General features: G+C 48.6%; 2 protein-coding genes and 1 long non-coding RNA gene across 5 annotated transcripts; 1 reads left to right on the top strand and 2 right to left on the bottom strand.

The window, feature by feature from the left end:
• Positions 1–16612: 16612 nt before the first annotated feature.
• LOC142843577 (uncharacterized) lies at positions 16613–84351 on the bottom strand. 2 transcript variants are annotated; one of them, XR_012909661.1, is made up of 3 exons: positions 83670–84351; positions 65174–65263; positions 16613–16806 (listed from the first exon to the last, which is right to left on the bottom strand). It is a non-coding gene; the product is annotated as an uncharacterized LOC142843577 (long non-coding RNA). The 2 variants fall into 2 exon arrangements; XR_012909662.1 differs by lacking the exon at positions 16613–16806 and adding an exon at positions 39021–42711.
• Odf1 (outer dense fiber of sperm tails 1) lies at positions 58164–68468 on the top strand. 2 transcript variants are annotated; one of them, XR_012909660.1, is made up of 2 exons: positions 58164–58800; positions 67933–68019. XR_012909660.1 is itself a non-coding variant. In XM_075961156.1 (2 exons), the coding sequence occupies exons 1-2, from the start codon at positions 59068–59070 to the stop codon at positions 68408–68410; spliced, it is 801 nt and encodes a 266-aa protein (XP_075817271.1). In that variant the 5' UTR covers positions 59037–59067; the 3' UTR covers positions 68411–68468. The 2 variants fall into 2 exon arrangements, 1 of the variants encoding a protein (XP_075817271.1); XM_075961156.1 differs by lacking the exon at positions 58164–58800 and adding an exon at positions 59037–59390 and having other exon boundaries at positions 67933–68468.
• A 29573-nt stretch (positions 84352–113924) lies between the features above and the next one.
• Positions 113925–120052, bottom strand: Klf10 (KLF transcription factor 10). Its single transcript, XM_075961155.1, has 4 exons — positions 119887–120052; positions 117018–117248; positions 116011–116923; positions 113925–115619 (listed from the first exon to the last, which is right to left on the bottom strand). Exons 1-4 carry the CDS (start codon positions 119920–119922, stop codon positions 115360–115362), a joined length of 1440 nt encoding a protein of 479 aa, XP_075817270.1. The 5' UTR covers positions 119923–120052; the 3' UTR covers positions 113925–115359.
• Positions 120053–127444: the final 7392 nt, after the last annotated feature.

The following is a 127444-nucleotide window of genomic DNA, read 5'->3' as shown; positions in this document are numbered from 1 at the left end:
GGAAAGATATCCTGACTCATCCGGAAGTCAGGCCATATCTGAAGGGGTGTGGTGGGGGATGCTTTCCCGGATGTAGCAATCCTGCTCCTCTCAGAGTGAGCAGGTACAGCTGAGCTCGGAACGCCCAGCAGAGCTATTGTTTCTTCTTCTGCTCTGCGCCAGCCAAGATGTTACTTCTGCTTCACTCTGCTCAAGGGGAAGCCCCTGCAGAAATGTAGCAATCTCCACTGGCTCAGGCGAAAAGTTACTTTTTCTGCTCAACTCCTAAGGGAGTTTCCCCACAGATGTAACTGTTTCTTCTGGTTTTTGTTTTTTTCCTGCTCAGCCCCGGTAAGGGGATGTCTCAGTAAAGGTTCTTCTGCTCTGCACCAGCTAAAGAAGATCTTCACTCAAAACTCTTTATTTAGGAATGAGTGCCGAAGAGTGGCAGCCTCTGGTGTGGTGGAAATGACTGAGCTGGCAGGGGACTTACATAGAGCTTCTTAGGGGCAGAATCTCCCAGGGAGATTTTCTCCTCAGGGATTGGTTAGTTTTCCTACTCAGGGATTGGTTGGTTTAGTTGGTTGGGGCAGAGCTGGCTCTGATTTTAGGGCCCTTTTTAGCCTTTTGGCTCTATTTGCAGGGCTAAGATGTGTTTTCTTTCACTGGCTCTAAGGACAAAGTGTGTTTCTTTGGCTCTGGTTTCATTTCCAGGCTGTGTTTCTTTGCTTCTGGGTTCAGGGCTAAAATGTTTCTTTCACTGGCTGGGGTTTCAGATCCAGGGTGGTTTCTTTCACTGGCTCTGGGTTCAGGGTCTGGTTGCTAGATTTTGTGCTCAGGGACTGGTTGGTTTCCTGCTCAGGGATTATTTAGTTTCCATGCTCAGTTGCTCAGGGGCAGAGCTGACACTGGTTTCAGGGCCAAACTGGCTTTCTTTCAGTTTTTTCCCCTTTAGTGTTTTGGCTTTAGTTTTGGAGCCAGACCATATTTCTTTCACTGGCTCTGGTTCCAGGGTCAAAGTGTGTTTCTTTGGCTGTGGCTTCAGAGTCAGGGTGTGTCACTTAGGTTCTGGGTTCAGGGCTAAAGTGTGTCTTTCACTGTCTTGGTTCTCAGATCCAGGGTGTGTTTCTTTCATTGCCTCTAGTTTCAGGGCCAGGGTGAATTTTTTTTATTGGCCCCTTTAGCCTACAGAGCAACCCTGTTGAATAAGGCTGGGAATGTACTGTAGCTGGTAGACCGGTTGCCTAGCATGTGCAAAAACCTGGGTTTAAGGCCTCAAATCTCTTATGATGTGTGCAGTGCCACATGCCTACAATCCAAGCACTCAAGAGAAGACAGGGAGATCAGAAACGCCAGGGCCAGGTTATCTTCTACTATATAGTGATTTCTAGGTCAGCCTTGGCTACATGAAACCTTTCCAAAAAAACAAAACAAAACAAAAAACCCAAACAAACAAACAAAAAAGCAAACCCACCAAGGACTGTTTACTCAGAATTTTCAGATTGGGTGTCTGAAGTAAGGAACCCCCTGGCGGTTCTACTGCATACCAGAGGGAAGCGACACTCTGCCCTTCTCTGGAGCCTGCAGCCCAGCTGTCTACAGAGCGTCCTAGAGCTCTGCTTCCTGCTTCTGTTGCAGTGGTTGACCAGCCTCTAGGATGTCACCAGTATGTCCACTAACTGTCCTTGGTGCCTCATAAGCCCATCTAGAGACCAGATCACTTTTAGCCATCCTGTCTCTTTAGTTCCCCCTGCTCAGTGATGGTTTCTTAGAGTTCCTTTGCTCATCAGGACCTTAATGGTTTTGAAGATTCTTGCTGTGTGTCTGGTAAGATATTTCTCTACTTGGATTGATCTGGTATTTTGTTTGTGATTAGACTGGGGCTCTGGGTAAAGAGGAAACCCCAGAAGTCGGATAGCCTCCTCACAGCCAAGGCACAGAAATCGGCATGGCATGTCGTCATCACCGAAGCTACCCTTGATGATCAGGTTTCTCCACTTTGAGATCTCTCTGTCCCCAGCTCTGACACTGCATTTTTTTTTTTTTGAAGCAAAAGCCATGACCGAAGGGGTAGCAAGAACTAAGCCTTGCTTCCTGCAGACTGGAGCATCTGTGCAAAGCGTGTGCACTTTGGGGATTCTTCTGTGAGAGAGATGCAGCTTCTCTTTCTAGAGTGGCTGGGGTGGGGGGTGGTAGTTATCCTTTGCCCTGGCTCTAATCCTCTGTGTCTATGCCATCTGTCTGGCCATGGGGCACAGCACATGACTGCAGCCCTCCCTCAAATTCAGCACTTTAGATGCTCTAGGCTCCCACCCATCCCTGCCCTTGTGCAGGAACCAGCCAGTTTGGAGTTCTTGCTTTTTTGAAAAAAGTTACTTATGTGTTCATCTGTGTTACATTGTTTTCCTTTCTCATCAGAACCATCAGCTCCCAAATAATGGCACAGAGACTTAGCAATAATGAGAGGTTGGTTTTAGCTTAGGCTTGTTTCCCACTAGTTCTTATAACTTAAATTAACTCATACTTTTAAATCAGTGTTCTGCCTTGTGTCTCATTACCTCATTTCCATACTTCTCGTCCTGCTTCCCCTGTGTCTCACTGGTGAATCCCTAGCATGCCTTGATTCATCCGTCTGACTTCCCCTCTCTACGCAGAAGTCCTATTCTCTCCTGCCAAGCTATTGACCATTTAGCTCTTTATTAAACAAACCAGAAGGTACCTTAGGCAGAGACATATCTTTACAGTATACACAGATATTCTGCATCCTCTCCCCCATCTTGTCTAAGTAAAAAGGAAAGGGTTTAACTCTAACACAGTAAAACTACATATAATAAGGACAATTATGAGGTAAGGATTACCTTCACAATGTCCAGTCCATTTGGATTTGGTGTATTCAGAGAAATTGCTCTATTATCTACGTTTTCTTGATGAGTCCAAAGTTTACGCCTAAACCATTTTCTATCATAACTTGTATTACTAACCAAAATCTATCTTTTTAGACCTCAAATTTTCTTATTTTCCAAGATAAACAACTTAAACTTTTATCTCTCTCAACCTTATACATTTTATACCTCGTTTGTGAAAGTATTTTCTGGATTTGCTAACAAGGGAAACTGTGTAACTATGACTATCTAGTCATCAACCCTATCCTAGACCTAGGAATTTGTGTATTTTGTTATTGTATGTGTATAGGTGTTTTGCCTGCATTTATGTCTGTGTAATACTTGCACATCTGGTGTTCAGGGGCCCAGAAGAGGATGTTGGAGCCCCTGTAACTGGAGTTACCTGTGGTTGCAAGCTGCCATGGCTGAGTCATCCTCCCACCCCCTCCCCATTTGTTTCACTTTGTTTTTTGAGACAAGGTATCGCTCTCTAGCGCTGGTTACCCGGAACTTGCTAAGCAGGAGATAATTTGGGGTGATGCACCTGCCTTGGGTTCTGCATGCTGAGATTACAGTTGGCTCTGCTGCCTGCCACTTGCATTTCTGGTTTTTTTTTGTTTTTTTTTTTTTTTGTTTTTTTTTGATTTTTCGAGACAGGGTTTCTCTGTAGCTTTTGGTTCCTGTCCTGGAACTAGCTCTTGTAGACCAGGCTGGCCTCGAACTCCCAGAGATCCGCCTGCCTCTGCCTCCCGAGTGCTGGGATTAAAGGCGTGCGCCACCACCGCCCGGCTGCATTTCTGTTTTGAAATGTAAATTCCTGCCTTCTGTCCCCAGAGATTTAGATCCAATTTGTCTAGGAAGGACCCCAATAATATGGTTTTATTGCTGTTTTCAATAAAGTAAAATGGGGCTGGGAGTGTAGCTTGGGATAGAACCCTTGTCTAGCATGGGCTCTGGGTTCAGCCCTCAGCCCTGAAAAACAACTATACCCAGTAATACATGCTTACGGTAAAAGTCAATTTAGATAATGCAGTAATGCAATGGTTTTATACACACACATTCATGCACACATGCAACATACATGCACACGCACACATACATGAACACATGCAACATATACACACGCACACATAAATGTACACTCACACATACACACACTTGTATTTTGAATTTTTGTATATATGGAGTGTGTGAACTGCCTGTTCATGCTTTTGTTCTTTTCTCCTATTGGGCTAATCAGCTTGTGACATTTTAGCTACAATCAGTTATAACCTCTCTTTTTGTTTTTCTCTTCCAGCTTTTTTAGACAGGGTTTCATACAGCACAGAGTGGCCCTGAACTCCTGATCTTCCTGCCTCTGTCCCTTGAGTGCTAAAATCACATGTGTGTGTGTTTTTTATTCTATTTTACATCGTCGTGACCAATGCCAGACCAGTGACTCCGCGATGGCCAGGAAGCCCACTGTTTGACACAGCAGAGCTCATGCCATGGCAGGCAGGAAGCAGAGAGAGAACTCTGCGCTTACAGGCTCTCTGCTTTTCTTTGGACTTCCTTGGGGGCTCCAGCCTATGAGCTAGTGCTGCGAACATTGGAGTGGGTCTTCACCCCTCAGCTACCCATCTCTGGAAATGCTCCCTGCAGCCCTTTACAGATAGATACCCGGGAAGTACATTTTACTAACCCCAGGCACTTCTCGGCGCAGTCAAGTTGATAATTAAGATTAACCATAGGCCTTCGTCAGGCTCACACCCAAACATAACTCCCTGCGCAATAACACTCTGTTCCTGGCCCTCAAAAGGCAAAGTGCATTCAGTTCCTATAGCGAGCTGCGTGGAGTCACACCTGATGGAGATGTATAATCAACTCCTGAGATGGCTAAGGCCTGACCTATGCTGTGATCACGCAATGATTATCAGCTGCCTGCATATGCGTGGACCTATGGGCAGTGCCCACCTGGCAATCTGGGATTGGCAGCCCGTGCCTACTTAAGGGCTGGGAGAGGTTTGCCCAGAGTGAGAGGGGGAGACAGAGAAAGTGAATAAAGTCCTGGAATAAAACTGCAGTGAGAAGAGCTCCGGTGTGTCGCGCATCATCCTTGCTGGACGAGGTAGAGCCGTGACAAGTTCCTCTTCAGGAGTTCTCATAGTCTAAATGGTTCCAATAACAGCCAAGTCTCCCCTAGGACTAGAGGCAAATTCTTAGCTGTGAGGCCTCTATAACACAAAAACCAAGTGTCATGTTGCCCAGACAGCGGTACACGGAGGATACCCATGCCTGGCGTTCTGGTCGTGAGGTCTTGAGATCTGACCTCCAGCAGATGTCAACAGCTGGCCTCTGTGGTCTGGGCAGTCTCAGCCCAAGTGGCCCACTTTTGACTGACTCTGCTGCCTGTGGCTTTTGCTGACAGACGTTCCATGCTCTTAACCTTTTCAACATCCCGGGGCTTCACATACTCATTCTTCAGGGCCTTACTCCCTGTCATGTGCGGCCTGCTCTCCCAAGCCTTGCTTTGAAATCTGTGTGAAGCCTCCATGAGCTGATAGTTTTTACATCCTGTGCCTGAAACCAGCATCACAGGGACAGTCCTGAAGTCTGCCACCAGCTCCAGCGGCAGATAACGCCCCCGCCCCCCACTGTTGCTGCAACAGCCCAAGTGTCTGGGTGGGTGAACCTGGAGGAATTCTTTGCTATGTAGCGCTGTGTGAGCAGGCCACCCTAGAATTTTCTTTTCACAGTGAAACCTTTTTAGTGAGTCTCCAGCTTTCTGCCCCGATCCTGCAGCACAGCTAACCTGACCAGTTCCCCAGAGGCCTTCAAGATATCTTTCCTGCTGGGCGATGGTGGCTCACGCCTTTAATCCCAGCACTCGGGAGGCAGAGGCAGGCGGATCTCCGTGAGTTCGAGACCACCCTGGTCTACAGAGCTAGTTCCAGGACAGGCTCCAAAGCCACAGAGAAACCCTGTCTCGAAAAACCAAAAAAAAAAAAAAAAAAAAAAAGATGTCTTTCCTCTTATCCTGCGGCAAAGCGCATCTCTGCGGCTGCCGCGTTCTCCTGGCCACCAACTTTGTTGTGCTCCATTTCTGGTGAGGTTTTTCAAGTCTTTCTGCTCTGCTTTTTAAAGAGAATCTCATCTCTCTGGTTAAAATCAGCCTCTGATAAGTGTTCCACAGCCTGGATACTGGGTTGCCTTGAAATGTCCTCTGTCAGGTCAATCAGTCTCTCAATTTTATGCTCAGCCTCTGTCTGTGAAGAGACACCATGACCATGGCAGCTCTTATAAAGGTGGATATTTAATTGGGGCTGGCTTACAGGATCAGAGGTTCAGTCCATTATCATCATGGTGGGATATGGCAGTGTGCAGGCGGACATGGAGAGGTAGCTGAGAGTTCTACACCTGGATCAGCAGCAGCAGGAAGAGACTGAGCCACTAGGCCTGGCTTGGGCTTCTGAAACCTCAAAGTCCAACCCCCTGTGACACACTTCTTCCACCAAGGCCACACCCACTCCACCAAGGCCACACCTCTAATAATGCCACTCCCTATGAATCTGTGGGGGCCATTCTCACTCAGACCCACCAAAGCCTCCCTGGTCCATCAACTTTAAGCCCAACCTCCCTGAAAGGCTCAAGTTAGGCATAAAATATAGCCAAGTTCTTTGAGATAATGTAGTACCCACGGCCTCTCTATGGCCTCATTCTCGATTTGAATTCCTACCTAAAACCTCATGAGCAACCATCCTCACTGAGCACACTTCCATTGGCATTGCATCCTTCTGAGTGGGTACCAGAGCTTACAGCATTCGGAGGCCTCTCTAACCTCCTTCTCCACCATCCTCACTGTGGACACTTCCATTGGCATTGCATCCTTCTGAGTGGGTACCAGAGCTTACAGCATTCGGAGGCCTCTCTAACCTCCTTCTCCACCATCCTCACTGAGCACACTTCCATTGGCATTGCATCCTTCTGAGTGGGTACCAGAGCTTACAGCATTCGGAGGCCTCTCTAACCTCCTTCTCCACCATCCTCACTGTGCACACTTCCATTGGCATTGCATCCTTCTGAGCGGGTACCAGAGCTTACAGCATTCGGAGGCCTCTCTAACCTCCTTCTCCACCATCCTCACTGTGGACACTTCCATTGGCATTGCATCCTTCTGAGTGGGTACCAGAGCTTACAGCATTCGGAGGCCTCTCTAACCTCCTTCTCCACCATCCTCACTGTGGACACTTCCATTGGCATTGCATCCTTCTGAGTGGGTACCAGAGCTTACAGCATTCGGAGGCCTCTCTAACCTCCTTCTCCACCATCCTCACTGTGGACACTTCCATTGGCATTGCATCCTTCTGAGTGGGTACCAGAGCTTACAGCATTCGGAGGCCTCTCTAACCTCCTTCTCCACCATCCTCACTGTGCACACTTCCATTGGCATTGCATCCTTCTGAGTGGGTACCAGAGCTTACAGCATTCGGAGGCCTCTCTAACCTCCTTCTCCACCATCCTCACTGTGGATACTTCCATTGGCATTGCATCCTTCTGAGTGGGTACCAGAGCTTACAGCATTCGGAGGCCTCTCTAACCTCCTTCTCCACCATCCTCACTGAGCACACTTCCATTGGCATTGCATCCTTCTGAGTGGGTACCAGAGCTTACAGCATTCGGAGGCCTCTCTAACCTCCTTCTCCACCATCCTCACTGTGCACACTTCCATTGGCATTGCATCCTTCTGAGCGGGTACCAGAGCTTACAGCATTCGGAGGCCTCTCTAACCTCCTTCTCCACCATCCTCACTGAGCACACTTCCATTGGCATTGCATCCTTCTGAGTGGGTACCAGAGCTTACAGCATTCGGAGGCCTCTCTAACCTCCTTCTCCACCATCCTCACTGTGCACACTTCCATTGGCATTGCATCCTTCTGAGCGGGTACCAGAGCTTACAGCATTCGGAGGCCTCTCTAACCTCCTTCTCCACCATCCTCACTGAGCACACTTCCATTGGCATTGCATCCTTCTGAGTGGGTACCAGAGCTTACAGCATTCGGAGGCCTCTCTAACCTCCTTCTCCACCATCCTCACTGTGGATACTTCCATTGGCATTGCATCCTTCTGAGTGGGTACCAGAGCTTACAGCATTCGGAGGCCTCTCTAACCTCCTTCTCCACCATCCTCACTGTGGATACTTCCATTGGCATTGCATCCTTCTGAGTGGGTACCAGAGCTTACAGCATTCGGAGGCCTCTCTAACCTCCTTCTCCAAAAGCTTCTAAATTCCCCCCACAAACTTGTTCTAAAGCTTCTGACCCACAGAATACCTGATTCCTGTTGGTTTTGTTACTTTGATAGTTACTAGACAGAAACAACTTTAAGTTGTTTAAAGGGCGAGGGGCTAGTTCAGCCCATGGCTGCTTAGTTCATCCTGGTAGGGAGGACATGATGGGGCAGGCAGTTCACTTCATGGTGGCTGGGAAGGATGGAAGATGGGGCAGGGGAGAAAGGGGACGGAGAGAGGATTCTGTTTCCCTTTTGAAACAGCATCTTCTGGTTCAATTTATCTTCAGACTCATGCTTCTCCTGCCTCAGCCTCCCAAGTACTGAAACTACAGGTGTGTATCAGCAGACACGGGGATGTTTGTGTATCACATGAAACATGCCTCTGTGTGTTCTGGTCATACACATTCTCTCTCTCTGTCTCTCTCTCTCTCTTTGTGTGTGTGTGTACTGTGCTGGGGGTGGAACTGTGCCCATGATAGGTGCCCTACCACTGGCTTCCATATCCAGACTCTGGGAAAGGTTAAGACTGGGAAACGACTTGCCAGTTTTAACCAGACAACAACTTACAAGTTAAAGGGTCACTGCTGGGAAATTTTATATTAATAAGATTTAATATATCCTATATGTGAACCTTAAGTTGTAGGTGAAGACAACATCTGCCTACTAGATGTGGTCTAAGGCTACCGATACAATCTGTCCAAAGTCATCTTGGCTATTGCACTTCCTGATCTCACAACTGTCTCAAGAACATTGTATCCATGTTTGAGGGGAAAGGCATGGTACCTGCTCCCAGGTACATCAGCAGTACACTGAGCAATTATTATGCACTTACTAGCGCTCTCTACCCCACCAAGCTCTGGGCTCAGAGATAGTATGGACTAAGATAAAAAGAAAGGTAGGTTACATTGGCTACTGTCAAAGGACCTGTGACCTTGTTATCAAGACTGATGAAAATCTGATTATCTCCCCCTCTTCCGTCATCCATGTCCCAGGATCTGAAGCCTGCTAATTCAAGACAGAAAAGACCTTGAGGGTAGGAAACAGAAGCCCATGTGTTCACTCCCAAAGGACAGTGTGGGGTATCAGTAGAGGAAACAAAGGGCAGTATGAGGACAGGCAGGCAATGGGGACATGCTGGAGAGGGAAGGAGCTTCTTCCAGAAAGAGGGAGCTGCTACCTTGGTGCAGGCGGGTCACTACACAGTCCCAGTCAGTCAAAGAACCCAAGAAGGGCAAGCTGGGGTGGGGTAGAGGAGCAATCTGTGGGGCTGATCCCTTTATACTCTTTAGAATAGACAGGAAGTTAGGATGGATGGGAGACCTAAAGACATTGTTCAGGCTAGGCCGTGGTGGCACACGCCTTTAATCCCAGCACTCGGGAGGCAGAGGCAGGTGGATCTCTGTGAGTTCGAGGCCAGCCTAGTCTACAAGAGCTAGTTCCAGGACAGGAACCAAAAAGCTACGAAGAAACCCTGTCTCAAAAAATTTAAAAAAAAAAAAGACATTGTTCAGTGGTACAGAACTTGCCTAATATTGCAAAGTTGGATCTCCATAATACACACACACACACACACACACACACACACACACACACACACACAGAGCTGGCAATATTGAGCTGTATAAAATAGGGTAGTTTATACATTACTACGAATCAGTATACTTTATCTCTCCACTACCAGACCATCTTCCTGCATCTTCCTTTCATGATGGCTGTACACAGGAGAGCTGCATTAGAGGTTACAACATTACATACTTGTGTGAAAATGCCCTTAGGAAATCTAGGGCAGATGAGGAACGTGTGCTGATAAAAACAGAAAGAAGATGGGTGTGTTGGCACACACCTTTAATCCCAACATTCTAAAGGCAGAGGTAGGCAGATCTCTGTGAGTTTCAGGCCAGCTTAGTCTACAGAGAGAACTCTAAGTCAGCCAAGGTTGCATAGTGAAACCTTGTCTCAAAAAAGAAAAAGAAAAAACTAAGAAGTTGGTACCAGGAACTGGGGTCTTACTGTGATAGGCTTGACTCTGTGTTGGTTTGGAGAAAGGTGGACTTTGGGACCAGACTAGAAAAGCAGTTCAGCACTTTAAGTGGGCGGGCCTTACTGGCCATTCCAGTAGGAGCACGGAAGCCAGCGGTACTAGGATGATGTGAACTGTGACGGCCAGCTCAAGAGGAAAAGAATATTAATAATGGCCTAGAGACCGCTCTTGTGATGTTTGGTGAAGAAAGTGGCTGCTTTCTGTCCTTGTCTAAACAAATCTGCCCGAGGCTAAACTGAAGAGTTATGGAATAACAGCCTTGGCAGAGGAGATTTCAGAACGGCCCAGCACTGACTGTGTTATGTGAGTATCAGCGGACAGTCTTATGTGGAGCTGTAATGAAAAGGAGATCTAACACCTCTGGCTTTCAAAAACGAAAAAAGAAGATAGCTATTTTTTTAGTGAGGGGGAGGTAGATAGGGTTAGGTTAATCTGGACATCATTCCATTGGAGATGGGAAATTGGGCAGATAGCTACCTCCTTTTTTTCTGTAGTGGGCATGGGTGTTTGCCCACACGTATATCACACTGTCCGTGGCTGGTGCCCTTGAATGCCAGAAGAAGGTGTTAGGTCCCGTAGGACTGGAGTTACAGATGGTTGTGAGCTGTGGTGTGGGTGCTGAAAACTGAACCCAGATCGTCAGCAAGAGTAGCCAATGCTCTTAACTGCTGAGTCATCTCTCCAGCAACCACAGCTGCCACCTTGATCTTGAAATTTCTGGGTGCCTGTTTGGTGGTGGTGATGGTGGAGGTAATGGTGGATGTGGAGGTGGTGGTGGGGGTGGAGGTAGGGGTGAGGTGGTGGTGGAGGTGATGGTAGATGTGGAGGTGGAGGTGGGGGTGGAGGTGATGGTGGGGGTGGAGGTGGGGGTGGATGTGGAGATGGTGGTGGGGGTGGAGGTAGGGGTGGAGGTGATGGTAGATGTGGAGGTGGAGGTGGGGGTGGAGGTGATGGTGGATGTGGAGATGGTGGTGGAGATGGTGGTGGAGGTGGTGGTGGGGGTGGAGGTGGTAGTGATGGTCGTGGTGATGGTCGTGGTGGAGGTGATGGTGGAGGTGGTGATGGTGGTAATGGCAGCGGTGGTGGAGGTGGTGGTGGAGGTGGTAGTGGAGGAGGCGGTGGAGGTAGTGGTGGTGGTGGTGGTGGTTCTCACAAGCCCACAGCACCTGTGTGCATTCCCAAGATAGGCTTCTGAATAAGGCCCTAACAGAAGCTTCCAGGAGAGATGGGGTGGAACCCTGTCTGCAGACAAGGAATGAAGACAGAATTGTAAGGAGCTGCAGGGTTAACCTGGCGCACTGTCGAGTCCTGTGGTTATAGCTAAGCTCCAGCCAGTTCCTCATGGCAAAATTTTAGAACAGATTTATAAAGTAAGTCTTGGTAGGTTTTATGCCCCCATGGTTTGAAGATAATTTGGGGACTAGATAGCTCTTTTAACTGTCTGTCAGCAAGTGACCTTAGTGAGGACTATCCTGAGATTTATTTTTAAATCGTACTTTTTGTAAATGCTTTCGTATAAAATATTCAAGGCCACATCTGACTTTGGGTCACTGGGGTGATTACATTTCTTCTAAATATTCAGTGCATTTGCTCGGGTTTGGGTCACTTGGCACTCTGGGATGCAGTTTGTCACGACTCTGAAGACCTTGGCACCGACTGGAAAAGATACAGCAGCCCCACAAATTTTCAGAATTCTTAATTTGAAATCTGTTTTCCTTCTTTTGCTAGGTATCACATCCAAAAGTTTCACATTCCAAAGTGTGTGTGTGTGTGTGTGTGTAAGAACTTTAATGTAAAGAGCCATCTTATTTTTAGACTGAAGTTAGTAGGAAAGACTGGGAGCAGCAGGGTTGGCAACACCTTGACTGTGTTAGAGATGTTGAGCGCATTCCTAAGGCCTCTAGTGATGAAGGGGCAACAAAGGCTGACCCCAAAGTGCAAGCTGGGCTGTTCAGCCACAGCCTGCCTGTCACATGGTCCCTGCAGGAGAACAGGCAATGCAATCTACGGATCTCACTGCACACTCCCAGCTTTGTGCTGAAAGAGGCTGATTTTGGAGACAAGGATGTCAGCATTTATGCTGGCAAGTTCAGCTTCCCATGGCTTTGGTTTCCCATAATGACCTTACTTATTTATACGACAGTGCACGAGGCAACCGGAGGGCCCTTAAGCCATGAATAGCTGTTTCATGATTCAGCTGCTTTTACACACACACCACACACACACACACACACACACACACACACACACACACACACACACACGAAAAAGAGAGAGTTCTCTAACCCTGAGCTACCCCCCAGCTCTCATTCATGGATTTCTACTTTGCAGATCTGAGAAACTAGCCAGTCACATAGAATAGTGGGGATTTAACCTTGGGCTTACAACCCCCCTGAAACTGCCCTTTTTTACGTGTGTTTCCACCTAGAGTCTGGAGGATATAGATTTCACCACTGTGTCAAAGAAAGCATTACAGGTTTAAGAATGTGGGCTAAATGTTCAACTCTAAAAGGCGTGACAATCGTTAATCCTGTTTATTCCTGAAGTGTCTTGGTCAACTGTGTTTTAAACCCAATATCCTTCCCACCTAACACACACAAAACATACACACATTCAGAGAGAGAGAGAGAGAGTCAACTTCAAAGGCCATGTTTCTGTTTACCCTAGAAAAATAACTTATTTTTTATATAAAAATGTCCTTATATTCCATCTATCCTTCTGCTCAGCTGTGATACTTGTACTTTAAGGTTTCAAGTTCTTTTTCTTATTATTACTAATTGGAACTAAGGAAACGATTCCCACATGTTTAAACAAACACTGTTTTGCAGCCAGTTCTTATTGTACAGGCCAGGCTGACCTGGAACACTATCCTCCTGCCTCAGTGTCTGATTTCTGGCAGGACAGGCAGAAACCTGCTTGACTTAGAGATTTTAGTCCTTCCCTTTTCCAAAACTGACTGCAAAGACGTGCAGAAACGTGTTCCTTCGCCAGGTGGTGGTGGCGCACGCCTTTAATCCCAGCACGTGGGAGGTAGAGGCAGGTGGATCTCTGGGAGTTCAAGGTCAGCCTGATCTACAAGAGCAAGTTCCAGGACAGGCTCCAAAGCTACAGAGAAACCCTGTCTCAGAAAACCAAAAGAACAAAGCAAAAAAACCAAAAAACATGTTCCTTCTGTTATGGTAAAACGCTGTAGGTCCCCGAGTGGCAGCAGTGGGCAGTGGGCACAAGACCACCACAGGCCACAAAGGCAGCTGGTCCAAGGCAGGTAGCCGCATGGTGGGTAAGAGACAGAGATCTATTAGGCACGCCACGCAGAGAAAGTGGGTATTTATTTAGTGGGTTATGAAGGTTAAAGGGAAAGGGCAGAAGGGGAGAAGGGAGAAGAACATAGAGAGAATCAGAGAGAGAGAGAAACAGAGAGGGGGAAGGGGAAAAGTGGGGAGAAGGGAGAGAGGCAGAAGCTGCTTCTTCAGGAGAGAGATGGAAAAGAAGGAGCTCAGGCTGGAACCAGAAGGAAGATCTGCTTGCCTCAGTGGACTGGGGGTGGGGGAGGCTTGTCTCTTAAAGGGACAGAACAGACTATTATACCTTCAACCTATTGTTTAAAGCCGTGTTTGCATATGTAGCCCTGAACTATACATGGCATAGCTCTTATTATGCCAGAGTGTTGAGATCATCATTTCATAAATCACTTTCTTCATTCAGATTATAATTTTGGGCTATGAAGTCCATGTTTTGTAAGATGGGGATGCAGGCCAATGGTATAGCACCTACCTAACACCTACCTATATAACTCTGGCTCCATCCCCAGAACTTAAAAAAAAAAAACAACAAAAAACCTAGTTTATACTTTTGTGTATGCTATTTTGCATTTTAATGCTTAAATGATCCCATTTCTTCACCACTGACAGTTATCTGGATTGTTTTAATTGCTTGATTTTATAAACAAGGCAGCAATGCACTTCCTTGTATGGTCCCCTTGTGAGAGCATCTTTCTAGACTGGAGACCCAGGAAGGGAAGTGCTGGGCTACAGGGTATCCACTAGCACGTGTATTAAATGCTGCCAACAGAGTCTCCAGAGGGGAGGCTCGTGATGTCCTCTACTCCGGCAGTGGCCAAGATGAAGTGAACTCTTTCTCCAGGAGCCTGATAAAAATAGACCTGGTCTGAGACCTGGGGTGGCTCAGCAGACTCACCACACAAGCCTGATGACCTGAATTGGAGTCCCAGAACTCACATAAAAAGCCGGATGCAGTGACTTCACAGCTGTAGTCCCAGAGCTCCAACAATGCAGTGGGAGGAGGACACAGAGCATCACAAAACCAGAGACCCTATCCCAGCAGGGAGAAGGGGAGAATCCTCTGACTTCCACATGCGCTGTGGCACACGTGTTCTCTCTCTCCTCTCCCCTCTCTCTCTCATAACTAATCAGAAAGTGTATGTCTAGCCGGAGACCTCCTGCTTCCTCCCACCTTCCTGTGTTGAAGAACTTCTCCAGGGCTGAAGGCAAGAGCCTGCCAAGGAGTCTCCATCTTTCCCATACTGCTGTTGATCCTTGAGATCTTGGTAACTTGCTGGTTGGGGCACTTATGGGGCTGTGTCCCAGACTGCTCCTTAGACCTCTTAGCTTTATTTTCCTCTGACTGGGTAAAGCAAGTGGCAGCTTGCTTTGCTCGCTCCTGGTTCTGATCTCTGGTCTTGCAGAGGGAGGGAGGGGTGTTCTGTTACTGAGCCGTTGTGCAGCAGCCTGGACACCACCTAGGTTTGACCGTGGGTTACCTAAAGTCAAAACTGCTGTCTGGTTTCTCTTGTTCATTCATTAGCAGGTATAGGCTGAGGACTAGCAAACGTGAAGGAGACATTACCATCTGCAGAAGTGCAGTAGCTACTTTACTGCAGCTGTAGAAAACATCAAGACCGAGGGAACTAATAGAAAAAAGAGTCTGCTTGGATTTCCCGATCCAGCAGAAGTAGTAGGTGGCGGACACAGCAACTGGGGGTTTAATTTTGAACTGCACGCATGAAACAGAGAGAATGAACTGGAAATGGTGTGTGGCTTTGAAACCTCAAAGCCTGCCTCCAGTGACATATTTCCTCCAGCAAGGTCACATGTCCCAAACATGCCCTAACAGAACCACAGACTGGAGACCAAGTATTCTGAGACCATGGGGGACAGTCTCATGAAACCACCATAAGAAAGTGCGTGGTTCCTGTTTATTCCAGAGTCCTGCCAACCTGCCTAGGCAGTAAGAGGAAGCTCTGAGGAAATAAATGGCAGATTAACTTGTCCAGGCGGAGCTAGGATCTCAGCCCACATTCCTGTGTCTCTAAACACTTTTAGATAACTACTATACAGCTATCCTTGATGTCTCAAAGTGTGGGATCCAGGTCTCCCTTTGAACACCCAAATCCCCAAATTCTCATCCCTAACATGAGATGGGATCATATTTGCATCTAGTCTATGTGAGTTTCTGTACCCTGATAAAGCACAACAATCCAAATCACACCAAATCAAACCAAATTAGAAACAGCCCAGGTTGAATGGATAAAATGCTCTTGGATGATTTTCCAGCTCCCCTCCCCCCCCAAGAGAGGCGATAGGAAAGGAAGACAGAAAACCACAGTCTGTTGTTTTGGGGGGCAGTTTAAATACCCTGTGGAAGTGGTCTTGAACATCTCTAGGGGAGGGGTCATCTGGGGTGGGCTTTCTGCGATAAAGTAGGGTTTGGAGAAAGATGGGGAGGGGGCTTGGGACAGAGCTTCCACTGAACATTCCAGACTCTTTGGGTACGTGGATGTTAGGGACTGGGGTGAAGCTTCCAGCAAAACACTATGTCTTTCCACATTCCCCCATTTTGTGCTTCACCTCCATCTTGTGTCCTGTGTAAACTATTCTCGTAAAACATTCCAGTCCTCAGAAATGGCTAGGGGCAAAAGTAACAGAGTAGCCAGCTGGAGGGTACAGATAACCGCAGAATGTCCCCACCGAAGGTCAGCCGATAAGAAAATTTGACAAGCTACAGGCGGGTTCGAAAATAAAAAAATCCCTAGGCACGAGCCAATCAGAATCGAACCTGTCACCCCACACCCTGCTAATGTAACTTTCTGGTTTTTGCCTTTAAATAACGCTGTCTAGCAGGGCGGGGTACCTTCTCCCGCTGCTGTGCTGATGAGGTCCCTACAGGCTTGTAATTATGTGTGCACTGTAATAAACTTCACTTTTGCATTTCGGTGAGTTGATCTCCCTGGTGGTCTTTTGGGGTCCCCACAGGCTGGGCACAGCATTGAAATCATCTTCAGATTACCCCAAATAACTAATATAATGATTATGTTAATTCCAGACACTGTGGAAATAGTTGTTATACTATTGATAAGGGACGGTGACAAGGGGAAAAAATGCCTGCACCTGTTCAGTGCAAATTCAGCTTTTGTTGGATATTTTGGTATGACATCATCTCACCGTGTAGCCAGACCAGCCTCAGATTCGGGATCCTCCTTTACTGGGGTGACAGGAATGAACGTGCCTGTACCACATTCCAGATCAGTCTTTTCCTCTCCATCCGCAGCTGGTTGACCATGTAGACGTGGAACTCACAGTTGGGGAAACCCAGCCGTTCTTGTGCCTCCTGGTGGACCTGTAGTTAAGAGCAGCCTTTGACTAAAGCACGAGAGGAGGTGGGAGAACAGCTCAGTGAGTGGCAGCATTTGCTGTCAGGCCTGATGGGATGAAATCTATCTCTGGAACTTACTGTCAAAGGAGAGAACTGGCCTCTGAAAGTGATCTGACTTCCAGACCTGTGTAGCAGTATACACACACATGTACACATGCATGCATGCACACACATACACACACATGCATGCACGCACGCACATACACACAGGCGCACACACGCTTGCACACATGTGTTTGTATACACACATTCGCGCACACACGCACATACTCACACATGCATGTACACACATGTGCACATGCAGGCATGCACGAATAATTATTTTTTTAAATGTGAATGTGTCAATGGAGAACGTGGAAAGCCGGAGTCACTGAGGCTGAGTCTAGAAGACTGTTGGGTGTTTTATTGATCTTGGAAGCAGAGTTTGCACAGAGGCACGAAATAGGAAAAGGGTAGAATCCACTTGGGAATGCATGGATGTCTGAAGAATCCACTTGGGGATTCATGGATGTCTGAAGCAGAGGACATGAAGTAGGATAAACCCAGGAGGACGAGCTGGGAATCTGGTCACCCAGGGATGTGAGCGACAGGCAAGGGAAATTAACCTGATACAGCGGGGAGGGCGAGTCAGAATCCTTGGAGGAGGTTGAGTGGAGTACCATGTGTTCAGGGGAAGTATCAAGGGGAGTAGAACAGGAATGGGACAGAAAGAAAGGAGAAGGAGACAGCCATACAGACAGACAGAGCAAGAGAACAAGACAGCTGAGTGTGATGGCAGGGACCTTTTAAAGGATACAGCGGTTGGTGGTGATATAGTTGTTGGTGCCCAAGTTGCTGTAGGCAGGCTGGTGTGTGTGTGTGTCAGGGAGTGGGGCTGGTTTCCAACACCAGCTGTCCTAGTCTGCCAGCTCTGCTAACAATCCATAGCCCAGACTGCATCAACGAAGGGCTGTGAACTCACAGAGGTACAACCACAGGAGACAGCGGCATTCCCGAGACTGGACAGATGTGTCAGGTCCCATATGTCCTCTGGGCCCATCCTGCTTAGTGATTCCTCTCTGGACTCTTCAGCTTCCTTCTCCTGGCCGCTCCTCCCCTAATTCTTCATTGTCTCATAACTCACAGTAAACCTTCTTCCCCGAATGAACCTTGACTGATATGCATGTTGAAATCATCTGCTATATAAAAATGACAAAACCTCAAAAACAAAAAAAGCATAATCAATTTTTTAAAAAGTATCTGGAGAAGGGACTGACAGTGTTCACGCGGTTGATTTTAGATTCCGGACCCTGAGGCGGGCTCTGTATTATCTCTCTGTTTTCCTTCCTTGGATCATTCCTTTCCCTTTCTCCCTCCAGATTAGAAACTCGTTTAAGCAACTGTCTTACTCACTTTCACGTCCTCTTTGCCAAAAGGACATGTCAGCCCTGCACACAATTCCCAGAGAGAGCAATTAGCTCTGGCTGGCTGGGAGATGCTGGCGCTTGACTGGCGCCTACACGTCAGAACAGGAAGTCAATGGGCAGGAACACGCTAGAACACGCAACAGTCACCTGCTGTGTGTGCCAAGCATGGGGCTAGGAGCTGTGTGTGTCACCCTTGCGGTGTGTGTGTGAAGCAAGGGGTGGTGAGAAAGCCAGGAATGACCAGCTGGTTAGCAGACAACCTATCGCAGGGTCGCCTGCCGGCACAAGGTAGAGAATAGGGGATCAGGGCTGCCTGTTAGAATCTGAGTGTTTAAGAGCCCATCCTTAATGGTAACTTCTCGTTGTGGTTCTTGAACACAAAAAGAAAAAAATTGAAAAATGGGAAGAATGTGTTCAAGCACACATGTGCGTGTGTGTGTTAGTGATAATGGTGAGTTTCGCTTAGTTTAGTTTTTCTTCCGAGAAAAGAGAGGCAAGAAGTGAAAAGGAAGCAAGGTTGGAAGAGGTGGTATACAAGCTCAGACTAGCTCAGGTTAGCTCAGGGCAGTGGAAGTGGCTGAGGGATGTTTTCAGAATAATGAACAAGAAGGACCTTGGAAACTGCCCAATTTTTCTTCCATGAAAATTTCCCCATTTTAAAAACATTAAATCTACTTCACACACGAATATATATTAGTATGAATTCCTAGAAAATAAGAGAATGGCTCATGAAGGTTTTGCATTTGTTTTCATTTTGGTTTGAGATCTACATACATTTATGCATGTTTATATACATACATACTTACATGCATATACATACATACTTACATGTTTATATACATACATACTTACATGCATATACATACACCTTCCTCTCTCTCTGTCTCTGTCTCTCTCTCTCTCTGACACAGAGCCTCACGTACACTGGCCTCACACTCACTGTGTACTTGAGATGACCTTGAATTCCTGATCCTCCTGTCTCCTCCTAAGCACAAGGATTGCAGGACGAATGACCACACGTCTGGGTTACACAGAAAGCAAGACTCTCCCAGAACTGAATTAGTCTCCAGAAGTCGAGGGTCAGAAGTCAGGGCCTGGACTTAGGGATCCTGGGGAACTTGTAGAAGTCTTAGGGCAACCGGGTTTACAGTGTCAAAGAAACATTTTGGACAATTCTCTCTGGATTATAAGGAACAAAAAGGCTTTTCCTGGAATGTCCACAGTCTAGAGATCTGCACGTGGACGAGTCAGGACAGGAAGTCAGGGAAAACGAAGGAGTCTCAGGAAAGGCAAAGGGACACTTTGCTCTGCAGCCTGATGGGAAGTCTCTCAGCAGCTGGAACAGTTGACATTTGCTGTCAAGGATGCCCTCACAGGAACAAAACCCCCTTTGTGTACAGGGATTTCAGATGAGAGTCTGAAAATAGCGGCGAGCCACATCCTAAGTCTGAGTCCAACTCCTTTGCCAGCCACAAACCTGTCATGTTCTGACACTCACAAGCAAGGCTGTAAGCTCCATTTGTAGTAGAGACAAGTCTCAATTCCCTCCAGGGCAGTGGTTGTCGCCTTCCTCCCGCTGCGATCCCTTAGTATATTTGCTCGTGCTGTGGTGACCCCCATCCATAGCATTATTGTGTTGCTACTTCATAACTGTAATTTTGCTGCTGCTCTGAATCATAATGTAAACTTCGCTATGCAATCCCATGGGGGGTGGCCACCCACAGGTTGAGAACCCCTGGTCCAGTATCACCTGTGTGACCCGTGTTACTTTATTAGGTTGTAAACTCCATCCACAGTGCCTGATAATCTCGCTTGCCAAAAAGAGACACCCACCCTTCAAAAGAAAAGTCTCTCAGTCCCACTCTGAGATGTGATTTCAGATGTCTTTAACATGCACGGCTACAGCTAAGACCTGTTAGGTGTCTACAGTCCTGCTTGGTGCATACGACCCTTTCTCTGAGGACCTCGCTCTATTAAGGCCCGTGCTTCAATCCATGCTAAATCTCTTCCCAACAAAGTCCAACTTTTAGGACTGATTTGTCCTCAAACTCCTCCTGTGACGTGGTCAACAGCCCTGCTTCCCCTGAGTAGAGGGCTACACAGAGAGCCCCTCAGGCTGCTTGGGCATCAGCATGGATTCCATCCCACCCACTCCTGCTGCTGGCAAGGGGAGGAAGAGTCAACGGAAAAGCCGGCAAGCCCAGGAGTGGGCACATCTGGAGGAGTAGAGATGGCAGAGGGTTGCTCTGTTCATGGAATTCAGCCTTTATTTCGGGACATAGTCGATAGCCATCAAAGGAGGGGACAACAACAGGGGAGGTCACTAATTCCCTGTCCGAGAGAGGGCTCACGTGGGTGGATCCTTCGGAAGTCTCCTGTTGTTTGGCTATTTTTTGATGACATTTGGAAGGGAAGCTTTTGAAAATAGACCACGGAGTGTTTAAAAGCTCCAGCCTCAAAGAATTTATGTAGCATGGACCAATATATCAGCCACCTGCCATCTTCCCACATCTCTTCTCAACCCCACGTGTGGCCTCCCTTCTTTGCCCCCCAAATCTCAATCTGAATTAGATTGAATTTTAGGGAAACAGAAATACAGGTCCCTTTGTCCAGAGACTTCATTTTGACTTCTGAAAAATAGTTTGGTCTTTAAGAATTTCCTGGAACTCAATCCTATGCTTCAAGTGTTAATAATATTAATGTAAGAAATCAACTATGTTTATTGGACACAGGGCATACCAGGCGATGGAGGTTACAGAGTGTTAAATAAAAGTTTCATGGAGCAATTGTTTTTTTATTAAAAATTATAATTTATTAATGGTACCGAGATGACCAACACAAGCTAAAGGTTTCTCTAGACTATAATACAATGCTTAATAAAGCAGACTATTAATATTTTTAAAATATTTTAAAACTAGATTTTTTTTAAAAGTAAAAAAAAATCAAAATGCCCAAATTTGAACCAGTTTTCCTCTAAATCAAAAGTAAGAATAAATTGGGCTTTAATAGGTATGGGAAAGAACTCTAACATTAGAATGTTTTTATGTTAGAATGAGGTATAGGATAAAGATCTTTTTATTCACTAATGATGCCTGACACCCCACCCCAAAAGCCTGTATTTTCTGTTCTGGTGGTATTAATACAGAATACAGCAGTGTAATTCTTTGGGGCAATTGTTTTAGATTCAGCTCTTGTACCAGATCTCGAAGACAAGGCTGAAAACAAAAATGGTGTCACCGAGCAGAGCAGAGCTGAGCCCTTAGTCTGACCTTCTGAGAAGTCAGCTTTAGAGAGACAAGCAACAGATTTCTCAGACAAGCCAGTTCCATCTGCCTTCATCCCCACATAGAAGCCTAACCACGAGTAACCTGATAGAACTCACGGATCATCCCCTAGTGTTCTGGTTCTCTGCTCTGTCTCAGGAGTCTGGAGTAACAACGTACATTCTGTCCTTGTTTCTGTCCATACCACCCACCCACTGCCAGCCTTGTCTGCTGAAAGTGGCACATTCTGGTTTGTGAAGTGACAGGTTGCCCCTTGTTGAACATAAAGTCAACTTACCGTGTACTTTTGTCCTTTGACAAAAGAGAATGAGGGTCCAGTACCACCGCTGAAGGGCACAGGGGTTTACAGGACTCCGGGGAAAGACGTTTAAATGTCTGTGTGGTCAGCCCTGGCCTAACGTGCGTGGCTCTGAGCAGACCTTCAACACATAATAAATAAATAGGCTACAACTAACAGTCTTGGGGAAACGGGCTCTGAGCTTCCACAATTAACTTACTGTGAGTTTATCCCCAATAAATAAACCTTCGTCATACTCTATCCGGGCTCTCGTGGAACTCTTTGATACTACAACACTTCTGCACTGAGTGGATCCCAGTGGCTGCTGTGGTGACCCTCCTAGTTGAAGCTCACACAACTGTGTCGTTTTTACTGCCGTGAGAAAACAAAGCCTCTTAACTCAGCAAGGGCCAGTATTCTAAATCTCTCCAACCTTGTAAAACACTTATGAAAACCTCTTGTTCTCCCCCACGTGGTGACCCTAGACAGTCTCAAAAGACCGTGAGGTCAGACCCAGCCAATGGGGCAAAGACAAAACTACTACCTGCATTAGACTAAAAACCCAGGTGAACGTGCAGCCCCGTGTGCTTTCTGGGCCGGTGTGCATCACAGGGCACCCTTTACAAAGAGAATAGCCTTGGCAGGTATGATGGCTATTCTTAGTGGTCAGCTTGACTGCATCTGGAATTAACTAAAACCCATGACTTGGCATACCTGCGAGGGCTTTTTTTTTTTCTTAAGTAATTCACCTGAAGTGTGAAGAACCAGTTCAATTCCAGATCTTTAAGGTGGGAAGACCTGTAGTAATAAGAGCAGCGGGGCTGCATCCCCAGCACCCGCTGCCCGCACGGCTAACTTTACCCGAAATAATTACATGGACACTGTATTCTTTTAATCACTGCTTGGCCCTTTTCTATCTAGCCTCTTCTAGGCTAATTCTCACATATTAATTTAGCCCATTTCTAATCATCTGTGTAGCGCCCCTAGGTGCGCTTACCGGGAAGATTCTAGCCTATGTCCATCCTGGGTCGGAGCTTCATCGCTTGCGTCTGCCTGGGAGCTGGGCATGGCGTCTCTCTGAGGAGTCTGCCCCCGAGAGGAGAGCTGTTGAGTCTCTGAGCTCACTTCCTCTTCCTCCCAGCATTCTGCTCTGTTTACTCCACCCACCTATGTTCTAAGCTATGAGCCCAAGCAGTTTGTTTATTACTTAGCCAATAAAATCAACAGATTGATATATGATGCTCCCACATCACTTCCCCTTTTTCTGTTTAAACAAAAAAGGCTTTAACCTTAACATAGCAAAATTACATATAACAAAACAGTTATCAAGCAAGAATTACAGTTACAATATTTATATCTATTTTATCTTTTATCATAACAATGGAAAACTATAACTATCTATCTATTCTGCAACTCCATCAAAGACTCCAGAAGAATACAATATTACCTAAGCTAACAAAAAGTAAGCAATTTTCAAAACTCTAGAAATGACAGACACATCTCGCTGCCTGGACAGTCACTCAAAGTTCCTCTGTACCTTTGGGGCATCCATCTTTGGCCTACAGGCCCATAGTTTCCAGCAGACATTTCCACAAAGCAGGAAATTTCAAAGGCAGTCACTATCTGCTTGTCCTGAAGAATGTCTTGCAGACTCTTTCATGAATCAGGAACCCCGAAAGACCATCTCACCTTTAGGCAAGTTTAGCAGTCCTCTCTCTGCGGGTTCTCTGTGTCCAGTTTATGCAATAGTCCAGGCAAGAACAGTTTCTTGCCCAAATGGCTATCAAACTCCATAAGGATCCTCTTCGATGCCCATCTTCTTCTTGAAGTAGATTGGTGCTGCCAGGAGCAGAGTGTCTCATTGTCATGAAAAGTCCTAAGTTATTAAAACATTAAATGCCATATTCTGCAGTCTTTGAAAGATATGAAGAATGTTTATCTAACTGAAATGTATCTCTATATATCTAGAAAATCTAACTAACATGACTACAAGCTTGACTATTACTGATGATTATCCATTAACCTATATTTCTTAATTATACATTACATTTTTAGTGAACTACACAATCACAATATCTTAATCAATAGCAGAAATATGCACATACATATAACAAAATTGACCTTAAATCTCTATCAATAAAGCAAAATCTATACTAATACAAATTATTCATATCTATATCATATCCCCCTTTAAATGTTAAAGAACGTTTATAAACCATATTTGGGAACATGGGCGCAGTTTTTTCTCTCCAAACTGCTTCCTGCTGAATGGGGGCGTCGTTAATTAGGTCTTTCATGGTATAACCTGTGTGCTAGTTTCATTTCAGTTGGCAGTTGAGCGAAGCAATTTTCTGAAGGTGTTCACACCAACCCTTCAGGAGGGCGAGGTCCATCATACCAAATCGGAATAGAAGAAATGAACAGGGTCTCATCCTCTGTGAAAACAAAATAAGAAACTCCTTTCCAAAGCATCATGTCCTTGGATCCAAATTTCAAAGTGAAGGCATCAAAATATCTATGTTGGATTAGTTCAGCAGCATTTATAAATAAATATCTTTTAGCATCTGTTGCTCCTTCCTCAGCATTTAAATAATTTAAAGAGAGCATAATAGCATACAGTATCAAAATTCTCTGTTTATTTTCCATCTTTGTATGGCTTTATTTTAACTCTATTTTGTTTATTTTTACTTTTATTTTATATTCTCTGTATATCTTTGTCCTGGAATAACTCTGTAGACCAGGCTGTCCTTGAACTCTCAGAGATCCGCCTGTCTCTGCCTCCCAGGCCTTGGGATTAAAGGTGTATGCTACTACACCTTGAACTCAGAGATCTGTTTGTCTCTGCCTTCTAGGCGCTGGGATTAAAGGCGTGTGCTACCACACCTTGAAGTCACAGAGGTCAATCTCCCTCTGCCTCCCAAGTGTTGGGATTAAAGGTGTGTACTACCACACCCAACTACTCTCTTTCTTCCTTTTTTTACTTTTAAGAACGTTAACTTTTAGCTTGCATATATTTTTAACACACTGTAAATCATTTAGAAATTTTCTTTGTATTTGAATCTCTTTTTACTGTATCTCTACTTTTCTGACCACATGAGCCTTTAAATTACTGAGCAATATGGGTAGGATTAAAGCCATGGCTTTGCCAGCTAGATCCAGTCCATTCCTTAGCTTTCTGCTTCTTCTACCCATGCTTCAGTGCCATAATCAAATGTATCAACATTCAGTGTATGCAAGACCCATTCTTCCAAGGGTGCTGATCTGAGCTTTAAAGGCCCCAAAATCCTTTTGCATTCCACATTTGCATTTTCATAAGCCAAAGACTCAATCATTATACGTCTTGCTTCTGGGTCAGATATCCCTATTTGTACAGCCTTAGTTAGTCTTTGTAAAAAGTCACTAAAGGGTTCTCTCTGACCCTGTTTAACTCTGACAAATGATTCCATTCTCTGTCCTGGGTCTTGTACCCTGTCCCAAGCCCTTAAGGCTGCCATAGTACACATGGAGAGTGTGTTTTCATCCAAATTAGCTTGTTCCTGAGGGTTGGAAAAGAGCCCTTCACCTAGAATTTTATCTAGGGAAATGTCAATTCCCTTCACTTTTTCCTGCTGTTCTAAAAGTCTAGCCTCTTGCCTGAATAAGCATTTCCATTTCAATTGCCGTCCACTCTCAAGGACCGCAGAGCTCAGCTGGAGCCAGTCCGAGGGGGTTGCTCTGCTTGTCGTGACCCAAGATCTTAGCATCTCTTTAACAAAAGAGGCTTGCATCCCAAAAGTCATGACAGCCTGTTTTATTTCCTTGAGATCATTCATACGGACAGGCTCCCATGTATCTTCCTCAAGTACCACTTTCTCAAGTACCACAGGCGCCAATTCCTCAATCTTTTCAATTCTATTCACCATTGCCTTCTGCAATGTCTGAATCTCCTGTCCAGAATTATGTTCCAAAGCCTTCATTGAGGATTCTAAAGTATGAAGTTTGTCCATTAGAGATAACATCTTATCTTTGGACATAATTTTTATGGCATAAACCGTGCCTTCTTGTATTGACAATCTTTCCGCCAATCTGTCATAAGCTTTAGGCAAAATCCAATTGTCACATTGAGCAGTTTTGATTCTCTCAGTTAATGTTTCATTTCCTACAGAAAGGGACTGAAGCTTACGATCCAGATCATCTGTTCCCTCTTCCATAGTAATGAATTTCTCCTTAATATCAGCCACTAATGTTTCAGTTCCTACAGAAAGGGACTGAAGCTTACGATCCAGATCAGCTGTTCCCTCTTCCATAGTAATGAATTTCTCCTTAATATCAGCCACTAATGTTTCAGTTCCTACAGAAAGGGACTGAAGCTTACGATCCAGATCAGCTGTTCCCTCTTCCATAGTAATAAATTTCTCCTTAATATCAGCCACTAATGTTTCAGTTCCCACAGAAAGGGACTGAAGCTTACGTTCCAGATCAGCTGTTCCCTCTTCCATAGTAATGAATTTCTCCTTAACATCAGCCTGGAGAACTTCAAACTGATTCTCAATTGTTTTTAAGTGTTCAATCTCTGCCTTAAGAATCCTGGATTCATCTCGTAAAGACTTTATCATATTTCTATTATCAAACCATTTAGTGGCAATGAAAACTACGAATCCCAGAAGGATCCATAGATGTGGGGTGATAGACACCTCTTGTAAAATCTCCCACATGGTACAATTAAAAAAACTGTTAAATTCTTGAACAGTAATGTGTTCAGACATTTTATTTATAAAAGAAAAATTTTTTACCTGCAATGATCGGTTCCTGCCAGTGGTGGTCTCTGTGTTTTTGGAGCCTGTCCTAGAACTAGCTCTTGTAGACCAGGCTGGCCTCGAACTCACAGAGATCCGCCTGTCTCTGCCACCCAAGTGCTGGGATTAAAGGCGTGCACCACTACCGCCTCGCTGGTCTCGAACTCACAGAGATCCACCTGACTTTGCCTCCCAAGTGCTGGTATCAAAGGCATGCGCCACCACCACCTGGGCAAGTCACTTTGTATCAGACCAAATCTGCCACTGTGGCGGCTTTTGTTGCAAAACCGCAGATACTTGAGTTTCTGCTAATTCAGGCAGTGGGGTTCCGCTCCAAACTTAGCCAAGGCAGTCAGGTTAATTGCTCTGGCGAGCAGGCAGGGCAGAATGGGCCTGTGTGGCTGAGTGTGTCTCAGACTCAGCACTGGGGCCCGAGTCACGAACTAAAAAACAGCACCCAGGAGGGTGCTGTGTTAGCTAGCGGGCTACCTGCTTGAGTCAGGAGCAAAATAGCCCACGTTGGACACCAAAATGTAACGGCGTAAACGAATGCAGACAGATTGTAAAAATATATATATCTATAGCTTTAATGTAGAAATAGACTTACAGAACCACTGTTCCCGCGGAGACCAGGAAAGCAGAAGGGATGGCTGGGAGCACGCTAGCCAAATTTATAGGCAGACATCAGCCCGAGGCGAACACGCCCCCCAAGGGGCGGGACTTATCCCTACGAAGACCCACCTTTAATCTGGACCACACTTTTGTGAGGACAGGGAAGAAGGAAGCTCTCTCTCTGCCTGCTTGCTCTCAGCCTCCCTAGCAAGTCCATCCCTTCACTGACATTAGAGCCTACTTCTTCGGGATTCTGGTGTAGAATGAAGATCAGCTGAGACATCCAGCCTCACGGGCCAAACAACTGGATTCTTGGGCTTTCCATTCATAGTCAGCCATGTTGGATTGGCAGGACCACAGCTTGGAAGTCATTCTAATAAACTCCCTTTCTCTCCATAGAGAAAAGTTCTGCTATTCTGGAAAACACTTTGAGTGTTTCTTTGTGTGACACTGAGAATGTTCTCTCTAACATTCTCTAATATGCAGCTTAGTTTTGGTACAGAAGTATCTTGGTCAGGGTTTCTACGGCTGTGGAGAAACACCATGGCCACGGCATCTCTTATAAGGGAAAACATTTAACTGGGGCTGGGTTGCAATTTCATAGGTTCATCACATCATGGCAGGACGTGCAGGCAGACACGGTGCTGGAGAAGGAGCTAAGAGTTCTACATCTCGATCTGCAAGCATCAGGAGACCATGTTCCATGCTAGGCATAGCTTGAGCAAATGAGATCTCAAAGCCCTGTCTCACAGAGGCACCTCCTCCAACAAGGCCACACCTCCTCATAGAGCTACTCCCTAGGGGCCAAGCATTCAAGCCCAAGAGTCTATGGGGACCAGTGTATTCAAATCACCAGAAGGAGAAATCCAGGGGCCTTCTTGGGAGTTCTTAGGCTCATTAATAAAAGAATTGAAGAATATATTCAAATGGAAACTTGAGGATCACTTTATTGGAGTTTAAAGAAAATTCCTCAGAAAAAGCGTAGATCTCAGTAGCTGCCCAGAGGAGAGTGGAGGGGAGAAGGAAGATGCCAGCCTGTTGAAGTCAATGAGATCAGAGCTTGATGCAGAGCCCCCACAGGAGAGTGAGAGAGGCCTTAGAGAGAGAGTGAGGAAGCCACAGTCCAGAGAGGCTTTAGAAGAGAGAGAGAGAGAGAGAGAGAGAGAGAGAGAGAGAGAGAGAGAGAGAGAGAGCCACAATCCAGAGAGGCTTTAGAGAGAGATAGTGAGGAAGCCAGTCCAGAGAGGTGAGAAAGAGAGAGGAAGAGAGGAAGAGAGGAAGAGAGGGAGAGAGGGAGGGAGAGAGGGAGAGAGAGAGAGAGGCCTCAAGCTGTTAAGGGCTGCCTAGCACAAGCACACAGGGGGATGGCGTGGTTACGTCATATGCGGTGCTGGAGCTCACACATGCACGCAAGGGCTACGCAGTTGTGTCATGCGTAGATGATGCAACCATGCTGCATGTGGGTCACATGGGGGTCCTTTAAGATCCCCAGGGCCATTAGGCCCTTCTGCCCGAGGGCTTGTCTGCACACGCAAGGCCCTGGAACCGGGAAGTGTCAGCCATGTGGTGTGGCTGAATCTTTACAACCAGGAGTTTTTACTTCAGTGTTAATCTAACAGCTTGAACATGAATGTTGCAGTTTGAGTTTTAGCCTTGTCTGTTGGATCCTGGTGTGGCTCAGTCCAAACACCAGCCTCCAGTTTTTCTTTAACTGCTGCGAGGATTCTCCCCAGAGCTTTAGAGGGAATATGGCTTTGATGACCTGTTTATTCTGTACTTGGGGCTTCTAAAATAAGAGCAGATACATGTGCATTGCTCTCAGCTGCCAAGTCATTGGCTGTTTGTTACAACATCGTTAGCAAAATAGTATCATTGTTTTTATGCCAGCTTCACAGAAGAACATAGCCAGACACGGTGGTGCAGGTGTGCAATCTCAGCAGGGGCTGGGGGTGATCAGGAGTTCAAGCTTAGGGTCATCCTTGGCTATGTAGTAAGTGTGAGGCTAACTTGGGCTATAGGAGATGAAACTATATCAAAATGAAGAGGGAAGAGAGAGACAGAGAGGGGGGGAGGGAGGGAGAGGGAGGAAGAAGCCGACAGGGAGGCGAGCAGAGGGGGAGAGAGGAACAAACTTGCTCTCAGCCTGTTTTTAATGCAAGGAACCAACTTGGGGTTGCAAATGAAGCAACTCAGTACCCACTAGAGAAAGGATCAGAAACTAAAACAAGGAAATTAGGACAAACGAGTAGTTCCAGATTTCTGCTGGAGAAAGGAAAACAAGCTCACATCATTTCACTCAGTGTGCGACCTTGCACAGACGCCAGAGCTCACTGACTTAGGTCAGGAGACAACCTCTCCCACTGAGAAAGCTGGAAAAGAGAAGCAAGGCTAACCCGGAAGGCAGTTTGGCTCCGCCCTCCATGGGAGAGACCAGTCCAGCCTGAACCAGCCCAGAGCAGTGACTGGCAAAACAATTAGGAGCAGGAAGCAGGCCGAGCCTCGGATAATCTGGGGGTGGAGGGGTCCTTGTCAACACAGTTGCTCTGTTGGAAGGGCAGAGTTGTGGGACTGGATTTCTTTCTTTTTTTGTGAAGAAGCTGAAAGGGCAAGTCTAGAAAGCAACAAACACGCTCTGGTTCCCTGAGGTGCAAACAGCAGGGAACCATTAACCCTTGAAGTCCACCCATTCCCCAAAGAGCAGAGCAGCCCTGCCTGGTCTTGGAGGTTTAATCAATTTACAGAGCACAAGGGACCACACTCTCCTAACCCAGGTCATTCTCATGAGGCTTGCCTTTTCTGGAGGCAAAGAATGTATTTTTTCCAGCTACAAAAATAACAAATGCTCAACATATAAAGACTGGAAAATGTGAAAAAGCACAAGAAAATTAAAGAAAAAAACATTATAATTCTAACTGATATGAACAAGTGGCCTTTGCCTACAGGGAGGGAGGAAGGGAAGAAGGAAGAAAGGGATGAAGAAAGGAAACACACACACATGCACACACATGCATGCACACACACACACACACACACAGCTCAGCTCTCTGAGCTTTTGTTCCTCTTTCCTCTCAGAGTGGCGTAGGTGGTGAGGATGATTGTTCATAGTTTCTCTTCTGACCACACTAAGCATCTGTCATAGAGTCATCAAGAGTTCTCGGGTTGGAATAGCTGGCATGAAAGATGAAGGCAGAAATGGAAGCAGGAAGACACTGGCTTCTGCCCGGCACCTGCCCACCAGAGGTCAAGCAGCTTCTTCTGTGCCTGAAGCCTGAGAGGAAGGACATGCACTCCTGGGCTCCACATCTGTGCAGCGGTTTGGGGAAATGACTGGTGTAGGATGTCCTGTATGCTGTGACGATGTGTTTCTCTTATTGGCTGATAAATAAAGCTGTTTCCGCCCATGGCCATGCAGAAGGGAGATGTCATGTAGCCGTGGGAGAAGCAAGATGTAAGGAAACAAGGCATGAGCCTCACGATAAAATACAAACTAGTAGAAATGGGTTAATTCATAGTTAGAACTAGTCAGTAAGGCGTCTAAGCCATTAGCCAAACAATTATATTTACTATATTAGCCTCTGAATGATTATTTCAGGGCAGCTGTGGGACCTAGTGGGCCGAGAGAAGCTGGCCGAGTGGGACTGGGGTAGACAGAGAAGAGCCTTCCATCTACAAATGGCTGCTTTGATCTGGGGCAGGGAAGAGGGGAAACAAGTCTCTCCAGGCTGGAGTGAACTTGGAGAATTCATCTGCTTGAGGACCCTGTGAGGTTCCTTCCAAAAGCCTTGACTCAAGAGGCAATGAAAGAGCTGATGACCTCAACTGACATCTAGGAGTAAGACATACAAGCATGTGTGTATCTTCATACACGCTATCTGTATCATGTACATTTTGTATATTGTAAAAAACATCATATAAAACATGTTCAAAGAGATTTGTGAAAATTACTTATGCCCACAGCTCCAGATACTAAGAACTCTGAGCTGTATCGAGAGGAGGCCAGTCTGGCTGTAGCCTCTTCCCAGAGAAGCATCAAAGATTCTAGCACAATTAATATTTTCTTTGAATGTTGCCTACCTAGAGACAATTGTTGGGGACTGTGGACCCCCTGCCTGCCGGAGTAAACAACGTGTTTTCCTATGCTTGCAGCTGCTCTGAGCAAATAACTTGTTTTGCAGCTGCACTGAGTCCGAGACCCTCAGGAGTTCCTGATGGCAGGGGAGTGGTTTCTGGTGGGCTTGCTGCTGAGAGTTAGGGCCTGGCCATTAGTCAAGGAGACCTTACATTAGCTGTGTGCCCTGGAACACAAAAAAGGGGCATTCTTGGGGCAATCTATCTGTGTCTGTGTGTTCCAACCTCCAGGCCCTTGCCCGACTCATGAACCATACTGTAGCGCGTAGAGCAGGCGTGGCGCTACAGAATATTGATTTTTTTTCCTGGTTTATCAAGACAGGGGTTTTCTGTATAACAGCCCTGGCTGTCCTGGAACTCACTTTGTAGATCAGGCTGGCCTTGAACTGACAGAAATCAGCCTGCCTCTGCCTCCAGCATGCTGGGATTAAAGCCATCATACCTGGTTTGACAAGATTGATTTATATAGAAATACTTTCAAATGAGTATAGTAAAATAGCAATAAACCAGCTTAACGTCTGAGTGAATATGACATTGAGTTTAGCTGTACTCCTTTCTTGGGTGTTTTCTGAGAATTTCACCAATAGGACTCTTAACTTTGTTTATTGTGATGGTTTCCTAACTACATTCCCCAGCAATGCTTCAAAGACAAGAAACCACCCAAATCCTATGTGACCACCGTGAAACAATAGAGTATGCCTGTCCTTTAATAAGACGAGTATTTCTTCCTGCTTAGCTCCTGTGCTATTAGCACGGCTCAGTGGGCAGATCCTTTGCCAACAAGCACAAAGTCCTGGGTCTGATTCTAAGAATGACAGAAACCGGGTGTGGCGGCGTGCTCCTGTAAGGCCGGCCTTTAGGCCTTAGGGTATAGAAGCGGAAAGACTAGAAGCTGGAGGTTATTCTTAGCCACTACAGAGTTGGGAGCCAGCCTGGGCTACCTGCGACCCTTTTGATATACTCAAACCTTGTTCATACTGACTGTTCCTGAATATTTTCCTGTGAGGAGGTCAACAGTCTCAGTTACTTCCTAACAAAACACGTAACCAAGGCAACCTACAAAAGAAATTTAACTGGGGTTACAGTTTCAGAGGATAAGAGTCCTCAATGGCCAAGCAAAGGCATGGCTGCAGGAACAGCTGAGAACTCAGGCCATGATCCTCAAGCAAGAGGCAGAGAGGTAACACAGTAAGAATAGTCTTTTGAAATCTCAAAGCCCACACCCCCAGGGACATGCCTTCTCCAACAAGGCCATACCTCCTAGTCCTTCCCAAACAGTTCCACCAACTAGGGACCAATATTAAACATTTCAGCTTTAGGAGCCATTCTCATTCAACCGCCACACTAAGAATCTAGCTTTACCCAAGGGGAGGTCTCTTTAGGCTGCTGAGCAGGAAGTAAAGCCATGTTCCTGTCCCCACAAGCACTGACAAATCTGTATCTTTGCAATATAGTATACAATGTTCAAATAATGCAGGTATTATACTTATATTATATACTTATACACTACGATACCAGTTATGTATAAGATGATATATAACATGATATATATGAGCTACAAGTAAATACATATAATTTTATTAAAATTTATCATGTAATTTAATTCTTCTTTCTAGGTAGTTCCTACTGTTTTGAGAGTCGAATCTGCCAATCTTCACCTGTCTTTTAGAATACTTCTAGATGCTGCAGGGGTTGGAATGAGACCTGTCTCCCATAGGCTCACGCATCTGACCCTTTGGTTTCTGGCTGGTGGCACTGTTTAGGAGGCCGTGACACGGAAGCCTTGCTGGAGAGAGTACATCATCAGCTTCGAGAGCTGACAGCCTCTCCCCACTTCTGGCTCAAGCTCTCTTTGAGTTTTGTGTGTGGTTGAAATGTGATCAGATCGTTTCCTGCTCCAACTTCCTGCTGCCACTGTGCCTTCCCGCCACTGTGAACATCTAGTCCTCTGGAAACATAAGCCAAGCTAAACAATCCTTGAGTTTCCTTGGTACCTTATCATAGCAATAAAAAAGTGACCAACGCAGATGCCGGCTTCAGAAGACGATAAATGGCACTGGGGAATCTATTTTAGAACTGCATTTTAAAGTGTCTTCCTAATCAGAGCTAGAGTCATGACTTTCTTGTGAACTGATATTTATGCTAAGCCCAAAATATCACATACGCTTCTTTTTTTTTAACTTATTAAAGATTTCTGCCTCCTCCCCGCCACCGCCTCCCATTTCCCTCCCCATATACACTTCTTCTCCCTCTAAAATACTTTGAATTTTCTTTTCTTTTTTCCCCCTTTGGTTTTTTGAGACAGGATTTCCCAAGACAGGGTTTCCCTGCGTAACAGTCCTAGCTGTCCTGGCACTAGCTCTGTAGACCAGGCTGGCCTCGAACTCACAAGGATTCACCTGCCTCTGCCTCCCAAGTGCTGGGATTAAAGGTGTGTGCTACCACCACCCAAACAAAATACTTTGAATTTTTTAAGTACAAGCTGTCAGCGCGAATCGCGGCGTTGTCTAACCTGATGGCAGGAAGCGTGACTCTGCCTTTTCCTGGTGCTGGGAATTAAAACCAAAGCCTCGCACATGCTAGGCAAGGGCTGTCGCATGAAGCTATCTCCTCAGTGCTAGGGAGGTTTTGGTTGTTATTTAACAGAATTTGGTTCTGATGCAGGCTACCTGAACATAGTGGCAGAGCCCACGGGTTAACTGCTCATTCCCACAGGACAACTCAACTTTAGATGCCAGCTACAACCTGGGCCACTGGTACTTTCTGCCCAGCAACCTACGAGCCAGAGGTTCCCACAAACACCTCCTCAGTTTCCACACTTCCTTGAGTGGCTCCAAGATCTCATGGAAAAACTGAAGTGCAGCGGTTTAAGAGACCTCAGTTGCAAGATCCCCAAAGTATCCAAACCTGAGGATGCATGCATCCTGGATGGGACAGGGCTGCAGAGGATGCATGCGTCCTGGATGGGACAAGGCTGCAGAGGTGGCTAAGGATGCATGTGTCCTGGATGAGACAGGGATGCAGAGGATGCATGCATCCTGGATGAGACAGAGCTGCGGAGGATGCATGCATCCTGGATGGGACAGGGCTGCAGAGGTGGCCGAGGATGCATGCGTCCTGGATGGGACAGGGCTGCGGAGGATGCATGCGTCCTGGATGGGACAGGGCTGCGGAGGATGCATGCGTCCTGGATGGGACAGGGCTGCGGAGGATGCATGCGTCCTGGATGGGACAGGGCTGCGGAGGATGCATGCGTCCTGGATGGGACAGGGCTGCGGAGGATGCATGCGTCCTGGATGGGACAGGGCTGCGGAGGATGCATGCGTCCTGGATGAGACAGGGCTGCAGACGTGGCCGAGGATGCATGTGTCCTGGATGAGACAGGGCTGCAGAGGTGGCCGAGGATGCATGCGTCCTGGATGGGACAGGGCTGCGGAGGATGCATGCGTCCTGGATGGGACAGGGCGGCAGAGGTGGCCAAGGATGCATGCGTCCTGGATGAGACAGGGCTGCAGAGGATGCATGTGTCCTGGATGAGACAGGGCTGCGGAGGTGGCCGAGGATGCATGTGTCCTGGATGGGACAGGGCTGCGGAGGATGCATGCGTCCTGGATGGGACAGGGCGGCAGAGGTGGCCAAGGATGCATGCGTCCTGGATGAGACAGGGCGGCAGAGGCGGCTCAGGGGGTAAAATGCTTGCCATTCAAGCAGGAAGGTCTCAACTAAAGCCCCCAGCACCCACATAAAAGGTAGGTGTGGCCACATGCATCTGTAGTGCCGATGTTGGGGATACAGAGATGACAGGCAGACCCCCTGAGCTCTCTGGTCAGCTAGTCTCACTTCAGAAACCTCTCAAAAATAAGGCCAAGAAGACATCTGATATTCGCCTCTGACCTCCACATACATGAACACAAATAGCCACGCCAAAGAACACACACACACACACACACACACAAAGAGGGCGGGGCATTTGTGTGCAGCCCCTGTACATACTTCCACTTTAAATCATCTAGATTACTTATTCTACCCAAGAATCACATTGACCAAATTTGATATTGGTAGTTATTACATTAGGTCATGAGGAATAACAACCAGAAAAAAGTCTTTACATGCTCAGAATGAACAAAACTTTTTATTATTGTGCTTTTCAGAAGCCAGAAAAGGGTGTTGGATCCCCTGAAACTGAAGATTCAGACAGTTGTGAGTCACAGTGTGGGTGCTGGGAATCGAATCCTAACCCTCTGGAAAAGGCAATAAACAGTTGAACCATCTCTCCAGCCTTGTACCCTTCCCTCCACAGAACTTAAGAAATAATTTTCACTGCATGGTGGTGGCGCATGCTTTTAATCTCAGCAGAAGCAGGCAGATCTCTGTGAGTTCAAGGTCAGCCTGGTCTATAGAGTGAGTTCGAGGACAACCAGAACTATACAGAGAACTCTGTCTCAAAAAAATCAAAATAAATAAAAAAATTAAAAAATAAAATAAAAAACTCAAAATAAGAATAATTACTATTATTTTCTTTGTTGTCTATGGAATTGAACCAAAAGCTCCACGCTGCACTATATCCCCAACCTCTAAAATGCTTGATCTTTGATTGGTTGGATATTTGGCTACAGAAACGGTGGGAACAGAGGGTCTACTCCGTGCTCCGGTGTTACAGTGCCCCTTGGTGTGAGAAGACAAGATACATCACGTTTCCCTGCAGGTCATTATTTAAAATGGCTAATTTGGCATAGGTTTTGATAAGGGTCACACTCTTCTGAGCCAGTTAAGCAAAATATTATCCTCTCCCAGAATTTCATTCTTCCTACTGGTAGACAAAAAGTATTTTTAAAATTATGCTAATTGCATCTTATATTTTTGTTAGCATGAATTTTGTGGAGATGTTTGATTTTGTCATATGCGCTTACATAGTAAACTTCACTGTGCCTTTTTAGGGAATGAAGTCCTGCTATTTTCTACCTGACTTAGCAGAGTGTGGACGTAGAGACTGCACAGCAGCAATAACTGTGCCAGTTTCCTGTATGGGCGGACAACATGGCTGAGAGCGCTATCCGGCGTGGGCCGTGATGCCTGGCATTGGACATTGGGGGTGGCCTATTCTTAGTTAGCACGAAGCAGCTGACCGCAGCCATCCAGGAAACCCCAGGGCAAACAGAGACTCCCTTTGTTATTGTAACTATTTTGTCGTCATTTCTGTGTGGGTTTTGTGTAGATGCGGCCTTGAGGTTGACTGCCTTGGCTCCCTAATGTGACAACTGTCGTCCTGAATTCTCTGCTAAGTTGATTTGTCAGATGCCTCATTACAGCAATCAGGGGTGAAACTCAAACACACAGGTTGCTTTTACTGGTTGTTTAAGATTGAATTTTATCTTCTGTGTATGAATGTCTGTTGGCATGTCTGGGTGTGTACCATGCCTGGTGTCCACAGAGGTCAGAAGAAGGTGTTTTATCTGCTGGGCTGGCGTCAAGGATGCTTGTGAGCCATCATAGGGGAGCTTGGAACCGAACTGTTCCTCTGCAAGAGCAACAAGTGCTCTTGACCAGCGAGCCATCTTTCCAGGACTGAGTTTTCTTAATTTCTGTGTTACATTTGCTTTAAGTGGACTGCATAGTGCACAAACCTAAATTCTTTGTTTGTTTCTTTGAGACAGGATTTTTCTAACACGGCTGCTCTGGAACTTACTCTGTAGACCAGGCTGGCCTCGAACTCACAGAGATCCACCTGCCTCTGCCTCCTGAGTGCTGGGATTAAAGGCGTGGGCCACCACCCAGCCCTGAATTTGTTTTAATGGTGTCACAGCAGAGGCACAGAAGCACGCAGGACACACACTATAAACTGTGCTCCCCCAAAAGAGATGCTGAAGGGTGGCTTAACTGGTAAAGATGTTTTCTGCCAAGCCACAGTCGGGGTGGAAGCAGAGGACCAGTTCCTGGAAGCTGTCCTCTGACAACTCCACAAGGCTGCTGTGGTGTGTGAGTGCCCACACACATTTATACAAATTTACCACCTAAGCCATCTCACTGGCCCCAATTTTCCCCTTTGGAAAAGGATGCCAGACAGATTGGCTTACAGTCCACTCGAATGGCCTCATAACTCAATTTGCTTGTGTAAAGACGCTGCTGTCACGCAGCTCACCCTGGGAAGTTTCACAGACGTGGACTTCAACATCTCTTTTGGGGGAGCACAGTTCAACCCATAAAGACGACAACGAGGGAACATGCAAACTTGCAAGTTTGAATGGCTGCTAATCAGAGTACTCCCGAGATGCTGAAGGCACCTCTGGTGTAGAGTGAGGTGTTCTGGTTAGTTGCTTATTGTTCAAGGGTTTTTGTGTGTCTGTTTGGTGTCTGAGGGGGGGGCGCGTGTGTGTGCACGCGCGCATGTGTGTTGTCTTCTTGACAGGAGCTAGGATTATCTGGATAGAGGAACTTCAACTGAGAAATACCTCCATCAGACCGTCCTTGGGGGCGGGGTTCTTAATTACTAATTGGTAGAAGAGGGCATCTAGGTACCACCAAAACCGGGCTGATGGCTCTGGGTGCTATTAGGAAGCCGGCTGAGCAAGGCTTGAGGAGCAAGTCAGTAAGCAGCACCCCTCCATGGCCTCTGTATCAGCTCCTGCCTCCAGGTTCCTGCCTTGAGTTCCTGCCCTGATGTCCCTCAGTGATGGAGTGTGCCCTGATATTTATACGCCGAAATAAACCCTTTCCTCCCCACGCTGGTTTTGGTTGTGGTGTTTCATCATGGCAATAGAAACCCTGACAAAGACCTGGGGTTTCCATCATTTCAGGACCTGCCCTTACCCGGAGAAGCGTCTGGAAAGCCACTGCTGTGGTGGTATGTTGGTATGTTGGTATGTTAGTATGTTAGTGCGGGAAGCAGGGATGCATAGACACAAGCGCCCACACTTCACAGAGAAGCCCCAGCCCTTTAGAAGCTGGTTCACTGGACTGTCTCAGCGGAAACCCTTGGGAGAAACTTACAGCGAGCTATTCAACACATTGAGACACTCTTGACTCATTGATTTAGGATGGTTAGAGTAGATTTGGCTCGTCATAATACCGAGCTACACGTGTCTAGAACATGTGTCCCCACTTCCCTTTATGACCTATGATCCCAAGCTAAGCTTGCCCAGAAATGTACCCGCTGTACTGGGGTGTGCTCAGGACAGTGTTTTTAGTTACAGATGCTCTGAAAGGAATCCCCATATCTTTAAGGAGAGCAGTGTTTGGGAAAATAGCCCCAGTGCTGCCCCCACTGGCCGAAGGTGGTAAATCTTTCTCTTTCATATTCTGGTGGTGCATTTTGGGGTTGCAGTCGCCACTATGGACCCCAGCGTGGTCAGTTACATAGCAGGCTCCTGGTGAGCGCCAGCTGCATTGCTATCGGTCCTTCCTGTCCTGTAGCTCCGCGGCTTGAGACTTGGCTCACTGGGTCACTTGGTTTATGCAGATTTAACTACGGTCATCATAGGAGACCAGAGTCGAGTTTCTCCTCTTTGTCAGACAAGGCCACAGCTCTTGGGGGTTTATGACTTGGTGCTAATATGAAATGCTGGTATCCAGGAGGCCAAATGCTGATGTCATGTTTAAATGAGAAACAATCTGAAAACTCCACACCAGAGAGCTGTGTCAGAGATGACAACAAGCCCCCTCCTCCTCCCGCCCCAGTCATCCACACTGGGACCCCAATCTAGGCACAGACTTCACTTTTTTCATTTAGCTCCCCGACAATGCCTAATATATTTGAGCATCTCCACTCCTGGCCTAATTGGATCTCATGTAAGTGATGGGCAAGTCCGCGCTGTGATTCGCCACAGCCTCCCAGCTGCACACGGAACAGCTCACAGACTCAGCCCAGCTCAAGTTCAGAACAAAGCAATGACCTTCACAAGGAGAGGATTAGCCCCCTGCTCTCCAGGAATCTTGCCTCTCCCGCTGGCTGCTCGGGTACCCAAGACGCGTGTACCCAGTGCTCCTGCCCTTCCAGGGCCGTGGCTGCTTCTCAAAGAAACCCAGCTAAGGTCCCTGCCCACTTTCCCTTTGTTCGCTCCGGACTTCCGGAACCCACTGGCGCTGCAGGCTTACCCAGCACCTTTTCTTTTTAGGACTTCAGAACAGAGCGAGACATTTTCCCCCTTATTTTCATGTGCTCATGACTGGGAAAATGGAAATCACAAAGACGATTATGAACACCATGACTGCAATCATCCAGGAGTTCAAGATAAAGTCTGGGAGGGGAGAGACTCCTCCCGGCGTGGGCCCTGGGGGAGGAATCTGGGTCCTCACCTGGAACAAACTCCAGCTGCCGGGCAACTTCCAAACCCTCCGACCTGGCTCCCGTGGGGCCCAGTGACGGGCAGGGATGTGACAGCTGGCTTGCCTCGACAGGAGGGAGGCTCACCGTGTTAGCCATTTCAACAGTTATTTTAAAAGCATCTTGAATACTAGGAATAGCAGTGTATCACTTTCTCTGTCTTTTTTTTTTGTCTCCCAGAGACATATTAATATGGATGTGGCTAGCAGGTTCCAAGCTTTGAATTGTGCTCATTAAATCACAGCTGGCTGGGAATACACCACCGCCAGTCCTGCGCCTTTATTTCTCAAGCCTGTTTTATAGTGATAGTAAAATGGACTCTTTCTGACTCCCCTTCCCTGGGAGCCAGCAGCCTGGCCCTCTGGGGAGTGAATACCGCTTTCTTATGATTCTCCAGTCTCAAAAGAAATGCATATGCAATTTTAGTAATTAAAACGTTTAATTTGGTGATGATCCTCACAAAAAGAAACATTGGAATTGTCTTGGTAGGGGAAATGTTCCATCCAGCTGTCTGCCCCAGACTGCAGTCCTCTGTCCCTTTAAGAGAACAGCCCACCTGCTTGGGACGCTGCCTAGTCTCTCAGCACATCCAGGTTTCCTGAGAGGAAATGTGGTTGACCAGATGGCCCCCTCTGTCCTTCTGTCCGTCCATCCATCCATCCATTCATCCTCACTTCCCTCTGCCGAGATGCATGGTTTGGTTTCGGAGACCTTAGTATTTATTTGTCCCAAGCACTAAGGAAAAAGCTGACTCACTGTACCTCCAGTGGAACCCCTTCAGGGAAGGGGGGCCGGCATTTCACAGAACAACCTTTGCACTTAAAACGAGCACCCTGAAGTCAGTTCACCCAGGGAGCTTGTTAGGTGAGGGGATTCCTCCACCCCAGTCTGCCCCCGGTTGAGCCTGGGGGGAGGGGCAGACTCAGAACTCTGGCTACTTAACAAGCTCCCTAGGTGATTCATTTGTGCCCTGTAGTCAGGAGCCACGGAGATGGGAGGCGGCTGCGGATCAGCAGAGTTGAGGTGTCACCCTAGTCACTCTGGGAATGACGGTGCCTCACCTTTGATTAGGGGCAGCTGGGCACATCTCACCCAGAAGGCTGTGCTCTCTTTGAAAATGACTAAGTAGCAAATGAGGTGCAATTAAGCTTTTCACAAGGCAGCTAATTAGCTCATCCCCTCCAGTGCCTCAGAGCCAGCCTTCCGTCCCTGGGTAGTTAAAGTCAGTAAGACGCCATGTTGTGTGGGCTGGAGAGTGACAAGCAGGATCCCCAAGTGTTGCTGTCAGCCCCAGAACAACACCGGCCACCGAGTCTCTTAGCCTTGCCCCTGCTGTGTTCAGACTCTCAGAAACTTGGAGCAAAAGCCTAGCGTATTTGCTGGTTTTGTTTATTTGGTTGTTTGGCTTTGTTTGAGTAGATTCCAAATGCCGGCTCACCGGAGACCAGAGCTGGACTGGGCATATCAGAGCCTCCCAGGCAGCCGATTAAGAAGAGGGCTATCTGCTCTATTGTTGAGTGGCTTGGAGTCTGCACCCTGAAATCTCCGTGTGCCCTGACCCTGGCATTTGGGAACCATTGTGAGCAGAGAGCACCGCTTGTTAGATTACAATGTTATTAAAATAGATGCACAGAGAAGCTGGTGTTACACAAAGGAAGGAGGCTTTCCTGGCAGTAGGAGTGGCCCGCCCCAGCGAGGGCAACCAGTTGTGCCCATAGGAGATCCTTGGCTAATGAGGGCTGGCACTGGCAGCTTCTAGATAGTAAGGCTGGGCAGGGGGACGATCCTAATTCCATAGGCTGGGGTGGGGCGTGCAGTGTCTTAGTCGGGCAGAATATGTACTTCAGGCTGGCCTCGAATTCATCACGATAATCCCCCTTGCTTACAGATGTGTGCCATTACATCCAACTACATCGGGAAAGATTTGGAAGCAGCACTAATTTTTATTTCCTTTGAGCAGAGAAAACATAATCCACGAAGGGAAAGCGGGAAGAACTATGGGGAACAGGGGGTGCCCACCCTTAAGGGGATGGTTCTGTGTTTGGTTAAGTGAGTACTCGGGTGTGGGAAGGTGAGAAAAGGAAACAGTCCAGATTTGTAGCGGCTGGGGCTTCTTTGGGACAGATACTCCCTGTGTGGTGGATTCTCTCCCTTCCTTCTTTCTTTCTTCCCTCCTCCCCCTCCTTTACTTTTTCCTTTTCTCCTGTGTCTTCCTCCTGGCTGTGTGTGCCAAGGTCTCCAGCAGACTAAACCCTCCCACCAGCCCCTCTGTGGCAGGTTCACCACTGCTGTGGGAGGGGATTGGAAGGAGATGCGCACAGCTGGCACCTGTGCGTCGGCTCCATCCCAGGTCTGGATGGTTCCATACTCCCGAGAGAGCCTCCTGCAATTATTTAACCACCCGTGCACCAACACCGGATGCATGGCACCAGAGTAGACTTCCGGGGGACTGGAACGGCAGAGCAGCCGGGCCAAGGGCCCCCAGAATGTGTCGGGGAGCAGCTTGTCTCCAGGTGTGCCAAGCAGAGAGCTCTGCCCTGGAGGAGAGGCTGTTGGTTTTGTTTATCAAGACAGGGTTTCTCAGTAGCTATGTGTTAGTCCTGGAACTCACTCTGTAGGCCAGGCTGGCCTTGAACTCACAGAGATCCGCCTGCCTCTGCCTCTCAAGTGTTGAGATTAAAGCCACCACCTGCTGAGGAGAGGCTGTTGTACTGGCAAGCTTCTCACTCCCTGGGCTGAAGACCAGCTAACCACTAAACCAAAGAGCTAAGAGTTTAAGGCAGGAGGGCGGGTGTAGCGATCCATGTAGTAATAGGAGGGCGGGGCTGCGTTCCCAGCACCCCGGCTGCCTGCTCAGCTAGCTTATGCCCCGAAATAATTACACGGACACTGTATTCTTTTAAACACTGCTTGGCCCTTTAGCTTTAGCCCTTACTGGCTAATTCTGATATACCGATCAACCCATCTCTAATAATCTGTGAGCACCGGTCTTACCGGGAAGATTCTAGGTCGGAGCTTCATCGCGTGTGTCTGCCCGGGAGCGGGTCATGGCATCTCTCTGAGGCGTCTGCTCCGGAGAGGAGAGAGAGAGAGAGTCTGAGCTCACTTCCTCTTCCTCCCAGCGTTCTGTTCTGTTTACTCCTCCCACCTATCTTCTAACCAATGAGGACCAAGCAGTTTCTTTTTATTTAACCAATGACCTTCCTCCATCAGACCCACACCTGTAAGCCCTGCACTAGCGCTGCAGAGGGAGAAGGGACAACCAAGGTGATGGAGAGTGCAGCCTGACAAGGTCCATGTAGAAAAACTGTACTGAAAAGTCAACAAAAGTGTTTAGAGCGGGGGAAAGTGTTCTTTGTGAATTCTGCTTGTAGTCACTTGGTAAAGATGGAGCTCCAAGAAGAGGAAATGGAAAACTTTCCACTGCCCCAGAGTGCAGATACAGGCATGCAGAGCCAGCTGCAGCTAGTAAATGGAAAAAAGGGGGTGCGTGTGACAGGACAAGATGTCCTGTTCATCTGACCACATGTCCTGTACACCTGACCACATTTCCTGACCACCTGACCACATGTCCTGTACACCTGATCACATGTCCTGACCACCTGATCACATTTCCTGACCACCTGACCACATGTCCTGTACACATGACCGCATGTCCTGTACACATGATCACATGTCCTGTACACATGATCACATGTCCTGTACACATGATCACATGTCCTGACCACATGTCCTGTTCATCTGACCACATGTCCTGTACACCTGACCACATGTCCTGACCACATGTCCTGTTCATCTGACCACATGTCCTGTACACCTGACCACATTTCCTGACCACCTGACCACATGTCCTGTACACCTGATCACATGTCCTGTACACATGATCACATGTCCTGTTCATCTGACCACATGTCCTGTACACCTGACCACATTTCCTGACCACCTGACCACATGTCCTGTACACCTGATCACATGTCCTGACCACCTGATCACATGTCCTGTACACATGATCACATGTCCTGTACCATCTGATCACATGTCCTGTACACATGATCACATGTCCTATACACCTGATCACATGTCCTGTACACATGATCACATGTCCTGTACCATCTGATCACATGTCCTGTACCATCTGACCACATGTCCTGACCACCTGACCACATGTCCTGTACACATGATCACATGTCCTGACCACCTGATCACATGTCCTGTACACATGATCACATATCCTGTACCATCTGACCACATGTCCTATACACCTGATCACATGTCCTGACCACCTGATCACATGTCCTGTACACCTGATCACATGTCCTGACCACCTGATCACATGTCCTGTACACATGATCACATGTCCTGTACCATCTGACCACATGTCCTGTACACATGATCACATGTCCTGACCACCTGATCACATGTCCTGTACACATGATCACATGTCCTGTACCATCTGATCACATGTCCTTACCATCTGACCACATGTCCTGACCACCTGACCACATGTCCTGTACACATGATCACATGTCCTGTACCATCTGATCACATGTCCTTACCATCTGACCACATGTCCTGACCACCTGACCACATGTCCTGTACACATGATCACATGTCCTGTACCATCTGATCACATGTCTGTACACCTGATCACATGTCCTGACCACCTGATCACATGTCCTATACACCTGATCACATGTCCTGTACACATGATCACATGTCCTGACCACCTGACCACATGTCCTGTACACATGATCACATGTCCTGACCACCTGACCACATGTCCTGTACACATGATCACATGTCCTGACCACCTGACCACATGTCCTGTACACATGATCACATGTCCTGTACCATCTGATCACATGTCTGTACACCTGACCACATGTCCTGACCACCTGATCACATGTCCTGACCACCTGATCACATGTCCTGTACACATGACCGCATGTCCTGTACACATGATCACATGTCCTGTACACATGATCACATGTCCTGTACACCTGATCACATGTCCTGACCACCTGATCACATGTCCTGTACGACCTGAGCTGGAGCAGGATGGAAATATCCAGTTAATCCTTCAAGTTTGTGCCCAAGGAACCAGATGCTTAGATATGAATTTCAAGGACTTTGAAAACTACCCTGGGGAGAGATGTTAAGCCGTGATAGATATGAAATTAACACATATTTTCCTAAGTAGATTGCAATGTGATAGGAACATCATAGACATGAAAGCAAAGGTTGCTAGGAAATAGTTCATTTGCATGACTGAAGAAACCGTGGGGGAACCTGAAGAAGGCAGATTCCCCAGCCTGGTGGGAAACATCTTTCTTCCTCTTAGTGGTCCTAGTGGGGAGCTCTTAGCCTTTGAAACAAAGCCAAACAGTTTGTAGTATTGTTTCCTATGTTTTATTAACGTGTCTCCTAGACTTACAATTGAAAAGTAAGGACAGCAAAACCCATGAACTACTACTGTATTGTCAAGTTCCTTGGCTAAGCTTGCATGTATATGTGTGTATATGTATATGTGTGTGAGTGTGTGTGCATATGTGTGTTGTGTGTGTATAAGTGTATGTGTGTGTGCATGTCTGTGTGTATATGAGTGTGTATATGTATGTGTGTGCATGTGTATGTGTGCATATAAATATGAGTGTGTGTATATGTATGTGTGTACATGTATATGTGTGTATAAGATATGAGTGTGTGTGTATAGAGGTTGGGAACGGCAAACTAGAAAAAATCTTATTTAATATGAAAAATATCACCATGCAATATGCCACTAAAAGTCATTTGCTCCTGTCATTGGCAGATGAGCAGGGTGGGTTGGAGCCAGCTTGTACTGGACGGCAAAAGCCAATGATGGGCATTTCTTCTCAACTGGGTGTTCCATGTGATCATACTGGGTGCTTGATGCCGGCCCTCACGGTGTGGTGATACCACAGTAATGTGGCACAGCTGAGCAGCCAGCCTGTTTGTCTCTCTCGCCACATAACTGCTGGCAAATTTTCTGGCCAATGGATGGATCGCGACCAACCATAAACCCTAGTCTGCCTGGCCACCACCATGGTGAAATACCGTGGACTGGGTGGTTGAAACATGGGAACCTCTTTCTTACAGTTCTGTGGCTTGAAGTTGAGCATGGAGATGTCAGCAAGTGTCCTTCCTCCTGAGCCATACACCTTCTCACTGCACACATGTGTCCCCCCCCCCCCTGCACAGATGTCCTCGTGTGCTCTCCTCTTCCCACATGACATCAATCAACGTCTTTCTCATATGACCTTCATATCAAACGTGGGGGCACAGCCCATATCCAAGGTCAGGTCCAGCTACCTCAGTAAAGAGGCAAATTAGAAGTGGAAACCAGAAAAAGGATATTGTATTCAATGTGGTCACGTTGGGAACAGGGGCAGAGAGACCCTGCAGTCAGTCTTGAGACTGGTCCCTGAAGCAAGGTCAAAGTTTAAATGAAGGGCCAAGGATTTGTTTTTACATCTAAAGGGTGCCAGTCATAGCGTGGCTCCGCCCACTGTTGACTCCACAGTGTCTGGGCTCATCCTGCTAGGGGATCTGACAAGCTGTTAGCTGTGTGAACTCTCCCCTGGCAGGCGCGACAAGTTCTCCCTCTGACCAATGTCCTTGCTTTCCCCAGTCCGAGATTCATAGGGAAATTCCCATTTCATGGAGGCCCAACATTTCTATAGCCTGGTCTTCAGATTGTCATGAGTCACAAATGTCTCTTTAGAATATGTTCATTTTTAAGATGGTGCGCCTTGCAGGGCGGTGGTGGCACACGCCTTTAATCCCATCACTTGGGAGCCAGCCAGCCAGATCACTGTGAGTTTGAGAGCAGCCTGGTCTACGTAGTGAGTTCAAAACAAGCAGGGCTACATAATAGAGGGACCCTGTCTCAAACAAACAAAAACAAACAAGAATATTTTCATTTCTGCCAGGCCTATTCCAACATCATTCAGCATTAATTACTCTTTTTTAAATTCCAAATCTTCAAAAAGATTACATTGGGGTTAGGGTTTCAACATGGGAATTTGGAGGAATACCATTTAGTCTATAGCGCCATATGCTATGGTTTATAGGTCATGCATCTGAACACTTGGTCCCCAGCTGACAGAGCAGTTTGGGAGGCACAGTAGGTGGAGGTGGGTCACCAGGGATGGGCCTCTGAGGGGTATAGGTGGACCGTGTTTCCTACCTGAGCTCTCTGCCTCTAGGACACCACAATAACAACCCACTCTGTAAGGTTCTGGTCACTGCGGACAGACCACTCCAGCCACCGGGACGGACTGCACACCCCTTCAATTGTAGATGAGTCAAGCTCACACCCTTTCATTTGCGCCCACATATTTTGTTAGAGCAACAGAAACATCAAATACCCCGTGCGGCCGGCGCTTGGGAAGATTTGCTTTATTTTCAGGTGCATTGATATTTCAACTCCCGAGGAAGACAGAATTCAAGGTATTCCAGGTCCCCTAGCACAATGGAGGACGGGAAAGCTGGTAATCCTATGGAGTAATAAGGTCTTGGATCAGGGCCTGTCAGCAGCTTGGCTCTCATCTCCTAGGGAGCCCTGAAGATGGGCGGGGCTGGAGCTTGCACCAGCTACAAGTTTGTCAAGTACAGGGAGGATGAGGGGTCACAGCCACCTGTTCTCAGAGGCAAAAGCCACAGGGGGACTGGAGCTGTGAAATATTTTGCTCAAGTGTTTTCTTGGGACCTGCTGGGCCCTGCGATAACAGTGACCTTTTATATCAGCCAGGAGTGAGCACAAGGCACCCATGGCTGCAACCAGAAGGGAGCCCAGCGCTCCTCCTCTCCTCTCCTCTCCTCTCCTCTCCTCTCCTCTCCTCTCCTCTCCTCTCCTCTCCTCTCCTCTCCTCTCCTCTCCTCTCTTCTCCTCTCCTCTCCTCTTCTTGCCTCTTCTTCCCTCCCCTTCCTTCTTCTCCCCTCCTCTCCCCTCTTCTTTTTTTTTCTGATACGACCTTGCCATGTAGCCCAGGCTGTCCTCCAACTCTTGATCTTCCCATTCCAGACATACAGCCGCCACATCCAGAAAGACACCTTGATAACTGCACAGTAGACGTTGCCTCTTATCCAGATGCCACTTAGGAAACAGGTAACTGTGACGATTGCTGGTAGCCGTCCACAGGGAGAGGGAAGTAAGCCTGAGCAGAGAGCCAGCACTGAGGAAGGCAGAAAAATGAAGTGAGAGCCTCCACAAAGCAATGCCTGAGGCCGTGGAACACGGACGCATCGATTCTGTGTCAGTGTGGCGGGTCAGATACAGTTTGGGTGTAGATCCCTTGAGACTCCCCATGTTGAAATTCCACTCCCATCGTGGGGGAGAGGCTGAGATGGTGAAAACTCCTCTTGACTCGGATGGCCAGAGGTGGCCTTTAGAATATGAGAAGAGTCAGAGAGGTCATCAGGTTGGGGCCTCTTTGGTCGACTCTTCCTGACTTTATAAAAGGGAACATAGTGGGTGGATGTATGTATTCTGCTTGTCACTTGCTGGGTGGCACTAAGTGCCACCTCCAGATTCTGCCAAGAAGAAATAGATGCTGGCCCTCCACCTTCACCTGCAGACCGTTGAGCCAAAATAAACCTTGAGTGTGTGTATGAGACAGAGAGTGTGGGTGTGTGCTAATGAGTGTGTGAATACATGTGTGAATGTGTGTGACTGTGAGTGTATGGTGTAAATGTATTGAGCGTGAATGTGTGTGTGTGTGTGTGTATGTGAATATGTGTGTGAATGTGTGTGACTGTGAGTGTACAGGTATGAACCGTATTGAGTATAAATAAGTGTGTGTGTGAGTGTGTGTGAATGTGTGTGACTGTGAGTGTACGGGTGTGAATGTATTGAGTTTGAGTGTATGCATGAGTCTGTGGGACTATATATGTGAATGTGTGTGACAGTGAGTGTACAGGTATGAATGTATTGAGTATAAATGAGTGTGTGTGAGAGTGTGTGTGAATGTGTGTGACTGTGAGTGTACAGGTATGAATGTATTGAGTATAAATGAGTGTGTGTGAGAGTGTGTGTGAATGTGTGTGACAGTGAGTGTACAGGTATGAACGTATTGAGTATAAATAAGTGTGTGTGAGAGTGTGTGTGAATGTGTGTGACTGTGAGTGTATGATGTGAATGTATTGAGTATAAATGAGTGTGTGTGAGAGTGTGTGTGAATGTGTGTGACTGTGAGTGTACAGGTATGAACGTATTGAGTATAAATGAGTGTGTGTGAGAGTGTGTGTGAATGTGTGTGACTGTGAGTGTACAGGTATGAATGTATTGAGTATAAATGAGTGTGTGTGAGAGTGTGTGTGAATGTGTGTGACAGTGAGTGTACAGGTATGAACGTATTGAGTATAAATAAGTGTGTGTGAGAGTGTGTGTGAATGTGTGTGACTGTGAGTGTATGATGTGAATGTATTGAGTGTAAGTGAGTGTATGTGTGAGTGTGTGGGTGTGTTGAGTGTGTTCAGTCTGTGGTGTTGGGCCTTTTGCAACAGAAAATGGACTATTATTAGTAGTGAACTCATTTTGTTGTATCGTCCATTTTTCACTGGCTCTCTTTATAAGGGAATCACTCGAACCAGGCTTTTTGGTCTATACCTGAACTCACAACACTCAGGAAGTGGAGAGGCAGGAGGATTGCTGCAAGTTTGAGGAAAGCTTGGTCTACATAGTGAGTTCCAGGGCAGCTGGGGTTATAGAATTCACTATATAATGAAACCCTGTATCAAAATGAGTTTTATTTCCTTTTTTTAGATTTATTTTATTTTGTATGTATGAGTGTTTTGCTTACATGTATGTCTGTGCATAGAAAGCATGTGTACCTAGTGCCTTTGGAGGTCAGAAGAGGTTGTTGGAGCCCCTGGAACTGGAGTTATGGATGGTTGTGAGTCACCATGTGAGTATTGGGAGTGGAGCCTGAGTCCTTTGTAAGAAGAAAGGGTAGGTAGATAGGTACTCTTAACTACTGAGCTTTTTCTCCTGCCCCATCAAACTGAAACATTTTCTAAAAGAAAAAAGAAAAAGAAAAGAAAGAATGAAAGAAAAAAGAATGAAGGGAGAAAAGGAAGGAAGGAAGGTTATCTTGGTGGTAATAAGGGCTTTGTGTGTATGTTGGTGTGCACGGCAGAGCATATGTGAGCTGTCTGCACTGGTGTGCACGGCAGAGCATATGTGAGCTGTCTGCACTGGTGTGCACGGCAGAGCAAATGTGAGCTGTCTGCACTGGTGTGCACGGCAGAGCATATGTGAGCTGTCTGCACTGGTGTGCACGGCAGAGCAAATGTGAGCTGTCTGCACTGGTGTGCACGGCAGAGCAAATGTGAGCTGTCTGCACTGGTGTGCACGGCAGAGCAAATGTGAGCTGTCTGCACTGGTGTGCACCGGCATAGCATATGTGAGCTGTCTGCACTGGTGTGCACGGCAGAGCAAATGTGAGCTGTCTGCACTGGTGTGCACGGCAGAGCATATGTGAGCTGTCTGCACTGGTGTGCACGGGCAGAGCATATGTGAGCTGTCTGCACTGGTGTGCACGGGCAGAGCATATGTGAGCTGTCTGCACTGGTGTGCACCGGCATAGCATATGTGAGCTGTCTGCACTGGTGTGCACGGCAGAGCAAATGTGAGCTGTCTGCACTGGTGTGCACGGCAGAGCATATGTGAGCTGTCTGCACTGGTGTGCACTGGCAGAGCATATGTGAGCTGTCTGCACTGGTTCAATGTTATGGATGTCATCACACATCCAAGCAGCCTTCCATTCCCATTTCATCATTTGCAGTCACACACGAAGCATTAGCAGAGGGTGGGAATGGTGTGAAGTCCAGGCAACCTGAGTGTGGTCACAGCACTGGAGAAAGCCTCCTCAGCTGTCTGGTGAAAGACCCTGGAGACCTCCACAGAGTGGGCTCTGAGGTAGGAGAGACCTGGGGAAAGCATCTCAGCTAATGGCCGGTGTCCTGATTAGTATCTGTCATCTTGACAGGAACTGGAGCCCCCTGTGAAGGAACTGCTTCCCTAGGTTGACCGTGGTTGTTGGAGGAAGCCGCTCATTTGTTTCTGGCTGCTCAGTCCCAAAATAATCACATAGAAACCATATTATTTGCATACTGTTTGGCCAATAGCTTAAGCGTATTTCTGGCTAACTCTTATATCCTAAATTAGCCCATCTACATTTTCCTGTGTATTGCCACATGGTTGTGGCTTACTGGGTAAAGTCCCATCCCGAGTGTCTGTCTCCAACTGGGCTACATGGCTTCTCCTCGACTCTGCCTTCTTTCTCCCAGCATTCAGTTTATTCTTCCCCACCTAGTTTTATTCTACCCTATCACAGGCGAAGACAAATTCTTTGTTTATTAGCCAATAAAGCAACACATACGGAAGGACTTCCCATACCATGTGGTCATGTCTCTAGGGGCATTTTCTTGATTGATGGTTAGGGCCTAGCTCACTGTGGGCAGTGCCGTGCTCCCACAAGGACCTGGGCAGTCTAAGAAAGGGAGCTGAGCAAGCCACAGAAGAAGGCAGTAAGCAGTGTTCCTGCATGGTTCCTGCCTCTGCTCAAGCTTCAGTTCCTGCTCTGACTTGCCTCATGGTGGGCTGTGACTGGAATGCAGGAGCCAGGTAAATCCTTTCCTCCCCAAGGCACTTTTGGCCATGTTGTTTATTGCAGCAAGCATGCCAGGACCTCAGGGGTGAGACAATTTCATGTGAGGGGCTCAGAGGCTGGGCCATGCTTCCCTGCAGCCCACCCATGTCAAGTTTCTGGAGGGAAGAGCCCAGCAGACTCAGCCGTGGTTGGAGACTTCTCTGGGTACAGAAACTTAAGCCCACAGTGGGGGCAGGCCATGTCTTAGAAGGAAGGGGTCCTGGCAGAGTTCTGTCTGGGGCTCAGTTCTTAGGGCAAGGGATCGACAGTGGACACATTTCCTAAATGCAGCATGATTAATAAAAACCCAGAGACAGATATTGGGGTTCAGCCTGAAGGTCAGAAAAGCTAAGCAATAGCCAGCCACTGTCTCTTACCTCCACCTCAGTCTGAAATGGCGGTCCTGCCTCCAGGAATCTCAGAATGAGACTGTGTGAGAGCTGTCTCCTCCCACCTTATATTCCTCCCTAGTGCTGGGATTAAAGGAGTGAACCACTACCCACCCCTCCCGGTTTCTATGGCAACTAGTGTGGCTGCTGGGATTAAAGGTATGTGTCACCACTGCCTGGTCTGTAAGGCTGGCCAGGGTGGCTGTTTTACTCTCTGATCCTCAGGCAAGCTTTATTTATTGAAATACAAACAAAATATCACTACAGCCAAAAGTTGTCCAAACCAAGATGTGAGGTTGATTTCCACGTTTCTAGAATGGTAATGGCTGCTGTGAGACGCAGTGTGTTCCCAGAACCTGGAACAAAGCAGCCACCTTTGACATAAGGAGGCCATGACCACCAGGAGTCTGGAGACCATCCTTTGCAGAGCTCACATCTGTGCGCAGCTGGATTTTCTTCTCTGTTTAAATACTGCACTGCCATGGTTTAGAGGAAGAGGAGCTAGTTCAGCTATTCCATATGGAGCCAGACATTAGGAGAAGTGTAAACCAGAGCCGTGTGCTAATGGTTTTAGTTGTTGCTGGTTTTGGTTTGGTTTGGTTTGGTTTGGTTTTTTAATCTGAGGCAGCCTGTCCTTTGTATAACAGAACACTGGCTATGCTGGAACTCACTCTGTAGACCCTGCTAGCTTCAAACTCACATAGATCCCCTTGCCTCTCACCACTGTGAGCTGGCATCCTGTGCTAATTTAAAAAAAAGTCTCATGTAGTCAGAGGGTCTGGAACACTGTTCCTACCTCCGCCGTCTCCCAAGTGCTGGGATTACAGGCATGCACCCCACACCTGGGTTTGCTTCTAAACCTCCCCAACTCTTTGGTTTTTCAAGACAGCCCTAGCTGTCCTGGAACTTGCTCTGTAGACCAGTCTGGCCTCGAACTCACAGAGATCCACCTGCCTCTGCCTCCCAAGTGCTGGGATTAAAGGAGTGTGCCACCACCTGACTTCTCAAATCTTAACAAAGAAATACTTCTGCTTATTTGATGTGTAAAATTCCCATCACTCCTCAGTGAGTAATCAGATTTTCCAAAGCCAAAGGAAAACTCACTCAGTTGGGCCCTCTGGCTCTTAGATCCTGCCTGACAGGAGCAGTCTCCAGCTGCCAGAGCACTGCTGACTCCGGCTGCAGGAGCAAACCACCGGTTCCCTCTCCTCTCCTCTCCTCTCCTCTCCTCTCCTCTCCTCTCCTCTCCTCTCCTCTCCTCTCCTCTCCTCTCCTCTCCTCTCCCCTCCCCTCCCCTCCCCTCCCCTCTTCTCTCTCTCTCTCTCTCTCTCTCTCTCTCTCACACACACACACACACACACACACACACACCTTACCTAGCAGGTGAAAGATTTCCCGTTAAAGATTTCCATGGGGGCTCATGGCTTAGCAAGTAGAGGCACTTGCTGCACAAGCCAGAAACCAGAGTTCTATCCCCAGAACCCATGGTAGGATGGAGAGAACAGGACTGTCAAAAACTGTGCTCTGATGTCCACGCGTGTCATAGCACACACATGCCTGTGCTCTCTCTTAAAATATGCACGCTCTCTTTCATGAAAATTTAAAAGGGGTGGGGTGATTGGTGGTGGAGAGATGACTCAGCAGCTAAGAACACTTTGCTGCTCTTGCAGAGGACTGAGGTTGGGTTTCCCAGCACCCACACAGCACCCTGCCTGTAACCCCAGCTCTGGCTGCTGCAGGCACCTGCACACACGTGATATACATACATACACTCAGGCGCACAAACACGTACACATAAAAGATGTAAGTAAGTAAGTCTTTCTTTTACAAAGACCCCATGGGGCAGGGAGACTAAAGGAAGAGAAACCACGCGAGCTAACACATTCAGAGGATTGTTGTCTCAGCACCGGTACGGCCTATGCCTGTCTCGCAGGCTCGCCTGCCTGGGTGCTCAGCCGAGGCTCCGCCAGGGGAGACTGGTGTGGATAAAGGACTTTTCCAGAGCTGAAGTTCAGAGATTCTCACCCCATGGAAATTTCTCTTGCCCTAGGGATGCTGCTGATGGATGATCTTCCTGGCATGACTCATCGTCTTTGTTCCACACCCATGGCCTTCCGTGTGACAGCTGTTCTTGGTGTACCCAGATCCGGGCCACGGGAGGGGGGGGGGAAGCAAGAGATGCTCTCCTCCAGGGAAGCAGCTGCTTCCCCTCCAAGCTCAGCCTGGAGTGGTCTCTGCGGGTCGGACAAAGGGAGCAGGCTGTCGTCCCATTGGAGTTCCATTTGTTTGTTGAATTTTTTTGGTTTTCTGCTCCTGGGGCTGGAACGTTGGGCCTCGTTCACAGTAGCAAGCCCTACCGATGTGCTGTGTCCCGGTTCTTTCCGTTTTTCCTTTCCCTTGAACTTGGCCATCCTCCTGAGGAGCTGCCATCACAGGCCTGAGCCACTGAGTACTTGGCTTAGCCACTTGTTTTTTTTTGTCAAGGCTTTTATGTAGAAATCTGGGCTCACACTTGAGGTCATTCTACAAGCACCTCTGAAGGGCCAGAACCCCAGCATGTATTACCACAGTGCCAGGCCTCAGCTGACCTCTATAATTAAAAAGAAACAGAGGGTTTTGAGCCAGGCCTGGTGGCAGATGCTGTAACCCAGCACTGGGAAGTTCAGTTGAAGCAGGAGGATTGCTTAGAGGTCAAAGCCAGCTTTGGCTATTATATATAGTAAGTTCTGGGCTAGCTTGAGCTACATAGTAAAACCATTGTCTAAAAACCACAAAACAGGAACAGAGAAGAGAAAGAAATAGATGAGGTTATTGGAACCATCCGAGGAGCTGACAGTCCTGAAGCACAGCTGAGGAACATTTTGGAAATGCGAACTATCTTTAGGCACTGTGGTAAGCAGGAAGTTCCAGGAGGACAGTGGGTTGGCCAGCTGAGGTGCCCCACCTTTGGCTAGGCACTTTATCAACGGTAGCTAACGGCGGGAGAAGGAGAAAGTTCTTCATCCAAAAGCAGGTTCCGTGGACAGTGGACAGGCCAAAGACGTGTCTTCTCCCAGAGAACTTCCCCAGTGGCCAGCTCAGAGGGATGGCCCCAGAGTTTGCCTGGGTGTGTGTGATACTGATCTCTCTACTGTACTGAGGCAGGATCTGCCTCTGAACTGGAACTCATCAACTTGACTAATCTAGCTAGTCGCCTTGCCCGGGGAATCCTGTCTCTGTGAGGTGGGGATCCCAGCCCTGGTCCTCAAGCCTTCAGAGAAGCTCTTTGTCCACTGAGCCATGTCATTGGCCTTTCAGCTGTATTTCTGAGATGGTTCCAGAGGTGAGCCTTCAGTGGACAGAGCGCTAGACACATGCCAGCTAAAGTATTTCAGGCCTGTGAGATGTCTCGGGGTAAAGACGCTTGCTACCCCTGTGCAAGCCTGGTGACCTGGACTTAATCCCTGGAATGTACATAAAGGTGGAAGGAGAGAATTAAGTAGACAAAATTGTCTCTGACCACTCCATTTGTGCAATAGGCACTGTAGACACACACACACACACACACACACACTAGACTAAACACATTTTTTTGTTGTTTGCTTCTGGGGATTGAACCCAGAGTCTCTCACAATTCTGCTGCTGGGCTACACTCTCAGCCCTAGGAAGGAGAGTTTTCAAAGTCACCTATGTCTTACTTCTCAGAGATAACCAGTCATTTTTTAAGGGTCTTTCTTTCCTTCAATGGATCCTTTTCAACAGAATTAAAGCCATGTTGCGGCATCCACACTGTGTGAATGGACTTGGCCCGTATCGGTCTTGCCCGGGGGAGGAGCACAAGAGGCCGCCTCTGGCACACAGTTCTGCTAACACTAGGACCAGGCAAAGCCTGCCTGGCGTGGGAAGTTGCCACCTCCTGCCTCTAATCCCAAAGGAAGATCTACCTGGGTACCAGCCAAGGTGAGTGGGCATGTCCCTGGATGCAGTCTTTTGTATCGGACAGCCCCCACCTCTGTGTTAGAGCCATGAACGTGCTTGTGTTAATAGTTCAAGGAGTTGTGCCTGTACCTCGTCCTTAAGGATGTTTAGCAGATTCTAATAAATTTCGGCCTTGTCCTTCTGATGTGAATGAACCACAATTTCACTGACTCTTTTGTTTTCTTTTGATTTGAGACATCTCACTATGAAGCCCAGGCTGTCACTGACCTCATAAAAATGCACCTGTCTCTGCCTCCCAAGTGCAAGTATTAAAGGTTTGCATCACTACGCCCAACAACAATGTAGCCCAGGCTGGCCTTGAACTCAGGATCCTCTGCAGACGCCTCTTCGCATATCCTACCACTGTGAGCCAGCACAGCTGTTCCACCGAACTTTAAATGTACTTATTCAGTCACGTGAAATGATGTAAAAAATCTATTTCATGGTGGAAGAATGGAATTCCTAGGGGGGTGCGAGAATGGGAGAGCCCCAGGTGCAATGAAGTCAGGACTATCTAAATAACACACCGTGTAGACTCAGCTGTGTATTTAAGCTCCGAACGATGTGTGTTTAACAAGTTAAAACAAGAGCTGCCTGATCAAACCTTTGCTGACATTTGCTAATCATGGAATTCATTGCGATATGAGAATCCAGTAGTCTTTCACTTGGAGTTAGAGAAATACGGACACACTTACAGGTCGTGCTCCTGGTACCAGAGGCCACCCTTCGGAACTGCGTGGAATCACCTGCTAAGGGCATTAGCCTGTCCCAGAACTCGACATTGCTGTTTGACTCATTCTGACTGATGCAGGCGGCCAACCTCTCCTGCTCTGTGCTGGCTAAGTGTCTACAACACTTCCTCATCAGAAGGGGATTCTCTAGGTCAAGGCTGTGGAACGCTGAGCCACTGGGAAGCCAGGCTGACAACAGACAGCGACTTGGGCTGAGGGGCTATGGCCTCTTTGAGGACCCTTAAGAGACTTTCATGAGCTTCGTGACACCCCTACTTCTGGTTCTTTTCCTCAGTAGCGTGTCTCTGCCCTATCCCCACGTGTGAGCAGTTTATGTTTCATGTCCCCTGGTCTGTACCTCTGTCTGTCTTTCTTTCTCAGAGTTTCAGATCGCTTTTCCTTGAGTTCCCTCCACAGCTCTCCGTGAAGCTGCCACTAGCCTCTTGTTTACCACACTCTGCCTCCAGGTCGTTATCTTGGTGGGGGACACCGTGAGCCTGGCAAGCTACGGACTGGGGAGTCGCCACTGGGTCCTCCTTTACTCCATTTTCATTCTGCTCACCACATTTTGATTATTTCTTCATTTGGCGGCTTGTTTTGTAAATGCTAAGCACCTGCCATGTACCAGACATGGTGTTAGGTAGCTCTTGGTGAGCAAAACCAGCCAACATCCTGCTCAGTTTTGGAAATTGACAAATAATTGTCATTGACAAACATGTCGGTGCTGGAAACAGCATTCAGTGAACAGAGGGCTCGACCAGCATCGCGAGGCCGCGGGTCAGTTCCTACCACCTCATAAACAAGGTGTGGTGCTTTACACCTGAATCTCAGCGCTCAAGACGTGGAGTCAGGAGGTCAGATACAGGTTATCTCGGCTACGTATGGAGTTGAAGGTAACCTGAGCTACACGAGTACTTGTCAAGGAAGGAAGGAAGAGAGAGGAGAGAGAGAGAGAGAGAGAGAGAGACAGACAGACAGACAGACAGACAGATGTTTGGTGATGGGACAAAGAAGACTTCCCAAAGGATAGGCATGCGAGAGAGAGCAGTAATGAGCTAGACAAGATCAGAGACGTTGGCTTCTAAGCAGGCAGAATAACTGTGTTTATGTCCAAATGAGATGGAAAGAGTGAGGTATGGCCTTCCCAGAGTGAGCCAGTGAGTTTTAAGGCAAAGTGGGGACATTGAGGGGTGACAGATTTATATGCAAAATCTGTCTCACTGCAGTGTGGAAACATCAGATTGGGTGGGGCTTGAGGAGCGTGAGACGAGAATGCGCCCAGTGACATCCTTTAAAATTAGATAGATTCATTTTATTTTACGTGTGTTTTGCCTGCATGTATTTGTGTGCATGGTCCTGCTTGGTGCCTGTGGAGGTCGGAAGAGGGAATCAGAGCCTATGAAACTGGAGTTCCAGTCATTCTGAATCACCGTGTGTATGTTGGGTATCGAACTCCGGTCCTCCGCAAGAGCACAAACACTCCTAACCACTGACCCATTTCCCCAGTTCCAGTTCCTTCTCTCCTCGAGCCATGACCACCAGCCCAGACTTGGCTTGTCTCTTCCCTGGGCCTGTCAATAGGAGAGGAGGGATAACCAACGATCCTTTACTGAACTCAAAATGAGAATTCAACCCCATGCTGTGGCCTTCAGACCTAGTTAGTTCCCTCTCTGGTGTCACGTGTGTCCACATCTGTCCTCGCTCGCCTTCCCTAGGTCTTAGTCGAGGAAAGGGGAAGTGAGGGACAGAAACAGATTAGTACAAGTCAACTCTGAGGCCGAGGCCACGGGCTAGGGAGTTGATCCACTTTAGAGCGTGGCCAGGCTGAAGCAAGGGTTTCAGGCTAAGGGAAGAGGACCAGAGCCTATGCTTGGGAGGCACTCAGGGGCCAGACAAGACCACAGGTATCCGTATCGGGAGGTGGTTCCTGAAGACAGGACCCAGAGCAGTAGGTGGGAGCATATGAGCCCCAGACTAGCGGAGAACTGATGTTTCTAGTTAGCTAGAACCCTCGCTGGTAAAGGATGGGCAGCTGTCTATGATGTCTGAGGCCCTGGGTTTGATCCCTGGCACCAGGAAAATAATAATAATCATAGGTGGGACTCGGAGATTTGGGCCTGAGAGAGCCAATGACAAAGGCAGACTTGGGGCTGACTTGGTGGGAAGAAAGGGCTGACAGCCAAGTTCCTCACACTCTGAAGCCCAAATAAACCTTACAGCCAGCCTCAGGGCTAGAACTAGAAGGCTCAGAGACCAGAACCAGGCAACTCCTGCCCTTTCCACACCAAGGTCAAAACCACAGTCACACCCATTACACAGTTTCTTAACACCACAAGTCAAGGCCACTGAAGGTTAGTCCATGAACCCCAAAGAGCTGTGACTGCTGGGGAACCCCACAAACACTAAGGTAAGTGAACCTCAGCGTGAGTATGGTCCTGGGAGTAGCCCTGAGGAGGGTCTCTGGGGACCATAAACTGTTTGTGGTTGGCATGGTAACAAGGAGACTATGACATCCTCAAGGGTGGGCGGGGTCACAGAACACAAGCTTAAAAGTAAGTGAATCATGTGTGGCTCATTTAATTTTAAAGGAGGCCTCTGAGCAGAGCTTAGAACAATTTTTTCCTCTGAGTGCCGTTTCTCAAAGGTACTCACAGAACAATAAGGTGTGACCATAATGGCTGCACTGAGTTGTCTTTTGGACAGTGTTAGAAGGGACATAAAGAAGGTGGACAGAGAATTAAGACAACTGAGATGTATCGACGAGCTCAGCTCCCGCTGCCTGTGCGACCTCTACATGCACCCGTACTGCTGCTGTGACCTGCACCCCTACCCCTACTGCCTCTGCTACTCCAAGCGATCCCGCTCCTGCGGCCTGTGCGACCTCTACTACCCGTGCTGCCTGTGCGACTACAAGCTCTACTGCCTTCGCCCATCGCTCCGCAGCCTAGAGAGGAAAGCAATCTGCGCCGCTGAGGATGAGAAAAGAGAGTTGGTCAAGTGAAAGAGGATGTAGCACAGTCAGAGTAGCAGCCGCAGCAGGGGAGGAGGAGGGCGGTGGGGACAGTGACAGCTGTCTAGACATGAAAAGGGATCAAGACAGTGACTCAGGTGACTTAGGGGAGGAAAATGGGATCCATGGTGGGAACAGCGTGCGGTGGTGGGCTGACAACATTGGTGGGAGTTTACAGCAGGAACGTCAGTTGATTAAATAAGGTGTGGCCTTAATGAGGGGGAGAATTGAGGGGTGTCGCTAAAAGCTACCGGGAGCAGCATACTGGGTATGACTGGGTATGATTGAAGTGATCTGAGTAACTCTGGACTTGCAGAAATGACTGTAGGAGAAGTCATAGTCATTGATCAAATCCTTATTGTTCGCCAGAAGCCTCGGCAGTAGAGAGTGGACTGAAGGCTAGAGCTCCTAGCGAGGCTCAGGCAGAGCTGATCTGGAGTAAGGGCTGCCCTGTTGGCCTTCCCCTCCACCTCAGAAAGGATGGGCGACGGGCTCACCCTTCACTGTAGATTCAGATGGATTTCTGTTGAATTGGGTAATTCAACTGGGGGAGTTATGCTTCCTTTAATCCTTGCCTATCTTTTCACAGAGACTTATAGTCTATACAGATGGGGGGGCATTGTTCTCTGGTTATATAAGTGACTACCCATCCACTGAAACAGGAAGAAGGGATTAAAGAGGTGGGTGTGATGGCTGACTCCTGTAGCCCTCGCGCTTGGGAGGCAGAGGCAGGAGGACCAGCTTCTGACACAGAATGAGTATGAGGCCAGCATGGACTCTGTGAGACTTTCCCCAAAGATTGTAAAAGGGGGGTTGAAAAGTTGCAAAGTTCTTCTATGTATGGATACATTAAGTGAAAAAGCAAGAGGTAGAAACATGTTTAATAAGGGATTGTTTTTAAAAATAGAGCGGAGACAGATATGACACATGGGAAGACAGGAGGTGAACAGATGGGAAAGGAAGGAGTAATGGGTGTGCGGATAGAGAAAGCCCCTTGACAACAGTGACCATGATGATGTTTTATTGTGAGGGTGGTGCAACAATTACTGGTGATGTCATCAGTCCCAAGGTCAGAAGCAGACCTACCTGGCGATCTGGGATGGGGTAGTCGCCTACAAATTTATCTACAATTTTGAAGCAATGTTGTTGTTTTTTTATTCCCCAGGATGTCAAGCTAAATATTTCACTGAGAAATAGGGCCTAGTTAATATTTGCTCCAAATATTGAGTGTTCTTTGTGAGTTGCCTATGTTCTCTCTCCATGGCTCTAAGTCTTATATCTTGGTCGTCTGGTTGTCCCCACTTCCTACACTTTCAGGGCGGATTCTTTTCTGCCCACTGCCTTGTCCCCCTGGCTTCCCACGAGATGGTTTCCTGGTACACAGTAGACTCGGCCTCAAGCCTCTCTCTCTACTGTGATTCAGAGGGAGCAGCACTTTCTCCGGTCTGTGTCCCCTCGGTTCTGTTCTGGCAGCGTATGTGAAGTAGGCAGGGCCCTTACCTAGTTCCTGGCCCTGTGACCCCCAGGTTTGTCCTTCTTTATCTCTACTCCGGCACTTTAATTCCAATTCACACACCTCGCAACAGTTCCTGCTCTATTTCCAACAGCCGGAGGCTTCACTATCTGGGAGGGCTGGTGTCTACTCTAAACCTGCGGCTTCAGTCTTCCTGAATGGGGTGAAGATGGGAAAGCCCAGCTCTGACCTCCAATCCCAAAGGACTCATGATGAATTTTTCTTTCAATGAAATGCCTTCTTTCTTGTTTTGCTATCTCTAATCTAGCTCCTGACCTGTGACTGAATAGGTCTCGAAATAATCAATCTCCATTCAGTTTTGTTTTGTTTTTTTAAAACCATCTTTGGTATCAAACTGTGCTCAAGGTCTTTTGAGTTTAGAATTCATATTTGTGTGACCTTTGCCCCTTTAAAGAATGTCTGGGCAGGACTGGAGAGATGGCTCAGAGGTTAAGAGCATTGCCTGCTCTTCAAAGGTTCTGAGTTCCCGGCAACCACATGGTGGCTCACAACCATCTGTAATGAGGTCTGGTGCCCTCTCCTGGCCTGCAGACATACACACAGACAGAATATTGTATGCATAATAAATAAATATTTTTTTTTAAAAAAAAAATAAAAAAGAATGTCTGGGCATTGGTGACATGTCTTTTCAGATGTCTGACTGTGTTGTCCAGAAGGTTCCTTATCCTTGATCTATAATTGCCTCAGCTATATTGAACTTTTTTTTCTCTGTGTCTGAGTCTTCCATGTCTCCAGTGTTTCCTACTTGGCAAGAAGACTGAAATAACAGTTTTGCCTCCACAGGAGACTGGAGAGATTGCTTAGAGGTTAAGAACACTGACTGTTGTTCCAGAGGTCCTGAGTTCAATTCCCAGCAACCACATGATGGCTCGCAACCATCTCTAATGAGATCTGGTGCCCTCTTCTGGCGTGCAGGCATAACGACGTATACGTAATAAATAGACAAATCTTTAAAAAAGAATTAGAAATTCCCACCACATGTCATTGCTGTTTGAGGTATGTATGTGTACAGCGGGCTGTTTTAGGCAAGGATTTAAAGCCTCGCTCACTCACTATCGGTGTTTCTTAAGCCGCTGCTTTGGAAGCCGCTGTCTCGGACCAGACTCGGCTCTTGTTTGCCGCTTCAGGATTTTCCTGTCCTTTCCTGTTGTACTCCGAGGTTCAGCAGTCACCTTTCTCTTCCCTCGCTTTTGGATTTGAAGGAGTGGTGGTGACGGAATTTGGTTTTCTTTCACGAAGCCACGCCACCAGCCTGAATTTAGCCTGTATATCCACACTTCCCAGGCTTCCTTGTCTCTAAAGCTAGAGAAACTAACAAAACCCATCCTTCCTCCATCCTGTCTGATGAACGGATGCCCATGGAGACACTGACTTCTGGCTTGAGTCCTTGCAACCCGATGCATCTTCGTTTGCAGTGCGCCCTTGAGCTGCACAGGGCTCAACCTCTGTGCCCCTTCCTGATTCCTAGAGACCAATCCCAAGATTGCCTTCCATCCACTCACCCAAACACCTGAGGTTAGCCTGACTCTTAATAAGAAATTCCCTGGAAAATCCCCCCCACAAAACATGCTGTCTAAAACCTCAACTATTTCTCTTCTTTGCTTTCACACTGTGAGTTTGAGGTTGTCACTGAATCTACTCAGTCATTGAGGCTGATGCAAGGCAGAGGTCTTATGACTACCAAAAGCTGATTTTCCCCCTTGCTGCTTCTGGGTTCACTGAAAGGTGAAGTGAACGGCCTCTTTAGCGTCGTTTATACTCTTTCTAACTCCTACCTCTCAGAATCCATCATCACTTGAAGAGTTGATGCCCGTGTGGTCAAATGCAATTTTCAATTTTACTTTCTGTGCTAGAAATAGAACCCAGGTCCTCGGGTATGCTAAGTAAGTATTCTACCACGGAATACCCTCCAGGCTCAGATGTGTGTCTGTTATTTGGTTTAATATTTTTGTTTAATGGTACAGGCTTGGGAATTGTTCACATAAAGTCTTGGGGTAAATCTGTGTAAAGTACAGCCCACACAGCCCAATAAAGACAACTAACTCATGAGGTGAAAGCTAGGTGCCTAGCATTTCCTGTTCCTGATGACTAGGGGGTGGCAGAGAAAAGCCAGATCCACCCGAGTCTAGAGCACAGGTGTATAATCACCTGCCAGTTTTCAGTGTGACCCTGAACCGGTGTTAGCTGCATCACCTGGAACTTACTAGAAAGACAAAGTCTCAGCTGTATCCCGCCCTAGTGAATCTAGAACTCGGGTGGGAACTGGACACCTGTGTTTTGCAAGCCCGGCTGGAAGGAGGATGCATCAACACCACAGAACCTGCTCCTGCTGCCCAGTGACATTTGTCTACTCCAGAAGTCTGAGGGAAGGAGAAAAGCAGGAAAAGAAAGCAGAGGGGCCAAGGACATGGCTCAGTTGCTAAAGCGCTTGCCCCACAAGCATGAGCTCAGATCCTCAGGATCCACATAAAAAATCTGGGTGCTGTGGCATCTATAGCCTCAGCACTGGGAAGGCAGAGACAGGAGGCCCTCAGGGGTGCTGGCAGCCAGTGTAGTCTAATCAGTGAGGTCCAGAGTGAGCCCCTGTTCCAAAAACTAAGGTTGCCTGAAGTCAACCTGGCCTCCACTCACACATATGCACACACACACACACAAACACGCACACACACACGAACATACACACACACACACACATACAAACATGCACACACGGGGGCGGAAGCAGCAGGAGGCAGGTGATGATAAAGATGAAGATGTCAGGAGTGTTTAGGTAGCTCTTTGGGATGGGTTTAAATTCAAGAGAAAAGGAATGTCCCCGTGAAGTTAGAGGAGGCCCACCTGTCTGTGCTCATTTAAGTTCCTGTTACTTTCTCCTGCACTGGGTTGAAATTGATCTCTGTGGAAACAGCTGAATATATAACTCTACCGGGAAGGCAGGGTGTTTCCCATTCAAGGGTGGCTGAACATGGGAGTGAACCCAGCTGTGACAGGAGAAAAGTGAGGCGCTCTGTGGAGCTCCGCTCACAGGCGCAGTCTCTCTGCCCCAGCTGGCAAGCTTCCCTAGTCCACGGGAGTGGGGCATATGAGGCCATGTGCCCCTGGCTCAGAACCTTGCAGTTATGGAAAAACTCACTTGGGGTTGTGGGGAGCCCACCAGGCAAGAGGCATGTTCCAAGTTCAGAATTGAGTTTGATGAGTCAGAAGTGGCCCCAGCAAGTTCTCCTACAACCCACACATTCCCCAGAACCATTAATGTAGAAATAAGAAACCTGGCCTAGAGGAGACTTTTAGGCAGTCTTCTGGAGACTCAAAGTGCGGGACTCCTGGACGGTGTGGGGCCCTTGGATAGTGTGGGGACCCTGGATAGCATGAGGCCTCTGGACAGCATGGGGTCCCTGGATAGTGTGGGACCCCTGACAGTACCGGGCCCTGACAGTGTATGGTACTGGATGGTATGGGACCCCCGGACATTGTAGAACCCCTGGACAGTTACTGCAGAGCCAAAGGAGTCAAGGTGACAGGAACAGAGGGAAGTGAGGAGGGGCCAGTAACAGAACACATTTGACTAAAGCTGGGACTAGGTGTCTAAGAGGAAACAGATCTGAAAGTTGGCTGTGATTGACAAGTCAGGTCTCAGATTAGGCTCCAGTTCCTGCGGCGGCGAGCAGACAGAGCTTTTCCAGGAAGAATCAGCTGAGGCTTAGGGAACCTGCTCGGGAGTCTTGGCTTGCTTTTGTTAGTCCCATCCTATCTTCACTATCGATAACAGGATTCCACATTTCTCATCCAAACCAGACCGACTTTCCCTGCACATGTACACATGCGTACACACGCACTCACGCACGCACGCACACATGCACACACACATGCTCACACACACGCACGCGCACACACACACGCACACACACGCACACACACATGCTCACACACGCACGCACACATGCACACACACGCACGCACGCACGCACACACACATGCTCACACACGCACGCACACACACACGCGCACACACACGCGCACGCACGCACACACACACACTCCTGAGAGACCCTTCACATACACCTCTGGCTGCTTCTTCAAGCCACGATTCAGCCAGAGAGGACGGGTGTCTGGGCTACGCCCTTGTGAGCTCCTTTTTGCCCTCCCAGAGCTGGTGATTTGAAAGAAGCCAGTTCTCTCCTTTCTTTTTGGGATGACCCAAGGCGCCCGGGCACATAGAGGACAAGGATGACTAACCAGTTTCTTCAGGGCCGGGGTGGAATGGAGGTGAAAAACTCACACTGCGCCGTCTCGTCTGCTGCTCTCGTCTGTTTGCTTCAGCGCCTCCTAGTAGAGAGAGCTAGTGGTCACTTTGTGATCAGCCAAGCCCGCGTGTAGTTTTCAGTACAAGAGTAGAAATTCACCTCATTAAGTCAGTCCCATGAAGTTTAATCAAGTGAGAAATACAAATTAAAAGCAGTGTGTATAGCATGATTTGGAAATAAGGGCACACATATGTTTATGTAAAAATCACACACACAACTCTCTCACTCACACACACATCCACAGAGACAAGAAAATACAACAAAAGTACTATTATGTGTGTTGTAATATTAAAAAAATACTTTAGTTTATCTATGTCCCCTGGATCTTCTACAATGAACTTGTGTAACTTAAGCAAAGAAAAACGTGTTTAAATAAAATTCAGTATAAAAAGGCATACAGGGGCTGGAGAGAGAACTCAATAGTAAAGAGCATTTGCTGTTCTTCCAGAAGATCCCAGCTCAGTTCCCAGCACCCACTTCAGGCTGCTCACAATCATCTATAACTTCAGCTCCAGAGTATACGATGACCCTGACCCCTTCAGACACCAACAGTCACATGCACAAACCTACACACAGACACACAAACCTGCACATAGCTAAACTACAGTAAGTAGAAATCTTCAAAAGCATTTAAAGCGGTACAATGGTAATCTCGTAGGCATCACGGGCTGTTGTGAAGTTTAAATAAAGCACCACCTCTGGCGTACTCAGCACTGGGAAGTGTAGATTTTAAGAAAAAAGAAAACAAAGGCCTCCCAGCCTAGCTGAGTGTTAAGCACCTTCGTAAAATGCATTCCGTACATAGGTAGATGTCATAGGTTATCGCCATAGTCATAGGTAGATGTCATAGTTGTTATCGTCCTGGACCGAGGCAGAGGAAAGCTCGAGAACTTGTCTGCACAGCAGAGCCTTGCAAGAAGTGAGGGAAGAGAGTCCAGTTCTGGGGCCACAGCTCTGGTTAGGGACTTTGGCCCTCCCTCGCAAAAAGAGTTATTTTTATTTTTGTGTTTATCTCAGTGTGGGCATTGCACATTAGTGCGGTGCCCAAAGTGCACCAGACCCTCTAGAGCTAGTTACAGGAGGTCGTGAGCTGCCTGACACGGTGGGGAGAACTGAACTTGGGTCCTTTGGAAGAGTAGCAAGAGCTCGCTCGCGCTCTCTCTCTCTCTCTCCCTCCCTCCCTCCCTCCCTCCCTCCCTCCCTCCCTTCCTCCTCCTCCTCCTCCTCCTCCTCCTCCTCCTCCTCCTCCTCCTCCTCCTCCTCCTTCTTCTCTCTCTCTCTCTCTCTCTCTCTCTCTCTCTCTCTCTCTCTCTCGGCTTTTTGAGACAGGGTTTCTCTGTGTAACAGTCCTAGCTGCCCTGGAACTTGCTCTGTAGACCAGGCTGGCCTCAAACTCACAGAGATCCACCTGCCTGTGCCTCCCGAGGCTGGGATTAAAGGCGTGCACGGCCACCACCCAGGATAGCAAGTGCTCTTACCCGCTGAGCCATCTCTCCAGCCCGGCTTTCCTATTTTTTGATGCATCCTCACTGCCCAATCAGTGCAAGCTCCTGCTATTATTAAGGGTTACTTGGCAGTGCTGCCCAGCAGCAGCCACGGTAGAGGTTCCCAGCAGCCACGGCAGAGGTGTCCAGCAGCCACGGCAGAGGTGCCCAGCAGCCACGGCAGAGGTGCCCAGCAGCCACGGCAGAGGTGCCCGATTTCTAGCTCACTCCACTCCGGCATCAACATTCCTCTCATGAGTGATTTCAAGTTAGCAACACAACGTTGCTGAATGAGGAGCTGGGGCAACACACACACAACAAACTCTTGCAAGATGATAGGATCCCAGCTAGCATGTCACTGGGAAATCTCCATGTATCTGTTTCGCACTGGCAACCAGACAGACTGGATTTCCAGCTGTCCAGGGTCTTGCCTGGTCCAAGGAAGAACTAAGCCAGAGTTCTCTTGCCTTGTCCTTTGCCAGTGAGCTTTCTGGTAGAGTGTCTGTCTGTCTGCCCAGTGATGGCCAGATAAAATCATGCTTTAATGTCCAGATTACCTGGCAACTGTTAGGCTCAAGCAATCCTCCTGTCTCACCTTCTGGAATAGCTGGGTCTGCAGACACACAACATTATTCCTGGCTTTGATCTTTAAGACACAGAGTTCAAATGCTAACTTACTGGTTGTGTCTCATTTTAAAAAAAAGAAAAAAGAAAAAAACCTTGAGCTGGGGTGTGGCCCAGCAGAGAGGGCTTCCCTAACATGCATGAGGCTCAAACCTCAGCATCAGGAAACAAAAGCAAATCTGTCTAACAAGATAACAGTAATCAAGCAAGATGTATGATGAACCCAGTGCAGTGCTGAGTAAAACATGGTCTCATTTAACTCTCCAGCAGTGTTGAGATGGATTATCACCATCATTACAGGTAAGGAAGCTGAGTCACAGAGTAACCAGGTTAAGGACCAGGCCAAGAGTCCATAACTTAGAGCAGGAGGAGCTAGATTTGAGCATTAGAGAAAGATCTGAAAGAAAGGCCAATGGGTTTGGATGGGGTTGATATAAGGAAAAAGGGGGTGGGGAGGTAAGGTGGGATGGGGACTCGGGTGGGGGGCTCGGGGACTGGGCTGGGGTGGGGGCTCCTATTTTATGGGTGATGTGTAGAGTCCAGAGGTCTAATCTCTCTTTTTCTCCCCACTTTGCAACCACAGACTCAGAAGGACCACCAACAGAATCCTGGCCTCATCTTGCTGCAGCAGCAACATCTTGGGATCGGTTAACGTGTGTGGCTTTGAGCCCGACCAAGTCAAAGTGCGCGTCAAAGATGGGAAGGTCTCTGTGTCAGCCGAGAGGGAGAACAGGTACGACTGCCTTGGATCCAAAAAGTACAGTTACATGAACATCTGCAAAGAATTCAGCTTGCCGCCATGCGTGGACGAGAAGGACGTGACGTACTCCTATGGGCTCGGCAGTTGCGTCAAGATCGAGTCTCCCTGCTACCCTTGCACATCTCCCTGCAACCCCTGCAACCCCTGCAGCCCCTGCAGCCCCTGCGGCCCCTGTGGCCCCTGCGGCCCCTGTGGCCCCTGCGGTCCCTGTGGCCCCTGCGGTCCCTGTGGCCCCTGTGACCCTTGCAACCCCTGCTACCCTTGTGGAAGCCGATTCTCCTGTAGGAAGATGATCTTGTAAGGCGTATGTAAGAACCTATGTCTTAGCAGCAGTCAGTACACCAGCCAGGCAGCTCTAGAGCGCTTCTCTTCCCCTTCCCGTAGCCGCTTAGGGAACTGAATACACAACTGCAATCTGACGACCTCGTGTGCTGCTCTCTGATTTGACCCCCTGCAGAGTTAGCTCATTGAAGAATTAAGGGAAAGGGTGGAAGACAGAGGAGACCTGCCCTCCCTGTCCTCCATACCCAACAACCTCTAAACCCAGAGGCATTCCCCTGCACAGATAATCCTGGGAAATGGCCCTGCCCGCAGAGAACACTGTTGGAGTAGTTGAGGTGGAAGATAATACCCAGTGAGGATCTGGTGGTGATGCCACCTCCTTCCCAAGCCCAACAAGACTGTGGATTTACTTGGGGACCAGACAGTTCTTAGAGAATAGGGCAACGCACAGTACGCTTGCTCATAGATCCCAGAACAGGGCAGCCGTTGAACTATAGTGTTTCAGCATCCCTGTGGTTTTGACGCTCCACCCCTGGCTCGGTATTTTGCAGCCTCCTGGGGATTTATTGAGACTCACTCTCCTTTTCTAGTTCTTGAAGCTGGTTTTAGGCACAGAAGGTGAATGGAGCCGGAAAGTACAGCTTCCACAATTGACAGTGTACCTCATTTGAATTCGGATCCTCACCAGGGTAGCTCAAGAACCAGTCTTGTTTCCTTGTTTTTGAGGCCGGTCCTACTGTGTAACTCTGGCTGTCTAGAAAACTCATTATATAGACCAGGCTGGCCTCAAACTCACAGGAATCTACCCGCCTCTGTCTCCTGAGTGCTGGGATTAAAAGCGAGGCGTGTGCTACCACGCCTGGCTTCCAGAGTGACTCTTGACTGCTGGGAAAAAGCAAGTATAAAGGAAGGATGAAGGGACACTGGGGAGGAACTGGCTGAAGCTGGTCTCAGGCTCTTAGAGGAAACATGGACTCTGGTTTACACAGCTAAGTCCTTTCGTTGATTTTAGCTGCCTGTGGATTAGAGTGGTTTTCTCAGTGTGGGCGGTGCTTCAGAATTACTTGAGGAGCTGTAAAAATATGGATGCCAGGCTAAGAAGATGGTTCAATGGGTTAGAGTGTGGGCTGCACAAGTGCAAGGGCCCGAGTTCAAATCCCCAGTACCCACTAAAAGTTGGGCATGCCTGCTCATACTTGTAACCCCAGCATTGAAGAATGGAGATAGTGGGTTCTGGGAGCTTGCTGGCCAACTAGCCTAGCCTATGTCTTGAATTTCCAGCTCAGTCAGCGTATTAATTGGGGTTCTCTAGAGGGATGGAACTGGGAAGATGAGTATACATTTAAAGAAATTTATTCAATTGGCTTACACAGTACTGTCTGGGGGGCTGGAGAGATGGCTCAGAGGTTCTGACTTTGATTCCCAGCAACCACATGATGGCTCACAACCATCTGTAATGAGATTCGGTGCCCTCCTCTGGCCTGCAGACATACAGACAGAACACTGTGTACATAATTAATACATAAATAAATAAATCTTTAGCCGGGCGGTGGTGGCTCACACCTTTAATCCCAGCACTCGGGAGGCAGAGGCAGGCGGATCTCTGTGAGTTTGAGGCCAGCCTAGTCTACAAGAGCTAGTTCCAGGACAGGCTCTAAAGCTACACAGAGAAACCCTGTCTCAAAAAAACAAAAAACAAAAAAAACCTGTCTGGGTAATCTAACAATGGCTGCCTCACACCGAAGTGGAGAGAACCTGACAATTTCTCAGTCCCTAAGGCTTGGTGTCTCAGCAGTCCCATTCTGATGCTAAAGCCTGAAGGATTTCTGGAGAGCCTCTTGTTTTCAGCCCCTTTGGAAGCCCCTTAAGTGTGGCTCTGACATCAGTGAAGGAACATGGCCGGGACAGCAGCAGCAACAGCACAGATGAATGTGCCAGCCGGAGCAAAGGCAAGCAGACATTCGAAAGCAAAGTGTCTCTCTTGGACCTTGTTTTCTGGGATGCCACCAGAGGTTCAAGAAAAGGCCTCACAAGTGAGCCCGAGGCTTACCTTTCAACTGCCTCCAGAGCCACTCAAGTTGACAACCAAGATTAGCCGTGACAGTGAGAGACACCTATCGAAAGGAGGTAAAGTGGAGAAGAAAAGAAGACACTATTGTCTTCCTCTGGTTTCTGCACATACACACATAGACACACACCCCTACACTCATGTGCACACACAATACACAACACACTACCCACAGCACACAGTACACACACGTGCACACAGACACATACAACCCTACACTCGTACATACACAATACACAGCACGAGTATACATGCGTGCGTGCACACACACACATTAAAAATACATGTATGCCAGGATGGGGGAGTAGCTCAGAAGTGGAGTGCTTGCCTCACAAGCTCAGGGCCCAGGGCTCTGTCTTTCTCCCTGAGATTAATCTCTCTGGAGAGTAAAATGTCCATCAACTTGTGTGGCAGCCTGGGCAGCGAGATCTCTAAAAGTCTCCCAGGTGATTCATGCGCGTAGCTTACAGTCAGGAGCCCTGGGTGTTCACAAGGTGCTCCAAGCCTTTCTTTCAAAGCCACCTTCAATTTCCAAGTTTGCAAATACAGAGAGTGACAGCAGACACACCTGGCTTTCGACTGAGGGCTGGAATGGCCCACTAACATAAATGTTGAGCAAAAACACTGAGCTGCTTCCAATGAATTACCTACTGCTATCAATTTTAGCGTACCAAACTCTAGCCTCACCCCTTACCAAGTTTTCACTAAATGCTGATATATATATATATATATATATATATATATATATATATATATATATACTAGTTCCTAAGTTGTAAACTTTAGAAAATGACTGAACAAATTTCACTCTATCCAGCTTATCCTGTGAGGTGTTACCCCTTGAACACATGAGGACCTCAGCCCTTCCTCAGCCCTTGCCAGAGCACCATTCCAGGATACTGGTAGGAATGAGTCGTCTTTCTATTTTCCTTGCTAGTGTAGTAACCCATCCACTTGTCTACCAGCCCACTAGCCAAACACGTATACCAGAGACGCCAGCATCTGTGCTCCGCAATGGAGAGGAGGATGCTCTTTCACGCGTGGATTAAACTCACAAAGGAGGGCGTATGGGGAAGGGTCCTCAGTGCAGATCGGGGGAGACGCCTAAGACACCAAACACGAAGAGTTGCAAAGGCCAGAGAAACTCTTCAGACCGGTCCTCAACATTGCTACAGTGAGCATTGTTGACATTGCTGCCTTGCACAATGCCTCAGGGAAGCCAGAGCCTGGCCTCAGGAGAACCAGCTACCTTTGCTAGCTCCCCATCAGCCCTGGGGGGGAGGGGGACAAAACAATAAACAAGAGTTGAGTCTGGCAGGATGGTTCAGTGGATGGGGAAATTTGCCACTAAGCTACAACCTGAGTGCGATCCCTGACGCCAACACCAGTTCTCCCCGACCTCCATATGTGTGCCGGGGCACGCATGCACACGAGCGCACACACACTAAATGAGCACTAAAAAGAAGACAGTTTTCAAAGACCAGGGTTTGTTGACTGAGTACTTGCCCTGAGCTGAGGCACTGTGCCAGGAGCTACTGGTAATAGATGCCTTTCCGGGGATTTCTGTAGAGGGAGGCAAGATTAGTGCCCACAATACAGTTTTAAATGCTTGACAGTATGTTCAGCATGCACTGTCTGTGTACCTCTGTCTACCTCTGACATCAGAGAAGCGGGTGTGGGGTGAAGTCAGTGTGAGCCTCGCCTGAGGCCTCAGGAAAAGGCATGTAATAGGACCTTTTCCATGAACTAGTGGAGACCAGAGAGGAAGTGGATAATAGAGGGGGAAAAAAGCCTTTCCCATTTCCAAAGTCATGTTTGGATGGTTTCATGGAACCCTGGATTTGGACAGCTCTTCCATGGCCTTGAATGCAGTTTTGCAGGTCAGAGTGCAATTCTTTTTGATTGATTGATTGAGGCAGGGTTTTTCTGTGTAATAGACCTAACTGTCCTGGAACTAGCTCTTGTAGACCAGGTTGGCCTTGAACTCACAGAGATCCACCTGCCTCTGTCTCCCAGTGCTGGGATTAAAGACGTGCGCCACCACCACCCAGCCAGAGTGCAGTTTTAAAAGATGAGGGAGGGTGACTTGATCGGGGGAGGGGGAGGGAAATGGGAGGCGGTTGCGGGGAGGAGGCAGAAATCCTTAATAAGTAAATAAATTTAAAAAAAATTAGGAAAATATAAAAAGTAACAGCTAATATGCCAACAGTCACAGAAAAAAAAAAAACCCACTCCATGCAGTCCTGAAGGGAAGATGGGCACAAGGAAGAGTCTTGAAAAGACAGAGGAAGAAAGAAGTTTGGATGGTGTTACTTTCTCTGTGCTGTGATGAGATACTCTAATAGAAGTACCTTGTAGGGAAAGGGTAAAGGGTCCAGTTCATCACAGAAGGAAGGTGAAGGCAACAGGAGCTGAGAGCCTCTGGTCACATGACACCCGCAGTCAGGAAGCAGATGAAAGCCCGCTGCGGCTCAACTCCCTTTCTGCACTTGTACAGTCCAGGACCTGCCGGGGACCAGCCCAGCCACAAACCATGTCTGTACCAGAGTGGAGGTGTGGGAATAACTGAGGCACAATTCACATGACTGTATCAGGAGGGAGTCTCAGGGTTCATTCAAATCCAAACAGCTTTTATATCAAAACGTAAACTCAGGGGGAAGTTCAGTAGCATTCTGTCTCCTAGGTAGCGGGGAGAATGGCTTAGGTCACGTCCCTACCTGTGTCTGTTCTGTCACATAGACTGAAAAACACCTCTTCCCTAGGCGACCTCCTAATTACCATAGAAGGAGCAGAACAACATTAGCATATCCTGACCACTTGCTTAGGATGGCATCAGGTTGTCTCACTATCAAAGGCTAGGCGACCACCTTCTGTGTGGGAGGTGCAAACTGTGCCTTGCAGATCACTCAGAATTCTCACTCTCATACAGTGTAGGAATATGGGCCTGTATATCCGGCCCCTACAAGGATCCCAGCCAGGGAATGGGGCTGCCCACAGCAGGCGATCTTCCCACCTCAGTGAACACAGTCCCCCGTAGGCATGCCCAGAGGCCCACTTCCAGGTGTTTCAAGAGCCTGTCAAGGTCACTACACTAAGGGACACAGAAAGAACTGAAGATGAGAGACTCTAGCTCACTGTCCATGTGTGTGCAATGAGTGATGTATAAACCAGGTAAATGTGCAGCCTTTGCAATTGGTCACCAAGTATTGTCAAGGTTGGAGATGACGGTGCCCGAACGTCTTAGTGTTCATGCAATATATTATAGAGTCAAGGAGTTTTTTTTAAAACTGAATCACGAATAAAAACTTTCACAGGTGTATTACTGAAGGAAGTCTTTCCCCAGGACTGCTTGATTTCTTCCAAAACTACATAGTTTTATAAACTTTCTAATAAAGTGATATTAAAGGGGCCAGGGGGAGGGCTTGGTGGTAGAGCACTTGCTGTTCCCACAGAATACCGGGGTTTAGTTCCCAGCACCCACGTGTAGCTCACAACTGCTGACTCCAGTTGCAGGGCATCCTGGTCTCCAAGAACATAACACAAATGTTATGTACATACACACATGAGAAAAGGAAACTGGAGACAGGAGAGGATGTTACTAGGTGACCCAGATGGACTCTCGTGATTCTGCAGGGCCTGCAAGGGCTTGGGTGTCACATGACTTATGTTCATGAGAAGTGAGTACCTGAACCTTGAGAGAAATGCATCTCTCCAGTCTGGAGAGGTTTGGTGAATACACATACCCAGCCTTTAAAGAGCTAAGGTAGCAAATTCAGGGTTCAAGATTAGCCTGAGCTAATTAGAAGACCCGTTCAACAAACTAAACAAGCTATAACACTGTCTTAGTTAGATTTCTATTGCTGTGAGGAGCCACCATGATCACGGCAACTCTTGTAAAGAAAACATTTGATTGGGGTGGTTTCAGAGGCGCAGTCCATTATGATCATGGTGGGGAGCATGGTGGCATGCAGGCAGACGTGGCGCTGGAGCTGAGACTGCTGCATCTTCAGCAACAGGAAGTAGACTGCCACATTGAGGGAAGCTTGAGAAAAAAAAACCTCAAAGCCCACCCCCACACTGACACACTTCCTCCAAAAAGACCACATCTCCTAATAGTGTCACTCTCTTTGGGGACCATTTTCTTTTAAACCACCACAAACACAAAACCAGAACTCATCCATCAGGTCGGTGTCTAGACAATACTCACAATTTAACTACTCTCTCTCTAAGCTACGTCAAACGTCTTCCGGGTTAGGTGCACAAATGTCCACAAACCTGGCCCACATCCCACCACACACTGGAGGCTCGGAATCCTGGGTGTCAGCAGCCGGGCAAGGCCTGTGATCAGCACCAGACCTGAGTGTGCTTCAGAGCATCTGGAGTCCTGGGGTTGGGAGGCCAGGAAGGGGGTTTGAAATCCATCTGTGCCTGTTCCCGAGGCATGTGACCCACTGGTGACCCCTCCCCATCAGGTCACAACAGAGAGCAGCACACGTGACGGAACAGGTCCCACTCTTGGTGGACTGAGGACCCCCACGCTCTGAAGAGCCAGGGTTTCCAGCTAAGGTTCTGGGCCGTATCCTCTTTAACTCACACCCCAGTGGAAAGTGCATTTTCATACACCAGACTCAGCAAGGAAAGCCGGGGGGGGGGGGGGGGGGGGGGGGGGCGGCTTCCCTCCGGCTGGTTGCTTTGTTTCTTGCTCCTTTATGGAATATTTGGGCCCCTAGGACCTTCTGCAGATGTTCCTCCTGTCTGGCATCTGCGAGCATCCAGGGTGTACCTGGCCTGTGGTTTTCCGTGAACAGTCTAAAGGTGGTACAAAACCCACACTTTATTATGTGTAAGGTAACTACTTTTTCTGGGTATGGGAATTCGTGTCTGTCATCCTGACCTGAGGAAGGCCTGAAGCAGAAAAATTCAAGGCCAATCTGATCTACACAGAGGAGAGAGAAAGAGGAGAGAGAAAGAGAAGAAAAAACATTTTTCTTTAAGATAGAATTTAGAAAGAACCACAGAAAACACACAATAAATCCATTTTCACCAACAATAGTTAATATCTCTTTAGAAGGAATATGGTTACCATGTTTGTGGAAACAATTTCAGCCAGACACAAACAAACTTTGTACTTTAAAAAATAAGTTTATAGTTATTAAAACCATTTTCATTGTTTTTGTTTGTTTGTTTTTCAAGACAAGGTTTCTTTGTGTAGTTCTGGCTGTCCTGGAACTTGTCCTGTAGACCAGGCTGGCTTTGAACTCAGAGAGATCTCTCTACCTCTGCCTCCCAAGTGCTAGGATTAAAGGTGTATGTATACCACGCCTGGCCGAAATATTTCTGTAGGTACAATGAACATCCCAAATTTTCTGGAACAACCCACATTTCAGCGCCATAGTGATTAGGGCCAAGAATATGTGGTCCCCATGTGTGAGGCCACGTCTGTCCGAGGAAGATGGTCCCTTGTGAAGTCCTGAAGCAACAGAAGGAAGGCAGGAAGGGACACAAAAGACATTTGAACTAACTGGCAGCCTAAGGAAGACCACATAATAGTCGGAAAGTTTGAGACCAAAATCCTCAAACTACTTGATGATAGGTTAGGCTGCGTCTCGAGGGGGGGGGGGGAGGTTTCCTTTGTTTGCCAGTCGGCATCAGTTACTTGTTGCTACAACAAAATCCCTGAGGAAAGCAAGTGAAGGGAGGGAGTGTTTCATTTCCCTCACAGTTCAAGGATACAGTCTGTCAGGGTGGGGAAGTCTGGTGGCGGCAGGGTCCTGAGACAGCTGACTACACTGTGTCTGGTGGCAGGGTCCTGAGGCAACTGACTACAGTGTCCGTCACTGAAGCAGTCAGTGAGGAACTCAGGTCATTTTCCCTTTTTTTTCTTCAGCTCAGGTCTCCAGCCCATAGAAGTGGGGTCACATACAGCTGGGGGGGGTTGTCTTTCCACCTTGATGAACCTAGTCTACGCACTCTCTCACAGGGTGCTCAGAGGTCACTCTCCTAGGTGAGTCTAAGTCCTGTCCGGTTGTCAATATTAACCAAAACCGTTTTATTTTTAAAGGGGAGGGGTCACTATATAGCTCAATGTAGGCTTTAACTCAATGACCTCCTGCCTCAACCTTCCAAGTAACTGGGATTCTAAGTGTATACTGCCACACCCAGTGGAGACGCCTCCTTGAGCCGCCGCCTTTCTGTGCCTGTGAGGAGGCTCTACCTCCTCATAAGGATGTGGGTTGGAGGAGGGCAGACTCCAACAACTCACTTGTCGGATAAGGTTTTTTTTCTTCAGGACCCCAAAATGACAGTGTCCTAAACAGAAGGGCCTTGACCAGGTAAACCAGAAGCGGGCTGAGTTTCTGTTTGCCAGAAAGGCCATCCCTTCCCTTATCCACCCACAACAGTCACCTACGTTGGGCAAAGGGGGCGAGTTTCTGAACAGCCTGCTACAGACAGAAGCTCCCAAGCTACAGCCCAGGTCATTCTGGCCTGCAGTTCTGCTCGTGAGGTGACCTGTCCCCTTAAGGCTGACAAGACCTTCCCTGCCACCTGCTGTTCTCTGCCCTCTGAGACAAACTTTTCTTTCTACCCGAGGAGTAGTCCAGGTAGGTGGGGTGGGGTTGCTGCACCTCGCTTGCGCCATGAGCTCATGCGATGACCATGTCCACGGAGAAGAGCGACAGGGTGCAGAAATGACCAAAGTGAAATACTTGCCTATGGGATGTTCCCAACCCAATAAGAATATGGACACACAGCTGATGTACCATTCTACTGTACTAAAGATTCCAAACACAGACAGATACTAACCACAGGGTCACAGGTGACATTATTGAGTCTTACCAAGTCTCCATGAACAAACTCTAATAATAAATGAGCTTGTTCCTTAGTCCGTTGGGGGTTTGAGTCCTTCTGGATTCCTTTCAGCATTTTTGAGAAGACCCTTACATTCCCTGGTTTTGTTTGCTTATTGCTATAGCTCCTCCCCCTTTAGTGATCTGCCAGAGTTAGGGAGAAAGAGCTAGAGTAAGATGACTTCTCGGAGGTGTGGGAAAGTTTACACGAGTGACAAAGGGTGTTGGCACAGCAATTACCCACAGACAAGGGCTGTTCTCACCCTTGATCTCAGAGACAGGCAGCAAAACGGTCAGATGCTGAGTAGATACCAGAGCCCTGGACAGGGGAGTCTTGACAAGAGCCAAGCTGTAGAGGAATTCTGAGCCCCCCTGAAGGACCACCCATTGGGGGAGGACAGAGAGAAACAGTTCCACCCCAGTTAGGACGCGGACCGCACACCAACGCCAGGACTGAGGGCTTATGCACAGGAACACAGGTGACTCCAACAGCCCCCACACCTGAAACCACTCAGCGTGGGTTCGCTGGAGTCCCACCCAACCTGCAGACAGCTCCCCCAGAGTCTCCTCCTCGTCCTCAGCTCTGTAGGGTCCTGTTAGCTCCCTGTGAGTTTCATGGCTGCCCTTCCCTCCAGGCTGGGGTGCACACTGAATGCTGAAGAAACAGCCACTAACAGGAAAAGTCTATCAAGACACGGCCATGATGGTAACCGGGTATGTTCAGTTACATTCCTATATTCCTATATATTGTGAAGCAAAACCCATAAAGTCAACAGAGAAATCTCAAATCAATAACAAAAGTAGCTTAAATTTTAGTCTATACCCTTAGTAGACACTGAAGAGAAAACCTGCAACAGCTCAACATGAACAAGAATGCCCATTGTGTCTTTAGTCTTAATTCTTCATGGCCTTCTGAAACCTCAGAGTCCACCCCCAGAGACAAACCTCCTCTAACGAGGCCACAGCCCCTAATCCTTTCTACACAGCGCACCAACTTGGAACCAGACAATCAAATATGAGCCGGGGGTGGGGGCGTTCTCATTCAAGCTCATGCCTGCAATCCCAGTGGGAAGAGGATCAGAAATTCAAGATCATCCTGGGATTTATGGAACTCTGTCTTTAAAACTAAAAACAAAAACAGAATGTCCATTAAAGAAATACACACATCCTCTTCTTGTAAGAGGCCTGAGGTGACCTAAGAAAAAGGTTCAATACTCTCCTGGTCCCAAAAGCCTACAAAACTATTCAAATCAAGAGGTTTAAATCTCCATGTCCACTCTGAGAACGCAAGTGACATTGCCCAGGCTGTCAATGGTGATGTTTGCATAAAGGGTGGAGCTGGTAGGTGCACCCAGCCTACACAGTGGGCAGGACACAGGGGTTGGTGGCCCAGGCCTGAAAAGACTGCTGGGACTTGCTGCACATGCAGAGAGTAAAGCTGAGCTTAAGGATTCAAGGTACAGATTCTCCAGCCACTCAACACACCCGGGTGAATGAGGCCCCCGAGGTGAGCCTCTGCACTGAGAGCTGGGCTAACCCATGCATGAGCTCCCCACCACACAAGATGATCCTTACCAAGACGAAACAAATTGTTCCAAAGCCAGAGGAGGAAGCTGCAAAGAAGAAAAAGAGCCCAGAAACTGAAGAAACAAACCGTATGGCAAGGAATACATCAAGCATTGTCTTGGGGTTCCCACTGCTGCAATGAAACACCATGAAAGCCACTTGGAGAGGAAGGGGTTCGGTCAGGACAGAAACTCACACAGGACAGGAACCTGGAGGCAGGAGCTGACACAGAGGCCAAGGGGAGTGCTGCTTGCTCAGCCTGCTTTCTTAGAGCAGCCAGGACCATCAGCACAAGGGAAATGCCCTACAGCCTGATCTCATGGAGGCATTTTCTTACTTGAGGTTTCCTCCTATCTAATTTCTTTAATGTGTCAAGTTGACATAAAACCAGCCAGCATAAGCATCCAATAAATGCAAATAAAAGTTAAAAAATAAACCCAAATACACCCAGATAAGATTATCCATGTGTAAGGATCCTTGAACATATTGGCACAGGGAACCACTTCCTAAATATAACCCCAGCAGCACAGACACTGAGAGAAACAATAAATGGGACCTCCTGAAACTGAAAAGCTTCTGTAAAGCAAAGGACATGGTCAACAAGACAAAACGACAGCCTACATGGGAAAAGATCTTCACTAACCCTACATCAGACAGAGGTCTGATCTCCAAAATACACAAAGAACTCAAGAAATTGGATACCAAAAGAACACATAATCCAATAAAAAAAAATGGAGTACAGACCTAAACAGAGAACTCTCAACAGAGGAATCTAAAATGGCTGAAAGACACATAAGAAATGCTCAACATCCTTAGTCATCAGAGAAATGCAAATCAAAACAACTCTGAGATTCCATCTTACACCTGTAAGAATTACCAGGTTCAAAAACACTGAGGACAACTTATGCTGGAGAGGTTGTAGGGAAAAGGGAACACTTCTGCATTGCTGGTGGGAATGCAAGCTGGTACAACCCCTTTGGATGTCAGTGTGGTGATTTCTCAGAAAATTAGGAAAAAACCTTCCTCAAGACCTAGTAATACCACTTTTGGGTATATTCCCAAAGGATGCTCAATCGTGCCACAAGGACATGTGCTCAACTATGTTCATAGCAGCTTTGTCTGTCATAGCCAGAACCTGGAAACAACCTAAATGCCCCTTGACTGAAGAATGGATTAGAAAAATGTGGTACATTTATACAATGAAGTACTACACAGCAGAAAAAAATAATGACAGCTTGAATTTTGCAGGAAAATGGATGGAGCTAAAAAACATTATTTTTTGAGTGAGGTAACCCAGACCCAGAAAGACAATTATCACATGTACTCACTCATAGGTGGTTTTTAAACATAAAGCAAAGAAAGCCAGCCTATAAATCACAATCCCAGAGAATTTAGACAACAATGAGGACACTAAGAGAGACTTACATAGATCTAATCTATATGGGAAGTAGAAAGTAGAAAACGACAAGATCTCCTGAGTAAACTGGGAGCATGGGGACCTTGGGGGAGGATTAAAGGGGGGAGGGGAGAGACACGGAGGGGAGCAGAGAAAAATGTAGAGCTCAATAAATATCAATTAAAAAAACTATCCATGTATAAGGATCAATGCACACCTCAGACGTGTGTCAAATCCCTGGAGCAACCCACAGCAGGGGGCTAGGAATGAAGATGAAGGCTAGAGAGGTGAAGTGCTTAGCATCACCGGTCAGGAAGTCTGAGCCATGTGGTCTCGCACCAGCCCTACCGCAGGGAAGACAGGTTGCTTTACTCTGTGTTGGGGGCTTGGCCTGCATGTGTGCATGTGTACCCCGCCTGTGCCTGGTGGCTGCAGAGCTTAGAAGAGTGCGTTTGGTTACCTGGAATGGAGTTATGTATGGTTGCGAGACACCACCTAGGTACTAGATTCTGAACCCAGGTCCTCTGCAAGAGCAGCCAGTGCTCTTAACAGTGGAGCCATCTCTCCAGCCCCAAAAATGCATTTCAAAGAAACCACGGCTCAGGTTAGAGCCTCGGCCATCTTTAAATACTTTGGAGGTGACACTGATGTGCCTCCAAGCCCCAGAGACAATGGCTCAGACCTATCACAGGCAGATCTTACCCAGCCTTCTAAACTGAGGGTGGTGGTACCCATGCCTTTAATCCCAGCAGTTAGGAGGCAGAAGAGGGTGGATCTCTTAGTTAGAGGCCAGCCTGGTCTACAGAGCAAGTTCCAGGACAGCCAGGGCAACACAGAGAAACCCTGTCTCAAAAAAACCTAACCAAACCAAACCAATAAACAGGCACAAAACAAAAAAACAAACAAACAAACAAAAAAACCCCAAGTCTTCTAGGCAGAATTGGGCAAAGGACAGAGTAAGAAACATGGGGGAGACACTGACTCTTAAATGGCGGCAGATTCTATATTATTATTGTGGGGGAACCCTTTATCTTGTGAGTTACTGGTGTGTGTGTGTGTATGTATGGGTTTTCCTTTGCTTTTGAGACTGGGTCTCACCATAAAGGCCAGACTGGTCTAGAACTCCTCAGGCATCAGAGTGCAGGGATCACAGGCACACAACACCCTGCCCAGTTCTAGTCCCTTTTACTGTCATTATTGCTTTTCATATTTTGTAATATCACGGGTTTCTGTTCTTTTTAAGTTGGTTCAATTTCTAGGGAGGATTAAGAGCTTTGAAAAAACTTAACAGCTGCTTACGATTTTAAGGGCCATACTAAGTAACAGCAGGTGCTAAACTGAGCAAAAATCTACTTTAAATGGCAGCTGAAGAAGAGTCAGTGCTCCAAGGGAGGAAGGAGAGTCAGTGCTCCAAGGGAGAAGAATCAGTGCTCCAAGGGAGAAGAGTCAGTGCTCCAAGGGAGGAAGGAGAGTCAGTGCTCCAAGGGAGGAAGAAGAGTCAGTGCTCCAAAGGAGAAGAGTCAGTGCTCCAAGGGAGGAAGGAGAGTCAGTGCTCCAAGGGAGAAGAATCAGTGTTCCAAGGGAGAAGAGTCAGTGCTCCAAGGGAGGAAGGAAAGTCAGTGCTCCAAGGGAGGAAGAAGAGTCAGTGCTCCAAAGGAGAAGAGTCAGTGCTCCAAGGGAGGAAAGAGAGTCAGTGCTCCAAAGGAGAAGAGTCAGTGCCCCAAGGGAGGAAGGAGAGGAGAGTCAGTGTTCCAAGGGAGGAAGAAGGACATTTCCAAGGTTTCCTTAAGGGTATCTTCTCTTTTAGATCATATGGACATGTGTGGATATGTGAGCATGAATGCAAGTGCCCACAAGGCCAGAAGAGGGTGTCAGCTACCCAGGAGGCAGAATTACAGTAAGCTGTGTGACATCTGATGTGGGTTCTAGGAACCAAACTCAGGTCCCCCGCAAGAGCAGTGCAGGCTCCTAACTGCTGAGCCATTTCTCCAGCTGTCCTTCCCTGCTTTTTAGATTTCCTTGCTTTTTTTCTTTTCTTTTTTTTTTTGGTTTCATCTAATTCATTTTGAATTAAATTTGAATTTTGAATTCATGCCATTTCTTCCTTACCCTCCTACAATGTTGGGATTACAGATGTGAGCCACTTGGAGAGAGCTGGTATACTTCTGTTTGGATGTGTGTTTTTGTTTTGGCAGGGTCTTACTATACATACCCAGGCTGGCCTTGAACTCACAGAGATTTTCCTGCCCCTGCCTCCAGAGCGCTAGGATCGAATGCTTACACCACCATGCCTTGTTTTGTTTTGAGACAGGGTCTCCCTATGTAGCTCTGGCTGACCTGGAACTCACTGTGTAGACATTCAAACTCACAGAGATCCCCCTGCCTCTGTCTGTCCAGGATTAAAAGTGCCTGGCACTCCACTCCATTAAGGATTATTTAATTTCTTAAGACATTCTTATAGCAAGCTTAAAGATGTAGTTCGGTTGGTAGTGCTTGCCTAGCCTGCTTAGAGCCCAGAGTTCCGTCTCCAGGACAGCATAAATCTGGTGTGTTAGTTCACGGTAACCCCAGAACTTCAAAAGTGGAGGCAGGAAGATCAGATAATTATTGGTTACATGGTGTGGTTTAAAGCCAGCCAAAATAAGCTGTAAAAAGAGAAAGGAGAAAAGGTACACATCGAACATTTCCTCATGTAGTGGAAATATGGGAAGCAAGTTGAGCATCCATTTGCTTTCTTGCCTTTAAGAAACATGAGAAAATAGAGTGTTTATCAGACCCGGAAGCAGACGTGACACATAAGTGCAAGAAATTCAGAGAGGAGCCTGGGAGGCAGGCCGAGGCTGAGTGAGAAGGCATAGGACCCACCCCTGAGCATCTCCAGTCTTCAGTTACCTCCATAACCCTGCCACACCCGTCATTGGCCCGGAAACACCCTGTGTGTGTGTGTGGGGGGGGGGGGGCGTGGTCCCCGTCTAACAGGTTTCAACATCTGGAGGATGTGTAGGCACGCCGCCACAACTCTCAACTCTGCCAAGTGTCTGGAAACTGGAGCCGTCTCTGATTTGATGAGAGAAAAAGAAGTAGACCAAAATGGGGTGGGGGTAGGAAGTAAACCGGGGAGGATGTTAAGGTTTTTCTAGGACTTGTCAGAAACTTTGACTTAGCTCTCATCTTTTGTGGAATGAGGTCATGGGGTGAGGAAGACAGGACAAACTTCATTGTCTGAAAATATCCACAGATAACAGTGACCAACCGGGCATGCAGGCATGCTGGCCCAGGTGGCTTCCAGTGGTGCGTCCCTGTGCCTTTATGAACAGGTCATTAGAGTTTGCTCTCACTCTTTGCTCCAAGGGAGCTTTATGCTGCCTAAGTAGAAGCTGTTTGCCAAGGGCTGCCTTACCGGCTTTGCTTTTCCAAAAGATGTAGTAGGAGACTCTGATTCAATGCTCAGCTTCATTCAAAACGTAGGTCCCAGCCAGATTCTTAGCAGTGCTGGAGTATAACGCAGGGTACAGACCCTGGTGGCTCCTTCCGGAGGTTCGTTCTGCTCATCCTCAATCAGAAGACAGGCCTGCCCTCGCCTGAGACATGAGAGAGACATGGAGGACAGGAGGCAGCACTCTTAACCCTGGAACTGACCGCCCGCCAACTTGCCAGGGTGGGGAGCTGGAGAACGTGTACTGCTGTTGTCAGTCATTTCAAACCTATTTGTGTGTGACAGGAAGTCCAGTTTCAGCCATTCTCAGGGTTCCCTCTCTCGGGATTGTATGAGGGTCCTGCAGCCACTGAGGCAGCTCTGCCCATCCCTGCTATGGAACTATGAAAGGTCTCCCTCGTCCAGTGTCCTGAGTCTTCAGTGGGCCCACCGACAGCTGCTCTGTGTCCACTCGCTGTTGCTCAAGTCCACGAGATCGGATTGTTAGGGTAACGCTCCCTGCTGCCATCACCCGACTGCATCCTCAGTGGCTTCAGGAATAAAGCCTGCTCCTTGCTCATGTACAAAAGCGGAGCGGTTCTTGGTTGGTGCCTTTTTTCCCTTGTGATCCCTCCTTTCTGAAGCCTCCAAATGTTCTGTGCGTAGAAAGAGAAGGCGTTTACTTCCTGTTCCCCCTGGCCAGGAAATGTGATAGGTTGCTTCTCCGCCAACCCTATTGGCAAGAACTACTCACGTGGGCCCAGGGTGTAGAGGATTCTGGGAAATGTAGTTCCTGTCTTAGGACACTATAAACTAAAGGGGAACCCCATGGAATGTGGCTTTTTGTTTCAGTTTGCCATCTTTGTCACACCCTCGATGACTCAATTCTAGCTAGCGACCACATTTCCTACCATGGAGACATCCTGTCATCTTTCCGCTGCCAAATTTGTCAAGATGTGAGTCCACACTCTGACTTTGCTCTTGCTCGCGCGCTAGAACGGTACAGGCTCCTTGTTAATCCCCTGTACTGATTGAAGACACCAAAATAAAAACACTAGGGGCTGGAGAGATGGCTCAGAGGTTAAGAGCATTGCCTGCTCTTCCAAAGGTCCTGAGTTCAATTCCCAGGAACCACTTGGTGGCTCACAACCATCTGTAATGAGGTCTGGTGCCCTCTTCTGGCCTGCAGATATACACACAGACAGAATATTGTATACATAATAAATAAAATAAAATAAAATAAAATAAAATAAAAACACTAACCTTAGCGCTAAGTGAGCCAGGAAGCTACAACGTAGAATGCTAGACTCCACTGCTGGGCAGCCATGCTAGCCAGCACGCAGGGATCTGGGTTGCTTCAAAATGTGTGTGTGTGTGCGCGCCCGGGTGTGTGTGTATGTGTGTGTGTGTGTGTGAACGCTTTCCTCCCCTCAGGTTTAGGCTGAGTCTCTTGACTTGCCTGTACTGAGTAGAATACCCCAAATGTCACGACCTTGTGTTAAGAAGATTGTGCTACTTTGGTTCTGTAGCTCAGTGGGTAGTGTTTGCCCAGCACCCGTAAGTCCATATTTGGCTCATAAAATAAATAACTAAAAAAAAAATTGAAAAGGCTGTGTTCCACTGAGCCCATCGGTTCCTTACTCAGCGTCAGGCAAATTGGCCACTTCACTCACACCGCCCCATGGAGACCTGACTTCAGCTCTGCTCGCTCATTCGGGAGGCTCAGCAGCCACAGTGTCATCTTGGGAGTAGATCTTCTCCAGTGGCGTCTCTAGATGACCACGGTCCCAGAGGACGTTTTGACATCAGCTTTGGGAGGGAGCCTGGAGCAGAGGCGCGGGCTAATGGTGCCTGGATTGCTTTTCTGTAACTCTAGTCCCAGAGTACCCACCCTGTTCCCTCTTCTGGCCTCTAGGGCCTCTGCGCACATGTGGTGCACAGAAATCTATGCAGGCAAAACATCCACACAGAAAAATATCCTTTTTTTTTTTTAAAAAAGGAATCCAAGGCCAGCCTCAGCTACATAGTGAGTTCCAGGATAACCTGGGCTATGTGAGATCTTGTCTTTAAAACAAAACAAAATAAAACAAAAACTTATCTTTAAATACAGTCATATTTTGAAGTATGGGAGTTTGGACTTAAATATGCAAGTTTCCATAACACAGAGAAACTAAGGTGACAGACGTCGGTCAGGAGAAAGCAGTTCAGTGGGGAAGTCGAGTGTGAGCACAGGAGAGCTAGAGCTGGAGAGGGCAGGGACAGCACCATCAGGACAGCCCAGCCATGCAATCCCTGAATTCGACCCCCAGAACTTGTGTTTTATTTATCTATGTAAAGCTAGGTGTGGTGGCCCTCACTTGTAATCCCATGATGGGGAATTAGAGAAAGGTGGGTCCTTGGGCATCACTGGCCAGACACACACACACACACACACGACTTGGAGAGGCTTCCGGTAGTAGAAGGGCTAGCGGTGATCTGGAAGGACTACCTCCGCAACACATAGCTAGCCAAGAAAGATTCAGAGAAAGCTTGGAGGGGCTGGAGTGGGCTTCCCGCGCTTGGGGAGAATGGCACTGGTATCCAGTCCCATTTTGAGCACTTTGCATAGGAGAAGCTGTGCCTGAGCACACCCGTCTCCACCAGAGGCCTGGGGTAGACAACGGGCGGAACCTCGGAAGGACAAGGCGGCCCAGCAAGGAGAGACAGCGCTGGAAGTTAAGGAAACCAGGGAGTGTGAAACTTGACTGTACATAGCAGCCCCTGACGGGGGCTTGATGAACTGAAAATTCTGATTTAACTCCTCCCAAGTACTCTCCCAGATGGGCTGGGTGGTGTGTCTGCCAAGCACCCCAGGACCGTAGGATTCAATAGAGGCTTTTTCTCCCCACCGTGGCCTTCTCGGTGTACGAAGAAACCCGTGGTGTGAAACAGAGAGGTGCGAGGGGGAGGGAAGCAAGGTTCCTCTTGTTTTTCTGGCCGTATAGTCAAGGCAGGCCAGCACAGAAAGAGGGAGGGCTTTTTAAAACGAACTACCATTCCGGGCTCGTTATGAAGGAACACTGGATCTTTTACTTTTTAAAGACAGGATAAACTGAACGTTCACAGTAAGAGTTGAGAGACCCACAGAAAGCTGGGACACTTTCAGTTCTGGTAAAAACTAGATTTGTCTTGCCAAAGGGCTGCCATAACCCAGTCTGCGGCTCCACTGTGCGGGAATGCAAAGGGATTCCGCTGTCCTTCGGATATGGAAGCCAAGCTAATTGCCAAGAATTAAGCCGAGCCAATGATTTCATTTATATTTCTTAACTTAGACCTTAAAGCGCGTGACAAACACAATAAAAGAGATTGTAGAAGGAGAAAAGACTGCATTTTGTATTTTCCTCGTCAAATGCCTCCTGGAAAATAAGAGGCTACAAGGCAAGGTTCCTGGGCAGCGCGGGGCCATTATTAGAGGAGGAGCGTTTTAATGGAGAGCAGACAATAACATAGGCACACGCACTTTCTTACCTATGGGGTGGGGATTCTGGTTGGATTTCCCTTTTTTGTTCACTCTACCTGGAAATGGGTGTAGACCACGCTATCTGCATGGCTTGCATTCCTTTCTGATTTTTTTTTTTTTTTTTTACGTTGTGGCGATGGAGCAGGGAGAGTCCTGGGAGCTGTCAGTCCGCCGGCTTTATTTAGAATTCAAAGGAGAGCTCCATCACCCCCTAGCGGCTAGCCTAGGCCTCCTTCGGGCCTTGCACTGGCGAACTGGGGGGTGTGAGGCAGACAAGCCTCCTCTCTTCACAGCTTCCACTGAGGGCTTTGTGGTCGTGCAGTTTGCTCCCCAGGAGTGAAGATGAGGCCGAAGGGCCTGCCCTGCTCGCCTTAGTCTGGCCGTAAATCCTTATGGGTCAGAGAGGTTCCCGAGTCATTATTGCATTGGATGAACAGAGCTGGGCCAGGCCAATGAAAAACGTACACAGAAACCACCCCTGGATCTTACTCTCAATGAATGCTGTGGGACCACAGATATTTAGGAAACTAGATGGAGAGGCCTGGAAGAAAGCCCCGTGCTACCAGATACACAGCAGCGTCATTTCAACTCCCTTCTCTTGCCCTCCCTTCAGAGATCACCCCAAAGATTCCCACAAAACGGTTAAAGTGCTTCAGAGCTTACAAGAGGAATTGACTTTCATCCGGAGAACCAACGAGGGCTTCCCGGAGGAGGTGGCACAGAGTGGAGCTCAGTAAGAAGTCTGAGCAACACAAACAATGGCACACAGTGGAGAGAGTGCGGAGGAACGGGACGACTCGAGAAGGGTTGGGGGCACAGCTCAGAGCTCTGAATTTTAGTTAGGCATGGTAGCTCCCACTTGTAACCTCAGTATTTTTGAGGCTGGTTTGAGGAAGATTGTAGGGAGTTTGAGGCTTGTCTGGGCTACAAAGTTCCAGGACAGTCTGGGCTAGAGTGTTCTCCCCCCAAACAACAAAATTTTATGACCAGCAAGGGGAGACATCTTGGCCTGGTCCAGACTGTTACCTAACACTTTCACTGAGAATGGCAGTGGCCAGCAGTAACCTGGAAAGGGTCCTTCCTACTCATTTAAAACAGCGACGAGAGCACAGGGTCTAGGGTCACTGCTCCCGTATTCACGTTAGCATGTGTGCAGTGATATTTCATTTGTATTTTCATAAATAAAGCTTGCCTGGAGATCAGAGAGTGAAACAGCCCCACTGGTCAGCCTTACACACCAGGCAGTGGTGACACACACCTTCAATCCCGTCAGCCACACTAGTTGCCATAGAAACCAGGCAGTAGTAGTCCATGCTTTTAATCCTAGAACTAGAGAGGGTTATAAAACGGGAGGAGACAGCTCTCAGGCACAGTCTCATTCTGAGATTTCTAGAGGCAGGATTGCCATTTTGGACTGAGGTGGAGGTAAGAGTCAGTGGCTGGCTACTTTGCTTTTCAGACCTTCAGGTTGAACCCCAATATTTGCCTCTGGGCTTTTATTAATCATGCTGCTAGGATTATAGCCACACAGTACCACACTGGCTTTACGTCATTTTCTTATTAATTTATAGGAATATTCTTTATTGATTAAGAAAGATCTAGTTGGGATATGGCTGTGGAGATTTTCTACAATTTGCTGTTAATCCCCCACTATGCCCACTGCTTCCCCTCTGGCAAACGGCTTTCATCTTTATGAAAGTGGGTCTTCTCTACCTCAGGCGTCTGGATGCTCTCATGCTCAGCCAGGAAGGCCTTCCCTGCTCGAAGAAAAGAAAGCTCTGCTCTCTCTGGTCTGGTCCGAGGGAAGAGAGCAGGGATTCTGTTTGGCACCATTTCTCAGGATTCCTTTACACATCAAGAGCCATGGAGAACTCTTGGTCTCTTGATTACAGGAAGACCATGTATCCTTCTAGAAGTTTCCTGCATTTGGAATGCCATTTTATCAAATCCTCACACTACACGTGAGCTGTTGACATTTTCTTTCTTTTCAGAAGAGGGAAGCAAGACTCAGAGAGATTGAGCGAATGGCTTCTTGCCACACAGCCAGAAGTGTGAACACAGCCTGAGCAGTCTACCGCATGCTATCCTGGGATTCAGCCAAAGTCCCCTATGCACGTCCATGGGTTGGCGGATGTCTGAGCAATGAGGAATAGTTATCAACTGCCCGACGGGCCACGCCACTAGTAGCCAGAGATAGGGCGTGTCCCACAAAACTGTCAATTATCAGGGACTCTGATGATAGCCTGGAAGGATGCTTTTTCTCGTGGTCGACATCGTGTGCTTGCTGTGTAGCTGCTGCTAGTCCTAACCTGCATAGTATGACTGTTGGGATGGACCATAATGAGGGCCCCTGAGGAGGGCAGGTGGGCTAGGAGATGGACTCCACCCCCACCTGGGCAGCCCAAGGCTCTCTATCTCTATCTTCTTCTCTATGCCCTAGTCCTAGCAAGTCTTTGAAGTAAGCTTCCATCTGAGTATTTTCTGTCTCATACTCAGCTCAGAGATTGCTTAAAAAAAAATCTTTATGCCTAACTAGGTGTACAAGCATAATCCAGCACTCTGGGGCAGAGGCAGGAGGATTGTGAGTTCTGCGCCTGCCTAAACTACATAGTGAGTTCCAGGCCAGTCAGGGATACACAGAGACTCTACCTCAAGAAGGAAAAGAAGGAGGAGAAGGAGGAGGAGGGAGGAGGAGGAAGGAAGAAGGAGGAAGAGGAAGAAGGAAAGAGAGAGAGAGAGAGAGAGAGAGAGAGAGAGAGAGAGAGAGAGAGAGAGAGAGAGAGAGAAGAGAGAATCTGGGTTTTTATTGCTGTGAGGAGACACCATGACCACGGCAACTCTTATAAAGAATACATTTAATTGGGGTGGCTCTCTTACAGTCTCAGAAGTCCTGTCTGTTAGGAATAGTTCCTAACCGAGCCACTCTGCCAGCACAAAATAATCCCAATCAAGCCAAATCAGACCAGATTAAAAGATATCCAGGTTTAATTAGACACCTGCGCTCCTGGGTGGCCCCAAGGGGAATGGGAAGCCGCCAATGCCAGCACCGGAGAGGAAAAGGGAAAACCACAGGTTTATTTTCTGGGGAGCAGTTTAAATAGCCTGTGGGAGTGGTCATGACCTTTCCTGGGGAGGGGTCAAGGTTCAAGGGGCACAGGGGAGGGGCCTCCAAAGATGGAGGCCGAGGCCAGGATTACACAGTCCATTATTATCGTGACAGGGAGATGCACACGCAGGCAGATGCGGTGCTGGAGCTGAGCGTGCCACGTCCTACCGGCAACAGAAAGTTGACTAAGACTTTGAGGTATCTGGAGCATAGGAGAGACCTCAAAGTCTGCCCCTACTGAGACTCACTTCCTCTAACAAGGGCACACCCACCCAGCAAAGCCACGCCTCCTAATAGAGCCACTCCCTTTGGGGGGCCATTTTCTTTCAGGCCACCACAGTGGGTAAAATGCCTCTCGTGAGTGGGCCTGGACTTGATCCCGGCATTGTGTATAAAAAGCCCGAAGACTGGTGAGGCGATGCATACCGCAGTCAGTGTGGCTGCAACAGAGAGCTGCAGTTCCGTGAGGGACCCTGCTCCTAGCAAAGTGGAGAGCGACAGAGGAGATACTTGGAATACTTGGTGGGACGTCCTCTCTCAGCACTGCCACACACACACGTGTGTGTCACACGCACTCAGACACGGGACAATACATATGCCTACTTTGGAGTGGACTGGAGGAAGAAGATGCCAGAGGGGCAGTAAGAGGGCCGGATGTCAGGGGATTCTCAGAATGCTCCAAAGTGGAGAGATCCTCCCGGGGCCACCGTGGTTTCTCGGGTTGAACATGACTAATTCCCCCTTCGGCCTTTGGAGCAGGACACAGAATCAGCAACTCACAGTGGCTTCAATCTGGCCCTGAGGTCCAGCCTTTGTTGCCATTCTCATCAGCCAGGAAAGGGCTGTGGCTTCGGGAGTGGATCCACAGACCGGTGCCTGTAGCTAGCTAGTCTGCAGCATTCTGCGACAGGGCTACCAAGAGAAAAGGGTTCAGCCACCCTGGAAATGGTGGGAAGGCAGTGGTGGCAATGGAGAGAAATGAGGGCTGTCTCTAGGGGAAGCCCCCATGGGTCACCGGGAAAAAGAAAAGGCCTCATAGGAAGACTAAGGAACAGTGGTTGGAATTGTTTTTTCCTGGTCCTCCAAACACTGAGGGCAAACATAGTGCGCCCCAGTAACTCGGAGCTGAGCACCCTGACCTTGCAGTAAGCACTAGCGGGTCCCAGGGCTGGATTCCAGACTGTCTTTTAAAAGCTGCTTCCCCTCCTCCCTTGGCACTGGCCAGCTGTTTTGAGAACAGACACCCTGCCTACTTCTGGCTCTGGCAAGGCACCCTTCCCAGGGTGCACGGCACTTTACCACGTTCTCTAGCCTAGTCCAGAGCTGGGCTCAAGTGAGCATCTTCTCACCTCAGCCTCTTGAGTAGGCAGGACTAATGGGGGCGGGGGAGGGCACTGTGCCTGCAGGCTGCATGTGGTCTCTGTTGTGTTTTTTACTTTAAATTGAAAAAAGAATTTTTTGATATTATAATTACAACATTTCTCCCTCCTCTTTTCTCCTTCCAAAATGCCTCCTGTACCCCCACTTTCAAATTCATGGTCTCATTTTTAACTGTTGTTACATTACACACACACACACACACATATTATATTATATATATTTGCAGTTAGTCCAGACTATATACTCACACCCGGAGATCTGGAGCAGGAGCCACAGGTGAGAGAACTTGTGGCATGTGGCTTTTCGGGTCTGGGTCATCCCACTCAGTAGGATCTTTCCTAGTTCCATCCATTACCTGGAGCGTTCATGACTTCATCTTCTTCACGACTGCGTATCACCCCATAATGCATGCACACTACATTCTGCATCATCCGTCAGCTGAGGACATCAGGCTCTATCTATCCCTGCTACTGAATAGAGCGAGGATGAACACGGCTGACCGAATCTCTGCAGAGTCCTTGGGCATACACCAAGGACGAGCTTGTAAAACACTCTCTACACTGATTTCCAGAGTACCTCTGCCAGTTAAGTCCCTCTTTCTCTCAGAGTGGCATGAACTTGTGCGTCCAGGAGGATACATGCATAGTAGATAGAGTAACAAACAAAAATAACCATGCTGGGAGGACGACTGCTTCAGATCTCGAGATTTATTACAGAGCCACAGAAATGAAAACAGTATGGTACTGGCACAAAAAGTAGACATGTTAGCCCAGAGGAAATGAGGTCCCCTTCTCCCCATCCCTCCAGCACGGGCTGTCAATTGCTGTGTTGGTCTTTACCGTGTGACTGGGATAAGATGAAGTCTCAGAGTTGTTTCAATTGCCTTTCCCTCCTTGCTAGGGACAATGAGCATTTTTAAAGATAATCCTTAGCCATGGTTTTCTTCTTTGAGAACTCTCTGTTCTTCTTTTGAAAACTCCTCAGATTCCGTTTTTTTTTTAATGGGTCCTTTGGTTTGTTTGGTTTTTGAGTTCTTTGTATATTCTAGGTCTTAGTTCTCTGTCAGATGCATAGCTGGCAAAGATGCTCTTCCATTCTGTGAGCTTCCTCTTCACACAGGAGAGGGTTTTTAGCTGTGCAGAAGCTAATGTCCTTTTGTAAAGTTTTATCAAGTCCCACTTGTCAATTGTTGGCCTTGATTCTTCAAGAATGGAGTCAGAAAGTCTCCCCCACCCGTGTCGCACAGGGAACTGCCCGTGCTTTCTCACAGAAGATTCGGTCAGCTGCTCATCTGGAGTCAGTCTCTGTGCAAAGGTGATAGAGATGTGGACCAGATTCCCTGCGACATTGTTGAAGATGCTTTCTTCTCCCAGTTTCTGTTTTTGGCATCTTTGTCAAATATTAAATGGCTGAAGTCATGTACACTCATATTTTGGTCTGTTTTTTTTAATATTTTGGTATTTAATTTTGTATTATTGGTTTACAGATCTATTGTGCCAGTGCCATGTTGTTTTTATTACTAAGGCTCTGTAATTAATCTTGAGATCTAGAATAGTAGTCTTTCCAAAATCACTCTTTTTGTTCTGTTTTTTACTTTAATACTTTTATTTATTTGTTGCTTTTTCAAGACATGGTTTCTCTGTGTAACTCTGGAGCCTGTCCTTGGCCTTAAACTCACAGAGATCCACCTGCCTCTGCCTCCTGAGTGCTGGGATTAAAGGTACACATCATGACCACCTGGACTATTTTAATCTTTTTTTTTACATTTATTGTGTGTGCATGCCCATAGGTGCACAAGGTCATGCCACTGTTTGTTTGGAGGTCAGAGGACAACTTTCTGTATCTGTTCTTTCCTAACAAGTGGGTCTGGGGATTGAACCCAGGTCATCAGGCTTGGCAGCCTGGTTTTGGTGTTTTGAGCCAACGTCTTATGTAGCCCAGGTTGACTTCAAACTCAATGTATAGCCAAATGTAGCCCCATCTCCACCTCCCAAGGTCACAGGTGTGAGCCACCACCCGTGGCTGTGTGCTCCTAAGATAAGGAAGGGCAAGATAGCCCTCTATTCCTACCTGACCCCCATGGTAAAGTTCTAGAAAGCGGGGATTGTTCTCCGTCAAGTCCAGAAGCCCCACTCTTCCACAGGCTAGCCTGAGGCAAGAGCTGGGGTGTTCCACAACTCTTCCCTCTCAGGCAAAGTGAAGCTGCAAACCCTGTTGTGAGAAAAACAAGCCTCTCATTATGTGAAGCTGAATCTCAGGACTCTAACGTGCTTTGACCCAATCTTTCATGAGGGGAAGCAAGTCCTGGGGATGACAGGATTTCCCTGAGCAGAGTATCCCACCAGAAGCCAGGTCAAGACGAGAGGAAAGAAAAGGAGGAGGGAAAAGAGATGTCATAATGAAGTTCGTTCTTTTATGATTAATATGTTAATAAGAACCCTGGGGCTGGAGGAACAGCTCCAGTGGGGATCTGTGTTCTCGTCACCAACACCCACATAAAATGCCAGGCTCATTTATAGCATGGGGAGGCAGAGACAGGAGGATCCCTTCAGCTTGCTGACCAAGCAGTCTAGCCAAAACAGTGAGTTCTAGGTTGAGTGAGAAACTCTGCTCCCCAAAATAGAGTGGAGAACAAGAAAGGAGCCCCGATATTGACCTCTGGCCTTCAAAGAGTCATGCATGAGTATCTGCCCCTGTAGACACGTGTACGCATAATTTTTAAAAAATGAAGAATTTTATAAAGAAACCAAAAGAGCCAGGCACATGCCCTTAATCCCAGCACTAGGAGGCAAAGGCAGGGGGATCTCTGAGTTCAAGGCCAGCCAGATCTACAAAGCAAGTTCCAAGGGCAACCAGAGCTACACAGAGAAACCCCGTCTCAAAAAACAAAACAAAAAACCCCAGAATGAATCATAGGGTCCAGGATGATATTGGGGTTCAGAAAATAAGATTTAACAGCTAACATGCTAAATGAAAGGAAATTCAAAGTCTGGAGGAGCTGTCTGAAAGTCAAAAGATCTCCCTGGTTCTCACCTTCCCCCAGTCAGGAGCGGACTCCCTCTGAGAGCTCCTCCTGAGGCCAAAGACTCTTCAAAGAGAAGCAATTGTTCCTGAATGTCTTGCTATTGAGGGGAAATTAATCACAGAGACTGAGAACAGACAGACTGTGCTCTTTCTATTCTGTAGCAGCTCCAGGGATGGTGTAAAGGGCTTTGTGGCAACCTTAGTCCCTCAACAGCCTGTCCTCACCTTCCCTTAACTTGTCCCAGCTCTGAGAGGCCAGAGGAGTCACATCCCAGAGTACTGCCTGACCCCCCCGCCCCCCCCCCAGCTGCTCATTACCCCGTAGAAGCTACAGGCTAATCCCTCTAGATGGCAAATATTCCCATTTCTCTCTCTCTTCGGGAATAAAGGACCAAAGAAGTTTCTGGATGTTCCTACGTCGTGTGATCCCCTCTACAATTCCTTCTTGCACATAACCGGCACGCGCGTCTTTGTTCCCGTTCATCGAGTACCATTTTGTTTCCAGGCCTGGGATCTGGATCCTCAGAGTTGGACTAGACGCCTGCTTTTGTATTAAAGCCAAGGATCCACTCTCAGCTGTGTGCCAGGAGCACTCGTGCCCAGCACAGTCAGAGCACAGTGTCTGCCCTGAGGAGAGGAGGGGTCCCCGGCTTGTTTGCCCCCCAAGGGTCCTCTAACTCACACAGCTTTTTGTTTTGTTCTCCTGTTCGCTGACGTAACCTTTCTCCTGAAAGGCTTTCTTGCCAACAGTTGTCAGCATTGGGGTGAGGAGAGTTGAGGACACAAGCTGAGCCGTGATAAAACCCCCGTCCTTCTCAAATTAACAGCAGCCGCCTCAAGAGAGACATTCGCCCTCTTAGCTAGTCGGAAGCCAGGGAGACAGTACCGGCTCTGGGCTCACGGATCTCTCAGGAGCCCAGTGTTTTCTGCCTTGCTCTCACCGTTCTCAAAACTTCTTTCTCAAGTGCAAAACTGGCTCCTCCCCCACAGTGCCACCCTGCCGGTAGGGAAAGGGAATGTGGAGAGAGCATAATACATAGGTTCCCCTAGAAGGATGTGACCTACGAGTTGTGAGCCTCATCCTTCCGCTCACCTCCTATTGGCAAGAGCCTGACCACGTGATTGAGCTCAACCACTGAGCAGAACAAGCCTGCTAGAGAAGGCCCGAAGCAATCTGAAGCTGGGTGAGCCGGCGCATGTGCCTATTTCACATGAGGGACTCCTGTGCATACAGGCCGCATGTGGACGGTGGGAAGCCCTTCCCTAGGTCTTCTCCCCCTCCCCCACACCGGTTCTGTTTCCATAAGCCCCATCCTCCACACATAACTGCCAAGTCTGCAGCCTAACCACATCCTGGACGCTCTCCCGCAGGTTCCATCGCCTGCCCTGCCCTTCAGGGGGCCACATCTATCCTTCCAGACATTCAACCCCCAAGTTCTGCATCATCACCAACTCTCGCTTTAACTCTTGCGCCCCAGTATAGAATGAACTCTACCTTCCCAGGGGCTGCTGTTGAACGCCTTGCTCTGCTCCTAGAGCTCCGCCTTTACAGCTAAACAGTTAAAAAGCTGTAAGTAGTTCACATGGCTTTTGGTTGACTTGATGCAGATTAGAATTTCAACTTGAGGAGACACGGGGGGGGGGGGGGGGGGGAGGCACCATGGAGAGGTTTCTCCTGGCCCAGCCTCCACTAGGCCTACATTCCAGTTTTGGTTTCTGTACCTGTTACGTTTCAGTTTCTGTTTCCGTGTACCCTGTTAAAGCAGGAAAAGGAGCCCCAGCCAATCACATTCCAGATGATCTCATTCCCCCCCCCCCCCACACTTCCTGTCTGATTATAAAAGGAGCCTGCTAGCTCCATTCCTGCTGACAACTCTTCTGTTGTCTGGCTAGCTGACCCCTGCCCCCTGGAATAAGCAAGGTTCTTGCTGATAACAGGTGTGAACAGTGGTCTTTGTTTTGTGTGATGTTCTGCGGACCCTAAAAAAAACTCAGAGCTGCCAGGCGATGATGGCGCACGCCTTTAATCCCAGCACTCGGGAGGCAGAGGCAGGCGGATTTCTGTGAGCTCGAGACCAGCTTGGTATACAGAGCTAGTTCCAGGACAGGCTCCAAAGCCACAGAGAAACCCTGTCTCGAAAAACCAAAACCAAACCAAACAAAAACAACAACAACAAAACCCAAAAAACTCAGAGCCTGCGCTCACAATTTGGGATACCTGGATGTGCGCTGATCTCTCCATATTTGGGTCAGGCCCCATCTTCTCTGCTATTCTTCCCCCTTCTCATCTGCCTCACAAATCCTACCAATCCTCCAGTGCGTGGCGCAGTCTTCTTTCAGGACTCACACAAGGAGATGCCCAGGCTCCCTGCTTCTCAAAAACTCTCTGGCTCTTAATTCCGGGCCCCAGCTCTGGACCTTTGCTCTACGTACCCAGATGCTTTCTTCCTGAGGGACTAGCCTGCGCCAAGCTCCCTAGCGTCATTCACATTGCAGGGTCCGGCACTGAGTGTTCCCCCAAGACATTCCCTACCTCTTGTGTTGTGACCACTCTAGTCTATGTAGCATTTCCTCCTCCAACTTCCAGAGGATAAGGGGATCTCCGGGAGGAGGTGGCACCCAGGCAGCTGCTAAAGTTCATGACCTGTGTTATTTTGTACTTTAGCCCCCAGACTGGCTGTGTTCCCTGTCAGCATGACCCAGGGGCATCTTTGCACACCGTTTCCTGCTGCACAGAGCGCCACCTTCCTGTACTATTCAATGTCTGCACCCTGACGCAGGCTTTAAAAATAACCCAGAGGACTGACCCGCTAAGATCAGTCCCAGGATCTTCCAGATGGGCAAACTCTTCCTGACACAACCTGTGTGTATTTAAAAACCTCCAGGGAAGTAGCCCCTCCTGCTCCTCCTGCCACCAGAGCTGTCTGAAGACTTTCCTCTTTCAAAATTGAGCCTTTTTTGGCCAGCCTTGGGGAAGGCCTGGGTTTCTGCCCCTTTGCAGGGCTGATTAGTGTGAAGAATTCCATACATCCCTCTGCTTCTTAAGCAGGCATTGAACAGAAATCTGACGTTACAGCCAGGAGCAGCTGGAAGATGCAGAGCAGATTCCCTGCCAGCTTTCTCGCTGAGCACCCCTTCACCCTGCCTGCCAACCGCAACCCTCAGGATGGGACCCTCAGCCCGCAGCCACACCACCGTGGCCAAAGAGGGCTTCTGTTCAGTGTTCGGAACTAAGGCCAGAGACTGCATGGGGCTGGGTAGAGAATAGGGACTGAGGACAGAGAAGGGGCTAGGAGTGGAGCTCAGTGGTAAAGCCGTGTCAGGGTGTGGGGTGGGATAGGAAAGCATAGCTCTGTCGGTAGAGTGCTGCCCTAGAACACACAGGGTCCTGGGTTCAAGCCCCAGCATGGCATATAGCCAGTTGTGACATGCTGGAAGCATGCCTGTATCCCTAGCATTTGGGAGATGAACACAGGAGGATCAGAAGGGGGCTACACGAATCACAAAGAGGAAGGACAGAGGCAGGAAGGTGGGCGGGCTGGCTCCTTTGGATGCTTTGGTACCATTGTCTTCCCTGGTAGAATCCTGAAGAATTCCTGTGCTTCCTTGGGTTGACATAGTTCCACCCTCGGGCAGCCCTGTATAAAAACATCACCATCATCACCACTATCAAAAAGCAGAAAGAAGGGTGGGACATAGCTCAGTGACAGCAAACACGTCCTCTGTGCAGTAATGACCTGGGTCCCAGCCCCAGCTGTGGGGGGAGGGATCCAGAAGCAGTAGCTAACCTGTGGGTGGGATCAGAATTTATCCCAGAGAAGAACCTAAGGAGGTGTGGGGACCCACAGGAGTGGATGCACCCCACCTTGTCTGAAGGTCAGACAGCTTAAGCCGACTCTTGTTCTTCCAAGGTTATTGACAAGAGGTCTGACCTATGGAGTGGCAACAAGCAAAATGTCCTGACCTAGGGTGTGACTTGGTGTTTTGGGTATTCGGATGACCCACAAAGGTGGATCCTCTCCTCTTGACCAAAGCTCAGAGAATCCAAGCCTATTCCTGTCCTTCAAGGCTCTGACAGGAGGTTTGCCCCAGGGCATGGCTGCCCACAGAGTAGTTGGTCTAAGGTCTCTGCAGGTCCTGCATAAACAACAGAGGATCTAGTTGCATGATGTTTCAGGCATTGAAGTAAGTAGCTGTTCTGGTTGTCCTTTGTGTCATGTTAGAGCTGTCTTTTGTCTCTTCCCCCCTTTCTGGATTGGAGTATATAAGCATATGGAAAATGAACACAGGCATATTCAGTATTCACCGGATTCCCTACCGGTTCTATCCTATGTCTCTATTTCTTTTGTATCTCTGTTCCTCCTAATTTTTCTAATCCACGTGCCCCTACCCTGGAGTGTGTGAACCCTGTTGAGGCTGGACCCCAGCAGGTGTCGCCCCAGTGTGTGGCTACAGCAAGGAGGTAGAGTTTGTATGTCTGCTTCCGCCTCTCACTAAGCCATCATCCAGAGCCGGGTTCCAGGTGCTCGTGAGCCCAGCAGTGCCTCTGCCTGCCTGTGCTAAGGTGACCCAAACAGTCCACTTCTCATTGTTGAGTTGTGTGCTAACTGTAGTCAAAGGAGCTGATAAATCTACCTTCTAGTTGGCCCCCCACCTCCAACGGCCCTCCAAATAGCTTCCAGCTTAATCTCTTGCTCTTTGCTTATTTATTTAGCATACAAATAATGTCACTTTTTTTGTCTTTCTTTCTTTTCCTTTTTCTTTTTGAGACAGTCTGATTCTTATATCCCAAGTTAGCCTAGAACTCACTATATAAGTAGGCTGGTCTCATACTCAAGGCAATCCTCCTGCCTCCACCTCTTGAGTGATGTATAAGTGTGAACCCCACACCCATCTTCACTGTGACACGTTCTACTCGCTATGGAGCTTTCTGCTCCAGAAGTCAAACATAGTCAGGAGCACACCTGCAACCCCAGCACTCCAGAGACCGAGATGAGAGCACTTGGCTGGTTCAAGGCTTGCCAGCTTGGGCTCCACAGAGACTCAGCCAAAGAAAGACAAACAAGGAAGACAGGAAAGAATGAGGAGCTGGAAGTTACCCTTGAGTGTCCCGTGCAGGCCATGGGCAGCAGGCCAAGCTCCCTCTCTTGAGAAAGAGTTCTGCACAGACTCTTCAGCTCCTGGAAGTCCAGACTGGCGACCTGCAGCCTCCACCCAGTAGTGGTGTGGAATTCAGTGGGTTTTTTTTTTCATATTCAGAGTTGGGCAGTCATCATCACAATGGGGTTCAGGACATCATTCCCCCCAGAAAATCACTCCCACACCCATCAGCAATTGTTTCTTGTTTCTTTACCCCACTTACCAGTACTGCTTCAGATGTAACAACCATTTCACCTCGTATTCCTCAACAAGCTTTTTAAAAGCGCATTTATTTTAGATGTATTTATTTCTTTTTTTTTATTTTTTTAAAGATTTTATTTTTTATTATGTATATAGTATTCTCAGTATTCTGTCTGCATGTCTGCCTGCAGGCCAGAAGAGGGCACCAGATCTCACTACAGAGTGTTGTGAGCCACCATGCGGTTGCTGGGATTGAACTCAGGACCTTTGGAAGAGCAGGCAGTGCTCTTAACCACTGAGCCATCTCTCCAGCCCCTAGATGTATTTATTTTATTTTATGCATAGGAGTCTTTTGCCTGTTTGTGTTTATGTGCACTCTGTGTGTGCCTGACACCTGTGGAGGTCAGAAGAAGGAATAAATAAACTCTTTCCTTTAAGTTGTTTCTCTTGGGTATTTGATCACGCTGATAATGGAGCATATACACATGGAGCCCTGGGTTCGAGCCCCAGCCCTGCAATTTGAAAAGGTTGTTTTTTTAAATGAGAGGTGCTCGCTCTGAATGATGGAGTTCCTGCAAGCACAGTCGGCATTTCTAAAAGAGCCAGGTTCTGTGCGTGGCCAGGAAAGCTTGCTCACAGCAGGAAGTGGAATGGCTGTGCTTTGTAGACTAAGCCCTGCTTCTGGAAACAGGCTAAATTACAAAGAGGCTTGTGTGCTGGCTTGAGTTAAACCCAGCTGCAGAGTCAAAGGGATCCTTGTGCACTTTGGGCTTGGTGGCCACACCTTTAATCCCAGTATTTAGGAGGCTGAGGCAGGCGGCTCTATGCGAGTTCAAGGCTAGTTTTGTCTGCACAGCAAATCCCAGGTAGGGAGACAGGGAGAGGGAGGGGGAGGGGGAGACGGAGAGGGAGAGGGAGGGGGAGAGGAGGAACACAAACACCTTGCCTGGATAAGTGCAGCTACCACCCCTCATCCAGGAAGCTTCTCTCTAAGTAAATGGACACCGACAGAGACAGCCACAACCGGACACAATGTAAAGATCAACAGAACATGGAGAGCCCAGCCCCACCAGATCTCCTGCGTCTCTGGTTCAGGGGACATTGCAGAAGAGGGGAAAAGTGACGTCTATTTCAATTAAAAGCATATTTAAATTTTTGTTTTTCGAGACAAGGTTTCTCTGTGAAGCTTTGGAGCCTGTCCTGGCACAGGCTGATTGAGCTCCACCTGCCTCTGCCTCCCGAGTGCTGGGATTAAAGGTGTGCGCCACCACACCCGGTGATATTTTAAAAATTCTTATGAGACAGAAAAGAGAGGGGGTAAGCATTTTGAACTGGGAGGCAATCAGGAAAGGCCAGAGACCCAGTTCTAAGATGTTTTTGCTATGAAGAGGATAAATAAAATCATGAACTTGTATTCACTTAAAAATAAGAGGGAAGAGGAGGCTAAGAGCAGTTAAAACTTCATTAGTGCATGTTGTATTCACGCACTGGAATATCACGGGGAACTTGTTAATCCGTGCAAGGAATACCTACTAGCCAAAAATAAACTAGCCACAACAACAACAAGAAACCAAACCAGACAAACAAACAAAGCTAGGCACAGCAATAGGAATGCCAGTACTTGGTAAGAGAGGCAGGAGGATGGGGAGTTCAGGGACACCCAGGATGAACAGCAAGAGGGGTGGGCAGCTCACTGTAGAGTGTGTGCCCAGCGAAAGTGGACAACAGGAGACACAGAAAAGGTGATGACAGAGGAGATTGATGTGTCTGCGAGCCAGGAAATGCCACGATGGCTGCCAGCTACCGGAGACCAGGAGTCAGCTCTGCGAAGGATTCTCCCGCAGAGACTCCTGCTGGCGCCTAGAGCTCAGACTTCTGACCTTTTGGAAGGGTGAGAAAAGCCGTCAAGCTTGGGACTGGCTATCTTTCTGTGTCTTAGTCATAGCCGTGCTACCTTAATGCTGCCACATAGTCTGTCGAGACCACCCTGCAGTGATGGATGCCTCTCTCTCCCAGACGAACAGACCAGTGCAACTGGGCACGTGGGACTGGAATCTGCCCGGACTGTAGATCTGTCTGTAGACAGCCGTTTCTTCTCTCAGGAGGATGGAGCTGGGGAACAGCCCCAGGGAGGCCATTGAGCTTTGGCAGTTCAACTCCACAGCCACCACCACAGGAGGCCATGATGGTAACCTCACCAGAAGCAACATGGCCCACCCAGGACTGGCTCAAGTATGTCATTAGAGTATCTCCCTGTCCCTGGTCTCTTCGTCTGATCTGCCTTCCTGAGTCTCCATTAAACTCTTGACCAGTCTCTCAGAATGCTGAGTTGGGAATCTTCCCAGAGAATCTGAACAATCCCACTGTCTCAAAAATGAAGGCAAGGGTTAATTTTCAACTTGCTTTCATCTCTCTTATTTCTATTATCTCATTTCAAACACCTTGCACAGACATACGAGGTATACAAAAGTCCAGATGGAGAGAAGGAGGTTCAAGGTTACAAGCCCGGGTGGCAGAGCCTATGCCAGGACCACAGTCTAAACTGATGTCTTTACCCAGACCTTGCAAGGACCTGGAAGAAGGCTCCAGGTCCTCAGATGTGGCGAGGCTTAAGCTCCCTCCTTAAAGCATTTCCAAAGCAGACCCGTCCCAGAGCAACCCATGGATTGGGTGTGCTATACATGTTAACCAGCACTTCCGACTGACCAAACAAAGCGTGTTTGCACACTCCTGAAGACCTCATCAGCTTCTGTGGGCTGCAAAAAATGAGTGCTGTTCAGGCGAGAAAGTGAGAGCTGTCAGGAAAATTACACCTGAAAGCATCAGGCCTGTCGCCAGACTATTCTGGAGGCCTTCTCAGGAGTGATGGACACGGCAGAATAAAAGGCACCTACCCAAGCCCTGAGCCCTCTGTCTGGCAGGTTGCTGGTACCCTCTCATCTCACACCCACTTCCAGCTTTCTTCTCTTCAATGTGTCTGCTCTAGCTTGGGGTTCCTGGTGGAACCCAGGGCCTCATGGTGAGCAGGCAAGGATGAAAGCCACATCCTTACTCTGGCCACACTAATTTCGAAATGTGCCTCAATTTTCCTTTTAGTTTTTAGAGGTTTTATTTGATTTTCAGAGTTGGGAAATCAAACCCCAGGCCCAGGGGACATACTGGGTAAGCAATCTCCCACTGATCAACATTCCGCAGGCCTTAGCATCTTTGAAAAAACACTTTTAAAAGCTGGAGACGGGTAGCTCAGTTGGTAGACTGCTTTGCTAACATGCAGGAAGCCCTGGTTTCGATCCCCAGCACCCCATAACACTGGGTGTGGTGTCACACACCTGCAATCCCGGGGCTTGGGAGAGGCAGGCAGAGCTCAAACCACCCTCGGCTACAGAATGAGACTAGCCTGGGATGCGTGAGATCTTGTCACAAAATCAACAGACCTTGCTATTCACCACAGTCCTCAAAATGTCACCTTCCCTTTCTCCCACCCAAGGTGCCTTGGCTGAAGACTATCTCAGGCCTCAGAGCAAAGCAATCTCTTTATTCCTCCACTGTCTAGGTCGGATGGTAGCACCACACCATTGCTAAAACTCATGATCCCCATCACCCTGCCTCTTACCACACCCAGGCCATGTGGGTCAATTGTGTTTCCTGTGCTCCCTTCCTTTGAGGAGGAGACAGAACAAGGTCTCCAAAGCCCACACTGATCCTCACTGAGGCTCTTTCTGGCTGGTTTCAGAATGGCCGTTTCCTTTTGCTGCCCTGAAATGGACACTGACAGTGAACAAGATTAATGCTGGATGGTGGAGAGATTTCTAGAAGGAATGTGAGCTCCTACACGCTGGCAGGACGTCGCCGTGATGCGGAGGGTGGTGAGTGTCACGATGACACTGGGTAGGCACATGACTCAGCAGGTGAAGGTATTTGCCACCTAACTGTGCAAGCCTGGCAGCCTGAGCCCCAACCCCAGAACTTGTGCCAAGGTGACTGGAGAGAACTGGCTCCACAGGGGTGTCCTCTGACCCCCACATGTGTGCGATGGCACACACGCTCACACATACATCACACACAATGACGACAACAATAAATTGATACTATTTTATCAACCGTATTAGTTATGCTTTGATTTAGTTGTGAATGAGTGTTTTGTCTGCATGTCTGTCAGAAGAAGCATCAGATCCCCTGGGACTGGAGTCACAGACGATTGAGAGCCACTATGTGGGTGCTGGGGTCCTCTGCAGGACCCAAACTCAGGTCCTCTGCAGGAGCAGCGTGTGCCCTTAGCCAGCTGAGATATCGCTCCAACCCCACTAAATATAATTTTTTAGGAAGTAACATGAACTAACATCTAATTATTTGTTTGTCTATGTTTTTGAAGATAAGTTCTCATTTTGTGGACCTGAGCCTGCTATAGGTCGAGTCGGCCTTGAGACCTTTTGTGCTCCCTGCCCAGCGTGATCACAGGTGGGCACTGCCACACCTACTTGTAGCTGCCGTTTATCAAGCCCCCCGTATTGCAGGATAATTCAAACGCAATAGTGCGCCCAGCCATCCCTTAAATGAATTTGTCTAAGTAAATATTTGTGTAGTATCCTCTTCATATCTGGAAAACAAACAAAAACAAAACAATGTGGCATTTCCTCCAGGAAGTGAAGGAGTTTGCTCAAGATGAGGGAAGAGAAAGAAGCCTGGGCTGACAATCTTCAGAGCAGTGGAGAGTTTCCCCTCCCCTTTCCCTGGGGTTTAGTGGGGCTAGGATGAGCCCAGACACAAAGCCATTCTTGCTTGAAAACGCTAATCCCAGATGTAGCCACTGGGCATGGGCAGGGCTAACGCAGTGTCCAGCTTTCTCCCACGGTGGCTGTTGGCCACCACAGATACAACTGCAAAGGCCACCCAGGGTGCCTGCACACTGGCTAAGCCATGCAGAGCGGTTTGGGTGAGGCCACAGCATTTGTTACACAGCTGCTGAAGACAGCCTAACTCAGGAAAACCAAACAACAACATCAACGACGAAACGGTCACCACCTCTTCCCTGGCACCAGGATGCCTGGAAGAACTCCGGCATCAGTGGCCAGGGACTTCGGTCACTCCAAACACTGCCTGTGACTTCTCCATGAGTTTCTACCATTTATCCCTAAAGGCAGAGATCTCAGAGAGGTAAATCCGAGCGATACCCAGGCGTGGCTGAGGAAATGCAGCCATCTGTATTCTCCTCCACACTTCCCGTGGCTCTTGCCGTGTGCCAGGAGCTCCTGAAGCCTTAGATGACAGGGCCTTTCCTCATCCTCCGTGCCAGAGGCAGACGGTGAATAAATAGCGCAGTTAGGATTTGAAACCCGGAGTCCAGCGCTTGTGCGTGTGACCACAGTCCACCTTTCTTCAATGTATGGGAGAGGCTAAGGCATAGGGCAGTCGGTAGAGTGTTTGCTTTGCAGGCATAAACGCCTGAGTTTGAGCCCTAGAGGCGCCAGGGTAGGTTATAAACCCAGACAAACGGTGTGCCTATTTAACATATCGAAACGTATCTCACGGCCAGGTTTTCCAGGCATCCCTCAGTTCCTACCTGTGACGGGGTCCTCCTGGCTGACACACTCTGCCCCCTACCCTAAACTCTGCCCTCCCCGCAGCTGCCCTTCCCTATGTAATCTAACAATTTTGGTTACCTGGTCCTTTTGTCCACTCCCTTCGAACCTCCTGTGTTGGGACCATTTGGAGTCCTGGCCTCCAGCTGCTCTTCCCTGCTAGAGATCTTTACTTTCCTTCTGATTTGAGTTACTGGAAGCTGTGTCAAAGTTGTTTACCAGCTCTGCTTCACGAGCACGTGTTGCCTTGGCCTTGAGGATCAGAGGATAAGGTTTTCACCTGTTGGCCCACCTGACTGTTGGGTATATAAGCCTCCATGGTGCTATTGAAGAAAGGGCTTCTCACCAGTGACTAGAGGTCTGTGTCTCTGTCTGTGTGTGTGTGTTTGTGTGTTTCAACCTCCAGCCCCTTGCCCGAAGCTCGGGAACTGTATGGTAGCGCATAGAGCGCAGACAGGCGTCGAGCACTGTACTCCTGGTTGCTGCATCTGGTTTCCCTCTCTCCCTTGTCCCTTCCCCTCCCCACATGGCCCAGCCCAGTCTGGTCCTGTCCACTCTCTCCCAGATGTCTCTGCCTCTGGCTATGCTCTCCCACATAGCTATAATAAACTTTCTCCTCCCCCATACCTGGGACCAGGCATGTCCTTTGCTTTCCTTTTTCTTTTTCTTTCTTCTTTTTTATGCAGAGGCCACATAAAACCAGGTGTGGGGGCCAGCGAGATGGCTCAAGGGGTAAAGGTCCTTGCCACTGAGACTGAAGACCTAAGTTTGACCCCTGGAAACCACATGGTGGAAGGAGAGAATCAACTCCCACAAGTTGTCCTCTGACCCCCACACAGGCACCATGGCATGCATGTACCCCATAAATAGATAATAGATAAATACATACAACTCTTAAGTTACAAAGAAGCCACACATGGTGGCATGCGCTTGTAATCCCAGACCTGGGGAGGCAGACTCCCTGAGGCTCACTGGCCACCTGGTCTAACCTAATTGTTGAGCCTGGGGCTGGTGAGAGATCTGGTCTCAAAAAACAAAGTAGATAGCAACATCCAAGCTCGACCTCTGGCCTTCACATGTATGCACACACACACACACACACACACACACAGAGGCACGTACATTCAATTGCAAACACCTGCACACACATACCTACGCAAAGTACATATATGGGGGAAAGATCGCTATTTTACCCACTTAGCATTTATAAAATTCTCATCATCAAAACCAATCACATGAATCTCGCTGTGTGGCCCAGGCTAGCCATGAACTGTGGAATCCACACACCGACTTTGAACTATCAATTCTTCTGCCTCCACCTAAGGCAGAAGTGCTTAGGTGCTGGGCTGGGTTTTTTTTTTTATGAGAATGGTGGGGTACCACATTCCAGGAGCTGCGGACTCATCTTTGCTTGCTGTCTGAGGCACCTGCCAAGGTCTCCCCCTCTACTCATTAGATGTTTTGGTGAATGGAATTCTTAGGGGTTCCGGAATGCAGACATCCATCCCAGAAGTTTCTATGGCTTAAACCGGTCACGACCCTGCACCTGTTCAAACGCTGACCTACAACCTTCCCTGTGTGTCCGGCTCTGGCAGTGTGTGAACAGGAATGGGAGGCTATTCACCTCTTTTTCTGGATAGACAAGGTGGGCACCATGGCTTGCAGGAAGCTTCTCTGCTAAGAAGCCAATGAGATCTTGGTTCCTCTTAATGATGCAGACATTAGGTGTGTTGTTGCAAGAGAAGTGTTTAATGGGTTTTTGTTGTTTGGCTGGTTTGGGGGGAGGAGGGCTGTGGCTTGTTTTTTGAGGCTGTGTCTCAGGTAGGCAAGGCTGACCACAAACTTGGTGTGCAGCTGAAGATGACCTTGAACTCCTGCTCCTAAGTCCTATAATCAATCACCCACCTGTACCACCAGCCCACTGACGAATCCTTTCATGCCCCAGAGCACCCTTCACCACCTCTTGACAGATGAGTACTCCTCTGGAGGAGGGACTGAGCTCATTGAGAACAAAGCAGACACTGGACAAAGGATTTCAGTCAGTGTTCATCATACAACGCCGGGTTATGCTGCATTAACAAATGATTTCACAAGTCTCGGTGCCTTTAAATGATAAAGGTTTAGTCCTCGGAGATTCCTTGCTAGTCTAGGTCTAAAGCTAAGGCTGATCAGCCAAGACATTGTCTGTCGGGATGGTGGCAAGAGAGCTCTGGAGGCTTTGAAAAGAGGCATCCCAACCCATCGCTGATCTGGAACCATGACTCTGTCCAGCCACAAGAGGTCAGTGCAATGCTGCCTTGAGTCAGTAAAGCAGCCGCAAATGCTCCTGGAACTCAACCTTCCTACCTCCACGAAGATCAATCAGAACCGCAGCGACCCAGGATGGATGTGAGGCAGAGTCAGAAAACATCCCGGCCAGGCTGCTCCTCCAGCCTCCAAGGCTGACCAGAGCCTTCACTTGTAGCAGGTTTTTTCCTTTGGGCTACCAACCAGCTCCCAAATCATGACACGGAGACTTACTGTTAAGAATGCTTGGCCTTAGCTCTTATTGTAACCTGTCTCTCGTTATCTATGTTTTGCATCAGGGCTTTTTACCTTTCCTTCTGTGTGTCTCACTGTCCTGCTGTCTCTATGTCTGCCTGGCGGCGACCTGGCTTCTATCCCCTGGCGTCTCCCCCTTTCTCCTCTTCAGAGCCTAGATTTCTTTTCCTATTTATTTCTTTTGCCTGCCATCCCTGCCTATCCTCTTGCCCAGCTATTGGCCGTCCAGTTTTTAATTAGATCGATCAGGTGCCTTAGGCAGGCAAGTGAAACAGCAACACATCTTTACATAATTAAACAAATGCAACACATCTCTACATGGCTGAATAATATTAATTCAGAATTAATCAGAAGTAACGCATCTTTACATAGTTAAATATTCCACAGAACTCACTGAGTATTCCTACTGAGTCAAAGTTTAGAAAACACGCAGTCCTCTGGAAAAATCAAGTTGAAGGCCGACAAAGATGGCTCAGAGGATAAAAACATTTGCCACACAAGCCTGGTAAACTGAGTTCCCGGTGAGAGTGAATCAATTCTCCAAAGTTGCCCTCTGACCTTGACGCGTGTGTCATGGCCCACAAATGCCCACACTCTTCTAAAGGCTTTATATACACACATGTACTTATACATTAATAATGAACATTTAGGAGGTAGAGGCAGGCTGATCTCTATGAGTTCGAGCCAGCCTGGTCTTCAGAGCAAGTTCCAGGACAGGCTCCAAAGCTACAAAGAAACCCTGTCTCGGAAAAACAAAACAAACAAACAACAACAAAAAACAACAACCAAGAGTTGTCTTTTGGAAACTAATATTCAAGGCTCTGAAAATCTAATTAGATAAGTAAGAACTTCTCTCAAAGCCTCCCACAAGGTCAAGGCTCCTTCGTTTCCCCTTATTTCTGGTTTTGTTTGACTGTCTTTCCGCCTCCCCCTCCGGCTGCTAGAAGGACAAGCCCGTGTCCCTGCACTGAGCCCTGTCTTCCTTCGCTTCCGTTTCTTTGCAGAATCCCATATGTAGGCTTTGCCTCTACTCACAGTAGCTAAACTTAGAATCGGAAAGTAAATTCATTCAAGAAAATCAAAGCGAGGCGAAGCATCGCCTTTTATATACTGTAAAGTCCCTTCCTGTTTCATTGTCCCATGGCACAGTAGCAGAACACTGAAGTTCTAACTCCTGGTAAAGAGCGGGGTGCCATTCAGTAAAGAGGGTTTAGAACCGACAGTCCCGTTTCAAGTGACTCCTTCTGCTATAATGAAACAAAGATGAGAGAGTTATGATTCTCTGGGGTTCTGTCACTTGAAGCCACAATATTGGGGTAGACCCTGCCAGATGTGTCTTCATAGTTCTTTGTCCCCGGCTGACCCACAATTCCCTTGGGGTTGTGACGTAGACTTCAGGGCACAATTTTCTGCCATTTGTAGCTCTTTCAAGGACTGTCTGGGCAGTGGTCATGTGTTAGCCAAGCTTACTCGCAGAATTTACTGACGCTTGGGGTCACTCTGAGCAGGGCAAAGGGGACTGGGTAAACTGATGAACTTGGTTGATGAACTGGCTGTGTCTGGGGTGACTGTCCAAACTTGTGCTTTCTAATCAAATGACGAATGAACAGGCTTTTGCTCAGCTCAGCAAACGTCTATGCTTTCGTTAGACTGGCCTCATTACAATGAGTTTACTGTAAATGGGTCGCCCAAATAATTAGGTATAAGGTAGAACTGTGGGGACACTGAGTACCAAAATCCTGTGAGCATCTAATTCCAGGTAGATCTTTTTTACAGAACGAACGGCCACCCTTGGTGGAGATCCTAACGCAGTCACCGCCAATGCGTGCTCCCAGACACCGACCCTGGAATAGCAATGGACAGCGTGTGCTGTCAAGGGCTCTGCGTACGTCACCTCGTCTGAGCTTGCTGTGGCGCTAGGAATGGAACAGGCGGGTACGTCACGTCTAGTTCCATCATTAAAGGTGGACACCAAGACTCAGAATAAGGAAGCACATTTTCCAGCAGTGAGCTTCTTGTCCGTGTAACCAGCACTGCCATCTACAGATGACGCTGGTTAATTCTGTGCGTCAACTGGTTGGGCCAGAGAAGGCCCATCTATGGCCATATATCCTGGATGGATCGCTAAGGGCATGCCTGGATAAACAGAGTAAAGCTGATTTACTGTCTCTAAGATGGGTGGGGTCTCACTGGCTCAGAAGACCCGAGCAGAACAAAAGGCGGAGTCAGGGCGAACTCCTCTCCTGGGAGAGCATTCTGCCTCTTGCACCTGAATTGAAGCTGGGAGTCCCGGGCTAACCTGAGCTAACCAAATAAAACAGAGCCTGGGTTACAGCTCAGCTGGTAGGGGGCTCGCTTGGGATTCAGTCCTCAGTTCACACTGTGCACACCATACATGGCTGCTCACATCTGCAACCCCAGCCTGTAAGGTGTAAGGATCAGAAGTTCATGGTCATCCTCAGCTACATTGGGAGTTCAAGGCCAGCCTGGGCTACATAAGACCCTCTCCTCGCTAGTGAGTCAACTCAACATCATGCTTCGGCCTGGTCTTCACCCCAGAACTGGATTTAGGGACTCACGCATCAGCAGTATAGCTGGAGAAGGAGGACTTCCTCTCGTCTTAGCAAAGACTGTGCTCCGCCGCCAGGGCACAGCGCATGCCCAGTGCTTCTGATGAAAGACCTCGTTGCTCTGCCCATACTGAGAGCAGCGAGAACCATTAGAGGGGATACTGAGGTGTGATGTGGGATGTCCTTCTGTATATGTGTTGTTCTTATTGGTTAATAAATAAAGCTGCTTTGGCCTATGGCAGGGCAGAATATAGCCAGACTGGAAGAGATACAGAGAGAAAGTAGGTGGAGTCAAGGAGATGCCATGTAGCTGCAGGAGGAAGAAGATGCCAGAACTTGTACTGGTGGCCACAGCCTCGTGGTAATACACAGAATAATAGAAAAGGGTTAATTTAAGATGTAACAGCTAGCCGGGCGATGGTGGCGCACGCCTTTAATCCCAGCACTCGGGAGGCAGAGGTAGGCGGATCTCTGTGAGTTCGAGACCAGCCTGGTCTACAGAGCTAGTTCCAGGACAGGCTCCAAAGCCACAGAGAAACCCTGTCTCGAAAAACCAAAAAGAAAAAAAAAAAGATGTAACAGCTAACTAGGAATATACTTAAGCTATTGGCCAAGCAGTGTTGTAATTAATATAGTTTCTGTGATTATTCAGGTCTGGGTGGCTGGGAAACGAACGAGCAATCTCAGTTTACAAAGGTGACTTTCCTCAGCCGTTCCAGGCAAGGAATCTTGACTCTCCTGAAGGGCCCCGTGCAAGTCCTGTGTGTCTTCATCTGTTAGATTTTATCCCTGTCCTGTTTAAAACAAAAACAAAACCCACAATGGGAAGAATCTACGTGCCACAACTGTTTTTGACTTGTGACGCTGGGTACATGCTAGACAGGTACCCCAAATAATGCTGGCCTTCTTTAGGTTTAGTATGTGAGGTAAGTGGCCCTTCCCACACTAGCAAAGAACGGCAGGGGCAGCCGGCAGCATTTCAGGGCTGTTGTCCGTATCCTGCATGTCATGTAATTCTTCCTGCAGTTGCAGAGGCTGCCTTTTGATTCAATTTTCGGTTTAGCAAATTGAGCCCCTGCTACGTGCAAGAGGCTGTGCTAGACGCTTGGGCAAGACACAGAGACTCCTAGTCTTCGCGGAGTTTCGCAGTCAAGGAAAAACACAGAGATATTAAGCAATTTCAGTAAAGGGCAGTAATTATGATGATAGCAGAAATGTCAAGGGAAAAGGGCAGGGAAAACATTGCCCACATGAAATAATATAGGATGTAAGGCTCAGTGCATGAACATAGGGCAAGATAGACCTGGGGGAGGGGACTGGTAGGAACCTAGTGGTGCTAGGTATTGGGGACCTTAGCAGGGCCCCAAGCCTGTGACTACCAAGCACCTGCAATGTGGCTGGCCCCAGGTAGGATGTGCTGTAAGCATTAAGAATGCATTTCTAAGCTTAGCTCCAGAAAAGATGGACTATAGATGGGTAGCAATTATATGGGTTCAATGAAGAAGTATTTTAGATATTCAGGGTTAATGTTAAATTAGTTCTTCTCATTTTTTACTTCTTTGATGCAGCTACTAGAAAATAATTTGAGACAGGGTCTCACTCTGTAGCACTGGCCAGCCTGGCACTTGGGTCAAGCAGGCTGGCCTTGCATTTGCACCCACCCTCACCAGTGCTGGAGTGGGAAGGGGGCCCAACGGGGCTGAAAATTTGAATTGCACGATTGGGACTTCTCAGGGAGTGCTGTTGCAGGTAGTGGCTCACACCTGGAGGTCCATGCAGGAGGGAGGCTCAGGCAACATTGCAACAGCATAAAACCAGCTTGGGCTCCAAGACCACCTGCATGTCTGTGGTCTCTACACGTGGGGGTGGAGGCCAGGGGGCCAGGAACTCCAAGACAGCCTGGGTTACCTGTCTCAAAGTTAAGAAGGGAAGTCAGTATCCAGACTTCATCCTTTGTGCACAGCAAGTGTTTAAAATGTTTTAAACAGAGGTGATGCGATCCGGTTTTCCTTTTCCAAAGGGAAAGACTAGTTCGCAGGAAGAGACTAGGGACAGAAAATCAGGGAGGGGCTGTGAGGTGACAGACAAGAAGCGAGTTAGCAGGGTGGGGCTGGCAGAGAAAACTCTCCAGCTTTGGCCACAAGCCTGCCTCAAAACAAAACAAAACAGAAAGTAAAACCCTACCACTTAGAAAGCTGAGGCCAGGCTGCCACAGTGAGCCTGTTTCCCATCCCTCAAAACAGTCACAAATGTCACTCCCGGGCGGGGAGGATAGGTTGAATCCCCATCAGACTCCCCAACCCTTTCAAACAAAATGGTAAGTGCTCAGAGATAACAAAGATCACTCACAAATTCCTTGATAACACAGGGAATAGCCACAAATCCATACATACAATGAACATACAATGAAGGAATTAGCATACCACAGTAACTTATCTTAGGGAAGATTCATACAGGGAAGGCAGAAACCAACCAACCAACCAGTGGGGAAGTCTGAGCAAAAACAGGTTGTCTGGACTGGGAATAGTGATGCACACCCAACCTAGCATTCCAGAGGCAGAATGACTGCACGTTTGAGGAAAGCCTGGGCTATTTAGTGAGTTCTAGGCCAGCCTGGGCTATAGTGGGACTTAGTCTCAAAAAGTGAGTCAGATGTTAGATCAGGGGTTATGTTTGTAATGTTCTCATGAGCACAGTGAGACTTTTTTGGTCAACTAAAATAGTGACCTTATAAAAATCACACCCTATTTACAACTCTCTCCACTTAAGTACCCAGCGGTATGCCCACTGAGGCTAAGGTAGTACTTGGTCTGAGTGACTTTAACTCGGAGACTAGGTCAGCGTCTTTCTCGTCACTTGCACTGCATGTAAACTCACTGTGGTGTTCTAGCTAACTCCAGTGTATTTAACAAGGTTTCGCTGAGGGTCAGAGCTACATCTGAACTTCAAATTATCAAAATGTACAAGAATATACAAAACTAAAACGTGAACTGTGTGGTGGCTTACACTTCAAACCCTAGCACGTGGGAGGCAGAGGCCGGAGGGCCATCTCAAAAACAACCAAATGCCCGGAAATCATTTCTTTAACTGTCTGGCTTACCTATCATTTCAGCAAAGAACCTTGGCCTCAAGTTCCAATGTGAAGAAGGTCCATGTCAAGATGAGACAGAGAGTAGAGTTTAACACATCAAGAAACCACTGTTTATACCAAAGGAAACTCTTTATTGTAAACAAGGTATAAAGTACAACAAAAAATATTGTGCAAATTGGAACTCATGATTCATCATTTTTTAAAATTTTTTTTTTTCAAGGGTTCAAGTTTGCATGTCAGAAACCTACACCCAAGATACAGAAACAGTTTAAATGGGAGGTATAGTGACAGTTTTTCACTATAGATTTTGGACAATTTACCTTTACTACCAAGTGAATTATCCACTTTACACCAGAACAGAAATACTGTTAGCAGAGCTCACTGTTCTAGGCTGGGGACGCAGCTCGGTGGGCGAGCACCTGTGGAACACATGCGAGGCCCTGGGTCTCGGTGAGTTCCGAAGGTGCCCAAACACTGTGGTGGTTGAGAACGCAACTGCATCGTGAACGTCGTTTCAAGTTGGAAGTCTATGTTCTAATGACAGTTTTTCTACCTATCTATTCCCACAGCCTGAAAAACTCCCATAAATAAAGAGGAAAACTGTCCATCTGTAACGGCCATTAACTTCCTAATTTGAAAAAGCACACAGTGTGTCTTTGACGTAAGCGTCCTTTATGATGACGTAAAGCCATTTTTCTCAGGAGTTATCTCAGATTCGACATCCCTTCTCATCAATACATACTTTCATCTTCAGGTTTCTTTCCTAAACAAAGTGCAGCATTATCTTACTTAAGTCTACAGAAAACACATTGGTACACAATTTCCAAATCTACACAAGAAACTGCAGGCAAACTAAAACCTAAAGAAGAGTAAAATGCCTAAATGTTGTTAACACTAAACTAAAAAAATGCACGAAAAAAATTGTTTTAGCTGTGCTTCCAAGCAATTAAATTAATGAGGGGTCCACCTCTGACTCCCCCTTAACAATGTACAGCTGTTCAACTTTAAATACCAACAATAGTGGGGAAATGACAGTTTTAGGTATACTCAATAATAACTACACCCACGGAGGTGACTGGAAGGATGAGGAACAATAACCAAGATAACTCTAGGAGAAGATGGCGTCTCTGTAGGACACAAGCTCATTCCCCAGTTCCATCTCTGTACCGGAACTTCCAGCCTCTAGATTCTTGAATCCAATGCTTTAGAAGAGCCACGCGACCAAGCTGGCCTCAAGTATAAACTGTAGAAACTAAGTACCAATGTGGACATGATTCAAGATCTGTGCTGACCTCATCCGAAACCTTCAACGCTATTCAAAGGAGAAAAAGCTTTCTCATCTCTGTGTGGTAAGAAATGAAACCTGCCCTTCTGTGACCCGCCTGCGGCTGAAGCACTGGCCATCTAACCCAGGCTGGCCTTTCCTCAGGCGAGGGGCTTCTGCTTTGGCCCCTGCTGGAGGACCACAGACTCGCAGAAGCATCTTGACACCATCGCGGCTCCTGACTGACCAAAGTTAGTTCTGGTTCTTCATCCTCCAGCCTGTCACTGTGCAGAGGCGGGGGTTGGAGGTAGAGCGACGTCACTTAACTTGCTCACCTCCATCTGCCAGTTTGGGAGCTTCTTGGTGGACAGGTGGCGCCGGGCGTGCTTGGTCAAATGGTCACTCCTCATGAACCGGCGATCGCACATAGGACAGGCAAATTTCTTCTCGCCCGTGTGTGTCCGCCGGTGTCTGGACAGTTCATCAGAGCGAGCAAACCTCCTTTCACACCCTTTCCAGCTGCAGCTGAAAGGCTTCTCCCCTGAAACAAAGACAGCCAGACGGTTACTACCCCGAGGAACCTCCGGACTGAATCTACCACATCTAGAGCTGTACGAGGAGACATCATTTAGAACTAAAAGCTGGTCACTTTGCAGATCACCGAAGTATATGCTAGATGTGCGTGGCGTGGGGACATATGCCTTAAGTCCCAGCACTTGGCAGCCGGAGACGATCACACCCCCCCAGATGTGTGCTGCTGCTTCTGCCTCCACTCCCCAAGTGCGCCACGGGGCCCAGGGACAAATTTAACAATTTAAAAAATACTTTATCACACGCAAAGCAAACCCTTCAATGCACTTGTTTGTACTTGTGATTGTGGACAAACCCCACGTGCGTATTCATCTCTAAGACAACACACATGTGCGCCGTACCTGTGTGTGTCCTCACGTGGGCCTTCAGGTGGGAACTTTTAAAGTAGGTCTTGCCACAGCCGGGATGGCTGCAGACGTGACTCCTCACTCTGGACGAATCCATCTGTGGAGTGACTCTCGCTGCCGAAGGAGAGAATCCGGGCGCAGGGGCGATGGGAGACAGTCTGGTGCCATTGGGGCTTACCACCGTAGGTTTCGGGCTCTGCACAACAGGCTGGGGAACGACCAACATGACGGTGCCCTTGGGCACCTGGGTGCCCATGAACAACACAGGGGGGCAGACAGCTGGTGGCTGGCTGGCTGGAGTGCTGGGGACAACTGTGGTCACCAGAGAGTTGTTTGCAGGAAGGGGAACCATCTGGCAGATGACAGGCAGAGGTGGCACGCCCGCAGGGGGCACTGTGGGGGAGGGGACCAAGACGGACTTCTGCAATGGGGACGCAGGAGCCGGCTGAGACGGACAAATGACCGTCTCTGAGGACGGCACAGCCAAGTCACAGGGCGCGGCACCTGCCTTCTCGTCACCCTCTGCCGGTGCGTCTGGCTCACATTTGGATCTGTTTGGTGGCACGGCCGCGCAGGGTATGTTCTTTCGTGAAGCCTCGGTATTTAGGTGGGTTCTTCTCCGGAAAGAACTGTCCTGATGGCTGAGGATGCTAGCTGCTTTCACAGGGCAGGAGCGGTGGGTACAGAGCTGGGCATCAGCTGTGTGACGGATGACACTCGTTGCCTGAGCCTTAGGGAGGGGAGGGGCCGCCACAGGACTCTTTCCTTCCTCTTTGGGAGGAGCAGCAAGGGGAGCTTTGGGGGCATCGGAGAATGATTTGAAGTGGCCAGTAGATGGCGCTGGTGCCATCAGAGTTGACACTTGAGAGGGTTCAAAGTCAGAGGGGCTGTAAGGCGGAGTCAGGCACTACAAAGAGAAACACCAGCAACACCGTGAGAAATAATTCGTTTATGTGAATACTAAAAAATGCTGCAATTTACACCCACTTAAGAACACTCACAAATGCCGGGATCGTGTGAAGGTCGGGTGTCCCTGGCAGCAAGCTCTCCTCCTCTGATGTGTCAGACATTGGAGTGACAGGCCTGGCCTCAAGGAATTTCTTGAAACCATGCTTCCAGTCGCAGCTCATAGACACCAGCGCCTCCACAGCCTCGAAGTCACTCTTCTCCGTCTTGTTCCAGGGGTACACGCTGTCTCTCAGCTTTTCAGATATCAGCTCCATCTTCTCCTCCTGTAGGAACCAACGGTAAGCTTCATCAGCATTCCAGTTGCTCAGGTGACAGGGGTGCACAAACTTTTTGTTTTTAAAACACGTTTCGACGTTAAAGGATGCCACCTTACCGTAGCAAGGGAACGGAGACCAGGGTTGGTCGGTCCTAAAGTGCAATTTGACTTAAAGCAAACTACTCCTAAGTTAAAAAAGTTACATCCAGTTATCTGTAACTTCATTACAAACGGTAAATAAAATAAATGGGGGGGGGTGTCTAGCCAGGCATGGTAAACTATCTATATGTGTAATCTCGGGACGGTGGAGGTGGAGCGGTGGGAAGCAGCACTTCAAAAACAGAACACAAACAATCCAAGCGGGAAAACCCCAGGCTTATTTTGGGCAAGTTTCAATCTCTCCATCTCTATTACTTTACTGGATCTATCCAACACAACGGGACCAGGTAGGCATAAAATCTATGCGCTTAGAATTTGCAAAACAAACAAACAAACCAAAAAACAAACTCCTCAGAGTGCACAAGTTGGCTTTAACTTATTTAAAACACGCCTTGGTAGGAGTTTATGTTTGTGCAACTCCACTTAGAGTTCCTTGAGCTGCGTTTCAAAAAAAAACACCTATCATCTCTATTTTCCTTTTAAAAAGAACTTCCAAATCCTTTTGATCAATGCAGAGGCTGCAAAAATTATGAAAAGTCTTCTAAACTGGGGGGGGGGGCAACAGAACAAGAGTTCAAGGCCAACTTGGGCCATATAGCAAGTCACTCAAAAAGACAGAGCAAAACTAATAAATACATAAAATTTAATTGTAAAGATAGTCTTAAATCTTTAAAAAAAAAAAACAACCAAAAAACCACCCAGAAGTCTATCTTCCTACTGAGGGTGTGGGGGAAACAGACATTATTCTTGGACTTTTACTAACAATGTCATTGCATAATCGTTCGCGCCTTTATGTAAGCTGCCATGCGAAACCTAAGTGTAAAAAGCCTCTAGGCACCGACGCAAAGAAAGGGGTGGAAAAAAGGCAGGCACGCAGGCAGGGGTGAAGAATGTGCGTCGGGAAGGGAAGCTGGGAGGGGGGGCAAAGAGCCGGTGCGAGGCAGGAAAGGGAAGCCTGGCGGGGGCGGGGCGCGGGAGGCCGGCGGGGGAGATCCTTGCTGGCGGGGACCAACGGATGGGGCCGCCCTAACCTCTATGAGGCTGGCGGGTGAGTCACCGGGAAGCCTGCCCGCCGCGCGCACGTCCCCGCGCCCCGCCCCTGCCATTGGCCAGCCGGCCTGCGGCCCGTGCCCGGATTGGCTGGGCGGCCCCGGGTGGGCGGGGGCGCGGGGAGGAGGAGGGGGCCGAGGCATGTGAACAAAGCGTGATCAGCGGCTGCTCCGGCCGGCGCAGGAAACGTGAACTGGGAATTGCCGCGCCGTCACCTTTCCCCTACTTCCTGAGCTCGGCCCCCGCCCCCGCTCGCCCGCCCGGGGAGGGGCCGCGGGCGCCGCCGCCAACCGCTCGCCAGTGCGCACCGGGCGGCGCGAGGGCTGGGCGGTGTCGGCTCCGGAGGCGCCCGCCCCTTCCCACTGCCCCCTCCCCGAGCCGCGGTTCCCTTAGGAACCGACAGCAGGGCCGGGCCTCGCTCCCGCCCCTGGTGGAGGCCGGGGCTGGGTCACTTGGGGACGAGGAGCTCCCCGGGTGCACCCTTTCGCCGCCCATGCCCGGGCCTCCGCCTCGGCTGCGGGAGGAGGAGCCGGGTCCCCGCGGAAGCACGACCGCCGCCCTCCTCCCGGGAACGACCGCTCCGAGCCCGGAGCGCTCCGCCCACTCGGCCCGCGGGACCTCGACCCACCCGCCTCTCCCGCAAGCGCCAAGCGCCCCCTCGCAGCTGCTTTCGGCAGCCCCGGACCCCTCGCATTCCGCCTCTCTGCAGGCTCCCAGACGTGCGGGCGCCCACGAGTACGGGCTCCCCGCCTCGACACGCGGCCCCCGCGTCTCGCGGTCCCCGCTCCCCCGCCCAGCTGTCGGGCTCCAAGGCAGGGCTCCTGCGCCCCCTTCCCCGCCGAGAGTAATCCATCGGCGGCCACCTGCCTCCCGGGAAGGGAGTCCTCTCCCGACGTCTGCGGGGGTGCGCGCCTCCCCCGGCGCCCGGAGAGCCCGCGTCCCATCCATCCCCCCAGCCCCGGGCGACCCCAGCCGTGTGGTCCCCACCTGGCAGCACCCCTTCTCCTCCCTCCCCGACGAGCAGGCGCCCGCCTCTCGGGCAGACAGCTCCTGAGCAGTCTTTGCCACCGCGGGTCGCGCTCCTGGTGCAGCCAGGGGCATCTCCCACCAGTGCCAGGTGCAGGGCGCCCCCTCCAGCTTAACCGCGCTTCCAGGGAGGCAGCCCCCCTTTCCTGTTCACTCTCCTCGGGTCTCCCCGAGTCGCGCTCCCTGTTGTCTGCTGGACACCCATGGAAAAGATCGCTGGTGCGGGTCCCAGGCTTCCTCTTAGGGCAGACCCCTCCTCTGCACACGCCCTCGATGATAGCCCCAGCCTGCAGGCAGGGAATCCCTGCAGGACCCCCGCTGCAGCCTGGGTCCTCATCAGGCGTGGCTGCTGGAGGGGACTCGGGCTTCGCGCCCCGGCTGGGAAGGACCAGCATCCCCAGGTGACTTACCGAAGCCTGCTGGAGAGAGGCGCCGAAGTTGAGCATGGTCGGGCTGCCCGGGTGGCCGCAGGGTGCGAGCTGTGCTGCTCGCTGAGCCTGGCTGTGCTGGCTGAGGAGCCACAGACGGGCGCACTGAAGACACTAGACGTCGACGCCGCCGCGCTCCGCGCCGTCTGCCCCCCTCCCCATTCAGGTAGCCGCTCTGCTTGCCCCGCGCCGCGGGGCGGGGGAGGGGGCGGGGCCTGGCGCCGGCCAATCAGCGGCAAAGGTGTGTGAGGCTTCGTCCAATGGGCTGGCGGGGCCACGCGTGATCAGCGGCTGCCCGGCTGCAAGAAGCTCTGTCAGTGGAGCGTGTACGCGAGCCGAGGCGCCGTGTTCCCTAGGTCCTGCCCCGGGGAAACTCCGGGGACCACCTGACTCCGGGACGCCCCGCGCCCACCCCTCGTCTCCCAGTCCTCCCGTCCCCGCCCATGCGTGCCCGGGGGCGGTGCCGCCGGCGGGGGCAGAGCCGACAGCGGGCGCGGTGGCGGGCGGCGTCCAGGCTTTGCGGAGAGCCGGCCCCACGTGGGGGGTGGGGTTGGAAGAGGGGGGTCAGGAGAGGGGAGGGAAGCCCGCTCCACCCCGTCCCCCTTGGCGCCCGCCGCGTCCGGGCCCCGCCAGGGAGTGGGCGGGACCCCGAGCGAGCGAGCAGGGGAGGGAGGCGGAGGCCGCGAGCGCGGGGCCGAGCCTGGAGGTTTTCTCTGCCAGCGCTGGCCTCGTGGGTCTGTCGTGGAGGCAAGAGCCGGGTGGACCACCGAGCCGGCGGCATCTCGAGCCTTGGCCGGGCTTGGTCGCTCTGAGCCGTGAGGACGGGAGGACCAGGCGCGGCGGCGGCGGGGAGCCTTGTCACGGAGCAGACACCTGCTCGCACTCGCCGCCCACGCCCCGGCGGCGGGCGCTGGCTCGCCCTCCCATCTGCAGCACAGACAACCGGCAGCAGGGCCCGCCTCTGCGCGTCCCTCCCGTCCTTCCTCCTGGGCGCCGGTGTAGGGACTGCGGGAAGCCGGGACCGTACACGGGGCCGGTGGCTTGGCCCGGAGCCCTAGACCCGAGCGCTCGGTGGCAGAACCGAGTTTGAGCTTGGTGCAGTCACAGTTTAAAATACAGTGTCCGTGAGAGCTGTCTCCCAGGTGGACCTCCGCCCTGCCAGGAAACCGCTTGCGGGGATGCGAGGGGAAGGAGAGAGGGCCGGAAGGTGGGATTCATGCCCGGGTCCCTGCCCGCTCCACCACTCCCGGGTTTGGAAGCCGCCCGCGTGCAGCGCAGCAGCCGGGGCGGGGGCTGTGGCCTCCTGGTCCCAGAGCTCTCGCTCCTCTTTGGCACCCCGTTGCCCCGCCCCCCTTGACCGTTTGTGTGGGTTCACAGCAGCTGCTGGAGCCGGAGGCAGTGATAACGGGGCTTAAAGCAAGCTGGATATTTCTATCTTCTCCCTTGGACAGGCGGGTCGAGAGACAAAAGTCACTGCCCCCCTGCGGGCTTTCTCAGCCCGCACGACTGAAAGGGCTCATGCTGTCCCGGTCACCCCAGGATGGGTAAGGGAGGGAATTGTTTTAGAGACCGCCAACTCTACCACCATCCCATGGTTCCTTCTGGTATACCTAAATTCAGCCATCAACAAGAGTAATGATAATACCGTGGGCCAGAGAGGCCCTGGGTGGGGGTGGGGAAAGATGACTGAAAGGCCTCCTGTCACTGCCTGCTCTGAATCCGCTGGAGGAGCGCCAGCTCAGCAACCCAGGCAGCTCTTCCTGCCTCCCTCCACCCGGTGCCCCTGCTTCTGTCTGCAGGAGTGTCCCTCCCTGCAGGCTTCCTTCCGCTTGGGCTGGCCCATCCTGTTGATCTGAGCCTGAAGGGTTGGAGCAGCTGGCCTGGGCACCTGCTGCAGCGCAGGAAGCTCCTGTGTGTGCCCAGCCGGCAGGCCTGCCCGCCCGCCTTCCTGTCAGGGAGCCGCCCCCTGGAGTGGCCACAGCCAGACCCACCAAGGCTGAACCCTGTGTCTTCCAGAATGCGGTGCCTGCTGGCGTGGTGCCCCACCCCCGCTGAGTTGTAGGGAGCATTCCGGACTTGGGGTGACCACTACAGGAAAGAGGAGAGAAGGGTAGGAGGAGCGGGTCGTGGAGGCACAATTCCTGGGGATTCAGAGCAAGCTGTTCCCCAGGCACTTCAGACCCAACATCACCAAATCTAAAACGGTTTCTGTGCGCTTAGAGTTAGTTCCTCATTGTGCATCCAGCCTCTGTCACCTCACTCAAAAACTTAAGTGGGATCCGGTTCATCCCCAGCTCCGTGCAGCTTTGGCGCAGAAACACCTACTTACTGTCTGCTTGGCAGTGTTGTCTGTCTGCCTGTCTTCACCCTCCTCCCCTTTTGTCTTAGAATCCTGGCCTGACGCTTGCCATGTAGATCACAGTGCTGGTTAGTTCAGCCCAACCCTCCTGCCACAGCCTCCCAGGTGTTGGGATAATGGGCACCAGGTAGACACCTGGCTAAGGTTTTCACCTCTTGCTTGGATGAAGCTATATCTATCCGTAATCCCAGGACATCCACCCACGCCCCAGCTTGTTTTCCAGTTACCAGATTCAATGCTGATAGCTAAGGTCCAATCACAACCCTCCCTGCTGAAATAGATGACTGACCTTTGCCTATTACAGGAAATCAAAGGCCAGCCCTTTATGAACTAGGAGTCCCAGGTACTTTCTCAACCTTTTCAACCATCTGCCAAATTCTCCCCTTGCCCAGAGCCCCCATCCAATAAACACGGTTACTCATGCCTCGGATCATTTATCCACTATTTCCAACGAATGTTCCTGAGAATCTGTGTTCTAGGCTGGCCAGTAGATGGGTCTTGAACTCTCGATTCTCCTGCCTCTACCCTCCAAATACTGGGATTACAGGGGTGTATCACCACATTCTGCTTCCCATTAAGGCTTAAAGTTTAATCCCTGCCTTTTATCCCATCATTCAGGAATCAGGTGCAGGTGGACCTCTGAGTTTGGGGCCAGCCTGGGCTACACAGCGAGTTTCAGGTGGAGACCAACTCCTGAGGAATTTGCAGGCTATGGAATGAAATGGGAGTTTTCTGTATGGTATAAAGAGGCTAGACTGTCTTTGGAGAACATAATTTTTTTACCCGAAGGGCCTTTTTTTTTTCTTTCTGGATTCAGGGGTCTTGCTCCCCTGCCATGCTAGTGAAACCTTCCTTGATAACTGCAGACTGAAGTATTTGTCTGCTTCCGCTCCAAAGCACCTTGTGCTAGAGATAAAGTACTTGTTATGTCATATTGCAAAGCCTATTTTATAATACTGAATCCAGCCCATGGTCCACCCAGATCTAAGCTCCTATAAGATGGTGGCCTCTTCATAATCTCTCCACACATGTACATTCAGGCTGGCCTGGAACTCTCAGCAAGCCTGCCTCAGTGCCCCAAGTGCTAGGATCACCCATGTGAGCGGCTATGCCCAGCCCCAAAATTATCTTTCTTATTTGATATTTGTTCTATAATAGACACTTCTTATGCTTTTTTTCCAATGAAGCAAATAAAATTATAGATTGTTTCTGAAGACCTGGGATTACAGACAGAATGTGGGCCAATATATGAATGGGCCTGTGTCTTAATCTGTGTTGTTACCAGACTGGTCCTTTATAGAATATAGTCATCTTAGGCATGAGTAAGAAGGGAGCCTTGGGCAGTCATAAGTGGTACCTCAGGTGCTGACCCTTGTTGCTGATGGTGCTTCATTCCCTTCAGTCAGAATAATGAAGGAAGGTAGCGTTCCCCACTTGAGCTACAGATCTTAGAACACACTGTACCTACTGGGCAGCTTTTCCTTGCTGCTTACAGCCACCGAGTCCCATCCCTGTCATTCCTTCATCTCCCCACAGTTCATCTCCCCACCGTATTAGCTGAACACTGAAGAACCATCGTAACAAAAGAAGTCCCTGTGTTGAAGGGACCTCTAGGATCGTGGGAGAAGCAAGTAACTGTAGCCATTGCTACATTCTGGAAGATGCTAAGAGAGGCAATGCACAGGTTTGGGGGTGTCTAGGGAAGTGTCAGAAAAGGCTCCCTGAGTTCCTCATCAAAGCCTAGAGTGGAGAGCACCAGCAGCTCAGTATACTCTAGAAACCTGAGTCACACACCTGAGAAGCAGAATGAGGAGCCTAGTCCTGTGCATGCCATTGAGGGATGTAATAGAACTTTGATCCCAGGGATGGTGAGGATGAGTGTTAGTGTGGAGAATGGACCTGAGGAGTGTGTGTGTGTGTGTGTGTGTGTGTGTGTGTGTGTGTGTGTGTGTGTGTGTGTGAGACAGAGAGAGAGAGAGAGAGAGAGAGAGAGAGAGAGAGAGAGAGAGAGAGAAACACCAGAGTCAAGGTGTAGGTGGCAAAGATGAAGCCTAAAAAAAGGAAGTAGAGGCAGGTCTAGAGAGGCGAAGACAGAGCTGTAACTTAACTGGATATAGGGATGAGGAAGGAGAGGGTATTGGAAAAGATTGCTAGGTTTCTGGCTTATTCACCGGATCTAATGCCACATCATCGCCTAAAGAAGGGACCACAGAAAAGTCATGGGTTGTGGAGGACAGGAAGTCATTGTCAAGTTGGTTTAATTTTTTAAAAAATATTTATTTTTTAAAAAATTATGTATACGGGAGGGGGCAGTGGCCACAAGAGGGCATTGGATCCCCTGGAGCTCGAGTGAGGGACAGTTGTAAGCTGCCTGTCTCTGGTGCTGGGAAATGAACTCAGATCCTCTGCAAAAGCAGTCCATGTTCTCAGGCGTAAGTGGTTCTCCAGTCCTGACAAGCTGGTTTAGGGCATGCAGAAATGAGGCTCTGTGTGACACATCAGACAGAGATGTCTAGAAGTAGCATTGTCTTAGAGCTGGGGTTTAGGAGAGGGCAAAGTGTGGGCTGGTGTAGTAGGAAGACCACTTGCTTGTTCCCGGCTGCTCAACCCCGGAATAACACACAGACACACACAGAAACCATATTATTTACAATACTGTTTCTGGCTAACTCGTATCTTAAGTTAACCCATCTATGTATTAATCTATGTATTGCCACGAGGCTGTGGCTTACAGGGTAAAGTTCTGGCGTCTGTCTCGGGGACGGGGAGGGCTACATGGCTTCTCTCGGACTCTGCCTCCTTTCTCCCAGCATTTAGTTTAGTTTTCCCAGCCTAGCTCTACTCTGCCCTATCAGGCCAAGCAAGTTTCTTTATTAACCAGTGGTATTCACAGCATAAAGAGGGGAATCCCACATCAGGCTGGAGATAAAAAGTCAAGAATCCTCGGGGTATAGTGGCATCCAAAGTTAGGAATAGATGAGGTTCCAAAGGAAAAGGGAGAACCAGAAAGAAGCAAACACATGCACACAGGGATGTGCTGGCTGAGGGTGCTGTTCTGTCCTCGTGGGACAAAGTAGAGATGGGAGGCAAAGAAGGGCAGGTGGAGAAGCTGTGGGTGTCGGAAGGAGTAGAGGGAATGTCGGTTTCGTCGCCATGGTATAGTAATTGCTTTTCTCATCCCTGTGAGCAAATAACTGACCAATCCAAGGGATCATTTATTTCAGCTTACAGTTTAAAGGGATACAGTCCATCATAGGGACTGCATGGCCCTGGGAACATGTGATAACTGGGCACACTGTGTCCAAAGACAGGATACAGGGAAAGGAATATGGTGTTCAGTTCCCTTCCTCCTTTTCCTCATCTCGGACCCAGCCGGTGCCACAGCGCTGCCCACATCACAGCGCCGCCCACATCACAGCAGGCCATCTCTCTAAGGTTTACTGCAGGGGAACACCCTTAGAGAAACACCCAAAGGCACGTTTCCAAGACAATTGTAGATCTATTGATGTTAACAATGAAGATTAATTATCACACTTGAATGTGGTGGCGCACACCTTTGATCCCTGCCTTGGAGAGTTCTGAGTTCATGGCCAGCCTAGTCTTCATGGGGAGCTCTAGGACATCCTGGGCTAGTGAGACCCTGTCTCAACAAAAACAAAAAGATAAGCTGTCATACGTGATTTTAAACTTATTTGGTAATATTTTTTATTCTTTGAAAATGTCATAATCAAAATATAGTCTATTTTGTTCCAATCCACCTACCACTTCCTCCCACTCCCTCCAGTGCCCCTTTCCCTCATCTCCCTTCCAGTTTCATGGACTCTTTTGTTGCTATTGTCACCGTCATTTACCTAGAGTCCAGTCAGTGCTGGCTGTATGCACGTGGCTGTGAAGCTATTCACTAGGGCATGAGCAGCCTACCGCAGCCAAAGGACAGGGGCTCTCTCTTCTTCATCTCACAACTCCCCTCCTCCTTGGCCAGCTCCTATAGTCCTTTTTTGTTTGTTTGTTTTTTTTGTTTTGTTTTTCAAGACAGGGTTTCTCTGTGTAGCTTTGGAACCTGTCCTGGATGGAACTCATTCTGTAGATCAGGCTGGCCTCAAACTCACAGAGATTCACCTGCCTCTGCCTCCCACGTGCTGGGATTAAAGGCTTGTGCCACCACCACCTGGCATGCTCCTATATTCTTCATGAAAAGAGTTACTCAGCAGCTCAGCAGATAAAGGCACCAGCCATGCAAGCCAATAACCTGAATTCTATCCCAGAACCTGCTGTGGAAGAAGAAAACCGACTCCTGAAACTTGTCCTCTGACTTCCAGAGTCCAGCCTGAGTTGAGCCCTGATTGTTATTTAGAATAGAAAGGGGGAGATGATGTGGGAGTCCCCTCTGTATGCTGTGAATATGTTTTATTATCACTGGTTAATAAAGAAGCTGTTTTGGCCAGTGGCTTAGCAGAGTAAAGCCAGGTGGGAAATCTGAACAGAGATGGAGAGTAGGTGGATTCAAAGAGACACCATGTAGTTGCTGAAGAAGTCATCCGCCTGAAATTTTACCCAGTAAGTCACAGCATTGAGGCGATACACAGATTAATTGAAATGGTTTAATTTAAAATATAAGACCTAGCTAGAAATATGCTTGAGCCATTGGCCAAAGAGTGTTGTAATTAGTATAGTTTCTGTGTGATTATTCCAGGTCTAGGCTGCCGGGAAACAAAGGAGCAGCCTCCTTCTGCACACACACACTTTCTATAATTATTATTATTTATCATCATCATTATTATTATCTTTAATTGAAGTCTTTCGAATGCTGATGTGCTGGATCAGGGAAAGACGGTCACCGCTGCTCTCCCTTGGCGTTGTTAGCTCCTACACCAACATGTCAGGGAAGTCCAGTCTTCCAGGAAATCACCCCTGAATGCACGCACAGGAGTCTTCATGGCTGTAAGTGCTAGCTAGCCCTTACAACTGCCGATGCCAGGCATACAATGAGGAGAGGGGAGGCTCACACCAATCCCAAACAACCACCAAAGACAAATGGAACCTGAGAGATGGCAAAGGAAACCATTCTGCCAGTTGGCAAATCATCCAATCACAAAGTGGTCATTTAGCACTCCAGGGCTCCTGTCTAGCGTGGCTCTAACAAGCACAGCTGGGCAGAGCACAAATGAGACCCTGATTGGC

This window comes from Microtus pennsylvanicus, chromosome 2 (genome assembly GCF_037038515.1).
Source record: "Microtus pennsylvanicus isolate mMicPen1 chromosome 2, mMicPen1.hap1, whole genome shotgun sequence".
Classification (NCBI taxonomy): Eukaryota; Metazoa; Chordata; class Mammalia; order Rodentia; family Cricetidae; genus Microtus; species Microtus pennsylvanicus.
The sequence above is the reverse complement of the archived record's forward strand: the minus strand, read 5'-3'. Positions and strand labels throughout refer to the sequence as shown.

What these genes read in the sequence shown, in the direction of transcription:
- Klf10 (XM_075961155.1), bottom strand. Translation starts at nt 119,922, where the DNA reads ATGCTCAACTTCGGCGCCTCTCTCCAGCAGGCTTCG. An exon ending in CCTCTCTCCAGCAGGCTTCG is followed by an intron (nt 117,249 to 119,886) that starts GTAAGTCACCTG and finishes TGGTTCCTACAG; the next exon opens with GAGGAGAAGATGGAGCTGAT. An exon ending in TTCACACGATCCCGGCATTT is followed by an intron (nt 116,924 to 117,017) that starts GTGAGTGTTCTT and finishes TTCTCTTTGTAG; the next exon opens with TGCCTGACTCCGCCTTACAG.
- Odf1 (XM_075961156.1), top strand. Translation starts at nt 59,068, where the DNA reads ATGGCTGCACTGAGTTGTCTTTTGGACAGTGTTAGAAGGGACATAAAG. An exon ending in GAGAAAAGAGAGTTGGTCAA is followed by an intron (nt 59,391 to 67,932) that starts GTGAAAGAGGAT and finishes TTGCAACCACAG; the next exon opens with ACTCAGAAGGACCACCAACA.